The following is a 127,466-nucleotide window of genomic DNA, read 5'->3' as shown; positions in this document are numbered from 1 at the left end:
CCAAGAATGGAAAATTCCAGTGATGCGCTTAGCAGTGTCTGGGGACACCCTTTTCCGCGTCAAGTTTGCATGTGGGGTGAGACATTGTATGGAATCTGGGGGACGCTTTGGGATATCATGAATATCAATATTGTAAAAGTGCAATGAGTTGTGCCAGTTATGCTATGTAAGGGATCTGCAAACGTTGCAATTTCCCAAGTATGATAATCTTGTTTATATGTCTGTATCATCTGTGTATTATGAGTTATAGCTATGTAGGGTATATCTGTATTTCCAAACTCGGGCTGTGTTTCTGCGTGGCACCCCCAGACAGATTGGCATCAGTACTAGGCCTGCTTGATGGGACATCAACTGGACAATGAACCCAGAGAAAGGAACATGGACTGCACCTGATGACTCAGCAAGCCATGTCGGGCTGCCTATGGACAGAACTCTAAAACAGTAGTTCTTAAACTTTTGCACTGGTGACCCCTTTCATATAACAAACCTCTGAGTACAACCCCCCTTATAAATTGAAAACACTTTTTATATATTTAACACCATTATAAGTGCTGGATGTAAAGCGGGGTTTGGGGTGGAGGCTGACAGCTCATGACCCCGTGAGGGGTCCTGACCCCCAGTTTGAGAACGCCTGCCCTATGGGCTAGTCTACACGGGCAGTGTTAAAGTGGCAGCACTTTAATGTGCCGGTGTAGTTGCAGCAAAGCGCTGGGAGACAGCTCTCCCAGACTAAAAAACCTCACCTCTACGAAGGGCGCAACTCCCAGCACTGGTGCACTGTCTACACTGGCACTTTACAGCACTGAAACTTGCTGCACTCGGGGGTGTTTTTTCACACCCCTGAGCGAGAAAGTTGCAGCCCTGTAAAGTGCCAGCATAGACAAGCCCTAAGGTTCTTCCATGCCATGTGCTGGACAGCTTGTGTTTGGGACACAGGAAGTACAAGCCACATGGCAAAAGGAATATAAAGGCAGCTGCATCATCTCCATTTTGTCTTCAGTCCTACTGCTTACCTTTGGAGCAACCTCTCTACACACTGGCGCTCTGAACAAAGGACTGAATGACCCATCCAAGCTGGGGATATGTTCCAGAGGGACTTTCAAGCCAGCAAACTCACCAATACTGCTAAGAACCCAATATATGGACTGAATTCTTTGTGTGTATGTGACTGCTTTGCCATTTAACATCTCTCTTCTTGTTCTTTCTTTTTTCTTTATAATAATCCTTTAGTTTTAGATGCTAAAGGATTGGCTGGCAGCATGGGATTTTGGGTAAGATCCAAACTATACTGACCTGGTAACGTGGCTGACCCGTTGGGATCAGAAGAACATTTGGTATATGTGAGCAGAGTTTTTTAAATAACTTGTCACTGTACTGGGCCCAGGTGCTGATTGGGAGCCAGAGAATGGAATGCAATAAAGGGGACTGTGCATTTCCTTTTTCTTTTTTTTTTCCTTGATAAACTCTACAACAGTCACACTGGTTAACTTCAGTGTTACCTAGCACTCTTAGGGAGAACCTGCTTTTCCTTTCGTAGCCTGCCCTGACCGTGACATTTTCAGTGAGGGCTACGGCAGGCACCATGGGTCACAACTCCCGCAGGGATTTCTGCTATGAATGCTGTGTTCCTGAGGGAAGGATTCTGTGGAAAACAGGCCTTCCCCTTGCTGTTCTGATGCTGCAGAGCTGATACAGAAGGCCTAAGGGTTCCTGGAGAGCTTGCAGCAAAGCCAGCATTTTATGCTGCCGAAGCCCGGGGGACACGTCTTTCTCTCACGGCACCTTCCAATGGAAGGAAGAACATGACACGTGAGTTGGAGTCTCTCCTTGGCTTACAGATAACCCATCTGGCAGTCACACAAGTGTGAACTCAGGGGAATGCAGTGCTGCCATTTATATGCCCTGCAAGATACTCACTTGTGAGGGGAAGCAACACTGCGCTTGTCACCGGAGTCCGGGCAATGAGGAAGGGAGTTGGAAATTCTCCTTGAGGAGGGGAACCGGGGAAACCTGGTGGGACGATGTGTGTGATGGAATGTCCATGTCGCTGGTTACAACTCGTATAGGAAGGGAAGAGAGGATGAAAAGGTCGGCTCAGTGGCACTGGACATTAGACACCTGATCAAGCTGGTAACTAACGCAGCTCAGCAGGGGAAGCAGGTACAGTTCACTGAATCCAAACCAGAGAACAGGGGCTGTTTCTCCTTTAGCACTTATCTGTGACTTGTAGGAAGACAATTGGGTTCAGGGGCGGCGAGTTATATGGGCCCGTGGTGCCTGGGCTCCAGCAAATGGAGGACCCAGCTCCACCAATGTTCAGGGCTGGGTCTCTCCCCCAGCCCTGCCTGCCGCACGCCTCCCCTAGAGTGTCCCCCAGCCCCATCTGCCGCACCTGCACACCTCCCACAGAGCATCCCCCCAGTCTCGCCAGCCACCTCTCTCCCACGGAGCATCCCCCAGCCCTGCCAGTCGCCCCTCTACCCCGGAGTGTCCCCCGGCCCAGCCTGCCGCACCCACGCGTCTCCCCCGGCGTGTCCCCTGGTCCTGCCAGTTGCCCCTCTCCCCCAGAGCGTCCCCTGGCCCAGTCTGCCACACCCACACGCCTCCCCCGGAGTGTCCCCTAGCCCCACCAGTCACCCCTCTCCCCCCCAGAGCGTCCCCCGGCCCAGCCTGCCACCCCCCTCCCCCAGAGCGTCCTCTGGCCCAGCCTGCCGCACCCACACGCCTCCCCCAGAGCGTCCCCTGGCCCATTCTGCCGCACCCACACGCCTCCCCCAGAGTGTCCCCTAGCCCTGCCAGTTGGCCCTCTCCCCCAGAGCATCCCCTGGCCCAGCCTGCCGCCCCCCTCCCCCAGAGTGTCCCTTGGCCCAGCCTGCTGCACACACATGCCTCCCCCGGAGTGTCCCCTGGCCTCGCCAGTCACCCCTCTCCCCCACAGCATCCCCCAGTCCAGCCTGCCGCACCCACGCACCTCCCCCGGAGTGTCGCCTGGCTCTGCATGCTGCCCCCACACGCCTTCTCCCCAAGTGTCCCTGCCTGCCCTGGGCAGCTGTCTCCTGCAGCTCTGCACTGCACTCCCTTCCCGGCTGTTGCTGTGGTGGGCTACAAGGGACCGGCCCTGGGAACAGGTTGAGGTGGCTGCTGCACCTGCGGAGGGAGGAGGTGCATGACAGCCCCCACCCCACCCTGGCAGGTGACTCCAAGTTGACTCAGGGTGAGGGGCTTATCCTAGCTGGACCTCCTGAGCAGCAGCCTGGGAGGGCTTTGGTGAGTGTTGTGCTGGGGGAGCCAGGGAGGTCCCCACTCCCCCAAAGCTCACTGTTGCCAGTGGAGAGAGGGCTGGGGGGAGTCCTCTCTGCCCCCCTCGCCCCAGTGCAGCCTGCCTGCTGCACTCCACACTCCTCATCCCCAGCCCCACACGCTGCACCCCAACCCTCTGTCCCAGCCCAGAGCCCAAACCCAGCACCCAAATCACCTCCCAGAGCCAACACACAAAGCCCCTCCTGCACCCCAATCCCATCCCAGCCCAGAGCCAACGCCCAGCCCCCAAACTCCTTCCCAGAATCTGCACCCACTCCTGCACCCAAATCCCCTGCCCTAGCCCAGAACCTGCACCCAGCACCCAAACTCCATCCCAGAGCCTACACCCCTCCTGCACCCAAACTTCCTCCCAGAGTCCATACCCCAAACCCACTCTCACACCCAAACACCCTCCCAGAGCCTTAGGCAGATGTGGTGGGGGGGGGGGCAGCGATACTAGGGTGACCAGACAGCAAATGAGAAAAATCGGGATGAAGGTGGGGGGTAATAGGAGCCTATAAGAAAAAAATCCCAAAATTGGGACTGTCCCTATAAAATTGGGACATCTGGTCACCCTGAGCAGGATTTGGACCTGTCCTGGGCACCACCAAGAATTATACAAACCTGCAGCCCCTGATTGGGTTAGCATGGGGCACATCCTATTGGGAGACAGATGGAGGAGGTCTCATAGCCAGTCGTAAGTCATCCTTGGAGATTTTAAAAAATGATAGATACTTTTCTAACACAAAGTTTTGACCCCAACTGGGGTGATTCTACTGTGAACCTCATTGTGGTGGATAAAGATGAATTGATCATTGGACTAGATGTTAGTGGTTGCCATGGGGCCAGTGATCATGACCAGATGACTGGAGGATAGCTAATATGACACCAATTTTTAAAGAAGGCACCTGAAGAAATCACAGCAATTACAGGCTGGTAAGCCTAACTTCAGTACCAGGCAAACTGGTTGATGTTGTAGGAGCAGCAGTGATCTGTATGCTCTGTATAACCTGTATGCTCAAAAGGTCTATTCCCCTCCCCCCACCCCGTGCCTTGTCTCCTCTCCCTCTTTGAATACCTGTGAAGTGGCTTTCCCCCACCCCTCCCTCCTGGAATGCTTGTTAGATGAATGGGCTGGTTGAACAGCTGGAAGATCAGAAGAGCTCCTAGATAAATAAGATGTCTGGGACTCTAATTAGGCAGCACTCACACACCCAATGCATGGACACTGGCTGAGGTGGAGTGTGAGCAACCAGACGCAGCCGAGTCATCTCTAGTCGCAGGCCATGAGGAGCAGGTCTTTAAAGGGGGAAGGGGCTCAGCAGTGCACTCACAAGCTTGTGCCTCCCATGGAGGCCCTTCGCCCGGACCACCTGGCCAGTGGTTTGCTGCGTTGCATTCCATCGTGCCTCAGGCAGGGCCGCTGCAACCATTTAGGCAACCTAGGTGGTCGCCTAGGGCGCTGGGATGTGGGGGGCACCATTTTCTTCAGCAGCGACTGCGGCACCCAGATCTTCAGCCGCCCCGGTCGCTGCCGGCATTTAGGTGGAGGGAGCTGGGGTAGGGCAGTGTGGAGAGGGCTGCCTGCAGCAAGTGGGGGGGTGGGCAGCATGCAGGGGAACTCTCCGCCCCACCTCACCACTGTCCCGCCTCCTCCCCAAGCACACCATGGCTGCTTCACTTCTCCTGCCTCCCAGGCTTATGGCACCAATCAGCTTAGGCACCGCAAGCCTGGGAGGTGGGAGAAGCGAAGCAGCGAGGGTGTGCTCGGGGTGCTCATGCTCGTAGCAGGGGTGAGCTGGGAAGGGAGGGGGGCACCTCAGGGTGGAGGGTAAGGGGTGGGGAGCTGCCGCAAGGGGGGCTGCCTCAGGGTGGAGGGGGGTAGCTGCTAGGGGGGGCACCTCAACGTGAAGGGGGAGAGCTGCCGTGGGAGGGGGGGAAGGCCCCTCAGGGCGGGGGCACAAGGTGAAAGTTTTGCCTAGGGTGCAAAACATCCTTGCACTGGCCCTGGCCTCGGGAAGACTTACCTTCGTCGCACCATCCATCACTGTGCTGTGGGACACTTACCTTAAAGGATCCTGACATCTCCAGTGCTGTGCCTGTCCCGGGAGCATGAGTATGTGAGTGTGAGTGTGACACCCTCTCCGCCCCCCTCTCCTTCTTTTGAGCTTAGCTATCAATATGATAAACATGCTGCTTTCTGCCAAACTCTGGTGGGTCATTAGCCCTCCCTGAGCTTACCAGCTAACCCAATTTTGGGTAACAGTTGAAACTATAGTAAAGAACAGAATGATCAAACACAGAGATTAACATGATTTGTTGTGGAAGAATGAACATGGTATTTGTAAAGGGAAATCATGCCTCATCAACCTACTAGAATTCTTTGAGGGGGTCAATAAGCATGTGGACAAGAGTGATCCCCCATGGGTTTGTACTGAGATCAGTCCTGTTCATCATATTCAGAAATAATCTGGAAAAAGAGGTAAACAGTGAGGTGGCAAAATTTGCAGATGATACAAAACTACTCACAATAGTTAAGTCCAAAGCAGACTGTGAAGAGTTATAAAGGGATCTCACAAAACTGGGTGACTGGGCAACAAAATGGGAGATGAAATTCAGTGTTGATAAATGCAAAGTGATGCACATTGGAAAACATAATCCCAACTCTACATATAAAATAATGGAGTCTAAATAAGAAAGATTTTGGAGTCTTTGTAGATAGTTCTCTGAAAACATCCACCCAATGTGCAGCAGCAGCCAAAAAAGCCAACAGAATGTTGGGAATCGTTAGGAAAGGGATAGATAATAAGACGGAATATATTGCCTCTCTATAAATCCATGGTACGCCCACACCTTGAATACTGCAGGGAGATCTGGTCACCCCATCTCAAAAAAGATATATTGGATTTGGAAAAGATACAGAGAAGGGCAATGAAAGTGATTAGGGGTGTGGAACAGCTTCCGTGTGAAGACAGAATAATAAGACTGGGACTTTTCAGCTTGGAAAAGAGATGACTAAGGGGGATATGATAGAGGGCTATAAAATCATCACTGGTGTGAGTGAGTAAATAAGGAAGTGTTATATCTCTGTCCTATAACACAAGAATGAGGGGTCACCAACTCAAATTAATAGGCAGCAGGTTTAAAAACAAGTAAAAGGAAGGATTTTTTCACACAGCCCAGTCAACCTGTGGAACTCTGCCAGAGGAGTTGGGAGGCCAAAACTGTAACAGGGTTCAACAAAGAACTAGATAAGTTCATGGAGAACAGGTCCATCAATGGCTATTAGCCATGATGGGCAGGGATACGAAGCCATGCTCTGAAGTGTCCCTAGTCTCTGTTCTGTACATGCCCTCTGGGGCACTGTCAGAGGATAGGATACTGTGCTGGATGGACCATTGGTCTGACCCAGTACAGCCGTTCTTATGAACAATAGAGGACAGCCCCACCCAGCAATATTTAGATTTGATGCACTGAAAGAGATAGCTTTCCAAAGGGGACAAAAATTATTAGTGAAAGTGTTTGGAGGAAAAACAGTAAACAGAATTATGTGAATGAAAATTGGGAGCTATTGTTTAAGAAGCTTGTTAGATGGGGCAAAAGCCACATTGCATAATTAGCTGAGCTTGCACTGGCCTTCCACGCAACACGCTGGCACGTCTCAGTCTGTAAATGCAGTAACAGTTTTAAATTCTAGAGCCAACCAATCAAAAAATTTCAGGTCTCCCTCCCCAAGGATCCACCCTCATCCTCTGTCCCCTTTCTGCCCCCACATCCTCTGCAAACTTTCAAAGATGGATACCTGTGATGGTCAAGGTTTAGGCCCTTCAGTGTGCTGGGAAGGGCAAGAGAGAGAAGATGGTACAGGAGTCCAGGGCCTCCCACTCTGACCCAGGCCTTTCTGAGGGCAACACAAGGGTCTGACACCCCACCTAGAAGTGCCATAAAGCTGCCCTCCCTGGGCCACCTTCTATCACCCTGCTATTGTCCAAAGTTCACAGTCTATCACTGGTTGGCACCTCTTCACAGCCAAGCATGGCATGGCAGCTCTCTCCCTCTTGGGGTGGCAGCTGCCTGCTCTGATGACATGGCCCTCTAGCCAGGTCAGTTCCAAGCTTCTCCCCTTCCAGGGTAGTCAATAAACAAAAGCCAAGGAATCAACACCCCAAAATCTGGTTAGTAGGCATAAAGGAGAAATGCCTCCCACTCTTGGTATAACAGAAGCAGGTCCTCCCTTCCCTCAGGCAGGGACCTTCAGGCAGTTGCTGAGTGGGAGATCCTGCCTTCCCTCAGTACCTTCAAGATCAAAATTCTTCCTCTTGCCTGGTCTGCCCACAAGTGGGCTGTTCTGCTCCCTTTTAAATCCTCCCCCAGTCTGTGCATCCTCTGCAGGTGTGTTAGGGTGGGGCTGGATGAGGCCAGAGCAGCTCCTTAGCCCTTTGTTGCCCAGTGTGGGGTTTCTGTTCCCTATCACAAGTCCAAACAGAGGGGAAAGAACCTTGGAGTTACAGCTTCCCATACTGTTAATGGCTAACAAGCATCAGTCAGATCCGGCTTCTTATTTTTATTTTTGACTTAAAGTAAAAATCAGTGTTACACACCTGCACAGGATGTGCATGTACATCTGTGAATCTTCCAAGGGCAGAAGTGAGATTGAGTGTACGTGAGAATTTATGAGAGTGATACAGAAGCATTCCAAAATGGAGCAAAGTATAGCCTTGTGGACAGATGGAAAGCAAAGTGGGGGATTCTTTCTCCGCTCCCTCCCCCATGGCAGTACAATGAATATACCCTCTGTTTCATTTAATTGGAACACACAGGGCCAAGCCTGCTGCCTGGGAGTACGGGTGCTCTGAGTGGCCGGCAGTGGGCCAGGAGGAGGAGGAGAAGAACCATGGAGGAAGTTTTGGAGATGGGAGAAGGAGGCGCAAAGAGCACCTTGCTTTCAAAAGAGCCAAGGAGGAGAGGGACACGGCCCATGTAGAGAGACTGCTCTAGGGCTTCCTGGACAAAGAGAGGAGAAGCAGGGAGCAGGATGTATGGGCCAGTTCATGTTACAGAGCCAGCACCAATGCAGGTGCCAGCTGCACTGTGCAGGTCCATGTAGACATGACAGAGGGATGGTGTTCCTGGTCCTGGCTCATAATGGTAGAAGGGTGGAGTCTGTAGCAGGGCCAGTGAGCAAAATTACAGAGGGGGTTTCTGTTCCAAACTATTGACAGGTGTCTGTCTGAGAGAAAGATCCTCTAACCTCTGTCCAAGAGACATAGCCCTGACTCCAAGAGCAGCGAGGTAGCAGAGCCATATACTGCACCTTTTCTGGTCAGGCTAAACTATCCAGTTCCCTGAAGAACATTCTTCTGACACTTAATAGCTTTTATATTTTCACTGTAGCGATTATTCAGACGCTCAGCCAAACTGGCCAGGTCCCACTCCCACACGGTGCCTCACTTTCCCCCTCTCTAAAGTGGGGATAATCCTGACCCACATTTAGAAAGTGTTTGATCCTCTGCTCTTGCTTCCCAAGTCCCTGCTCTCCTTGTCTAACACCGGCCTCTACCCTATTCCCCAAACTTCCATGCCCATGTTAGAGCCTGTCTCACCCCGCAACTGCAAAGTCTCATACACAGTCTCCTGCCAGCAAATGAATGCTCCCCCTGTATCTGGAGCTTCAATCACATGTCCTGGGAGCTGTCCTGCACAGCATGTTCACCATGGGCATAGCAGATCATCAGCCTCCACCTCTGTCCCAAGAGTAGGATGGCCTCTGGTTTCCGCTCCCTCAGCTAACTGGAGCTGCTGAGATAGGGATGGGGTTGACAGAGCCTGAGAACAGCCCATGAGGTTAAGAAATGGCAGGGAGAGCCTCTTCCTTCCGTGGGACGTTATGTTGTCCCTCCGTGGGCAGCCCTTTCTTTCCGCATGCTGTGCCTTGGTTCCAGCACTCTGCCAGGAAGCCCAGCTCCCATCCCTAGCAGCTTGGCTGTTCCCTACCCTGCTGTGCACCAGGCCCTCTGCAGAGAGTGAGTGCAGAGCCAGCTGTCACCCTGGCAGGTGTAGCCCCAGGTTCCATAACCCTGACCCGTGGTGTCCCTCCGCTGGCAGGCTCTGAGCAAGGGGCTGCCCAGAGAACATGAATGCCAGGCTGAAGAACCTGCTTAAAGCAATCCCCAGCACAGACAAACTCCAGCACATCTTGGAGGTGAGCACAGTGGGAAGGGGCAGCAGGGGTTTTATCTTATCCCTGGGGACTCTGGAAATGGAGACTGGAAAATCCATGTTTCCACTGTACCCTTCCGAGTGTGCATTTGTGATACAAACTCACTGGGTGGCCTTGGGGTTCACTCACTACCTGCTTACGGGGAAGAAGGACATAGTCCCTGACAATCACCTTCACCTGTGGGTATCTGGCCCTGGGAGCCTAAACCAATTGGACTATCTGCCCCATCACCTACACTTCCCTGTCTTTCCCTCTTCGGGCCTTGTCCTATGTGCTCAGCCTGGCCCCTTTCTGGCTTGTCCTTGGCCTTTAAAGCACTATCCAAGCCCGTCCAAGGCCTGCTCCCCTTGGGGTTTCTCTTGTGGCTGAGCGCAGGCTGCCCTTACATCTCCCAGCAGGTCTGGGTCCTAGTCACATGCTGCTCCTTGTCACGTGGCCCCTGCCCTTATTCCTTCCCCTGGGGATCTGCATGACCTGGGCTAGGTGCAGTTGAGCTCCAAGCCCTTGAATGGCATCTCACCCTGGGACAGGCTAACACTGGACACCTGTGGGTGAACTGTAACTGTTTGCTATGAAAGGTGCTGAAGGCACAATGGAAGAGGAAACCTTTGGACTGGATTTAAATTATTCCAACGGAAAGTGAATGAGGGAAAATATGTTCAGAGTTCTCTTCCTAGCAGCAGAACAAAGTTAAGGTCAGAAAGGACCATTATGTCCATCTAGTCTGCCCTCCTGTATAACACAGGTCCTAGAATGTCACCGAGTGGTTCCCCCAGCAAACCCATAACATGTGACTGAGCCAGATCATGTCTTTTGGAAAGACACCCATCTGCATTAGAGCCAGCTGGCTAAGAGAAAATCTTTCTTTTGCTGTCATGTGGAGTTAAATGACATGAAGAAGAAAACCTCTACTCAGGCTGTGACTGAAGTTGGAGAAGAGTGGCCAGGGTAACCAGGGCTAGGGCCCAGGACTGGCTATCAGCAGATCTGCCGTTTTCTATACCTGGCTTTTTGACCATGAGTTAATCTCTTCGCCTCTGCATGCCTCAGTTTCCCCAACTATAAAATAGAATTAATCAAGGTTTCCTTTATCATTCCAGTATTACAGGGTAGGGGACTGTGATGTTACCCTGGTGTTACCTGGACCGGTGACCTGCTAGGTCACTCCAACCTTCGACTCTGGGAGCCAGCCATACCCTGCTCTGCTGTGAGACCCCCCACTCCCGGGCTGTTCATGCACAGCCTCTGGCATGTAAACTGCTCCCAGGTACATGAGTGAGCACTCTTGGCCAGCCGCTGCTTGGATTGTGCAACTGAATGACACCAGCCAATATCTCCGGTCCCAGACACGACCCTAGTCACCTCCATCTTGCAGTGTCCAGTTATGCCCGCTGGATGCTGGAAACTTATATGAGTTCATCAGTTTAACAAAGAAATTGATACGTATCAGGCCTGTTATCCCAAGGGGAGTCTCTGACACACTTCAAACCAAACACTCTGCTTCAGGTAGAATAAACAAACAAATTTATTAATTACAAAAGATAGATTTTAAAGGATTATAAGTCAAAGCACAACAAGTCAGTTTTGGTCAAATGAAATAAAAGCAAAACACATTCTAAGCTGATCTCAACACTTTCAGTGCCCTTACAAACTTAGCTGCTTCTCACCACAGGCTGGCTGGGTGCCCTTCAGCCAGGCTCTCCCCTTTGATCAGCGCGTCATCGCTTGGTGGTGATGATCTCTGTAGATAGAGGTGGAAAAGAGAGAGAGCATGGCAAACCTCTCTCCCTTTAATCATGTCCTTTCTTCCCTCTTGGCTTTGCCCCCCACTTCAGAATCAGGTGAACATTACCTCATCGCAGTCCCAAACTGACCAAGGGGAGGGGGCTGACTCACTTGAGAGTCCAGCAGATTTTTTGTTGCTGCGTAGGCCAGTGTCCTTTGTTCCTGTGAGGCTGGGCTGGGTTTGTCCCATACCTGCCCCCAATGAGGTGCGAACTGCCCCTCTGCTCTTGGAGGATTTTGCCTGGGCTTGCTTTAAACCATGAGGACACATTTCAGCCTCATAACTATATACATGAAATTACAACCTATAACAACAATGCTCAGTGCATCATGAGCCTTCCAAAGACACCTGACATGACAAACTTTGCATTGGCTACTGCACAATCATATTATAAAGATGAACATGGGGCTGCAGGGTGTTCCTCTGAGGTACAGAGCATCAGAGAAACTGAGACATCGTTGGGGCCTGACTACACTCTATGTCTGTAGCGCATTTTTAAGCTGCTGATTTCCACATGTTCTTCAGAGCCTATGGACAACACAACTCCTAAGCTTAGCTCCTATGTAACAGCTGGGCTGGATGGCCTTTTCTCACTGTGCGGTGGGGAGCAGGTATTCCCCAGGCAGTAGGGATCTCAAGACGCTCTCAAGGACTAATTCTTGAAAATAATTGTTATCAATTAACTGGACGCCAACCAAAAATCACTGCTGATAACATTGGTGGCTCACAAAATATTGGCAGAGTGGAAATTACTGATGAGGACAGGGCGGTGATACGGAGCGATCTGGATCCGTTGGTAAGCTGGATCTATTCAAATAAAACAAGTTTGAACAGAGCCAAATGCAAGGTCTTATACCTAGCAACAAAGCATGCAGGTCACACCTCCAGAATGAAGAAGTGTATCCAGGAAAGCAGTGAGTCTGAAGAGGATTTAGGGGCCATACTGGGCAAGCTGTTCAACATGAGCTCCAAGTGTGATGCTGTGGTGAACAGAGCTAAAGCCATCAGTAGACGTATGAGCAGAGCCATGAGTAGGACAGTGGTACCTGATGACAGAACAAGGAGTAATGGTCTCTAGTTGCAGTGGGGGAGGTTTAGGTTGGATATTAGGAAAAACATTTTCACTAGGAGGGTGGTGAAGTACTGGAATGGGTTACCTAGGGAGGTGGTGGAATCTCCTTCCTTAGAGGTTTTTAAGGTCAGGCTTGACAAAGCCCTGGCTGGGATGAGTTAGTTGGGAATTGGTCCTACTTTGAGCAGGGGCTTGGACTAGATACCTCCTGAGATCCCTTCCACCCCTGATATTCTATGATTCTATGACAGGGAGAGCAGCAAAGAGTCCTGTGGCACCTTATAGACTAACAGATGTTTTGCAGCATGAGCTTTCGCGGGTGAATACCCACTTCGTCGGATGCATAAGGGAAGGTGACACAGCATCAGTGAAACTGAGATTGGAATACTGCATCCAGTTTTGGTGTACATCTTTGAAAAAGATGTTGAAAAATTGGAGATGGAGCAGCAAAGAGCCACAAAATGTTTTGAAGGCTGGAGAAAAATGCCTTCTAGTGAGCTACTGAAAGAGCTCAATCTGTTTAGCTTAGAAAAAGAAGGCGACTTCATTGAAGTGTTGCCGTGCCTTAACGGAGAGAAAATATCAGGTATTAAAGGAGTCTTTAATCTATCAGAGAAAGGCATAACAAGACCCAATGGCTGGAAGCTGAAAAGAGACCAATTTGTATTAGAAATAATGCACAAATATTCAACAGTGAGGATGAGTCACCAAAGGAAGAAGCTATCAAGGGAAGTGCTGATGTCTTCTAATGAAGACTAAATGCCTTTCTGGAATGTGTTTGGTCAAAGAGTAGCTACTGTGCCATACAGGAGCCCTGTGTTATGCAGGGGGTCAGGTTAGATGCTCTAACTATCCTTTCTGGCCATCAAGTCTACTATTTTATGAAAAACTGAGTGTGGCCTGGGGAGCAGCTTCTGATTTACTGTGTAGCCGGTTTGCTTCCTAGAATGAACAGTCATTGAGTGGGCTGATCCTCAGGGAGTAGTTCAAGCATCCAAAGGGGCTAATCAGTGGCAGGACATCAGGCCTGCAGGATAGAGGTGGGTGTGTCAGTGACAACACAAGGACCTTTGGCAGGACCTCAGCCTATTGGTCAAAGGTGGTGGGGAGGTGATGGCCTCACAGAGAGAGCTGATGTCAGCCTGGCAGGACAGGGGGCAACCTCGGAGACCCCTGTGGCTGTGCCTCAGCAAGTCTCCTTCTCAAGGTCTCTTCTTGAGGACTGAGAGAGAATTCACTTTCACATATGTGAGGGTCATGAGGACCCTCTTTGGAGTTTTCTCCTTTCCTTTTACTGATTTCATTAAAAAACAGACGTCCTTGTTTAGAAGGTAAGAGTCGGAGAGGTTTATCCCCTCTGGTGATGACCTGGGCCATCTTTTGGACATATAGTGAGAATCCTCAACCTCCCGCCTCTCAGAATCTCAGCGCTGATTAGGCAAGCACAGAGCTATTGACAAGGATTCAGGTCCTTTTGTTCTCTTTTAAGACCAAGGAAATAAGTCATAACCAAACATGTATTTGATTACTCTCACTGCTTCTCTCCACTCATTGTCTCTGAGTAGTTCATGATTCTCTTTCCAATGGTCTAGTTTTTTAAAAATACTTACTGAGTAATTATCAGAGGGTTAGCTGTATTAGTCTGTATCCACAAAAACAACGAGGAGTCCAGTGGCACCTTAAAGACTAACAGATTTATTTAGGCATAAGCTTTCGTGGGTCAAAAACCCACTTACTCAGATGCATGGAGACAAAAGTTTATGCTCAAATAAATCTGTTAGTTTTTAAGGTGCCACCAGATTCCTCGTTGTTTTTATTGAATAATTAGATGTTAATAAAGCCATATGCAAACATATACATGTGGGAAGAAAGGGGTCAGGCTGCACCTACAGAATGGGGGAGTCTCCCCTGGAAAGCAGTGACTTTCAAAAGGCTTTAGGGGCCATAGTGGACAAGCCACACAATAGGAGCTGTCAGGGTGAAGATGGGATAAAAAGTTAAAGCCAACATTGGATGGATAGAGTAGTGAGACTGGAAAGGGAGGTGACCCAGAATTGGTGAGATTGATACTGGAATATTGAATCCAGTTCTTGAGTTCACATTTTGAAAATTATTTTAAAAAAATGGAGAAGATACAGAAAAGATTCATCTTTGAGTGATGGAGATTGAAGAACATAGATCCACACCGTGTAGAGGTCAAGCATAAGAGTTTATTACATGCAGTGCTGGCGGAATGTCACCTTACTTATTAGGCTCAGAGACACTGCCAATAAATTGATTACAGTAGAATATATAGATTTTCCATGGGCTGGGGAAAGTATAGGGGTAGGCAGTTGCACACCCAGGGATAGGTTTTGCAGCAAGACAAGATAGCACATTAGCCAATGGTTAACAAGTTACATAATGTCTCTGCCCATGGTCTCAAGTTAGCAAGTTAACATTTAATTAATACTTCGATAAAATGTTACTAGTACAAATATATATATGTTGAATTCTGATTTGGGGTCCATAGGAATGGAGCAACTCCTTTGATTTTCCAACAGGTACATTCTTAGGGGTTAAAGCAAAGAAACAGTGAGAGTGTATGACAATACAGATTGTCTCCTTTATGTCTTATGGCAGGCATTGGTTCCTGGGAAGGGAGGTGGAAGGATGCCATATCTTTTACTGACATGTGCCAACTTTTCATAAACTCAAGGTTGGATCTGTGGGAAGAATGTTTCCCTACAGGAGAAACACAGTAGGAACAGGGATCCTTTGTTCAATCTGAAACATAATTATTCAGTTATTGCTTCAACATCTGGCATTTCTACCGACCAAGCATATCTTTAGCGAAGGCAATGTTATCTTGTTTATCCCAGCTTTCTCTTAGCTGATCACTGTTTGCTAGGCCTCTAGTCTCTTGACCAGACTCTGGACTTTGGGTCTGGAAAAGAGCTGGCACAATCCAGATACCAGGTTGTTATATAAAATGCACATGGATTTTAACCCTTCAGAGATGCTGCCTTTCAATTAACACTGAAAAAGCTCAGTCTGGTTAGTTTATACAAAAGAAGATTGAGAGGCGATTTGCTTGACTTCATGGAGAGAAAATGCTGAGTAGGAAAGGGCTCTTTTATCTAGCAGAGGAAGGCATAACAAGACCCCATGGTTGGAAGCAGAAATCAGAAAAATTCTCATTAGAATAAGATCCAGATTTGTAAATGGATGACATCACAAAGGCCTTTTGCAGGACCTCAGGCTACTGGGCAACGGTGGTGGGGAGGTGATGACCTCACATGCGATCCTAACATCAGCCAGGCAGGACAAGGGTGCAAGATGGAGGCAAACTCGGAGACCCCTGTGGCTTTGCTGAAGCAAGTCTCCTTCTCGAGGTCTCTCCTTGAGGCCTGAAAGAGAATTCACTTTCACATACGTGAGCACGAGGAGGCCCCTCTTTGCTGTTTTCTCCTTTCCTTTTACTGATTATACTAGAAAACAAACATCCCTCTTTAGAAGGTAAGAGCCTCCGAGAGGTTTGGAACCTGTTCAGTGTGAGCTGTCTGGTGCCAGCTGAATTCTAGGCATGGAAAACACTTGACTGAGGAGGCAGAATTTTATTCCCCACCTAGGACTTTGTCCCTTAGCCTCACTGGGGCATGGGGTTTCTCCTTTTAGTTTTCCCTTTTTCTCTGTCCCTCCCTCCTTTCTCTTCTTTTTTTGCTTCTTTTTTTCTTTTCCCCTGCTCCCTACCCATTGCTAGGAGCTATGTATGTGGGTGAGGGATGGGGGGTGCTCTCCAACTCTCATTGTGGGAGGCTCTCACAAAGAGGTGGGGCTGGAATAGTGCTCTGAGAGTGATCCCCTCACATAATCTGGGACATTCTTTGAGCTATTTGATAAGAACCTTCAGCTTCCCGACCCTTAAAGTCTCAATCCTGATTGGCTAAGCAAGGGGCTATTGACGGGGAGGAGACAGGGCCTTTTTCTCTTTTTAGTCCAAGCAAATAAGTGATAACCAATGACGTTTGGCTAATTTCATTCTTCTCTCCATTCTTTGTCTCTGAGCAGTTCATGATTCTCTCTACCATTCCAGTTCTTCTAAAATACTTGCTGAATAATTACTATGAACTGTTGTTGGTCTAGAGCTCATTCTTCTCATCATCCAATGTATGAAATTCAAGATGTGATGGTTAGTTTGAAAGTCAGGACTCCTGGGACCTATTCCCAAGTCTGCCACTGACTGACTGTATGACCTAGGACAAGTCAATTCTCCTTCCTCAGCCTTGGTTTCTCTCTCTCCTCCCTACTTCACAGTGGGAGGAGGATGGGAATTCATTGGAGAGTGCAGAATATGAGATGTCCTATAATAGCTGAAAGAATCTGTTCTATTTGTATTTTATTAAAATTGTTAAACGTAGCAGCTACTTAGCTCAGACAAGCATCGCATCTAATTTTCTAGATCACAGTGTCTCCTCTTTGGCTGCAATGAGACAATTTAACACACTGTGACAAACAGGAGTGTAGTGAGGTGATGTGGTCCCTCGCCGCCCCAAAGAGCGACAAGCCCTTCCTGACACCAGAGTGGGTGGAGCCAATGAGTCCTATGTTTGTCCCCCGGAGGTCAAGACGCAGGACAGGAAATCTAAAAGCCTGACCCCAGAGCTCGCTCGAGAGGCAGCTGTCGGAGAGGCCAGATGCCTCCAGCCTATCTCCCGCTTGGGAGACCTTGGTGACCTACGGTGAATCTGAGGACTGACCTGACCTGCCAATGCCAACCAGAGCTAGGAGGAGCTGCCCAGCCTGCCCCTCACCAGTTACCCAGAGGACCTCATGGTGCTTGACTCCCAGAGGCCACCCTCCGGATCCAGGTACCTCCAGTGGGGGAGTTCGGAAGCAGGCTGGGGGCAGCCGACCCTAGTCTGGCTGCAGCACTGTCAGAGCCGATGTCAGTGTGTTGCGGCCAGGATCCTCACTAATGCAGCAGCAGGTCTTCAGCCACTGCGAGGGCCCCGGGCTGGGATGCAGCGGAGTGGGAGGGCCTGCATCCCCCATGCCGCCCGATTTGTGGGTGTCAGTCTCCGCCTCTCCGAGGCCCCTCTAAGCCAAGAGCCTGGGCTTATTGTTTACCTGCCTTTGCTCAGCCCCTGCCTGTGGGCCTGAGCCACTGACTCTCTGCTGCCCTGTCCTGATCCCTCGGCCCGTGCTGCTTTCCACTGTCCCCATTGGCCTGGAGTGGCGAACCGTGGCCAGTGGGAGCCATGACTGGCCGAACCTGCAGACAAGTGGCAGGTAAACAAACTGGCCTGGGCTTACTGTGGTGGGCCACATGCCAAAGGTTGCCGATCCCTGGTATAAACTGTTGCTCAGCTCCTGTCTGAGGACCTGAGCCCTTGACTCACTACTGCCTGCCACCCACGGGCCAGACGAGAATAACTGACTGTGTTTGTCTCTACTGCTGCGGTGGTGAGAGACCCCCGTGCCCCTCAACAACTAGAAGGAAGTAGTGAGCCAGTGTGGTCCTCTGCCGCCCCGGAGAGGGATGAGCCCTGGCCAAACCCCTCGATAAGGAGATGCTTTTGTTTTGCAACAAAACAGTTTTGCAAAGAATTTTCATCCAACTTCTTATGATTTCAAGAAACAAACCGGTTTACTCTCTATTGGATTTTCTAACAGAAAATGGTTTCTATGATCACTTCCCCTCCATGTGGATTCCTGGGCTCTCTCCCTGCCTCGGGGGGTTTGTTGCCTGTTAGTTAGAATGGGAGTTGGGACTGGTGGCTTCTCTTTCTGGCTCTGCCACTGCCTTGTGTGTGGGACCTTGGGTAGGTCACCTCCCTTCTCTGTACCTCAGGATCCCATCTGTTCAATGGGAACAGGGACAATTCTCTAACTCCGGACAGTGGTGGGCCTGGGTGAGATAAGGGGTATTAAAGCCCTCTGGGAAGGAGAAAGGTGTATTTCAAGGTGTTGAGGGCCAAGGAATTTTAAACTTTGCTAAAATGTCTAGTTGGCGGAAACAAGAAATGGTCAGGGCCAAATTTTAATCAATTTTTTTTTTAAAGCCCATCCAGGGATGTGAGTGCCACTGAGCCATGGAGAGGGGGAGCAATTTGCCCAAAATCCCACAGGTCAGTAGGAAAACCAGCAATGGAACCCAGGAGTCTTGCAATGCCCTGGTCCAATCACTACAGCAGAGCACCCTCCCTCTCAAAGGAACGAGGACCAGACATAGGGTTGTTGCCGGCAGATAACTGCCTGAGGCCAAGCAACAGCGGGGGGGTCCGTCGCCTGGTGTGCCGCGCCAATAAACACACCAGGGTGGAGAAACAAACCAAGTTTATTTGAGATCTCAAAGCGGTGCAGGGAGATTGACTCAGATCAAGCACACCTAAAACAAGCAGTCTGTTCCTTTATATCCATGAGAACTTTTCTCACTGACTAGCAATCCCCCGTTTCTCCTCCCTCCTCCTCCTTCCTCCCCCTGTAGCAATTACGTAAGCGCAGGTGCATTAAGTAATCTTGGCCACGGCAGCTCGTTAGTAAGTTTTCCTTCTGCAAGTTATCTTGTCCTTCTGCTAAAGGTGCACAGGCCTCATTATTTCTGCTTTAGACCAGTTAGAACTGTTGCAACTGATAACGGCTGTTACACCTGGCCATTTAGGTCGATTAAAGTTCAAACATGGAGGGACTCTTGTCTGCTGAGGCCTAAAACCAGGAAGGCTCCATACTCTTGTGGCCTTCCACCCTCCCGAGTTACGTAGGGTTATGCTTAGTGACACCAACAGGGTGACCAGATGTCCCGATTTTATAGGGCAATCCTGATATTTGGGGCTTTTTCTTATATAGGATCCTATTACCCCACCCCCATCTCTGTCCCGATTTTTCACACTTGCTGTCTGGTCACCCTAACCGGATGTGAGGGCCTGGTTGTAAATGCCAGCTGTGGGAGGCAGTGTGCAGCAGTGGTTAGTGAAGGGTCCTGGAAATTAGGACTGCTGGATCCCTTCCCTGGCTCTGATACGTGGAGTGACCCTGAGCCAGTAGCTTCCCCTCCCCAGGTCTGTTTCCCATCGGTAGGGTTGGCGTCTCAGTCCCTGCAGCCCAAGGGGTTGTGAGGCTTCATGCAGGTCTGTAAAGTGCTGGGATGTCAGGAGCTGGGAGATGCTTTCACCCCCGCACTAGAGCAGGGTTCTGGCCCTCTGCTGCTGGCTGAGTTTCTCCGTCCCTTGGCAATAAGACAGACTCTTGTTTTCACAGCCAGTCGATCGCCCTGTGTCATCACCCTGCCTGCTGGCTGGGCAGGGTGACTCCTCAGGTCACCCCCCCTCAAGCCTGCCTTGCGCTTGGGGAGTGAGGAAGAGGGTGAGGGACAGCTGGTGATATCACTCCATCGCCTAGAGCAAGTGAGGGGCATTAGTTCCTTGGTGGCTACCCCATCTGTGTGGGGAGAGGCAGAAAAACGGGGAGAGAATCTCTCCCAAAGGAGATTTCATTTGCAAACAACCCCCAGGAGCCCCTTGCTCTCCGACCAGGCAGGGGCTTCTCCAGAGCCATCTCCAGTGTGTTTGGCAAGGTCCCAGAAATGGAGCTCCCAGCCCTTCCCTTCTGGGAGACTGTTTCCCAGGCTGAGAGTCTCTGAGCTGGGCCAGACCCTGTGAGCCGCTGAGCATGGAAATCAATGGGAAACGAGGAGGCCCTGGGCTTCATATGCCTAGAGAGTGGAACTTTGTGACTTTGATGTGAGGAATCGTTTCCCAGGAGAAGTCTGGACTCCTGGGGTCTGTTCCTTCTCTCACCTGGGCGGGAGTGTGGCCTGGGATGGAAGGAAGGGGCTGCTTGTCCAAAGTGACAGATGGTCTTTGGGACTGACCCCACTTCTCTAAAAGGAGGAGACTCCCCGGGTACTGCAGCCCCAGGGATGACAAGGGAGAATGTTGGGAGCAGATCATGCAATGAACTCCTGCCAGTGTGTGTAGCTTGCACTCCTTGCACCCCTGTGGGGGGAGGAGGAGCTACTCTGGCTGGGGCAGGGATGGGAAGGGACCGAAAAGGCTGGCTAGTGAGAGGCTGCCTTGACCCCAGACTCACGCCTGCTCCCTGCTCGGTTCCAGGATGGCCAGGCTCCTGAGGATGTTCAGGAAGAAGGCTCTGCAGGTGGCCCCAGAGCCTGAAGGAAGCAGCCGCCATCTTCCCCAGGAGCAGAGCAGCTCCTCCGTTCCTGCTGATGGGGAAGTAGCTCCAGGCCGGGCCAGGAGGTGGAAGTGCCCAGCCTTCTGGAGGAGAAAACCAGATCCCTGTGCAGGCGCCGAGGTGGGAGAGGCACTGGCCAGGCCCAAATGGAGCTGCCCCAGGATGCGGCTGGGCAGGCGGGACCCAGCCCAGGAGGGGAGCCGGGCAGCGTGGCTCTGGAGCTTCTTGTGTGGGAAGGAGCGGCCCCAGGAGCCTAGCCCTGATTGCCAGCAGGAGGCTTCGCCCTGCCTGGGCACTGAGGACCTTCCAGCCTCCTGAGGGCAGGAGGTGGAGGATCCCTGTCCCAGCACCAGCAGCTCGGCCTGCTCCCCATGGGACAGCAGCAGCTCCTGGGACTCTGGCAGCAGGGAGGCCGATGGGCACCACTGCTTTGTTCCAGGTGAGGGGCCAGGCAAGGGTCAGGGAGGCGTGAGGAGGGAGCTGTGAACACCCTGGGCACAGGCGCTCTACTAGGGCAATGCGGGGCAGGTCCCCAGCCCAGGGGTCTGGCCTGAGCCACGCAAACCCCACTGACACCAGCAGCAGTCACACAGCTGCCCTGGCAGCAAGGGGAGCTGGAGGCAGTGGGAGCTGCTGCCACTTTGGGCCCTGATGCTCTAGGGGGCAGGCACCTCCCAGGGTGTCCTGGACAGTGGGGGCAGGGGATCTCTGCTAGGGGCTCCTGGAGCTGTTGGGGGCTGAAGGCATCCCTAAGAGGCAGGGAGTGTGGGGCCCAATCTGCCCTGGGTCCCTGAGAGGGGAAGGTGGGTGTCGGAGAAAAACTCAGTTCTCGCTTTTAGTTTGGGTGCAGCAAAATCAAATACTTTATTATTTCTCAAGCAATTGTAATTGAGGGAGGGAGTGCCCTAGGACACAGGGTTGCCCCAGTCCTGGACAGGTCTCTCAACAGGTAAACAATTACAGCAAGCATTTATACCTTGTTACAGACAATAGCAAGCAATGTTACAGACAATGATGAGCAACAGCTGTATTTTGTTTATGCATAGGCCATCCTGCTATCTTATTTTTCTCAGCTTTTGGGCGCCAGTCTACGTATTTGATTATTAGTGCAATGTCGTGATACCTTCTCACATAGTTCTTTTCTGCTTGCCTCACACAATCCTTGCTTCTACAAGTCTCATGTCATTAGGGTTACAGCTGGCCTAACTCTTGTTAACAAACTGACATGCATTAATATCCCCTACAAATCCTTGTCAATTCTTTCCCTTCTTCCACACTCCCCCCTTTTGTACTTCTAGTACAACAGATATTCTTAAATCTCTATTTGCATTAAGCCATGGATTTCTGATTCTACATCAGATGTTTCAACCTTAGGGGTTTTCATTGGATGAAATGACAATGCATGATTAGTATGGACATGAAAGGTATTACTATTATTACATCTTTTACAACAACAATAACATAATCCTAAACTAACTAACAGCAATGCAAGCAATAATATACTCAGAGCAAGCATATGATGAGGTTGTTGTACAATTCTGGTTACAAAGAATAATACATCATACTTAGTACACAAAGTAGATACTCTATAAACTGTATGTAAGGCATTCTTTTCAGCTTGATATATATTCTGAAGTATGTGAATTTGTCCTTGTAATTCAGAGATTCTTTGAACCTCTGGTAACAATGAAAGCAAATTTTGAAATCGATCAGGCATTACTTTAATCCAGTTAAATGATACCTGAAACCTAACAGCTACTTGCAACATTCTGTCTGCAGGCCAATAAATTATATGATTGCCTGCAGCAGTGGTAAGATTAATGTGTATATCTTGCAATGTGGTGGCTTTGACATACATACAGCTATCATTAGCTTGAAAAAGTGGGTGTCCTGTCAGGGTAGTTCCTTGTCCTCCACCCTCCCAGCAAACACTATCATAAACAGTGACAACTTCCTCTGGCTTCAGTTTCCGTACACACTGAAGCTGTGGTGGTTCTAATGGCCAAAATGTCCATTGAGTCCCTAATCCCATCCAAATATCAGTTGTAATCCCAGGAGCACTAACTAGAAATCGATTAGGCAAATCAGGTGGTCTAACTTCCCAGATATCTCGATGAATCACCCAATCCCATAAGCATCCTCCCCATGGACCTGGTAGGATTTGGTATGTGGGAGCCCACACTCCCTTAACCAGTCCATATGCTTGGAAGGAGCACTGTGAATGTCCACACTTCCACCCAAAAAGTCTCCAAGTATGTCTCCATGGCCACAGATTAGATGGTATTCCTGATGTGTCTGTAAGGGCAGTGGGCCAAGCCTGGTGCTCAAAATCACTCCGAATGGCCATCAGCTGGTCATTCAGGAAATCCTGAATTTCTGAACATGCTAGATCCCACTGCATTGCCTTCCCAGCCTCAGTGATATTCAATACCATCTCTTTCAGTAACTTCTGGGTCATAAAACTAAGGGCGGAAATGACATGTAACTCACCCACTCCAGCCTGAACTTGGGTTAGCTGAGCTCCAGAAATAAGGCCAGTAGCCTTCTGTAGTTGACCCAATTGCTCATCATGTTCTTGGTTCTTAAAAATATTCCAAACTGCTGCTGCGCTGTTGGCCCCATCCCATAAGGATCCAGTCAGGTCCCTTTTCTTTCTAGAGGAAATAACCCAGGCCCTCTGTTATGCTAATCTAATGGCAGCCCCTTGTGAACAATTTGGATATGTAGAGGTGATCTGGAAATTAGATAAGGGCAATGTAAACTTAACAGTCCCTAGTGTAGTGTTGATTACAGTCCATCGATATTCCGCTACATCTCTCTTTGGTGTAGGGTTATACCACATCTGTTGGTTGTATACCTTTATATATTTCCAGGAAGCATTAATGTTAATAGCATAAGAGGGTGTGTATTGCAATAAGGTACAGGTTACATTATCAATCACTGGAATGGTTTCAATACAGGTAAAATTTCTAGTGGCAGAACAAACTCTTTGGGTATTCGTTTGATCATTCACTAATTGGGTGACCAAATAACAATAAGGGCCTCTTTCAGGTAGCATAGTACAAATTCCAGGAATAGCCATCATATCTACTTCACTATGGAGCCAATCTATTCCAATTATAAATTTTTGGGGTTCATTTGCAGTAATATTTTGGATCTTTATTTCCACTGATCCATTTGTTTTCCACTCAATTATTCACTCATATGAATTCCTTTGAACCTTAAAAAATAATCTTTCTGAGCAATATTCTAATAGGTCACTAAGATGGGAAGGCCTTGGCCAATAAATTTCATTAGAATATACAATTTTGTTTGTATCTGGATAAATTACAGAGGTGATGGCAAGGGTTGAGGAGCTAGTGGGGGTAACAATTGTGGTAGCAAGGTGCTTTCGGTATTCATCATCTGAAAACCAATTAGGGAGGGCAGTGCATCCTCGAGGTACTTGTCCATAAGCACAAAGCCCTGCCCCTGGAAGAAATCCAAACCACCATTCAATCCCACAGTCCCAAGCACGATCCCCACAGTTTTCTCCTTGCCAATTAACGATGCTTCGTTTCTTCCACCAGGGCCAGTTCTTAATGTCTCTTGTAGTCAGGAATCCCTGGACTTTGGAGGTTTCTGCAGAACGAATGTTTCTTTTTTTCTTTTCTCAGGATAATTGTGGTTTAGCATGATACAGGGGAGAGGTTGCTAGCACTTCACCCTGTAATGTTGGAATTCCTTTAGAAAAATCCAAAGGCACAGTAGGTCTTGTCAGTGGACAAGAGGAAAGTTACTAGCACTTCACCTTGTCCTCTTTCCTCGCTGTCCAGTAGGTACAGTAGGGCTGGAAGAAGTAGTACGTTGGTCATCAGTAGGAGTGTCCTCCCGAGGTGGAGGGGTCTTTTTGCAGTGAGACGCATGGGTCCAGGCAGGTAGTCCTTGACACTTTACAGCAGAGTTGGTGGTTAACAGGACTTGGAAAGGGCCTTTCCAGCATGGAGCCAGAGCAGTCTTTCGTTGATGGACCTTTATGTAGACCCAGTCTCCTGGTTCCAACAAGTGGCAAGGTTGTACAGGATCCTTGGGTAGTGCTTCTTTCACCTGTGTATAAAAAGACTTAACACATTTCATTAGTGCCTGACAATACTTAAGCATTATGTCATCCATCAAATGAATGTCCATCTGAGCTAGGGTCAGTGGGGGTGCAGCTGGTAATCAGATCGGACGCCCTGTTAAAATCTCATGAGGGCTGAGTCCAGTCTTTCGATTGGGAATGGCTCTCATACTCATAGTGCTAGAGGAAGGGCATCTGGCTATTTTAAGTTTGTCTCAGCACAAATCTTGGCCAGTTTATTTTTTAAAATCCCATTCTGGCGTTCCACTGTCCCAGCAGACTGTGGGTGGTGAGGGCAGTGAAGCTTGTGCTGGATCTGCAAAGCTGCACATAACTCCTTTACAATTTGTCCAGTAAAATGAGTTCCACGATCACTGTTGATACTCACAGGGATGCCAAACCGTGGTACAAAATCTTTAAGCAAACGTTTCACAACAGTCCTGGCATCTGCTTTCCTGCAGGGAAAAGCTTCAACCCAATTGGTAAATACATCAACTAAAACTAACACATATTCATAACCACAACATTTAGACATTTGAATAAAATCAATCTGAATATTTACAAAAGGTCCCCAAGGAGGAGGGTGGGCTGCCCGCGTAGCTTTAACAGCTTTACCAATGTTGTGTTGTTGACAAATCACACAGTGTTGACAGTAGGAATGTGCTACAGATGGGAAACTGGGTGCACACCAATCTCGGTTAACTGCAGCAATCATCCCCCCTTTGCTCACGTGTGCCATTCCATGGTATATGTGAGCAAGATAGGGCATTAACATCTTCGGTTCTACCAGGTGACCATCTGGGACACGCCAAAGATGATCAGTATGTAGAGTGCATCCAGCAGCACTCCAAGAGCGTTTCTCAGTTCCTGATACTGCCTCCTGGATCTTAGCCAGATCCTCAATGGAGGCTAGTGGAGGCTGCTCAATTAAGACACAAGTATGTTCAGCCTGAGGTGCAGAAAGGGCCGCTGCTTTGGCTGTAGAATCTGCCAAAGCATTTCCACGGGTAACTTCATCATGAGGGGTCTTGTGAGCGGCACATTTAACAACAGCAATAGCTTTAGGCAATAAAAGAGCATCCAAAAGAGCAGATACATAAGAACTATTCTTAATGGGAGAACCAGTGGATGTAAGGAAACCTCTATATTTCCAGAGCAAACCATAATCATGTACCACTCCAAAAGCATAACGAGAATCTGTATAGAGAGTAACTGTTTGATCCTGAGCTAAAGTACAAGCTCGAGTTAAAGCCACAAGTTCAGCCATTTGAGAGGAAAACACTGAAGGAAGAAAAGCACTTTCAACAACAGCATAGGCAGTACATACAGCATAACCAGCAACCAATTTACCCTTAGAATCCCGCCAACACGAGCCATCCACAGAATAAAGGAGATCAGGATTTTGCAAAGGCACATCTAGCAAATCATCTCTAGGACGGGTGAGGACAGATGTTACAGACACACAGTTATGTGGTTCTCCATCTTCTGGCCCTGGCAATAAAGAGGCCAGATTAAGAACAGGGCAGCGAGCCAAAGTAATATGAGATGAAGACAGTAAAATAAACTCATATTTTGTAAGACAAGAAGTGGATAAATGCTGTGTCCTAGATTGTAACAGAAGTGCAGCCACAGCATGAGGAACAGCAACAATCAAAGCGGATCCTAAAACAATAGATTCAGATATCTGAACAGCAAGGGCTGCTGCAGCCACAGCCCAAAGGCAAGGGGGAAATCCAGTTGCCACAGCTTCTAGGGCAGTACTGTAATAAACAATGGCACAGTGTTTATCTCCGTGCTTTTGCATTAGTACAGCCAAAGCAAACCCATTACGCTCATGACAGAAAAGAGTAAATGGTTTAGCATAGTCAGGAAGTCCCAGGGCTGGTGCACTGGACAGTCTCTGTTTGATAGTAATAAAAGCTCTCTCAGCTTCTGGGGGCCAAGGAAGTGGCTCAGGGGTACCTGACTTAGTCAGACCTTGTAAAGGTTTAATCACTGTTGCAGAACCCAAAATCTACTGTCTGCAGTATCCAGTTATACCAAGAAAAGTGCGCATTTGAGAAACAGTATCAGGCCTAGGCATATATAGAATAGCTGAAATACGAGAATCCAATAAATGACGTGTGCCATGGGAAATATCATGACCAAGATAATGAACTTTAGGTTGACATAGTTGGAGTTTTTCCTGGGATGCCTTGTGACCTTTGGCAGCTAAAGCAATTAAAAGTATTAAAGTATCAGCTTTACAAGATTCAAAAGGATAAGATGCCAGCAAAAGGTCATCCACATACTGTACAAGTACTGATTTACCAGGGAAGACCACATCATCCAGATCCTTCTTCAGGATTTGGGAAAACAGGGATGGAGAATCAGTATATCCTTGGGGTAACCTGGTCCAGGTATACTGACACCCTTTGTAAGTGAAGGCAAACAAATACTGACTGTCTGGGTGAATGGGAATAGAAAAGAAAGCTGAACACAAATCCACAACAGTAAAATAAGTGGCTGATGGGGGAATACAAGAAAGAATTGTAGCTGGGTTTGGAACCACAGGGAAAGAAGGCAAAACAACAGCATTAATCGCGCGAAGGTCTTGGACAAAACGATACATGTTCTTTCCTGGCTTCTTTACAGGAAAGATAGGACTATTACAAGAACTAATTGTGGGAATAATAATACCCTGTTGTAACAGAGACTCTATGACTGGAGCTATTCCTTCCTCTGCTTCAGGACGGAGTGGGAATTGTGGAACCTTTGGTAAAGCTTTAGCAGGGTCAACAAAAATTTTAACAGGCTCGGCTGTCCGAATCTGTCCCACTTCGTTTGCATGTCGAGATCAGAGATGGGAGGGTACTTGCCATAGCAAATGCACAAGATCGGGGCTGAAAGCTATCTTTGATTTAGCTGGCTCTGCTATATGGAGCGTGGCCAACACCAGATTAGTATTCTCATCAGGAACTTGTAAGAATACGCCATCTGGTGTACAATAAATGGTACAACCTAATTTACACAACAAATCTCTTCCCGGCAAATTCTTGAGAGAGGAGGGGCTGAGCAAAAACGCGTGCTCATCGGCGAGGGGCCCTAGCGAAACAGCAAGGGGTTTGTGACAGGATGTGAAACAGGACAGTTTGAAATGCCTACAGCATTAACAGACAAAGTTGACAAAGGAACAGAGGGAAACTCTGAGGATCTTAAAGCAGATCTACTAGCTCCAGTATTCACAAGACAAGTGACAGATTGTCCTGCAATTTTACAGTCAACATATGGGCCTTGCTGATTAATAGGAATTAAAGGATTCATGATGCAGTTACGTTCCCTCAGGCTGTCCTAGTAAATGGTATTCTGTGGTGAAAAAGCAGGCGCTTCAGGATTTGGGAATGGAGGGTTTTGAGACAATCGGTTTGGATGCTTATTTTTTCAGTGTCCCTCCTGACCACAAAAGTGGCATGCAGTGTTCCCTGTCGGGGCAGGATACTGGGTAGGATATGAGGGACCCTTCCCTCTATCTCGCCCGCGACCTAGTCCTTGTCCTCCCCCACGGCCCCTGTTTTGATAAGTCTGTAATTGCAAAGCCATGAGTTTTGTTTCAGTATTTTCTTTCTTCTGCTCTATGCAAGCTGTACAATAATTGGCAACTGTCACCAATTCAGAAAGGGGTTTCGTTTGCCAGCCAATACAGATAGTTCTTAACTGTAGCTGAACTTTTGGTAAGAGTCCCTGAACAAAAGCAGCTCCTACCGCTTCTCTGGCATTTTCAGCTGGCTGAGCAATTCCCGAATGCTGTTCAAAGACCTTAGTCAGTCTATCTAGATAATCAACAGGGGACTCTCCTTTGTTCTGTTTGCAGTTAATAATTTTTGTCCAATCTGTTTTCTTAGGACAAACCTCCGTAACAGAGGTTAAAAGACGGTTTCTAGCCTCTTTCAACTCACGCTCAATTCCAGGGTCGGCATCAGGCCAAGCAGCCTGTCTGCTAAGCCGTTGGTGAACTTCAGCTGGCAGAACTACCCTCAAGAGTTGATTAATATCTGCCCAAGATGGATTATAGCACTGAATTACTGTTTGAAGCTCTTCTCTAAACTTTTCCGGCTCCTCTCTAATCTTAGAAAATTCCTTTACCAAGTTTCTAAGATCTCCAGGTGTCCAAGGGACATGCACCGTAACTAACCCCCCATCTCCAGGCAAGTTTTTCAAAGGAGCCTGGAGTGCCTGTGCCCTGCTTCTAAGAAAGTAGTGGGCATTTTCATCAGAAGGATCATGGTGGCGCAGGCTAGTGGGAGGATCAGAATCACTCACGGGTGGAGAAGAAAGTCCTTCCATAGGAGAGGAAAGAATTTGTGTAGCCGATGTCTGCAGCTGGGAAACAACCGGGGCAGGGGAATGTGACAGTTTTGGCCGTGGAATGTTACTGAAATAATCCACCATGTCTTCAGCAGTCTCCTCCTCACTATCAGCTTTAACTAATTGGGGATAAAGAGGAGCAGAGGGGGTTGCTCGAGCAGGAAAACTTTCAGACGTCTTACATTTATGTATCAAACCCTGTACTTGAATTTTTAATTTTTCTTGGGAGTCCTTTAGTCTCCGCACCTGAGACTCATGGAGTCTCTTTGTTGCTTCCTCCCACCAATACATAAACTGCTCCCACTGTGTATGAGAAGCTTTTGATGAAGTAAGGGTTTCTCTGAGGTATGTAAGTTTATCTAAATCGAAGGTACCTTCTAATGGGCATTGTTTAGATGAATTTTCACGCATGTATAGATTCCAATTGTCTAAATATCTGCAGGTTTCAGGACCATAATGTACGTACATGTAAAATGCTGGGGTACCCTTAGGGGGTGAGGTGGAATATTTAGACTGTCCCCCACCCATTTTCCACTTACACACACAGGGAGGGTGCCCTGTCCGCGCTAGCGGCACATAAACTAAGGATCTCTCCCTACAGGGTACTCACACAGGAGAGGCTAACGAGGATGGCCACGACCCTCCTACACCTCCCTTCAGCAAGGAGCGTCGGCTAGTCTCTGGGAGACGGCGCCGCTTACTCTAATTACATCCAGTGAGATGATCAGACTGTCAGTAGCCCACACAGAAAAGGAAAGGGGAAGGGAAGATGGGTTCACACACTCCTAGACCCAGGTAGCTTCCTCACCGGACGATGCCAGGCCGAGTCAGCCCACCATGGGTCAGATCTCCTAAAGATCCACTAGTTACCGGGCTTGCGTTAGAATAGTCCTGGTCACGAGCTTTTGCTTCACAGGGTACTGGGCGTCTTCCGGTAACAGTCACTCACACTGGTTTACACACACACACACCAAGGCCTTTATTTCCAATTACCACGATGCATCTATACCTTATGTCCGGATCCAATACTATGAGGCGGTATGACAACTCCTCTTGAAGCGGAAAAAGCCCCTCAGCACCGGTGCATATCTAATACATTTCACTATGCATTACCTAATGCATTACCTTATGCATTACCTTGTTGGCCAACCCAGCCGTTTTTCAGTACTGCTATAAGCTAATCTTATTGGGGCCTTTCCCCAATACCACTCTGCATCTGATCTTGCTGCACAGTCAATAAGTTCAGATGGCATGAGCCCAACGGAGACAGATGTCCCCACAGACAGTCCTCCTCCGACACCCCAATAGAGATTTCAAAAGGTCTCTTACCTCTATTGTGGCACCATGGGGTTCGAAGGGGAACAATCCGTAGCAGCTGCCTGTGGGTCCGTGGGCGTTGCCATCCCGGACGAGCCCCCAAATTGTCGGAGAAAAACTCAGTTCTCGCTTTTAGTTTGGGTGCAGCAAAATCAAATACTTTATTATTTCTCAAGCAATTGTAATTGAGGGAGGGAGTGCCCTAGGACACAGGGTCGCCCCAGTCCCAGGCAGGTCTCTCAACAGGTAAACAATTACAGCAAGCATTTATACCTTTGTTACAGACAATAGCAAGCAATGTTACAGACAATGATGAGCAACAGCTGTATTTTGTTTATGCATAGGCCATCCTGCTATCTTATTTTTCTCAGCTTTTGGGCGCCAGTCTACGTATTTGATTATTAGTACAAGGTCGTGATAACTTCTCACACAGTTCTTTTCTGCTTGCCTCACACAATCCTTGCTTCTACAAGTCTCATGTCATTAGGGTTACAGCTGGCTTAACTCTTGTTAACAAACTGACATGCATTAAGATCCCCTACAAATCCTTGTCAATTCTTTCCCTTCTTCCACAGGGGACATTAACCCTGCTGTCCCCACCACACCTCTGTTCTTCCTCCGAGTGGCAGCAGGGGTCACTCTGTTCTCTTCTCTCCCTAGTGCAGGGACCCCTAGGGACTCAGAGGATGAGGACGAGGAGAAATGGGTGGACATGGCCACAGAGGAGGCTGCTCTCAAGGTCATCCGAGAGCAGCTCCATGGCAGAGAAAAGGTACAAATGTTCCCAACTGGGCTGAAACCGAGATTGTCCTGCCCCTTCCCAGCATGTCATCCTCCTGCAGAGGGACTTGTCCCTGATGATCCACCACCCTAATGGTGACCTTTCTCCTCCATGATCTGGGACCTGCAAGATGGGGTGTTTGTCACACACCAGCTGGGGTGTCCTCCCCCCACAGGCACTGTCCCAGTTCCTGACCCTGCTTGTGTAGAAGTTGTGGGTAATTTGGACAAGAGGCGGATCCCCAGTATGCATCATTGGGGCCTGAGCCCTGCAGCTGGTGTGGGTGGGGCAGGGAGGTCCCTGGCTAACAGGGTCTCTCTCCCCTAACCCCACTCCTGGTATGTGCAGAATGAGGCCCAGCAGCTCGTGTTCCTGCACGCCATCCACCCCGTGTGTCTCGCTGCACAGCAGAGAGGGCAGGACATGCTGGAGCCGCACTGCTGCAAGACGGATGTGGTGGAGAGGATTGTGGTGTGAGACACAGCGCCTGGCAACTGGAGGGAAGAGAGAGACATGGGACAGGCAGGGATCTCCCCAGGCCAATGGGTGGGGGCTGAGTAGTGCTGGAAGGGACAGCAGAGGACAGACATTGCTGGGTTGAGGACTGGGGAGAAGAGAAGGGAGACATTCTGAGATTGGTCACTAGTGGGCAGTGAGGGAATTGTGGGGCTGGAGGGCAGCTGAGGCCGGGGGACAAGGTATCGCATGGTTCCAGCTCGCTTGTCGGGATGGTGTTGGATGGGGGCAGTTCTGACAGGGAAGAGGGAAGAAGGGGAATGGGACCAAGCTGGGCAGGAATCCTGGGAGGGGGCCAAGTTTGATGGGCAGGAAGGAATTGAAGGAGTGGGAAGCAGTGGGGGATCCTGCTGGCTGTGTGGGGCACTGGCTGTGTAACCTCCTCACTGGGAAGTGTCAGTGGGGCCCAAATCTCACATGCTCCTTTGTATCCTTCGGGTCTCACAGGAGCTCATCGAGGAGCTGCCTGACGACTCTCCACCCAGCGCTGTCCTCGCCAACTCCCTGATCACTGTGGGCAACCTCAGGTACCGAGATCCTCCCGCCTGGCTCCCCTAACCCCAGTGCTGCTCAGATCCAGGGCTGGGAGTCACTGCCCCTCCCACTCCCAGGTCACCCCTCAAGGGTGGCTCCTCTGGTAGAGGTGGGGGGAAGGTTCACTATCTCCTGGCTGGGCTGTTCTTTTCACTCCAGTAACATTATGGGGGCTCCGGGGAGAGGCTCGCTCCTGGGGTCCGATACAGGAAGGGCAGCAGGGTCCAGGGAACAGGCATTATTCCTGCCCTGCCATTGTCTGTTTGGGAGGCCTTGGCCTTGTCATTCCCTGGCTCGGTGCCTCAATTTCCATTCTCGCCAGCCTGTGCCTATTTTCTGCAGTTTTACGGCCATGTTGGTGCCAGTCCCACCCCTGCACTGCACAGACTAAATCCGGCTCCTCTCTCTTGCCAGTACAATGACACCTGCCCTGGAGCCAGAGCTGGAGACCCACCTCCTCAGAGCTGCCCTGAATGCTGTCTTCACCCTGGGCACGGAGAAGGACACCACCCAAGTCCAGGTAAATCATCCTCCTGCTCCTCCCTGCAAGGAGCAGGAGTCACCTCTGGTCTCTGCATCCTTGGTTTGCTGGAGCTCCAGGGACAGGGGTGGGGTGATCAGAGCTGGAACAAGCTTCAGGGGTGGATCCTTCCTTTGGGGGATGATGTTACCCCTCCATGGAGGATTCCTTCCTTCCATCCTTCCTTCCTTCCACATGCCGAGTTTTGCCCAGCAGCCCAGCTTCCAGCCATAGCAGCTTGGCTATTCCATACTCTGCTGCCTACTAGGCCCTCCACAGAGACTTGCTAAGGTCATGGATTGAAGAGCCAGCTGTCATCCTGCCATGAATCCTTGCTAATTGCCTGCATTGGGATGTGAATGAGAGAGGCCAGGATACAGTGAGGACTCTGCCAACTGTGCAGCCACCAATGGGATTGGAAGGATACAGACACTGCAGCCAGAATGACAAATGTGTGTGTGTGTCTCTCACTCCCAGGGCTGACCATTCATGCAGCGGAAGATCTGTGGTGCTGGGACTGTCACCAGGACAGCAGGCTCTGGGCTATAGGAACACAGCCTGGGTGAGGGAGGTAAGGACACTCTGCTAGGGCATGGCACAGCTCAGGGAGTGGGGATGGCTGGGTTCCCTGAAGTGGCTGCCTCCTGGAGACAGGACAAGAGCCCACTCCTTATTTCCAGCTCAGAGTTCCCTATCCAGTCCTCAGTGGGGGAGGATGGTACTAAAGGTCCCACGCTGGAACCTCGCTAGTTTCTATAATTTGTGTGTTTGACATGGCTCCATTGCTACATGGCATAAGGAGAATCCCCAGGTGGGTGGGTTAATGTAGGATTATGGCTCTGGGTGTACCGCCACTCCTTGTCCCCCTGGCTGATACTCAAGGGTCTGAGAGGAGAGCACTGGGTCAGTGAGTCACTATTCTCTTGCTAGATTCCCTGCTCTCTGGAGAAGCAGAGAAAGGAGGTGGGGTTTGGCCAATGCCATCACCAGTCAGAAACCAGAACACTCCAACCTGGGAACTGGGTTGGGGAAACAGTGAGCTCCAAAACCACTATGGACCCCATGCACCACCTCACGTCTCCAAACCCTGCCAGGGAATGGGAGAATGTTGGGACCTCAGCCACTGTTCCAAAGAAGCCTGTTATCACTGATCCATGTTGCAGCTACTTGATGCACAAGTAGAAAATCAAATACTCCCCTTTGCACGACTGCAGTGAGAATGTCCAAACCCTCAAACACCCATAACACAGTGCCCCAGAACTGGAGTCCAAGGTGGAATGGGGGATCTCCACAACCTCACAGAGGAGACCTTGGAATGGTTCCTGGACCTACAAGTGCATCTACAGACTTGCTCTGCAGACTCCACATGAGAGAGAGACTGTGAGCTTTTCTCCCGCCTCACCAGCTGAATTGCTTCCCCAGAACAAAAGGTTCACAGATGTGTCTGTGAGCTGGGCACTGGGATCTGAGTCTGCTTGTCTGGGTCATGTTGCAGTTTGGATTCTCATTGGAAGAAGTCCAGGAGTTGCAGACACCAGACCCAGCTACTAGAGAAATCACTAAGTTGGGGGAATAGATCTTTGGTCTGTCAGCTCCAACTCCCCACAACTCCCTCATGCCTCTAGCCACTGAGGTGCAGGAGATTCCTCTGCTGGAGCAGTGCAGGGTGCCCTGTCTTTGCTGTGAGCTGCACAGCAGAGCGTCCCTGCTCCACACACCAAGAGCCATTTCCAGCCCAGCCCATGCGACAAATTGCCCTCCAGAAAGAGCCACCACAGGCTTTGGATCCCTAAGTGCTGCCACCTTTTACTAAAGGGGCTTCCTTGAGCCAGCAGCCCCTGAAAGCCTCCAGGGGAATGAGCTGCAGCAACTCTGTCCCTGGGCCATCAGAGGGTGATGCCATTCTAGCCCCAGGACATGGAGCCTGGATCTGGGCAATCTGCTGAAGCCTTGCAACCTGGTGGCTTTAGGTCTTTGGAGGGGCAGAGAAGATTCTTCCTCCGGACGCAGTGCTGGCCATCCACGACCCCCTGCTGTGTGTCAGCCAGGCTGGGCTGCTCCTCACCTACTCCCTCCTGGGGGAAGCCCAGCAGCTGATGGGGGACACGGTGAGCAGCTGCATTAGACTCCAGAGACTGGGGGAGGGCCCAGGCCTCATTCCCATCCTATGGCCATTTGCTGGCCTGGGAGCAAGGAGCTTAGTGGGGAGTGAGAGTCAGAGGAGGTGCTGTGAGTCTCCTGGAAAGGGAGATGAATTCATCTCCATGAGCAGGAGGGAGCCAGCTTGTCCCCTAAGCAGCTGCAGCCCAGCTCTTTAGCCAGGCTAATTAATGAAAAGTGTTACCTCATCATGGACTTTCAGGACACGATGCTATCACTCCTGGAAAGGGAAGGAGAATTCCCTAAGTGCCCTCTGTGAGCCTTTCCTGCCCCACAGGGCCTCACCCAGTTCCCAGTGGCCTTGTGTCCGTGTCACCCAAGCCACCATCCTGTACTGCTCCCATCAGCTCCCCTTCCAAGGACTGACTGATGATGGCAACTGACCAGGCAGGGCTGAGACACATGGGCAGGGGAAGCTTGTCCTGCTGCTGGTAGGGCTGGTCCTGCTCTTGAGAGAGCGGGTGGATCCAATCAGCAGGGGCTGCCAACCTGCCCCATTCACCAGGGCTGCTATCCTGCAGCTTCAACTTTAATCACTGGGGTGACTTGGGGCAAGGTCTCAACCTCCCACTCTCCCACTTCACTGCTACCAGAATCCCTCCTGCCCCCTGCTAAATCCCCGCCCCGCCCTACCTGAGTGGGGGTGGGAGTGGAAGAGAGAGTTCTGAGAATTTGAGCTGTGTCCCCAGGTAGGTTGAAGGTGGAACAGCTGCCAGGGGCACTGAGTGGGAGGTGGCGGTGGCAGGAGCTCACCCGACAAAGCGGGGCGTTGGCACTGGAGGTTACTAGACAGGACAACAAGACTCCATCCTAGGGGTCAGGAGAGTGAATCCAGCCAGCCACTTGCCCCAGGTGTATGGGGATCAATATGAAAATTGAAAGGTGGATAAGGAACTGGTTAAAGGGGAGATTACAACGGGTCGTACTGAAGGGTGAACTGTCAGGCTGGAAGGAGGTTACTAGTGGAGTTCCTCAGGGATAGGTTTTGGGACCAATCCTATTTAATTTTTTTATTACCGACCTTGGCACAAAAAGTGGGAATGTGCTAATAAAGTTTGCGGATAACACAAAGCTGGGAGGTATTGCTATTGCTAACACAGAGAAGGACCGGGATATCCTACAGGAAGATCTGGATGACCTTGTAAACTGGAGTAATAGTAATAGGATGAAATTTAATCGTGAAAAGTGCAAGGTCATGAATTTAGGGATTAATAACAAAAATTTTAGTTATAAATTGGGGACGCATCAGTTGGAAGTAACAGAGGAGGAGAAGGACCTCGGAGTATTGGTTGATCACAGGATGACTATGAGCTGCCAATGTGATATGGCTGTTAAAAAAGCTAATGCGGTTTTAGGATGCATCAGGCGAGGTATTTCCAGCAAGATAAGGAGGTGTTAGTACCGTTATACAAGGCACTAGTGAGACCTCATCTGGAATACTGTGTGCAGTTCTGGTCTCCCATGTTTAAGAAGGATGGATTCAAACTGGAACAGGTACAGAGAAGGGCTACTAGGATGATCTGAGGAATGGAAAACCTGTCTTATGAAAGGAGACTCAAAGAGCTTGGCTTGTTTAGCCTAACCAAAAGAAGGCTGAGGGGGGATATGATTGCTCCTTATAAATATATCAAAGGGATAAATATCAGGGAGGGAGAGGAATTATTTAAGCTTAGTACCAGTGTGGACACAGGAACAAATGGGTATAAACTGGCCAACAGGAAGTTTAGACTTGAGTTAGACGAAGGTTACTAACCATCAGAGGAGTGAAGTTCTGGAACAGCCTTCCAAGGGGAGTAGTGGGGGCAAAAGACATAGCTGGCTTCAAGACTAAGCTTGATAAGTTTATGGAGGGTATGATGGGATAGCCTAATTTTGGCAATTAATTGATCTTTGATTATTAGCAGATAGATATGCCCAGTGGTCTGTGATGGGATGTTAGATGGGTTGGGATTTGAGTTACTACAAAGAATTCTTTCCTGGGTGCTGGCTGGTGAGTCTTGCCCACATGCTCAGGGTTTAACTGATCGCCATATTTGAGGTCGGGAAGGATTTTCCTCCAGGGCAAATTGGCAGAGGCCCTGGAAGTTTTTTGTCTTCCTCTGCAGCATGGGGCACAGGTCACTTGCTGGAGGATTCTCTGCAGCTTGAGGACTTTAAACCATGATTTGAGGACTTCAGTAACTCAGACATACATTAGGGCTTTGTTACAGGAGCGGGTGGGTGAGATTCTGTGGCCTGCATTGTGCAGGAGGTCAGACTAGATGATCATAATGGTCCCTTCTGACCTTAAAGTCTATGAGTTTATGAGTTTGGGTGCGGGAGGGAGGGTTGCGGGCTCTGGGATGGAGTTTGGGTGCAGGCTCTGGGCTGGGGAAGGGGGATGGGGTGCAGAAGGGGGTGCAGGCTCTGGGAGGGAGTTTGGGTGCTGGGTGTGGGCTTTGGGCGGGGACGGGACTGGGGGTGTGGAAGGGGGTTTGGAGTGTGGGCTCTTCTGCTAGCAAGGATAGTGACTCTGGGAAATATGCAGGTCATGGTGGATGGCTTTGCTGCAGTGGGATTCTCTAACTGTGGTGGGGTGATAAATGGAACCCATATCCCTATCTTGGCACCAGAGCATCAAGCCAGCGAGTACATAAATGCAAGGAGTACTTCTCAATGGTGCTGCAAACACTGGTGGATCACAAGGGACTTTTCACTGAGATCAATGTGGGATGGTCGGGAAAGGTGCATGATGCTCACATCTTTAGGCTGTTCGAGCAGCTGCAAGAAGGGACTTACTTCCCAGACCAGAAAATTACTGTTGGGGATGTTGAAATGCCAATAGTTCTCCTTGGGGACCCAGCCTACCCCTTGCTCCCATGGCTCATGAAGCCATACACAAGCAGCCTGGACAGTAGCAAGGAGCAGTTCAACTATAGGTTGAGCAAGTGCAGAATGGTGGTAGAATGTGCCTTTGGACATTTAAAAGCGCGCTGGCGCTGTTTGCTGACATAGGTTAGAGCTCAGCGCAACCAGTAGTCCCACTGTTATTGCTGCTTGCTGTGTGCTCAATATCTGTGAGAGTAAGGGGGAGACATTTATGGCAGGGTGGGAGATTGAAGCAAATCACCTGGTGGCCGATTTTGAGCAGCCAGACACCAGGGCGATTAGAAAAGCACAGCTAGGGGCGCTGCGCTTCAGAGAGGCTTTGAAAACCAGTTTCATGACTGGCCAGGCTACAGTGTGACAGTCGTGTGTGTTTCTCCTTGATGCAAACAAGCCCACTTTGTTGATTTTAATTCCCTGTAAGCCAACCACCCACTCCCCTTTGATCACAGCTGGCAAAGGAAATAAAGTCACTATTGTTCTGAGACCATGCATTCTTTCTTTGTTAATTAAAAGAAAAGCAAGATAACTGACAAGGTAGCCTGAGTAGGGTGTGGGAGCAGGGAAGGACAAGGCCATATTGCTTTTCTAGCCAGACTACAAATCAGAACTGTTTGAGTGACAGCTGCCTGTTGCTTGGGCCATCCTCTGGAGTGGAGTGGCTGGGTGCCCAGAGCCTCCTCACCCCACGTTCTTGGCTATGGAACATGGGGAGGAGGGCAGGCGGTATACAGTGGATGCAGCTGGGGTCTGTGCTTTTGTTACCTTTCCTGCTGCTCCACCAGATGCCTGATCATGTCCGTTTGCTCCCCCATTAGCCTTAGCATCGCTTCCTGCCTTTTCTCATCGTGCTCACTTAATGCTTTCCCGGCCTCTGTCACTGAATGCCTCCATGCACTCAGCTGTGCCCTATCCGTGTGAGAGGACTGCATGAGCTGGGAAAACATGTCATTGTGAGTGCAGGTTTTTTGCCTTCTAATCTGCAATAACCTCTGGGACGGGGATGATGGGGGAGCGTAGAAACATTTGCACCTGATAAAAAGGGAGAGTAGAATTTAAGAAGATACATTTCTGAGAACAAAAGGGAGACTCTTTCACAGTGAATCAAGCAATTCACAGCAGACAGCACATGTGCTTCAGGTACAAGATCACATTTTGCCTTTTATATTGAGCGCCTGCCAGTATGGTCACACATCACACACGGCTGGGCAACAGAATTCAGTTTCCAGGCAGCCATGGTAAGCCAAAGGGTATGTGGAGTTGGCTTCTAACGCCTTCATAACATGTGGGAATGGTTTCGAACTGCAGCACCCTCCTTTCCCATAGCAAGCAATGCTGGTTGGGTTTGCTATTTAAAAGGAGGGGCTGCGGTTTTCGGGTAGATGTGCAGCACGCCCCTCTCCCCATCCCACTGTGTGGCTATTCTCAGGGCTGATCCCTTCACACTCTCTCACTCTCTCTCTCTCTCTCTCTCTCTCACACACACACACACACCCTATTCTCAGGGATGATCCCTTTTAGCCAAGGTCAAACAGCTCAGCGTGAACGGGGTCCTTTTACTGTTCCCTTAAAAAAATTCCCCTATTTCAGCCAGGTGACCATGAATTATATCATTCTCCTGAGGCTAACACAGAAAGATATAGCCCAAATGTTGCTTGAATGTGACGAAAACTCAGGACCATTCACTGCCATGCTTTGGACTGCAATGTTTCCAGACTACTTGCTACTGGCTTGGCGTGGTAAAGTATCCTACCGTAGAGGATGAAATAAGGCAGCCCTTCCCAGAAACCTTCTGCAAAGGCTTTCAGAGTACGTGCAGGAGAGCTTCATGGAGATGTCCCTGGAGGATTCCCACTCCATCCCCAGCTACATTAACAGACTTTTCCAGTAGCTGTACTGGGCGTGAATGCATACCGATTCTTCAGGGCAAATCAAACATTAAACACAATTGCTTTTAACCCCTATAGTGTAGTTACAAATGTGCACTCACCAGAGGTGCCTTCTCCGGCTTCAGAGTCCAGGAACCCGCTTTGGGAAGGTATTGGCTCCTGGGTGATGAAAAGGTCCTGGCTGCAGGGGAGAATGGATTCTCTGCTTGCCTGCTGCGCATTCTCCTCCTCCTCTTCCTCATCCACAAAATCCTCTGTTGCATGAGACTTCCCTCTTGCAGGTGTCCACGGACAGTGGTGGGGTAGTGGTAGGGTTCCCCCCAGAATGCCATGCAGCCGATCATAGAAGCGACATGTATGGGGCTCTGACCCGCAGCGACCGTTTACCCCCTTTGTCTTTTGGTAGGCTTGCCTGAGCTCCTTAACTTTCATGCGGCACTGCTGCGTGTCCCTCTGTAGCTTCTCTCCACCATGCCCTGTGCGATTTGGGCATATATTTTAGCAGGGCCAGTGCAACCATTTAGGCGACCTAGGTGGTTCCCTAGGGCGCTGGGATTTGAGGGGCGCCATTTTCTTCAGCAGCGACCGTACAGCTGGATCTTCGGCCACCACAGTTGCCACCAGCATTTAGGCAGAGTGAGTGGGACAGGGGAGTGCGGGGAGGGCCACCTGCAGCATGTAAGGGTGGGGGGGCGGCATGCAGGGGAACTCCCTGCCCCAGCTCACCCCTGTCCTGCCTCCTCCCCGAGCACTCCGTCACTGCTTCATTTCTCCCACTTCCCAGGCTTGCGGTGCCAATCAGTTTAGGTACTGCAAGCCTGGGAGGCAGGAGAAGTGAAGCAGTGACGGCGTGCTCGGGTGCTCGTGCGCGGAGCAGGGGTGAGTTGGAGTGGGGGAGTGGCACAAGGGGGGTGCCTCAGGGTGAGGATGCCCGGGGGGAAGGTGCAAGGTGGAAGTTTCGTCTAGGGCGCAAAACATCCTTGCACCGGCCCTGTATATTAGTATTTCTTCTTTTTGATCAGAGATTGGCCTGCACTGATTCTTCTCGCCATACAGCAATCAGATCCAGTGTCTCCCATTTGGTCCATGCTGGAGCTTGTTTGCAATTCTGGGACTGCATGATCAACTGTGCTTCTGAGCTGACCATGCTGATCAAACAGGAAATGAAATTTAAAATTTCCTGGGGCTTTTCCTTTGTACCTGGCTAGGGCATTGGAGTTGAAAGTGCTGTTCAGAGCGGTCACATTGGAGCACTCTGGGATAGCTCCCGGAGGCCAATACCATATAATTGCATCTGCACCACCCCAAATTCAACCCAGGTCAATTTTAGTGCTACTCCCCTCACCAGGGCGAAGCACAGAGATCGATTTTAAGAACCCTTTAGGTTGACGGAATGGGGTTCATTGTGTAGGTGCATTGCTTATTAAATCAACCTAACGTGGCTAAATTCGACCTAACCTTGTATTATAGTCCAGGGCATAGAGTAAGAGAGGTTCTATATTGGTTACCGATGAACCAAAAAATATACATGAAATAGAAAAGAATATGCCACATGTCAAAAATATAGAAATGCTCAGACATTTATTCAAGAAAGCATAAGACCTTGGTCTAAAATAGGTTTAGATCTACTTGAATATGAAGGGCATGCACATATTATGGTTCTAGATTAATTTTTGTATTTTTCTGAAGTATCTATGCTAGAAAACACATGTGCCAAAGAAGTCGTTAATAAAATTAAATCAATTTTTGCAAGGAATGGCATTCTCAAAAGGGTAATGACTGATTTTAGATCTCAATTTCATAGCCAAGTATTTAGAAGTTTTGCTATAGCCTATGATTTTAAGCATATTACATCAAGTCCTGGGGGTAATCTGTTTAAAACAGGATTAACATCGTACATAGATTGCTAACAAAAGATAAAGAAACAAATACAGATTGAGGGGAAGGATAGCTCAGTGGTTTGTGCATTGGCTTGCTAAACCCTGGGTTATGAGTTCAACCCTTGAGGGGGTGTCATAAACAGATAGCTAAGGGTTAATGTCTCTTTCACCTGAAGCACCTGACCAGAGGACCAATCAGGAAACCAGATTTTTTCAACTCTGGCTGGAGGGAAGTTTGTGTCTGAGTCTTTGTTTTCTGTCTGCCTGCTTTCTCTGAGCTTTGGAGAAGTAGTTTCTGCTTTCTAATCTTCTGTTTCTAAGTGTAAGGACAAAGAGATCAGATAGTAAGTTATATGGTTTCTTTTCTTTGGTATTTGCATGAATATAAGTGCTGGGGTGCTTTGATTTGTATTCTTTTTGAATAAGGCTGTTTATTCAATATTTTTTTAAGCAATTGACTCTGTATTTTGTCACCTTAATACAGAGAGACAATTTGTATGTATTTTTTCTTTCTTTTTTATATAAAGCTTTCTTTTAAGACCTGTTGGAGTTTTCTTTTCTGGGAAATTTCAGGGAAATTGAGTCTGTACTCACCAGGGAATTGGTGGGAGGAAGAAATCAGGGGGAGATCTGTGTGTGTTGGATTTGCTAGCCTGATTTTGCATTCCCTCTGGGTGAAGAGGAAAGTGCTTTTGTTTCCAGGACTGGGAACGGAGAGGGGGAGTCACTCTGTTTGGATTCACAGAGCTTGTGTCTGTGTATCTCTCCAGGAGCACCTGGAGGGGGGAAGGGAAAAAGGATTATTTCCCTTTGTTGTGAGACTCAAGGGATTTGGGTCTTGGGGTCCCCAGGGAAGGTTTTTCAGGGGGACCAGAGTGCCCCAAAACACTCTAATTTTTTGGGTGGTGGCAGCAAGTACCAGGTCCAAGCTGGTAACTAAGCTTGGAGGTTTTCATGCTAACCCCCATATTTTGGACGCTAAGGTCCAAATCTGGGACTAAGGTTTGACAGGGGGCCCATTTAGGGCTCTGGGGCAAAATCAATACTTGGTCCTGCTAGTGGGGACAGGACTTAATTACCTTTCAAGGTCCCTTCCAGTTCTAGGAGATTGATATAGCTCCATTAAATTTTATTTGGAATTATTAAATTATAGAACATCAGCATTACATTTATTACCTGCACATATATCATACTGAATACTTAGAAAGAGGTGTGAAAGTAGAATGAATTATATAGTAAGAATAGAAAGGATTAAAGAAATGTTGTCTGTACCTTTAAGCAAAGTTGTTGGAATGTTGCAACCAGGTGTCAGGAATACAGACATTAACATAGAACAATTGCACCGTTTAAGGGCAATTGGTGAAGCATTAGCCTTAGATCGATAAAAGTTAGTAAGGAAATAGAATATGCATACTGTGCCCCAGGTGAATTTTACTGTTTTGATTTCTTTGTCCCTTTGTCTAATTCTCGCTCTTTTATCTGTATAAATAAGACTGTTTGGGCCTTGCATGGCCACTCACATATTCTGAATGTTATTGGCGGAGCGCTGCGCTAATAAACAGAGTGGTCTGACAAATTGTGAGTCCTGATTCTAACTTTGACAATTTGGAGGTCCCACCGAGATGGCAACGGTCTTCACTAGGGCTGTGTGATTCCTGACCGTTTTTGTAGGATGACCATGGCAGCCAGCACCTGGGCATTTGGCCCAAGCGTTCCTCCACTAGAGCAGAAAGGTGCACAGCCACAGTGAGGTCTACGCCATCAAACCTGTTGGTTCCCACTCTGTTCTGGTAGGGATCCCGGGATCTGACATCAGGAATCTGGTCAAGTAATTATTTCTGTATTTTGTCCGGACTGAGGACTGTCCTATCTCTGTGTCTATCCGCCCTCCCTGTGGAGTGTTTGAGTCTGGGTGCCGTCTCTGTCTGGGGATCGGCCGACCAAGGGGTTCCTGTCCCCGCGGTCTGAGTGAGTGAAATCTGCACAATCGCAGCTGCACCACACATTGGGTAAAACCTTTAGTGTGAAAGCAAGGGCGATTGAGGCAGTAGCCTGTGAGCTCCTTTTGTGTGTTGCACTGGGCATCGCTCTGACGAACCCGAATTTCCTTCTTGCATGATGGGTGTGTGAAATCCTCCTGTATGGGTAACCAGACGTCTAAATCGGGACAGTTCCCTAAATGAACGCCGGCTCATTTTATGTATTTAGGATGGGTCCAGACTCCTGTAAAAAGGGTCCAGACTCCTGTAAATTTCTGGAAAAATGGTCTAGGCTAACTCAGGGGGATCCCAAAACTCAGTGGCCACTGTTAAAATCTTGGAACAAAGACTGAGTGGACGTCTTAAAGGACAAACTCAGCCAACCTAAAACTAAATTGGTTAAAGGAGAGGTTAATTGTTTCATGCAGTGGTGGCAAGAGGCAAATCATAGGTGGACAAAATCAAAACTCGCCTCTCTCAAATATTCAAATAAGTTAAAAGCTTTATTAAAAGCCTCCTCTTCCATCACCAGACTGAGCGCTCCCCTTTACCCTGTTCTCCAAACCCCGGATCGATCCAACCCTCTTCATACTCCCATCTCATTGTAAAAAGGACAAAAAGCCCCTTGTTCTGTTCCCCTTTGTTGTCTGCCTCAGAAACTGATTCTTTAGTGTCCCACTACCAAATCAACAAGGCTGGGGGTGGGGGGGAGCTCCTCAACTAGCCTCCACCCTTCCTGGTGCCTTTCCTTGAACATTTCTTTCAAAATTGTGAAATGACCACAATATCACTCACAAACGGTTCATTGGAAAAAGCAGGATCGGGCCCAGACAAGCAGGCAAGCAACAGATAAAGAAACAGGTTGAAAGCCCTAAGGGAATAGTGTCAGGAGTAAGAAAAGCAGTAAGTGCAGGCATGAACCCCTGGAACAATACTTAAAATGGTGAAATCTGAGGTGATACAGGTGTCATTTTGGGACATAAACATGTGATTTAAGGGAAGAGAGTGAAAAGTTAACTCTACAGAGGCTGAAGAGAATTAAGCAGTTAAACTTTGTGGAAAATGTTAAAAAGGACCATGTTAAAGAGGGAGAATTCTTGGTTTCTTTGCAGCCATTCTGAAGGGAAAATGGGCCCTTTTCCAGAAGAGTGCCTGTAAATAATCCATATATATATACAGCTATGCAAAAACAAAGCAGTGTAAAAAAAAATGTTAAGGAAAAGAAAATGTGTATGTATCTATTTGTCTGTGAAAATATGTAAAGTTCTAAGAATCTAAACCAACACATCTGGTTTGTAAAACGCCTGTTTTGTAGGTGTAAGATAAATTGATTTTGTTTTTGTTTTTAATGCCACTAAAAATTCATTTGACTCTTTAATTCAAAGTTGCAAAACTGACAGACCTTTTTGCAAGACACAGGTAATTAGTGTTGTTTGGCTTTGGGATTTAGCATTTAACCCTTAAGGGGTAACTTGATTCTTTACAAAAATTAAAATGTTTTTAAATAAAGACCAAGTCATGGCTGCAATAGGGCAGTCAGAATCAGGAGAATAGGTAGAGATTCTGGATTCTGTTTGGTTGGTTGGTTGGTTTTTTTTTGTAACAATAGCAGATAAGAGCTGTAATGACAGAATAAGAAATTAACAGTGACCCTCTGAAGCAACAGCAGAGGTGAAGTGCACAAAACAAAAAGAAGCAATGTTAAAAACACTGAGCCTTAAAATGACTCTGTGTAATCAGACTGTCACTTTGATAAGAGTACATGAAAACTCTGTAAGAACAAAACAGTTATACCTTATGTAAAATTAATATGGCTAATGTTTTTGAAAAGTTATAGTATAGAAAGAATGCATTTTCCCTAGGACATGTGCAGTGTATATTGTAGAAAGGGATGTATAAAAAAATGCAAATGAAACGTGCTGCTGAATTAAAATCCAGATGATTGGTAACTGTTTGCCATTCAATGCCAAGATTGATAGAGAACTGAGCTAAATCAGTGCTTACAGTAAGCTGAGACTCTTTTAGTGTTGTTGTTGTTGTGGCAAATAGTAAATGTGATTATTGGTAAACACAGTAAACACTTTTCCCCAAGAATTAACACATACACATTGCCCATTATGCAGTACTTTGGATTATCTGAAAGACAAAAATAACATTTTTCTATCCCTTTTGGGGTGGCATTGATTATTACTTAAAAGATTCCTTTCTTTTACAAATACCCGTGCTGATTGCAGGCAAAACAGAAGAATTACCTCCATATTTTCTTGTGTTTTTTTTTTTCTATAGGCAGCCCAGGTTTTAATGGGTTCTACTTTTTAAGGGTTATGCGGAAATTATTCCGCTGTTTAGTTATTAAATTCATGAGATGGTGTACCTCAAGTTTTTCCTCATATATAGCAGACCAAGTTTGTAATGTTTTTCCTGCTGTGTTAAGCTTTAAGTTTATTCACAGGCAATAACTGAGAAGCATCATTACCATATTACTTTAAAGGATTTTTCCAAAAATCATGCACACTACAAGTTGTTACAGGGGTACTTAATAACATTACAGTTATTTTAATGTTTAATATTAACAGTAACATTAGCATCAAATCTATTAAAGGTATCTTGTTATACCATGCCTTTTATGTAGGCAGTTTGTTTGCAGCTTCTTTTGTGCTGGCAGTTCTCACCTTTCTTTATCAGTTAGGTAATTTGCATCAACACAGGCTTGGCTTTTGGATTCAAAGCCATCAGCAGAGCTCAGATACGTACTGTAATATTTAGTTTCAAAGAAGGTAGTTTATGCAATTCTCTATCACAATAATGTTGATACATACTCGACTGATATTAATACTTATTCTTTTCCTTATATCCTTCTTGAAACAACCTCTTTCTTGAAAAAACCTTGGTAACCTCTTTCCAAATTTTCTGTTAAGTTACATCTGTCCAGGTGATAAACCTGGCTGTGATGGCAATGTTCTGTAATTTAATAATGCTAAATAGGGGTTAGGATTTCGGCTGGGGATGAGGGCTCTGAGGTGGGGCCAGGGATGAAGGGTTTGGGGTGCAGGAGGGACTCCGGGCTAGGCAGTGGGACCAAGGGGTTCCGAATGTGAGAGGGGGCTGGGTCAGGGGGTTGGGGTGTGGGAAGGGGTGAGGGATCCTCCTGGGAGTGCAGGCTCTGGGGTGGGGCCCGGGATGAGGGATTTGGGGTGCAGGAGATGGTTCCAGGCTGGGCCGAGTGGTTTGGAAAAAGGGTAGAGTCTCAGGGCTGGGACAGGGGGCAGGGCGTGTGGGTATGGGAAGGGTTTGTGTGCTCCAGAAAGGAGTTTGGGTGTGGGAGGGGGCTCAGGGCTGGGGCAGAGGGTTGGGGTGTGGGTGGGGTTTTGGATGCAAGCTCCAGACAGTGCTCACCTCAGGAGGCTATCGGAAGTGGCCAGCATGTCTCTCCAGGTCCTAGGCAGAGGAGCAGCCATGGGGCTTTGCACTCTGTCCCCATACACAGGTGGCCCCTGCAGCTGTTATTGGTGGCGTTCCCTGCCAATGGGAGCTGTGGAGCTGGTGCTCAGGGTGGTGTCTGCTAGCGGGGGCAGCTTGCAGAGTTCTCCTGGCCACATCTCTGCCTTGGAGCTGGAAGGACACGCCGGCCACTTCCGAGGAGCCGGGCACAGACCCTGCCTGCCCTGCTGGCACTGTGGCCAACCAGATTTTTAGCAGCAACCCAGGTGTTCTGGTCAAAAACCAGACAGCGGGCAAATCTAATGTATGGCACCAGAGCTGAGAGAGGGCTGGGGCAGCAGGAGAAAAGGGGGAGAGAGAGCCAGGGAAGTGGTGCCACTGAGTCCTAGGCACAGAGTTGTTGCTGCTGGGTGAAGACAGCAACAAGAAATGGAGGGCGGGTCCCCTGTCTGAGGGGGGAGAAGGTAAGTGAAGTCCGCAGCTGTGCAACCAGGGAGTTGCTACATTTCTGTGTGCACTAAAGGCTGATGGTTCAACCTGAAATTCTCTCTCTTTCTCTTTCTCTCTCTCCCTCTCACACAGACACGTACACACACACACACACACAAACAGCATAGGGGGGGAGTTAAAGTGAAAAACAGGCAAAAAATGATTGGATTTCCTTACATTAAAATCTTCTGACTTTGGGAGTCTGACTCATGATTTTTAAGCTCCTGAGGTAAGCGATCCGGGGAAGGTCTTGTGACAAAACATACCCCTGTATTCACACCATACACATCATGGTAATAACCTCTGTACAAAAGGATGCTTTATAAGGTATCATTAGAAAACTCTTACTTTGCTGGTCAGTATTGTCCTGGTAAAATTTGTGTGGCAACATTGTATGTGAAGGTGCAAGAGTCCCCTGTATGGACTTATTAATACATGTTCCAAATCCAAACCCCACCGCCCCGCCCACACAGAAGTTGGCAAACAGCTCTTTCATGCATTACTGCTTTAATTCACTTGAAATATACTTGTTTTACTGGTTTATCTAATTCAGTGTGTTTAAATTGGTGTGTTTGCATAACTATTTAAGGTAATAAAATAGCAAATTATTCCCTTAAAGAAATACCAGACAAGATATCTGCAGTGTCCAGGAGAGGGTTGGGCAGTATAGCACATACATTTCTGGGGGAAGATCTGTGTTGTACCAATTATATTAGACCAGTAAAAACCAGCAGGATCTTATTAAAGGGGACAAGGCGAAGATGCCACATTTATTATGATAACAATTTATGACTAATAACTAATATCTTAATTCTTATACACACACATTATACCTATTACCTATACACACACACACACACATTCACATTATACCTAATACCTATGCATACATACACACATACACACATACATCCACATTCATCAGGACTGACCAAGGTACCGAGGAGTGGGTGTCTTAGTATTGGCATGAATGTATGATGGATTTATTGTTCCTTTCCCCTTAACACAGTTTTCCTTGTTTTAGGCACTGATCTGGTGTTTGCACATGGGGAATTTTTGTCTGTTCAGGGCACTGTTATGGTAACGGAGCCTACAAATGAACCCGAATTGTAAAATCAACTCGGAGAAGTGGGTGAAGGTTCATAGAATCATAAAATATCAGGGTTGGAAGGGACCTCAGGAGGTCATCTAGTCCAACTCCCTGCTCAAAGCAGGACCAATCCCCAACTAAATCATCCCAGCCAGGGCTTTGTCAAGCCTGACCTTAGAAACCTCTAGGGAAGGAGATTCCACCTCCTCGCTAGGGAACCCATTCCAGTGCTTCACCACCCTCCTAGTGAAAAAACTTTTCTAATATCCAACCTAAACCTCCCCCACTGCAACTTGAGTCCATTACTCCTTGTTCATGCAGTGACACAATAAGCTGTCATATCAAACAGTATATGAAAAGGTGTGAAAAGGGAATAAAACAGAGTCTACACATACCACAGCTCTTCAGTGGTAGGATTATGACTGGTAAACAAGAGAAGCAGATGGGACATGAAGGAACCAAACTCGATGTCTCTGAAGTTAGGTCTAATTGGTGGACAAAATAATGGGAGGCTGGATTATTCCATCCATCATCTGCTTAGGGCCATGAAAAAGAGACTTTGGGAGAGAACAGAAAAAGAACATTTACAGTCACCATGGCTGCGGGGCAGGACTCTTGCCATGACACCAGACCTTGTGGGAGGACACCAGACCATTGTCATGTATTCAGTGACGACCTCAACCTGACACTTGAAATATTCGTGATGTTTGGTGTAAGTGACCATTTGTCACTAGCCATTTGTTGGGTGGTGAGATAGACTGGGGAGTCTAAGGGAGCTGTCTGTGACTCCTTGGTAAGACTCCATAGTGATCCAGAAGTTCCCATTTGGTACCTGCTGTCATAAACAGATAGCTAAGGGTTAATGTCTCTTTCACCTGAAACACCTGACCAGAGAACCAATCAGGAAACCGGATTTTTTCAACCTTGGGTGGAGGGAAGTGTGTCTCTGAGTCTTTTGTCTGTCTGCCTGTTTCCTCTGAGCTTTGGAGAAGTAGTTCTATTTTCTAGTCTTCTGTTTGTGTTTTTCCATCTCTCGCCTGTGTTCAGCTTCTTTGAATTGGTCTTCGGCCTCCATTTTTGTCCTGGTAGACATGGTTCCTGTTTTCTTGTGTTGGGGTGCCCTCCGGTGTTTCTCTTTTGAACTGCAGGCTCTGTTCCCTCCTGGAGTCTGCCTAGCAACAGTACTTTTTTTTCCTTTCTCTCTCTAGCTAATGTTCAATGAAGGGAAACCAGAAAAACCACTTAATTTGCATGCATATAAGTGCTGGTACTTGCCACCTAATGGGAGGGCTATTGCATGACAAAAGACCCTTAACAGTTTGGTAATGGCTTCTCGCTTAACATGCAAACCACAAACTGCTAGAGAGCAGAAAAAAAAAATTCTCTCTGGTTCCCTTTTAAAACCAAACTGTTTCTCTCTGCTAAAAAGCCCCTAGCAGAGAAAAGAAAAATATAATATTCCTACTGGCTTCTGGATTGTATCTTTCCCACAACGCTGCACACCATATCATAACCTTATTCCCAGATTTTGGACCTTAGCGTCCAAAATATGGGGGTTAGCATGAAAACCTCCAAGCTTAGTCACCAGCTTGGACCTGGTACCTGCTGCCACCACCCAAAAAATTAGAGTGTTTTGGGGCACTCTGGTCCCCCTGAAAAACCTTCCCTGGGGACCCCAAGACCCAAATCCCTTGAGTCTCACCACAAAGGGAAATAATCCTTTTCCCCTTCCCCCCTCTCTGTTCCCGATCCTGGAAACAGAAAGTACTTTCCTATTCCCCCCAGAGGGAATGCAAAATCAGGCTAGCAATCCAACACACAGCTCTCCCCTGATTTCTTCCTCCCACCAATTCCCTGGTGAGTACAGACTCAATTTCCCTGAAGTAAAGAAAAACTCCAACAGGTCTTAAAAGAAAGCTTTATATAAAAAGAAAGAAAAAATACAAATGTTCTCTCTGTATTAAGATGATACAACACAGGGTCAATTGCTTAAAAGAATATTGAATAAACAGCCTTATTCAAAAAGAATACAAATCAAAGCACTTCAGCACTTATATTCATGCAAATACCAAAGAAAAGAAACCATAGAACTTACTATATGATCTCTTTGTCCTTACACTTAGAAACAGAAGACTAGAAAATAGAACTACTTCTCCAAAGCTCAGAGGAAACAGGCAGACAGACAAAAGACTCAGAGACACACTTCCCTCCACCCAAGGTTGAAAAAATCCGGTTTCCTGATTGGTTCTCTGGTCAGGTGTTTCAGGTGAAAGAGACATTAACCCTTAGCTATCTGTTTATGACACCTGCTTGGTGAAATCTAACTGTAGAGCATCTCACCAGATCGGGTTCTCTGCTCTGCGTCTGACAACCTGCCCTGAGATAGGAATGCCGGCGTGAGCCGCTCCAGACAGTGTGACATGCACAAATCGGGTGCTGTGGGGAGAAGTGAGGGAAGCTTGCCACTGAAACTGCAGAGGGTAGCAACAGAGCAGAGTGAGCTTCAGTGAGGACCCTTCCCCCTCCGTGGCCTGTGGACAGGGAGCCTGCAGGGGTAGATGGTCCCTTGCCTAGGCCCCTGGGGCAGGGGGAAAGGCCATGAGTGAGATGCTGAACTTGCGTCAAGCAGTTTCCTTTGGAAGGGAAGGGAAGGGAAGGGAAGGGAGTTGGGCAGCTGGAGAGTATTCTTCAGTGTGGGGCCTGGTTCCTTCGCTTGCCAGCTTGTGGAGCCATGTTCCTCCTCTGAGCTCCCAGCCCCAGCAAAAAGACCTCACGGCAGCCAGCACTGGCCGTTCTGCTCCATGGACCAAATGTGGGGATTGGTCCTGCTTTAAGCAGGGGGTTGCACTAGATAACCTCCTGGGGTCCCTTCTAACCCTGATATTCTATGATTCTATGTTACACACACCTCAAGTGTGTGTGTGTGGGGGGGGGCATGAATGAGTCTCCTCTCACCCCGTTCCAGCCCAGGACGGCTAGACCAGCTGCCATTCGGAGTACACAAACCCTGTCTGCTACAGTGGCTCTAACAGACTGTAGTGGGATGGTCACCCTGCTCCTGCCCAGAGGGGTTAAAAACAGCCCTGGAGAGGGCTGGGGTGGGTTCCAGTAAACCTGGGCTGATTGGGGAAGCACCCGCAGCTGGGCCAGGCCCCAATCAGGCTGCAGCCGGCCCTGTAAAGGGGCTGCTAGGCTGGAGCTTGGCAGTCTCTCTCTAGCTGTGGAGAGGGATGGGCCTGGTTGCTGGGAGCTGAGCCGGGTGCCTAGACTGGAGCAGGGCTGGGGAAAGGCCAGAGGAGCTGGGGAGCTCTGGCCTGGAAAACCCCCAGGTTGCAGGCCTTGTTAAAGGCCAAGAAGGTACTGGGGTTGCAGAGGGGCAGCCCAAGGATAGGCAGAGGCAGCAGGTTCAACCCCCCCTTGCCGATGATGGGTGGCAGTTTCCCTGCAGTCCGCCCCAGCGAGCAGGGGCTAGATGGTGACTGGCAGTCACCAAAGACTGAGGTGAGGTGGGGATAGGGGGTTGGGGGTTCCTTGAGGAGGGGAGACCCAGTGGGTCTGCGGGGTACTGCAGGGGGCAGAACCTTGAGAGATGGGGCACCGGCCTGCAGAGGGTGCTCTGGAGGCTGGCACGCTAATTCCCTGGACGACCAGCAGGAGGCGCCGCCGGGTGAGTCGTCACCTCGCTACACAGACCCTTCCGGCTTCCTTTCTTCCCCTGCCTCTTGCCCAAGGAACCGAGGGTGAGCTCCCAAGGGGCTGGGAGCAGAGAGTCAGAGAGGGTCCCGAGAGCTGCCCCTGCAGCTGAGACAGGTTCTCGGCTCGCACTGGCCATCCCCAGCCCCAGTCAGCCGCCACTGCTGGGGAAGGTCAGGGAAGCGGTCACAGCCGTTGCTCACTGCAGCCCAGCACACGCTGCACTAAATTCACAGAGTTAGCTCATGCTGTGAGTTACACCTAAGGTGGGTGAGCTGTCCTGGGAAGGGAGATGTCTGGGCAGGAGGGTCTAGAGAGGCCATGTGGCCTCAGACAGACTAACAAGCACTAAATGCATTTGGCTAAGGAGATAACCCTGCCCCTGAGAACCCCCTTCTCTCCACCCGTGCTTGTCATCTTGAGGGACCATTTGTCAGAGGAAGGATACAGTGGAGACCCCTCACCATCTTATCTCTAGGGAAATGGACCTTACTATGGGAGCTGGACTCTTGGTTCAGACCCCACCAGGACAGCGCTCTGGGCCCCTTTCTTGGGTGTTTGCAGTCTGTGATGTTCTGTACCTCATGGGAACACACTACACCCTTATGAAATGATTGTGTGGCATCCCATGGAAAGTTTGTCACGTCAGGTGTCTTTGGAAGGCTCATGATGCACTGAGCATTGTTGTTATAGTGATGTTATAGCAATTGTTGTTACAGTGATGTTATAGGTGGTAATTTCATGTGTATAGTGATGAGGCTGAAAATGTGTCCTCATGGCTGAAAACAGGCCCAGGGAAAACTCTCCAAGAGCAGAGGGGCAGTTCGCACCTCCTCAGGGCATGCATGGGACAAACCCAGCCCAGCCTCACAGGAACAAAGCACACTGGCCTAGGCAGCAACAAAGAATCTGTTGGACTCTCGAGTGAGTCACTCTGCTTCTCTTGGTCAATTTGGGACTACGATGAGCTAATGCTCACTTGACCCTGAAGGGGGAGGGCAAAGCCAAGGGGGAAGAAAGACCATGATAAAATGGAGAGATGTTTGCCATGCTCTTCCTCTCTCTTCCACGTCCCTCTACAGACATCTAAGTTTGTAAGGGCACTGAAAGCGTTAAGATCAGCTTAGAATGTGTTTTGCTTTTATTTCATTTGGCCAAATCTGACTTGTTGTGCTTTGACTTATAATCACTTAAAATCTATCTTTATACAAATAAATTTGTTTGTTTGTTCTGCCTGAAGCAGTGTGTTTGGTTTGAAGTATGTCAGAAACTCCCTTTGGGATAACAAGCCTGGTACATATTAATTTCTTTGTTACATTGATGAACACATCTGAGCTTTCCTGGGAATGTTCAAACTACTAAGTAAACAGTGGCATCGGCCTGCAAAAAGCTGAATCAATCATAGAGATGTGATTTGCCCAGGTGATCAGAGACCCCATCTTGTGGCTGTGATGTACCACAAGTGAGAGGAGATGAAAGGCCATGAAAGCCCCTCCATTTTGTCTTCAGCTGACTCAGAAGATAGCCTCTCCACCCCAAAGAGATGCCTGAAAGAAACTGGAACAAAGGCCACTAACTACGGGAGGTGAGTGATTTCTGGACCCAGACTAGGAAGGAGTCTAGTCTGTAAAAGAAGCTTATTGGAACATCTCTGAGGGGGAGATTTACCTGCATTTAGTTTCCTACTGTATTAGGCTTAGACTTGTGTGTTTTATTTTATTTTTCTTGGTAACTTAGTTCGTTCTGTCTGTTATTATTTGGAACCACTTAAATCCTACTTTTTATGTTTAATAAAATCACTTTTTACTTATTAATTAACCCAGAGTAATTAATTAAATCCTGGGGGAGCAAACAGCTGTGCATATCTCTCCATCAGTGTTATAGAGGGTGAACAATTTCTGAGTTTACCATGTATAAGCTTTATACAGAGTAAAATGAATTTATTTGAGGTTTATTTGGGAACTGAGTATCTGGGTGCTAGAGACAGGAGCACTTCTTAAGCTGTTTTCAGTTAAGCCTGAAACTTTTGGGGGACATGGTTCAGACCTGGGTCTGTGTTTGTAGCAGGCCAGTGTGTCTGGCACAACAAGGCAGGGTACTGAAGTCCCAATCTGACAGGGAAAATGGGTTCAGAGGTAGTCCCAGCGCATCAGGTGACAGTCCCAAGGGAGTTTCTGTGACCCAACACGTCAACCTGTGACTAAGGGTGAAGAGCTATAAAAGGGGTTGTAAAGTTTTTAACAAGTGTGGGGTTGTGTCTGGGAAGCAGGCTCAGTGTTTGAGTATAGAACAAGGGTAGGTAGCTCCTGGTTATTGGTGAGTTGTGCTGAACAAGTTCTACCTTCACAACAAGACGGCATTCGATTCTTTGCTCCACTTGTCCTGTGCCCTGTTCCCTAAGGGACATGCACTTTCTGCAAAGGTGGCTGTCGAGTGTGTGCACTCTGGGCCTACCAGCTCATCATTCAAAGAGGGCAGAGTTAAGGTTATGTGGCTCTTCAACCTTCATTTTGCAGAAGTTTCTGTTTTTCTGAACTAGATGTTCTGGAAGGATAAGTGATACTTCTGGGCAAATTTAACACTGCATTAATGACAATTTTTGTCAGCAAATGTCTTAGTTTTGTTTTTTCACTGAAAGAAATGTTTTGTTGTGTGAGTTAGTGATCAGCTACACAGGTGTAGGTCCCATGTGGGGTTACAGTTGATACTCTACTGTGGCTAGGCTATTACAAAAGACCTAGCTTTTACACCGCACTTTCTGTTGGTCAAGCTCAACAAACTCAATATCATTCTCCCTGTTTTACAGATGGGGAAGCTGAGGCACGGAGGGGCGAAGTGACCTGCCCAAGATCACCCAGCGGGTCAGTGGGAACGAGAGCCAGGAATAGCCCCAGTTGAGTGGCTTCTCCCCTAGGCCATATGGTGGCTCTGCGATTCCTCAGTACTCCTCCCCCCTCTAAGTTTTATTACAGTGGAATGAGGCCAATGGTTGTGCTTTGAAACATCTGACCCCTGTCACCAGAGCGCTGCTGACATTGCCCTGCAGGGAGAAAGCAGGAGCTGAGCAGATCCTGCCTGCAGGGGTTGGAGGTGCTCGCTGGTTACGTTCTCAGGAGAAGGGCGAGCAGAAGGGATGGGGCTTTGAAGTACAGAAAGGAGGTGAACTGGGGACATGAGGAGTTGGCCAGAAAGCCATGGGAGTTGGCTGTGTTCATGCAGCTTCACGGGGCGACCTACATTCTGGGCAGGGTTTTCAGGCACCTGTTAATCTGTCAGAATGTGGGCAGGCTGATGCTCAGAGTGACTGATCTAATTCTCCTCTCTCCAAGGGGCACCTTGGCACTGGAGTCATTCCAGGCAGGGATCTGCAGCACTGACAGCACCTCCGGATCGCACAGTTAGAAACCGCACAGGGTGAGGAGACGCACAGCTGTGGGTCCTACCTGTCATGGACGCGGCATCCAGTGGTCCACCCTGGTTCACATGGTTGTTGCTTGTTGATCCCCTCAAAAAATTCTAAAAAATTAGTGAGGCATGATTTCCCTTTACTAAAGCCACGTTGACTATTCCCCAGCAAATCATGTTCATCTCTGTGTCTGATCATTCTGTTCTTTAATATAGTTGCAACTGATAAGACCAGATGTGGGAATCTCCCTCACATCCTCTGCAGTGACAACCGATGCAAAAAATTCATTTAGCTTCTCTGCAATGGCCTTATCTTCTCTGAGCGCTCCTTTAGCATCTTCATCTTCCAGGGGTCCACTGATGTTTGGCAGGCTTCCTGCTTTTGATGTACTTTTTTAAAAAATTGCTGTTAGTTTCTGAGTCTTTTGCTAGTTGCACTTCAAAGTCGTTCTGGCCTGCTATGTCTGCTATTACACTTTGCTTGCCAGAGCTTATGCTTCTTTCTATTTGCCTCAGTAGGATTTCTCCTTAAATTTTGAACAGATGCCTTTCACCTCTAACCACTTCTTCTACCTTGCTATGAACCACGGTGGCACATATTTGGTCCTCTTACTGTTTTATAATCTGACCCTTTATTATGGTGTTTTTAAAAAGTTTCCATGCAGCTTGCAGGCTTTTCCCTTTTGTGCCTGTGCCTTTTCATTTCTGTTTAACAAGCTTCCTCATTTTGGGTAGCTCCCCTTTCTGAACCGAAATGCTACTGTGGGGGGCTTCTTTGGTATTTCTGCCCCCCCTGCCCTGAAGGATGTTAAATTTAATTATATTATGGTTGCTCTTACTGAGCAGTTCAGCTCTATGCACCTCTTGGACCAGATCCTGTGCTCCACATAGGACTAAAACAGAAATTGCCTCTCCCCTCCTGCCACTGCTTTGGCTCTTTCCCACCGAGTGCAGAGCAGGGTCCCCTCGTCTTCCCCCATTTGGCTTGTGGGGGAGCCCCTCTCTTTTGTGTTGGGTGCCTCTCCAGGGGAGATGGGTTCTTCCTAAAAGTGGGGGTCACAGGTCCTGCCCACCTCACGGCCCCACCCCTACTCCTCCTCTTTCTCCCAAGGCCCCGTCCCCAACCAAGCTGGAGCCATGCCGAGGAGATCAGGTCCTTCCACCTGCCTGGGGTGGGGAAGCTCAGGGCATTTGATGGGTCCACGACTCCTCTCAGATGCCAGCGTCACTCTAACCTGGACCCAGCTCCGGTTCCAGCCTGGCATGGGGGATGGGGCCCAAGGGCGAAGAGCTGCAACTGGACCTGATAAGAGCTGCCTGAGAAGCTGTGGGTAGCCATGGACCTTCTACCCCAGGCAGTAGGAGGGTCTGCAGCTCCCCACAGCTGCTTGGGCTCCAGCTTCTGGCCTGGCCAGGGGTCAGGGCCTCGTTGGGAAGAAGAGGGACAGAGGGCAGGGCCCACAGCAAAAAGTGGACTTCCAAAAATGGGAGGGCCATGGCACCTTGGCCCCCCCTTGTTCCAGCACCCCTGTACCTTTCCCTCTCCTGGCTGGTCTCACCCTGTGCTTAAAGCCCACTCAGACTCCATGAGCAAACCGACCCCTCTGGGGCCACATGGTGTGTGTGTGTGTGCAGCTCCTCCAGGCTCTCCTTCCCACGCCCAGGGAAAGTGTGACACCCCCCCAACCTCCACCTCCCAGGGCACTGTCCTCCCCCAACCAATGGCAGCAGGCAGGGAGAACTCCCCCATCCCCAAAGGGTCCCTCGCCCCATTAATTAAAAGAGCTGATATAGCCAGCGGCTCCTGGCTGCCCCCTTCCCGGTGCCCTCTGTGCTGTTTTGGGCGTAGGGGCATCTCGGATCAGGTTACAGAGCGTTGGCCTGTATATCTCAGCCTCGCTAAGTCAATACATTGCACTAGTGTGGGGGAAGGGGTGTGTGTAACGTCTGGTGGGGTCTCCATGTGATCTCTTCCCTGAGGCAGTGACTGCTCAGTGTGGTTCCTGTTCCTGGGTTAACTGGGTTCTCCCCAGATGGAGGCCTGCTCACCCTTCTCCATCCAGCAGCTGCTCAGCTCCTCCCACACAGGCCAGCTCTGGGCTTTGGCTGTGGTGGGAGGAATCAGTGAGAACTACCACATAGAGCCGCCCCCCACACGGCAGCTCCACCCGTAGTGCAGCCTGTGGCTGTCATGCCAGGCCAGGCAGGGCTCAGACACGGCTGTTTCATTGGAACACTGGGTTTATTGAGGACACAGGCACGGCTGACAGCGCGGGCACTGGAACGGCCTGACCCAGGGCTCCTGTCGTGTGGCCAGGGGGTGTCTCACCAGGGAAGAACTTTCCCTTCCCAGCTCACGAAGGCCCCATTGTCCTTCTCAGAGAGCGTCGGGAGCACGTTCAGGATCCCTTGGACACTTGCATCCACCGTCAGTGGGGCCTGCATGGGGCAAAGGAGAGTGAGGGAGAGGAACTTGCCCTGGGGATGGCCAAGGACACCATGTGCCCAGGGGAAAGATCAGGATCGGCTCCAGGGCTGGCCCAGGGGAAGATATCTAGAGCCTTGCAACCAGACTGGAACCTGACGGGACACAACGACAGGTGTCAGATTTGGGTCAGGTGGAGTCTGAAAACAACCTGACACACTCTGACTGGGGTTTGGGGTCTCTCATTACTTTCTTCTGCCGTAGGATTGGTGAGGTGGTGGCTGCATTTCTGTGCTCCTGCTGGCCACCACCACCTCACTGCGCTGTGCATGCTGTGGAGCGAGTGTGCTGATTACTGGCAGCCCCTCTCTCCCGGCAGCACACACTGCACAGCGAGGCGGTGGTGGCTGGCCTGAGCAGGGCATGCAGCCACTGCCATGCTGACCCCACGGGCGTGAGGCAGCTGGAGATGGGGGGCTGGCATGGGGCGTGCGAAGGGGAAGCCCCCACCAGGCCGAGCCCCAAGGACAAGGTGGCAGAAGTGATATAGACAGAAATTCAGGGGCAGTGTCAGGTTCAGACTGGATCTGGTTTGAAAACAACCTGACATTCTTGGATTGGTTCGGGTCTAGTTGGGCTTAAAATCGGGCCCAAACTATCAGATCTGGCCTGGTGCAGGTCCAGGCCGCTAGGTGTCCATGGGTGAGGCCAGGATCTCCCTGGGGCCAGCCAAAACCATGAGTGGCCAACCCAGGTCACTGTCCCCTGATGCTGGGTGGGGAGTTGGGGCAGGATCCCCATGCAGATTCCTGCATACAGGTGCCCATGATGACCAGGTCCCACCTCCCCCAGCGCCCCATGGCAGCAGCTCTGCTGACATTTGCTTTGTGAAGCCAGGAGCCAGAGGAACCAAGGAAGTAGCAAGAGGGGGTCAATGCCCAGGACACAGTGCTGAATCCCCAGGAGGTGGGATCTGATGACAGGCTCATTGCGACAGTTTTCTTCCATACACGTCAAAAGTGGAGGGGGCGACAGGTTACTGCTTAACCAGTCGCCCTACGATGAACATCTCCCCATGACATGAAGCTATGATCGGCCTCTTCCAGCGAGGTACCTACCTCGGGGGAGAGTGAGATCCCCATGTCAGTCTGCACCCAGCAAGGATGGACAGTGATGCTCAGGATCCCATCTCCTCCATACCCCAAGGATTGGCACTTGGTGAGCATGTTCAGAGCAGCCTGTGGGCAAGACATCATGAGCAGAGACAACAGCGTGTGGGGATGGGGAATGAGCCCTACAGAAAATGACCCCAGATCCTGAGGGCAGGGAAGGGAGAGACAGCCAAGCGGGTGAGGACCCTGGTGTGAGCTGCAGTCTCTGATGCACGATGGGGACAACAAGGTCCTCTCAGGGGCATGGCCATGGGGAAGGGGATGTAGCTGCACTTCGATCAGCCACAGCTACTACATAGCTTCAGGGGGGCTGTGACAGCTGAGTACAAGTTAGAGCAGTGCTGAGGCTGCTCTAGGTTTTGCATGATCATTGGGTGGCAGAGGGAAGTGTAAATGCGGCATCGATTCTCCTTTGTTTTCCCCCAAAGGTTCACCAGGGGCAGAAGAGGATCTGCTCCCCTCCATTTAAACCTAGTGATGGTCTCTCAACTGGGTGTATTTGCCCCTAGGAAGGGCTATAATTAATAGCTCCAAAGTGGCCCTCCCCTGTCTGTGCTGAGACTGGCTAGCGTAAGGCTGAGGAGCACCATGTGCCTCCCAGTGTGGGGATTTCCCTGAAGGGATACACACGATGGAAGGTTCCTCACTGAGGGGAAATCCGGGAGCTGACCTGAATTCCAGGCAGCTGAACAAGAGCTGGTCCCACCTGGCACAGCAGTGGAAGCTAGAAGGGCTGGGCAGGAGGGCAGGGAACATGGGGAAAGCACTGAGTGACACTGAGCACATCCTGTACCTTGCTGCAGCGATAGGAGATAGCTTGGCCCACATGCCAGATAAAGACATTCTGGATGGAGCCAGCCTCGCTGGACATGTTGACAATGGCCGCCTTGCTACAGCTCAGCCCTTTCTGGTTGCTTCCCTGGGCAGCCTTCTTCAGCAAGGGCAGGAACGCCTGGGCAATGGGGAGAAAAGAGCATCCCCAGGTCAGCGTAGGAGAAAGGAGCCCGGGTTGTGAGGCAGGGGCACCGGAACAGAGAACGCCAAGGGACAGTGGCACTGGAACAGAGAACGCCAAGGGGCGTGGCCCTGCCACTTTTGAAAGTGGACAGGTCTGGCTCATCCACTTTTTGCCACGGACCCAGTCCCCTGCTCGTCCTCTTCTCCCTCAGGTCCTGCCCTCTGGCCCGACTGGAAGCTGGAGCCTGGCTGGGTAAGAGTGGACTGGGGAGTGATGGACCCTCCACCTGCCTGTAGCAGGGAGAGGCAAGAACTGCCACAGGTCTCTGTCCATACCCTGCAGCTCCTCACGCTCCTCCTGTGGCTGGGCCTAGCTGCAGCGTGTGCTCCTGCAGCGACCCTGCGGTCTGTCACCCCACCACTGGCACCCAGGAGTTCGAGGTATGTGTCCCCGCCTGTGAGTGCTGGGAATGGGGCTGCTGGAGGGGAGGAGAGGAGAATAAGGCCCACTGGGATGCGAGGAGGTGCTGGGAAGCAGAAAGACAGTCCCTCAGGGAGGTAGGGCTGTGCCCAGCTGAAACTGGGATGAAGACTGGATAACTGGAACGTCCGGTCGAAAAGGGACCCTGGCGGTTCCGGTCAGCACTGGCGACTGGGCCATTAAAAGTCCAGTCGGCAGCACAGTGGGGGCCTGGAGGGCTCCCTGCTTCCGCACAGCTGCCAGCAGTGGCTACCAGGTTCCTGCAACCCCTAGGCACCTGGGCAGCGAGGGAGACTCCATGAACTGCCCCTGCCCAAATGACAACTCCACAGCTCCCATTGGGTGAGAACCATGACCAATGGAAGCTGCGGGGTTGATGCCTGGGGCACCAGGCTTCACTGGGAAAAGGAGGCCCCAAGGTATCATTCAAACCATGACAAATAACAGGTTGCTGGAGATCTGCCAGTGCCAGTGTCTAGTTCCCAGCCCAGAAGCCAGAGGGGCTGCACCAAAGTGGGGAGGTCGAGGAGCTGCCTGGCATGGACACTCTACCTGGTGTCAGGGGCGAGGCGCTAGGCAGAGACGTTACAGGGGAGAGGTTTATTGGCCCGATGTCCTTGGCAGCCAGCTGCAGCCAGGCAGAGAGCGGCTCTAACCCCACAGACTGCCGGGCAGGAGCCGAGCTGCACTGGACACAGAATGGTTCTCCCCAGCCTTGCCAGCCCCTCCTTCATCGGCAGGTCTCCAGAGAGCCAGAGCAGCCTTGCCCGTAGCTCCTGCTCTCACTCCAGCCCCCTGGCTCTGCCGTAGTACTGAGCCCGGGCTCTGGTCTCCATACGCTTAGGGCTGCCCCGGTTCCCCTGCAGCAGCTGCCATTTCAGTTTGCTCTCTAGAGGCGTCTCTGGGCCCGTCACCTGCCATTCGCTGGCTCCTTGCAGCCCGCTTTGTCTCGCAGACTCTTTCAGCAGGAAGTTTGAAACCAGCTTCCTGACCACTTGGCTCCTGCTGCTCTCTGGGTGCTGAGCTGCCCTGATCTCACCTGCCACGGTCCTGGCACCAGCACAGCCCCGGCATTGGGAGTCCAGTCTTTCCGCTCTGCTGGGCATAGGGGGGTTAGCACTTGCCCAGCTTTCAGGCTGGCTAAATGGCACAAAACCAGCCTGTGGAGCCCAGGCCAGGCCAGGCAGGGCCAGGCACGGCTGTCACATTAGAACAGTCAGCTCACAAAGGCCCCGTTCTCCTTGGAGAGTGTGGGGATCCCTCAGACACTCACATCCACCATCAGTGGGGCCTGCACAGGGCAAAGTGAGGGGAAAGAGCCTGGTGGGAGGGAAGAAAAGAGCACCCACAGGGTCAGCTTAGGAGAAAGGAACCTGTGAGAGGGTGACAGGTCCTCTAAGGGGAACTGGGCCCAGCCCCATCTCTGGCTGATCAGCTGCAGCTGCGGGGCAGAGATCAGACAGCTTGGAGATCCCCTGCAGGGGTGTAATCAGGAAGGCCAAAGCACAACTGCAGTTGCTGCTAGCAAGGGATGTGAAGGGTAACAGGAAGGGGTTCTACAGATATGTTAGCAACAAGAAGAAGGTCAGGGAAAGTGTGGGACCCTCAATGAATGAGGGAGGCAAGCTGGAGGATGTGGAAAAAGCTGAAGTACTCAATGCTTCACAGACGAGGTCAGCTCCCAGACTGCTGCACTGGGCAGCACAATATGGGGAGGAGGTGAGCAGCCCTCAGTGTTGAAAGAACAGGTAAAGGACTGTTCAGAAAAGCTGGACGTGCACAAGTCCATGGGGACGGGTCTAATGCATCCGAGGGTGCTAAGGGAGTTGGCTGATGTGATTGCAGAGCCATTGGCTATTATCTTTGAAAATTCGTGGTGCTGGGGAGAGGTCCTGCAGAATTGGAAAATGGCAAATATAGTGTCCATCTTTAAAAAAGGGAAGAAGGAGAATCTGGGGAACTACAGTCTCTCCTCAGTCCCTGGAAAAATCAAGGAGCAGGTCCTCAAGGAACCCATTTTGAAGCTTTTGGAGGAAAGGAAGGTGATCAAGAACAGACAACATGGATTCACCAAGGGCAGGTCATGCCTAACCTACCTGATTGCCTTCTATGAGGAGATAACTGGCTCTGCGGATATAGGGAAAGGAGTGGACATGACATATCTTGACTTTAACAAAGCTTTTGATACGCTCTCCCACAGTATTATTGCCAGCAAGTTATAAAGGTACAGATTTGGATGAATGGATTATAAGGTGGATAGAAAGCTGGCTAGATCATCGGGCTCAATGGGTAGTGATCAATGGCTCCATGTCTAGTTGGCAGCCGGTATCAAGCAGAGTGCCCCAGGAGTTGGTCCCGGGCCTGGTTTTGTTCAATATCTTCATTAGTGATCTGGATGATGGGACGGCTGGGGCACATGACTTGTGAGGAAAGGCTGAGGGAACTGGGCTTATTTAGTCTGCAGAAGAGAAGAGTGAGGGGGGATTTGATAGCAGCCTTCAACTACTTGAAGGGGGGGTTCCAGAAAGAATGGAGCTCAGCTGTTCTCAGTGGTGGCAGATGACAGAACAAGGAGTAATGGTCTCAAGTTGCAGTGGGGGAGGTTTTGATTGGATAATAGGAAAAACTATTTCATAATGAGGGTGGTGAAGCACTGGAATGGGTTAACTAGGGAGGTGGTGGAATCTCCTTCCTTAGAGGTTTTTAAGGTCAGGCTTGACAAAGCCCTGGCTGGGATGTGATTTAGTTGGGGTTGGTCCTACTTTGAGGAAGGGATGGGACTAAATACCCTCCTGAGATCTCTTCCAACCCTAATATTCTGTGATTCTATGGTCCTCACAGGAGCCTTCCTGAGCATAAGAGAGCGCAGGGAGGGGCCAGGCTCCGGCAGGGGAAAGCAGCCGGTTCATGTGTGACACAGGCTCAGTGCAGTGCTGCTAGGAGCAGGCTGGGAAGGAGAAGAGAGCACAGAGGGTCGGCTGGAGGCCCAGGCATATGAGCTGTGGACACGAGTCCTGTAGGGGTAGCCAGGTCCCTGCAGCAGACCCTGGGCTGGGGAAAAGGCCAGAAGTGAGAAGCTGAACTTGTGTTAAATGGTTTGATTTGGAAGGGAAGGGAATGGAGCACAAGGACCTCAGAGCAGCCAGTCTTGGCCATTCTGCCCCATGGACCCAAATGTGACATACACCCCCGGCTTTCATACCTCTACACCCCTTATGACAGCCAAGGAGAGTCAGTGCCGGGGGAACGCCATTGCCGAGTCTCCTCTCACCCCGTTCCAGCCAAGGGCCGGCTAGACCAGCTGCCACTTCGGCTACGCAAACCCTGCCTAATACATTGACTCTAACAGCCCCGTCAGCTGGGCCTCTCCAGCCTGACAGCCCAGGCGTCCCTGCCTCACACTGCCCTGTGCTCCGGACACGGCTTCCTTTCTTCCCCTGCCTCTCACCCATGGAACTGAGGACGAGCTCCCAAGGGGCCGGAAGCAGAGTCCCAAGACCAGCCCCTGCAGCTGAGACAGGTTCTTGGCTCACCTTGGCCATCCCCAGTCCCAGTCAGCCACCACTGCTGGGGAGCGATAGAGAAAGCAGCTGGTGCCCTCGCACAGCTGCAGCTCAGCACACACTGCACTCACTTCACAGCAAAGTTAGCCTGTCCTGTGAATCACACCTAAGGGAGGCTGGGCTGCTGCTGGGAAGGAAAAGGTAGAGGGAGAAGGGACCAGAGATGCTGAGGCACATGAGACCAGGCGTGGCATGTTTGTAGAAATTTTGGGGGTGCCCAGAACCCGCCAGTGCCCAAACTCTGCCCCCCCAAAGTCCGCCCCCAACCTGCCCAAGGCTCTGGGAGAGAGTTTGGGTGAGGGAGGAGGTCTGGGGTGCAGGCCCTAGGCTGGGGCAGGGGATTGAGGTGCAGGCTGGGGATGGGAGGAGTGCAGAGGGATGGGGTGCAGGCGTGAAGGCTGTGGCTGCAGATGAGGGGTTTGGGGTGTGGGAGGGGCTCAGACTAAGAGGAGGAGTGTGGGGGGCGAGGGCTTTGGCTGGGACTGGGGATAAGGTGTTTGGGGTGCTAGAGGGGCTCAGGGTTTGGAAGATAGTTGAGGATGAGGTGGGGGTGAAAGCTCTGGCTGGGGTGTGGGCTCTGGAGAGGGGCAGAGCTGGGGATGAGTTTGGGGTGCAGGCAGGCTGCTCCTGGACAGGGGCCAGAGAGGAGGACTCCCCCATCCCTTTCCCTGTCAGCAGCAGCAAGCTCTGGGGGAGGATCTCCCCTTTCCTGCCCCCGCCCCAGTAGCACACAGTCACTGTAGCCTCACTGGGGGTGAGGGATGGGGCTGCCTCCTTGCATGGGGCAGGAGCGGTGATTGCAGGCGGGGTGGGGGCTGTGCTGGTGGAGGGTCCTGCTGGAAAAGGGAAGGGTCTGAGGAGGAAGGGCTGGCTCAGAGTCAGTCTGCCCTGGCAGTGGACATGGCGGTGCTAGGACCCTGCCACAGCAGTTGCTGCAGGGAGGCAACATGCAGCTGCACAGGGAAGAGACAATCAGTGATGCTCTGCTCAGGGCCGGAAAGGGTGTCGGAGGCAGCAAGTGGGGGCCATGGGACACTCGGGGGAGACATGGGGGGGCCACAGGTGTGGGGGGACACCCGGCCCCACATATTGCTGGAGCTGGGCCCCTGGCTCTGAATATTGCTGGGGCCCGGGCACCACATGGGTATGGAACTCGCTGCCTATGCCTGAGACTGAAGCTAACCAGCGAGAGATGCAGTTTGCACAGGAGGGGCCCTTCCCCCGAAAACCCCCTCTCCATCATGCTGGCTAACGATTCCACTGGGGACTATTTGTCACAGAGAAAGGATACACTGGAAACCATCACCACCTCATCCCGCGGGAGCCTGAATTTCTGCTGGAAAAGTTCCCTGGGCCCCTGAGTGAGACAGGCACCTGGGGGTGTTGCAGGCACAGAGGCTGCCCGAGACAAGCACCAGTGGTTTGTGCCCGGAGTGCTTAGCGCCAATAAACACACCAGGGTGGAGAAGCAAAACACAAGTTTATTTGAGCTTAAAGCGGTGCTGGGAGACTTGGCACACCTTAGATTCAGCACACCTAATACAAGCAGTTTACCTTTTTATACTTTACTTTTAGCTAAGCTTGTCCCTTTTTTTTTTTCCTCTTTTTTTCCTCGTAGCAGTTACATTAAGCAGTTACACTACACAGTTAATTAAAGCTGGAGACTACAAGTCTATCTTGTTAGGTCCACTCCTTTGAATTACGACCTTGTCCTTTTTTTTTTGTGAACCGTTATTTCCTTTTTCTTGGCCAAAAGTATGCAGGCCTCATTACTTTTGCCTTATACTGGTTTGAGCTGTATGGCAACTGATAACGGATGAAGCACCTGGCCTTTTTTATTTATTGGCCTGTCATTTAGAGTTTAAACATGGAGGGACTTTTGCTCATCTGAGGCCTAAACAGGGAGATTCCATATCCTTATTGCCTTTTACCCTTTAAGTTACTTAGGGTTATGCTATGTGACACCAACAATTCCCTCCTTTGAGAATACTTAACAAGCTTTTGGCTGAGTTTTTTTATACTTTGCGGACAAGATATGATTAAATGCCATGGAGCTGGGGTAACTAATAAGAGGGTACATTGGGAGTTCTAGGGTACGGGGGGCACAAGGCTTACGGAGGAGCATTTTAAAACAAGCAGTTAGGATGAGGGTGACCAGGCACAGCATTACCCCCGTGAGGAGGAGCCGCATGAGGCCCCCTCCTATTCCTCCCAGGTTGGGCAACCAACTTTAGAGGAAGTTAAAAGTGACAGGTTTTCTTTCTTGGGCCTTTTACTGCTTTAAAGCTTGTTTTGTCGACAGGATGTGTTTGTTAAGGTCCTGTGCATTTTCTGGGACATAAGTACAGCATTTATTTTTAATAAGGGCACACACTTCGCGCTGTGATGCCAGAACATAATTTAGGGCCTGGCGGTTTTGCAGGGCCAGCAGTCGGAGCTGATAAAGCTTAGAGCTGATGCCTTTTTTTATAGTCAGGGTGTTATTGGCAAACTTCGTGAGGAACACAGAAAGCCTCTGGTAGAGTTGGGCCAGTTGTTCCACCCCATATGATGGAAGGAGGATCATACCAAGCCTGTTTTCCTTACTAATGGGCTTTGGAGTGGCGTACAGCGACCTGCGCCGTCTGGGGCAGCCATACGGGGCTTGGGCCAGGGCCCACAACGGAGGGGCAAGGAATTTCAGGTAACAGCTTTCATACCACTTATGAGGGAGCCACTTATAGGCGTTTTGACCACATATGTGATAGAGCAGGCCATTGCCCAATAAGCCATTATATTCCTGAGCCATTTGTGCAGTTTTTGCAGGGGTTCAATATGCAAACCCATTTTCAGAGTTCTGTTCGGAGCTGTTATAAACCGGAATGGGCACGTTAGTGGTCGGGGTTAAATAATATTGACAGGTACTGTTACCTGCAAACCATGTGTGGTTGGCCGTCCTATTTTGCGCACGACAGAGGAGGCCAGGGGGAACGGCACGAAGCCTGATGGGCTGAGGGATAACAGCGCTGTTCCAGATGGGCTTCCAAGGATAATTGGTGAGGCTAAACCGGGCTTCCTTGGGACAGTTTGTGGCTAGAGTAGGCCATTCAGGGGCAATTCTTGGGATGGGTGGGGGATATTGAGAGCCATTAATGCTTTGCCATACCTGGCAAATATTCGACCAATTTTGGGGAACTGCTTTTTATGGCAATCCTGCCGCATGGTGCGGGATTTGGGAGCATATTCAGCAGTTAGAAAGGTTAAACTTTTGGGCAAAGGCAATTTTTAAGGCTTTATAGGTGTTTGTTTTCAGGTTAGTGAGATTTTTTTTTTTACCCCGCATGGGCTGGGAGGGAAGCGGGGACTAACAAGAAAAGTGCTCCCATGGCAAAAAGTAACATTATGGCAGACTTTGGACCTGGACCCATACCGAGTAGGTGACCTTAGGGCCTAACAACTACAATTTTTCAAATATTTACATAATAACAATTACTAATAGCAGGCAAATTAAGAACAGGAGGGACCAGGCCAACAAGTTAGGCCGGCCCTTTGAAAACAAACATAACCAGGTTTTAGGGTTTTTTCGGGGAAGGGAATCAGGGCGCCCAAAGGGGAAACACTGCATTTATTATTTTGTACCGGTAGGGTGGAAATAATAGCGGGGCTGCTCATGAACCTGTACCCAGGTGGGACCCACAGGAGGTAAGCAGGGTGATAAGAACCTGTGAACCCTTTGGCTGGGGCCCCTGTGTACTGTGTGTACCAGTACATGCACTGCCCACCGCTGGTGAAGAGAGCAATATTGTGGTTGACAAATAGGAGCATGTGAGACCACACTAAAGGGCTTTTACGCATATAAGGGCCTAAGAGATTGGAGAGGGTGAGGCTTGGCCCTTATGTCATTTAAACAACAGTTTAAGTTCCAGATTGTTGCTGGCAGTTTTTGGTGCTGGCTGGACGGTCCACTGCTCAGGAGCTGGCATTTTTTTTAGTTTAGAGTGGTGGATTTAGTTTTTATGTCCCTTAACCTTGGCCGCTGTGTGGGAGGTCAGTAGGACGGTGTGGGTTTTTTTTTACTTTTTTTGGAGAGGCTTGTTTTTTCAGGAACGAACGAGGACGGAATTACCTGGCTGCAGGGTGTGGATAGGTTTGTTCAGCAGGAGAGGCTGCAAATTTTTGGTGTACCTGTGAAGAGAACAGAGAACAGCAGACAGAGAGCATGTACTGAGACAAGAAACCACATTCTACTTCCCACTCCCCTAACAGAACCGGTGTACCATTTATAGGCCATGCCCTTCCAAACATAATTTTGAAGGGATTAAACCCTAATCTACCCTTTGGGAGAGCACGGACACGGAGTAAAACAAGGGGCAGAGCATCAGGCCACCGAAGAGAGGCCTCCTGGCAGACCTTTGAGAGATGTTGCTTGACTGTCTGATTGGTGCGTTTTACTACTCTACTGGCCTGAGGTCGCCATGGAGTGTGGAGCTTCCAGGTGACCTGTAGGACATCCGAGATACTTTGAATGATTTTTGATGTGAAGTGTGGTTTATTGTCAGATTTTATTCACTGGGGAAGTCCGAATTGAGGAATGATTTTCTTGACAAACTTTAAAGCCACTGTTTTGGCAGTATTATTTTGGCATGGGAAGGCTTCGGGCCATCCGCTGAATCGGTTTACTAAGATGAGGAGGTATTTGTACCCTTGAGTTCGAGGGAACTTAGTAAAATCTATTTGCCAGACCAGTCCTGGGCCCGGGGTGGGTTCCAGAGTAGCAGGTGGCACTGAAAGTCCTGGTTTGGGATTGTTTTTTTGGCAGATTAAGCATTTGGCCTGTACCTGGGAGACCAGAGGTCTGAGTCCAGAGGTTAGGAAATATTTATTTACAAGCTGGGTTAGAGACACTTTGCCAGTGTGAGTGGTTTGATGTAGTCTCTGCAGCACTGGCCGCATTAGGCTTTTTGGTACGAGGATTTTTTTTTCCATGGAGTGAAGCCATTTCTTTTTTTTCCTGGAGTCCAAGTGTGTCGGCCAGGTTTCTTTCCTCGTGAGAGTACTGAGGGGCTGGAGCTCCCCTACCGATGGGATGAGGGCATGCATCTGGGCATTTTTAGCTTTCAGTGGTTCCAGGGTAGCAGCTTGCTTGGCCTCCCTATCCGCTCTGGCGTTGCCCCTGTTTACATCATGGTCTTCTTTTTGATGAGCCTTGCAGTGTGTCACTGCTACCGCTGAGGGGAGCTGTACTGCTTCCAGAAGCCAGAGAATCTGGTGTCCATGCTTGACCGGAGAGCCCTGGGTGGTCAGCATTCCTCTCTGCTCCCACAGACCTGCATGAATGTGTAGCACTCCAAAGGCATATCTGGAATCAGTGAAAATGTTAATTCTTTTCCCTTTTGACAGCTCAAGCGCGTGGGTTAAGGCTACTATTTCAGCCAGCTGGGCTGATGTCCCGGCAGGCAAGCTTTCTGCTTCCACTGTCTCGTGGAGAGTTACAACAGCATAGCCCGCCCTCCTCTGTCCGTTTGTAACACTACTACTGCCGTCGGTGTACCACTTATAATTTGCATTTGGGAGTGGTTGATTTTTTAAGTTCAGGTGGCTGGAGTATTGGGCATTTATGACATCTAAACAGTCATGTTCCTGCTCCTCTGTTTCTGGCAGCAGGGTGGCTGAGTTAAGGGAGGGGCAAGCTTGCAGGGTGACTTTGGGGTTTTCCAAAAGGTTAGCCTGATACCGAGCCACCCGAGCCTGTGTGAGCCAGAGACCATCTTTGGCATCCAGCAGGGCTTGTACCATGTGGGGTGTATAGACCTGCACAGTTCCTTCCAAATTTAGCTTTTCAGCTTTTTTAAGGACTAGGGCAGTTGCAGCGACTGCTCATAGACACGCTGGCCACCCCTTGGCAACCTGATCCAGTTGTTTGGAAAAGTAAGCCACGGGACGCTTCCAGGTGCCTAACAACTGAGTAAGCACTCCCAGAGCCACTCCTTTCCTTTTATGCACATACAGCTGAAACGGTTTAAAGAGATTTGGCAGACCCAGGGCTGGGGCTTTTATTAGTTTTTTTTTTTAGAATTTTAAATGCCCTGTTAGCTTCTGGGAACCAGTGAAAGGGGTTGTGGTTCGCTTCCTTAACACACTTGTACAGTGGTTTTGCCCACAGTCCGAATTCAGGGATTCATATCCTGCAGAAGCCTGCCATATCCAGAAAGGCCGTGAGCCCTTTACGATTGTTTGGGACAGGCACTTGACAGATAGCCTTTTTTCTTTTGTTTGAAAGCTGACCCTCCCCCTGCCTTAGGTGAAATCCTAAGTACTGCACTTTTGTGAGAGCAATTTGAGCCTTGCTTTTTGCTACCCGATATTTCCAGAGTTCAACAAAGTTTAAAAGGCTCACAGTTGCTTTAAGGCACAGGTTGAGACCCACAGCAGCAATTAACAGGTTATTTACATATTGCAGGAGGAGAATTTTATTCTCATTGTTTCACTTTTTCAAGTTTTTAGCCAGGGCTTGACCAAAAAGGGTGGGGGAATTTTTCAACACCTGGGCTAGCACTGTCCAGCAGAGCTGCTTTTTAACCCTTTTTTTGTTCTCCCACTCGAAGGAGAAAATTTCCCGAGATGCAGTATTGACTGGAATTGTGAAGAAAGCGTCTTTTAAATTAAGAACTGAAAAATGGGTGTACTGTCCCCCTACAGAGGCCAACAGTGTATAGGGGTTTGGGACCAGAGGGTGCAGAGTCTTAACTCATTCATTAACTGCCCTTAGGTCCTGCACTAGCCGGTACGTGCCATCGGGCTTCTGCACAGGCAGGATGGGGGTGTTTCAAGCTGACTGACATTTTTGAAGCACACCACACTGTAGAAAGCGGTTTATAGTTTCCTACAGACCCTCTCTGGCTTTTCTTTTGATTGGATACTGCTTGATTTGCACCGGACCTTTCCCTGGCAGGAGCTGAACATTAATGGGGGTTTGATGGGTAGCCTTTCCTGGGACCCCTGATGCCCATACCAAGGGGTACACTTGGTCCTTTCACTGGCTTCACTTTGGGGCTTGCATAGCTGAAGGTTTAATTGCAAGGGCCATTACCCAGGCATTCTCGGGGGGTAAGGTAAGGGTTATTTTGTTTTGGGTAAAATGCAGGGTGGCTCCTAAGCGACAAAGCAGATCCCGTTCTAGCAGGGGTGTTGGGCAATCAGGGAGGTAGACCAGCTTGTGAGATATAGTTCTGTTTCCCAAGGCACATTCCACTGGGGCATACACTGGACACTCAGCTCCTTTTCCTGTAGCACCCACTACTGTGAGAGAATCTGCACTGGCAGCTGAAGGGGTTGGTTTACAGCAGTTTGTACTGCTCCAGAGTTTATTAGAAAGTTTATTTCTGAATTTTTTACCCGCATTTTTACTCGGGGTTCTGGGGAGAGGATGGTCCGACTCCCCTGACACCCCTAGTCTTGATTTTTTGCTGCCATTATAGGGGTACTTTCCCTCTCGGGGCACTCATTTTTTTAGTGTTTTTTCTGTTTGCATATAGCACACTGGTTGCGACCCAGACTCCTTTCCTGCAAACCAGGGCGTTCACGCCCATGGCCTTTCATTCCCCAGCCCCTACCACCTTCCTGAAACCTTTTGCCACCAGCCTGTACTGCTGCAACCATTATTTTTACTTTTTTTTTTTTTCTTTTTTAAGGCTATAAGCCTTATTGGCCGTTTTTAGAATTTGTGCCATGGTTATACCCATTAAATCCTCCTTTTTTTGTAATTTTTTTTTAATATTAGGGGCTGCACGGCTAGTAAAGATGCCCTTGACAATTGCCTAAGTTGCCTGGTTATTGGGGTTTGCATTAGTATGTTGCTGGATTGTATTCCGAATATGCTGCAAAAAGGCAACTGGGCTTTTCTTTGACTCCTGCACGATTTTATAGGGCTTGGCCCAGTTATTGTGTTTAACCACTGAGTGCCGGAGACCATATAAAATTAAATTCTTATAGGAAGTGAGGAGGGTGAATTGCGGGGCAGTATTAGGGTTTTACCTGGGATCAGCCCCGGGAACCGCCACATCAGGATGGGGGGCATGTAGGTTATGCTTATGTTTTTGTTGTGCTTTCTCCCTTGCCTTAGCTATAACCTGATTCCGCTCTACTTTAGACAACAGGGTTCTTAGAAGGATTTGACAGTCATTTCAGTCAGGCTTGTGACTAGCTAGGCACCCCTTAAAAACTGAGATAAACTGGCTTGGGTTTGTTGAAAATTTCCAAGCCTGTGTTATAAAGGCTGCCAGTTCCACGGGGCTAAAAGGGACATGGTTGTAAACTTGCAGGATAGTAGCCTGTTCATCATCTCTCTCTGGCACGCATGCTAACCTGGCATTTGTAACTAACGAATAGAGTCCCACCGGGGGGACACTTCCTGGGGCTTTAGGCACCTTTTCGTTATACGGTGGGGGTGTTACAGCCGAAGGGGACACTGAATCTGTTATTACAATCGGAGGGGAGTTCTGGGGAATACCAGTAGCAACTACCGGACCTGCCGGAGTGAGATTACACTTTTGCAAAAGATCTGATTTATTTTTTAACAACCTAAACAGCTGTGCATACATATATTCATTTTATTTAGCCGTACGCTGACAAAACAAAAGTAACTGAAGGATTGTGTTGTAATTAAGAGATTTCTTTGGTGGCCACCTCTCCTGACCTTCCAGTTGATATTGAGGCCAGTCTACTGTACAGAATTTTTTTAATTTGCTTTTAGTTAGTGGATTTGATTTAAACACTTTTCAATTGGCTAGAATGCATTTTAAGAGTGTACACCGTGCCCTGCCTGTACTCTGTTTCTGCCCCATATCCTAGGGTGACACTGGGCGTTCCCAGGTTCTAACAGGCAAAAGGAAAAAATCCAGACAACTGGACTGTTTTTACCTTATCCGAGGGACCGGTTTTCCACCATTGCCCGCAGCTGCTTCTCCACTGTCCGAGCGCGTTGCACCGTTGTGCCCTTCGGGGTAGATCAAACCGCGTCTTTGCCGAGGCCTCCGATGAAGTCACCGGTGCGCGCTGGGTGTCGGTCGTCGTCGCGATCCGTCGGCCGCTGAGAGGGGTCCGGGCAAGGCTGATTTTAGCCTCGATGCCCACCCAGGGACGCCAAAAACTGTTGCAGGCACAGAGGCTGCCCAAGGCAAGCAACAGTGGTTTGTGCCCGGAGTGCTTAGCGCCAATAAACACACCAGGGTGGAGAAGCAAAACACAAGTTTATTTGAGTTCAAAGCAGTGCTGGGAGACTTGGCACGCCTCAGATCCAGCACACCTAATACAAGCAGTTTACCTTTTTATACTTTACTTTTAGCTAAGCCCGTCCGTTCTTTCCTCCCTCCCCCTTTCCCCCTCGTAGCAGTTACATCAAGCAGTTACACTAAACAGTTAATCAAAGCTGGAGACTACAGGTCTATCTTGTTAGGTCCACTCCTTTGAATTACAAGCTTGTCCTTTCTTTTTTGTGAAACGTTATCTTCTTAACCTCGGCCAAAAGTATGCAGGCCTTATTAGTTTTGCCTTATACTGGTTTGAGCTGTATGGCAACTGATAACGGATGTTGCACCTGGCCTTTTCTGTTTATTGGCCTGTTAGGTTAATTAGAGTTTAAACATGGAGGGACTTTTGCTCATCTGAAGCCTAAACAGGGAGATTCCATATCCTTATTGCCTTTTACCTTTTAAGTTACTTAGGGTAATGTTTTGTGACACCAACAGGGGGGCCCAGTGTGGCCCTTCTTATAACGTGCCTGGGTCTGTGCATCACATCGCTCTTCCCCTGGCTCTCTCGGGAGCGTCACAATACCTAGGCCGCTTGTGGATCTGGGACTCTGGGCCCATTTCTCAGGTGGGATGGGCCCTGCCCCCACCCCAGGGCCCTGCCCGGATTGGCTCATTGATCCCATAACCAGATCCCGTAACCCCAGAACAGCTGGTGACCTGCCCTCTGTCAGGGCCCTTACCTGGCTCACCAGCAGGGACCCCATCACGTTGGTTGCGTACACCAGGGACATGTCCTCCGGTGTCTCAGACTCTAGTGTGTTCAGCCTCCCTATCGCAGCATTGTTTATCGACAGATTCAGCCCCATGCCTTTCAGATGCTCCTCAACTCTGGTTGCTGCTGCCTTGATGCTGGCTGGGTCTGTAGCTTCTATAGAGACAGAGCAGGGGGTTCAGATGCATGATTCCTCCTCCCTCATGTCACCCCATAGCACACCCCACTCCCAGGCACCAAGGGGCTTCTTCCAGCCGGAATGAGAGGTAGGAGAGGCGATGGAAGTTGGGAGGAAAAGTTGCTGCTGGGTCCAGAGAAGTGGAGTTGTACTGGGGCAACAATAGGAAAGGATAATGAAAATTAAAAAATAATAATTATTAGTTATTTGGACAAACTTAGTAGTATATTTAAAAACCCCAAATTTATTGTAATTAGTGAATATTTCAGATGTGTGTAGTTGATCTACATTAGACAAAGAACTGGAATGATCTAAAACTATTTTTGAATGCATTGTAGGTGAGAGAACTGATCAGCTGGATGCATGAGGCTCCATCCCAGAGGTGGACTGCATGACAGAGCTCCCCGGTGTGATTGTCACATGAGGCACCTGGCATGTGGTGGTCCTGAGGCTTTCCCAGCCCACCCAGGTCTATCCGACCTCTGTAGGGCTCCCCACTCACACCTACCTTCTCTGGGGCTGGGTAAGGAGTCAGTGGGCTCCGAGTGATTATTGACTCTGGTCCTGTTCTCCCCACTGAGATCTGGAGGGCAGGGAATGGGGCTATGGAGGGGGACAGGGAACGGGGAACAACATAATCCAGAGAAGGGAACCTTAACTCTGGTTCCGGGGGGGACACCCACCTAGCACAACGATCACCAGGTTTGGATGCCTGGACACCAAGTTCTTCAATTACTGGAAAAGAATAAAGTCAATGATTATTAAGGGAGCCGCCACCCCTGGGGATGGCCAGGCTGGGCTGAGTCCAGCTCCCTGCTGCTACCTGGGACCAAGTCAGTATCTTATTGTGTTGACTCTGCAAAGCCCCCAGGTGCAGCACCCAGCTCTGGCTTTCCGGGTCGGTAGGAGGCGTCTGTCTGTCTCCTGAGCATTTAAAACGCCATCATCTAATTCAGTGCGATCAAGTCAGGAACACAAACCACTTCCCTGTCACTAACACACCTGTGCTCTCTGCCCTCTCCCCGCGTGCGCTCTGGGAGTGTGTGACGCCGGGGGCTGGACAGGGCACAGCGACTGCAAGGAGCAGCTGGGACATTGTGAATGAGGACCCTGGAGAGGAGCAGGGCACTGGAGGGCAGGAAGCAGGTTTAGGAATTTTATGGGGATGGGGCGCAGGTGTGAGGCTGAGTGGTTCAGAAGACAGGGATGGCGCTGGGGGCAGCTCCCCTAAGAAGGGGCAGTTGTGGGGAAGAGGAGTCCTCGCTCAGGAGCCAGGGGAAGGGAGTGTGGCAGTGTTACCAGCTCTCGTGAACTGGTTGTGAGTGAGGGTTTCGGCGATGACACAAGAAGGAACTCTGGTTCTGCAGTTTCCCAGGGTGGGCATGTGGGCAAGAGCCTCGGGGCTGAGGACACAGAGCAGCCCTGCCTCTATGTAAGCATGGCCCTAGAGCAGACAGAGGGTCTGGGGCAGTGGCAGACAAGGGAGGGGGGAGTCAGGGAAGTGGTGCCGTGGAGGCTGAGCAGAGAAGTGCTGCGGCTGGGTCAGACAGCCATAGGAAATGAATGGCCGTTCACCTGTGTGAGGGGGAAAGAGGCGGAAGACGGGGAGTGAAGTTGCCATTGGAGCAGCCCGGGACTGCCATGCATTTTGTGTGCATTAAAGATTGACTTTTCCACCTGAAATGATCCACGCACACATTGACAGAGGGATAGAGGGGAGTTACAAAGTCACAAGACAGACTAAAAAACTGATTTTGTAAAAAGTATCATGATTTTGGGGGTTGGACGCATGATTGTGTCTCTCCTGAGGCTGGCAGTACTGGGTAAGTTTCCACCGCAATCACAACGTGTAGAAGCTGTACAAGCCGGCCAGGAGCCCCTGGGGAATTACTCAAGGGCTAGCCTGTGCTACTGCATCCTCACTGCTCCGGGACTGGAGCTACCTCTCTTAAAGCTAGCTCGGGTGTAGCTACAACCCTCAGCTTGGAGCCCTGTCTGCTGTCGCCTCCTCCCCTGGCACGTTGCTCTCGGAGCTGAAGGCTTCTTCAGATTCCCCCCCCTCCCCACCACCAGGTACAGCTAACTCCATCTCACCTCGCCCCGTTCTCACCTGCGCTCGCTCTCCCTCCGGGTCCCGGCAGGTCGCAAAGACCCACTCGGGTGGGTTTGGTTTCTCCAGAAACTGCTTGACGAGCTCCAGGCCGATTCCCTGATTGGCCCCAGTCACCAGAACGCTGCGGACATTAAAGCCAGCCATGGTCCTCGCCTGCCTGTGCCCCAGCTGGCAGGGCCTGTGCTCAGCGAGAGCGGGGCTAGTTCTGGCCCCCACGTCCCCTGCACCTGGGTTTTATAAAGCTAGGGCTTGGGAATGAGCTCTCTGCTGCCATCTAATGGAATGAGACAGATCTTATTTGTGTATTTGTTACCCATCACAGAATCATAGAATATCAGGGTTGGAAGGGACCTCAGGAGGTGTCTAGTCCCACCCCATGCTCAAAGCAGGACCAATCCCCAACTAAATCATCCCAGCCAGGGCTTTGTCAAGCTAGGCCTTAAAAACCTCTAAGGAAGGAGATTTCACCACCTCCCTAGATAACCCATTCCAGTGATTCACCACCCTCCTAGTGAAATAGTGTTTCCTTATATCCAACCTAGACCTCCCCCACTGCAATTTGAGACCATTTCTTCTTGTTCTGTCATCTGCCATCACTGAGAACAGCTGAGCTCTATCCTCTCTGGAACCCCACTTCAGGTAGTTGAAAACAGCTATCAGATCCCCCCTCACTCTTCTCTTCTGCAGACTAAACAATCCCAGTTCCCTCAGCCTCTCCTCATAAATCATATGCCTTAGCCCCCTAATCATTTTCCTTGCCCTCCGCTGGACTCTTGCCAATTTGTCCACATCCCTTATGTAGTGAGGGGACCAAACCTGGACTCAGTACTCCAGATGTGGCCTCACCAGTGTCAAATAGAGGGGAATAATCACTTCCCTCTATCTGCAGGCAATGTTCCTACTAATACACCCCAATATGCTGTTGGCCTTCTGGGCAACAAGGTCACACCTTTTTCCAATCATCCAGGACCTCCCCCGATCGCCACACATTTTCAAAGATAGTGCCCAATGGCTCTGCAATCACGTCAGTCAACTCTCTCAGCACCCTTGGATGTGTTAGGAACTCTTAACCCAGAGGACAAAGTTCATTGTCTGACCGTGAGAGAGACAGGCAACACCAGCAAGGTTCGATCAAAAGCTCTTTATTGACAAGTGCACGCATTAATTGAGAGCAGGTCATTTTTAGAGAGAACCAGCCTGCTTTTTACATTTTAGTATAAGCCTATATAGACAGTTTTGTTGCGTTATAAATTATTTACTGGAGCAACCCACCCCCTTTTTTTAACAACTAGAAACTAGACATTTTTAGTATACATGTTTTACAGCATTAGGTGATTAACAATATTTTAGCAAGCACCAGAAGTTAGGAATGTAGGGGAGTTAAAACAGACAGAGAACTGAACCAAGGAGTGAAAACAGGGAGGCTGGGATTTCTTATCAGTTCTTCAAAGGAACTGCTCCTAACACAGCACAATTGGTACTATACCAGGAATGCAGCCCCTCCCTTATTTTACTTTTTCCCAGCGCTTCGTGAGATATGCTGCTTTTCAGTTCTTTTTTACTTAGGGATTACCCACAAACCTTTGTTAGCCTGACTTTGGTCAGGTTGGCATACCTGGTTTTGTCTGCTACATCTTTATTCAGGCCTAACAGATGCATTATATCTGGACCCATGGACTTGTGCACGTCCAACTTTTCTAAATAGTTCTTAACCTATTCTTTCAACACTGAGGACTGCTCACCTCCTCCCCATGCTGTGCTGCCCAGTGCAGTAGTCTGGGAGCTGACCTTGTTTGTGAAGACAGAAGCAGAAAAAGCATTGAGTACATTAGCTTTTTCCACACCATCTGTCACTAGGTTGCCTCCCCCATTCAGTAAGGATCTCAGGGTGAACAGTTTGGTTATTTTGGTTACTAGTTATTGAAGATTTGGGAGCAGGGCCTTTAAAGGGTTGGTCTCCTTATTGTGTGAAAGGGCAGAACAACTGTACTGAGCACGCTCTGAGTAAGGAGTCACCACAACCATGATCTATTTTCCACAGCTGGGCAGTGGTGCTGGAAACAAAACAGGGAGAAACTGGGTGGGGGAATGGCAAGTGCTTGGAAATAAGGATTTTGCTCTAGAAATCTGTGCGATGTTTAATTTTCTCTACAAAGTGATGATAAGACTGTGTGAACTGGGAAGGGTGAACTCTGGTAAGGACGTAGATCGGAAGTTGTAGAGGCAATGACATGTGGCCAGGTGCCCTGCTAGAGCTGTAGTACATCGAACACTATGGAAAGAGGAAAGGTAGCGTTATTGGCAAGGCATCTCTTTCACAATCCAAGATAACACCTCTCCTGAGGGACTGGAGACAGACATGCCTGAGTGCATGCCCATGCTTGGGAATTTCACTAACTACTAATAAGAAACCATGAGTGGGGTATAGATGGGACAAAGGGGATATTTGTCCACTGGCCATTAACACAAGCTGGTGAGGAAATTGAGACTAAAGTCTACTGACCAAGATACTGGGGAGGTCGGTATTTTACTTACAATTCATCTAAGGACACGGTTGATTTATTGTTGTAATGTTTTCCCAGCTGAATGCTCTGTTCCTTTGTCTTATGTCCAGACTCAGTGCCTGCAAGAAGGTGAGTATTGCCTGTAAGAGCACTGTTGTATTAATTCTGATGGAATATGTAGGCCCAAAGAGTCAAAGGCGTTAACATGACCCTGTTATGTTCAACATTAAACAGTTGTAAATAAGGTTCAGTGTTTGATACCCAGAGACCTTAGCCAGCGTAATACCATGACAAACACCATTAAAAATCCTTTAAAACCCTTATCAGAGACAGAAAAGGAGGAAAAAACAGTTCTAGCATTTGAATTGTAAAATATTAAGATCAGCTTTTATTTTAACAACATTCCTTGTTCTCTTTCCCTTTGGCTGGAGAGAGTTTTTAGAAAGAACCCCTTTCCCCCGTATTTGACAGTTGTATAGATGGTGTCACGCTGCCTGGAGTGGCTCACAGTTGTGAGTGCCAATCTCAGGTCACGGTGTCAGAAAACAAAGGCAGACATCCCAAATTGGTGATTTCACCAAGCCAGTAACAAATGTGCACTCTGGGATCACTCTACCAGTCTTACCATGGAGTCACCGACAATCCCCTTAGACTCCAGCCTACCTTGCCACCCAGACAAACGAAACATTTTAGGTTTAAATAACCTTTTGTCACAATCACACCACATCAGGTTTCTCCCAGTCCCAACAGATGTTGACCTGAATTTTATTGGCTAGTTGTTATGGCTCGTCACTAATCACCTCCAACCAGAAGATCTATAGGTTCTTGTCCAATTCAGACTACAGGGTCCAAGAACTCAGAGAGTTCCATATTGGGGGAGGACTCTCGGGGTGCTCAGCAAAAACACTTACACTGAGGACAATACCAAATTGATAAAAGCTTTACTGAAAGTAACACAGGAATAATAAATGCTATAAAACTTATGACTGCAAAACAGTAAAGGAATTCCAGAGCTCCTGGTGGTCACATTCCTATTATAAGTACCTTAAGCTAACATACTCACACTTTTCCTTGAGGACCTGGTAATAGGAGGTGAAGGACCAGCCTCACTCCTGGCATGCCCGATAACACCATGGTTCTGGCTTCCCCAATGGTTAGGAATGTTGAGTGGTTCTACTGTACTGCACAAGCTCAGCTGATAACGTGATGGACGGTGGAATGATAGGTAGATAGAGGATAGTCTATAGAAGATAGAAGAACAAAGAAAAGAAAAAAAAGCTCCCTAAGATATCCTTACATAGTGTCAGGAGCCTATAAACTATCACACAATTCAGGCCCAACCTACTAGACCCAAATCTTATTTCTGTACCCTAAGAAATGTATGGGTACTCTTCTCCTATAGGTTAGTGGATTATGACTCTTACTCTCTAATATTAATAAGGATTATCTCACTCCAAAAACTGCCAGCCTAGGCTTTCTTGGCCATTTCCAGGTTTGTGGTGTACCCTGTGGTTACCAACCGGTTGCAGATGCCAGATAAACCTATTCAGGGTTGTGTGTAGTTCCTCCCTTCGGTTCCCCAAAATTCAGGGACCATTTCTATCTTTACTAAAGGTTGCTAGCTTTTGTGCTGACTTACTCTTAACTGATCATACTTTTAGCTATATAGCTGATCTTGCTGGATACAGGCCAGTAGGCTTCATGCATTTTAGCAAAACTTATTTTATATATAGTTATTAGGAAACACATATCATATGCCTCAACATACCCTAATTTCATAGGAATTAATACTGATAAAATATAAGAATCATATATGAAATGGATTAATTCCGAAAGAGAAACATTATTTGATACATTTGGGTGGATCAGTAATATATAACAGCTAGCAAAGTAATCCTATGGGTTACAAATCCCTTCTTTGACGGGGTGATTACTAAAGAACCACATCACACTGACGAAGGGACAGACAGTTCATGTGCGGGAATAGGCGCTATTTCTTGATATATCTCTATCATGGGCAGGGCCGGTGCAAGGATATTTTGCACCCTAGGCGAAACTTCCATCTTGCGCCCCCCCCCCAATCACATACATTATACACAATACACAGTCACAGAATAACATGTTATAATTTAGAATTTATGTTTCTGTGCTTTAAGTTTAGCAAATTTAGAAACAAGTTCCTCCAAGTCAATGCTGTGAGCAATGTCATGTTCTATTGACAAGGTAGATAGCCCAACAAGTCTTTGTTGCAACATTGATGTTCGCATGTATGTTTTTATCAACTTGAGCTTCGAGAAGCTTTGCTCACCACTGGCCACAGAAACTGGGAGAGTCAAGAGGATGCGAAGAGCAATAACTGTGTTAGGGACACTATCTGTCAGCTTATTTTCCCATATGAAGTTCAATACATCTTGCGGTGATGAACTCCTTTGGACTCGTCTTGCAATAGCTTGCAATTCACTGCACAAGTCAAAGGCATCAATATCTTTGGATTCACCATGTTGCAAAGCTTTCTCCAGATTCAAGCAATGTTCCATAATTTGCTTTGGTGTTTTATTTTGCAAACTGTAAACATCATATATGAAGCCAAATACTGAACTAATTTGCTGAATCAATGTGAATCTTTCTTCAACTGAATGTATTGCTGTGTCAATGACTGCAAAGTAAAAGTTCACTTTGAATTTTTCTTTCAGATAATAAATAGGTTCGTCATCTGCTTCATATGTGAACTGCTTCCTCTTCTTTCTAATACGGATTGGATCTAGTTCAAAAAGTGCCAGTACATCCAACTCCTCCGCAAGTTCACCTGCATCTACCAATGTTTTCTCAAAGGCTGCGTCACTTCTGCAGCCCACAAGAAACCTCTTGGTTTCTCCAAGTTGATTAATGGCATCACATATATCAAATTCTTTTGCCTGAAGTTGTTTGCTAGTTATGTTGATCTCAAACAATATGTCAGACCACAAAACAAGAGAAACAAGAAACTTGAAACTAGAAATGGCTTTTGTAAGAGCCTTTGCATCAACTCGTGATGTATTGCCAGATGATCCTGTCAGAGTATTGTCTTCATAGATGTCTACCAGAGCATCACAGATATCACCTATGAAAGCAGGATGGAAAAGCTCCCCTCGCAGAAGACCTAAGACATGATGGCTGGATACATAAACAGACACCTGTCCCTCACAGGCACTACCTCATAACATGCCAATTGTGCTCAGGACAGAACATCATAGAGGAATACTATGCATTCAGTGGTCTCTACACTGGCCAAGCAACAGCATGACAACTAACCTAACCAGTCCATCCAACTTTTTTGACTGCTTCTTGGGCACTGGTGAGGGGTAGCGGTGCCAGACTGAGCCCGGTGATGGGAGCACTACAAATCTACAAACTGAGGCAAGGTGCTGGGCCTAGAGTCCTGCTGAGACTGCTGTCCTGCACCAAGTGGAGCATAGCCTCCATGAGGAGAGAACTCAAACAAATATCACGCTCCTTCTGCACGATTCCCCCAAGCACTTCTTCAGGCAGCTGCTATGGGGGTCACTCACAGGCTTAGGCCTGCCTGTTGCAGGCAAAACACAGCAGCAGGGCTTAAAACTCACACAGGGCCGCCCAGAGGACTCAGGGGGCCTTGAGCAAAGCAAAATCGGGGGCCCCTTCCATAAAACATTTGCAATACTACAGTAACATGTATTAGGAAATGTAAAAAATAACTAGTGAAATACATTCAAAAATTAATTTGTAATAATTTGAAAATAAACTAAATACATTATTTAAAAACATTAAAAGCTGTAATGGTGTGTATACATTTGCAATTACATAATGGGCAGTTGCTGGGTGATTGTGATGGTTGGTACCAATGGGCTGTCGTTGCCTGGGGGTGGTGCTGTTGTTGCCCACGGCTGGGTGGGGAGCTGGGCTCTGGGTTCAGGGGTGCCCAGCTCACAGGGGCTAGGTTCAGGGATGTGGGGAGATAGGGTCAGGGGGGTGTCCAGCTCAGAGGGGCTGGGCTCAGAGCTGGGGGTCAGGGCTGTTGGGGGGATGGGGTCAGGGGGTTTCCAGCTCAGAGGGACTGGGCTTGGAGCTGGGGGGTCAGGGCTGTGGGGGGGATGGGGTCAGGGGGTTTCCAGCTCAGAGGGACTGGGCTTGGAGCTGGGGGGTCAGGGCTGTGGGGGGGATGAGGTCGAGGGGGTTTCCAGCTCAGAGGGACTGGGCTCGGAGCTAGGGGTAAGGGCTGTGGGGGGATGAGGTCGAGGGGTTTCCAGCTCAGGACTAGGCTCGGAGCAGGGGGGTCAGGGCTGTGGGGGGGTGATGGGGTCAGGGGGGTGCCTGGGGGCACTGGGGCAGCTCAGCTCTGCAGGCTGCTGTTCTCTCCAGCCGTCCAGGCACAAGGGGAGCAGGAGCAGGGACCAGCTAAGGACCAAGGGGGCAGAAGCACAGGCACCTGAGGCCGACCTGTGGGGAGGCACTTGCTTACCTTGCCCAATGCATGAGCGCTAGGGTCCTCTTTCTTCCTCCGCTCCACCAGACCACTGCTGAGGCTCTTTTCTTCTCCTGCCCCTCGCTGGGGCTGACGTGGAGGCTGAGCCAGGGGGCAGCCGTGGCTTTCCTCCAGAAGCGAAGCCCTCGTGTTGCGCTGCTATTGCAGGGCCCCTGCCACGTGCCCTAAGCAGAGCTGCGCAGCTCTGCCCAGCCGCTGGCGCTCCCGCCGGGCAACGAGAAAAATTGCAGAGGCTGGAGCCCCTGCTCTGGGAGGGAGAGGGATTCTGAGCCTCTACTTGCAGCCCAGGGATTCCCCTGGGTCAGCGCAGCCACCGTTAGCCCGAACCTCTGGGCTGCCACGGCGGCGTGCTGACCCTGGGGGCACCCTGGGCTGCTGGGCTGCCACGCCGGCACCCTGACCCCAGGGGCGCCCTGGGCTGCCGGGCTGTCGCAGCGGCTCCCTGACCCCGGGGGCGCCCTGGGCTGCCGGGCTGCCACAGCGGCTCCCTGATCCCGGGGGTGCCCCTGGCTGCTGGGCTGCCGCATGGTGGCGCGCGCTGACCCGGGGGCGCCCTGGGCTGCCGGGCTGCCGTGCCAGCACACTGACCCCGGGGGGCGCCATGGGCTGCCAGGCTGCCTCAGTGGCTCCCTGACCCCGGGGGCGCCCTGGGCTGCTGGGCTGCCGCCCTGACCCCGGGGGCACCCCGGGCTACCGCGGCTGCGCGCTAACCCCGGGGGCGCCCTGGGCTGCCGGGCTGCTGCGGCTGCGCCCTGATCCCAGGGGTCCCCTGGGCTGCCGGGCTGCCGCGCCGGCGCTCTGACACCGGGGGCGCCCCGGGCTGCCGTGGCTGCGCGCTGGCCTCGGGGGCACCCTGGGCTGCCGGCTGTAGGTAGCTGCTGCTGCGGACAGCTCAGACTACCTCTCCAGCAGCAGCGGCTGCAATCATTTAAAAACTTTTTTTGGGGGCGCCGCTTTTTGGCGCCCTCAAATCTTGGCGCCCTAGGCAACCGCCTAGTTCGCCTAAATGGTTGCACCGGCCCTGATCATGGGCATTATAGAGGCATATTCAGTTGGTTGTACCAGAGGTGTTTGCCTTTGTCATTTTTGAGTTTACACTGCATACATCCTAAAGTGATTAAAACAATTCCGGTTGCAACATCATCTCTAATAATCCATCTCTTCAATCCAATTTCCTCCTAGGAAGAATCTACTTCTTGGCCTTCCTGTAGCGGGCTGCTTACCCCGCTCCTGCCCAGAAGGGCTTAAAACAGCCCTGAGAGAGGGCTGTGGCAGGGAAAGCAGCTACTAGGCTGAATGGGGAAGCAGGGGCGGCTGGGCCACACCCCAGTGAGGCTGGCCTTATATAAGAGGCTGGGAGCTAGAAGCTCAGCAGTCTCTCTCTGTGTTCAGGGAGAGAAGGATCTGGCTGCAGGGAGGTTAAGCTGGTATCTGGAGCAGAGCAGGGCTGGGGAAAGGCCAAAGGAGCCATGGAGCTCTGGCCTAGGAAAGCTCCAGGCTGCAGGCCTGGTAAGGCCTATTAGGTACTGGGTTATAGGGGCAGCCCATGGGTAGCCAGAGGCAGCAAGTCTGACCCCCTTTGCCTGTGATGAGCGGCTTATACTGCAGTCTGCCCTGATGAACGGGGGCCAGATGGTGCCTGGGCAGTAGCCAAGACTGAGATGAAGTGGAGATAGTGGGTGAGGGTTCCCCTGGGGAGGGGAGACCCAGAACTGTGGGGGTACTGCCAGGGGCAGCACCCAGTTAAAGGGGCACTGGGGTCCTGGGAGGGATATGGGGGCCAAGTGGCAGCAGGACACTGACCTGCAGAGCATGCTCTGGAGGCTGGATGAGCTAATTCCCACAGAGGACTAGCAGAAGGTGCCACCAGGTGAGTGTGTGCCCGTTTACACTTCCCCATCTAATAACTGGACAATAGCTTGTTCTGCCGTATCCATGTCATTTGTAATTTGGATAAGGTGGGTTTCCTTTCGGGATACCAATTGTTTTAATTGTAGGCCCAGAGGGGGAATATGTACTAAAAACAGGGGTGAAAGTGAGCTGGTAATGTGTACCGGTAAGAACCCGCACCGGCCCATTCCCAGCCCTTTGCCACGGCAGCACTCTAATGTTGCTACATACCACCCCGCTGTTGGCGAGGGGAGCACAGCAACGTTAAAGCACTGCCACGGCAAAAGACCCTGCAGCACTTTAACGTCCCTGCCCCTTTTGCTCCCACCCCAGCTGCTGATGGGTGAGGGCAACGGGAGCAGCTGCCCTGGGGCCCCCCATTTAAAAGGGCCCGGGGATCCAGACACCACTGCCGCCACTACTCTGGGCCCTTTAAATCAACACGGGAGCCCCAGGTGGCGCAGGCCAGGTGACACGGAAGGGCTGGCTGGGGGATGCTGACTCCAGCCCCGCCCCTTCTGCCCAAGCTCCCCTCCCCCCCATACTGGTAAGTGTCCTCAGTTACTTTCACCTCTGGGTGGAACACCAAATATTGGGAATCCTCAGTCTCTCTTTTAGAGCCAGAATACACAATTCCTTTCTGAGGGGAACTGACACCACTGAATACATCACGGGTTGGCAACCTTTCAGAAGTGATGTGCTGAGTCTTCATTTAGTCACTCTGATTTAAGTTTTCACGTGCCAGTAATACATTTTAACGTTTTTAGAAGGTCTCTTTCTATGTCTATAATATATAACTAAACTATTATTGTATGTAAAGTAAATAAGTTTTTTTTTAAAATGTTTAAGAAGTTTCTTTTAAAATTAAAATGCAGAGCCTCCCTTACCGGTGGCCAGGACCCGGGCAGCGTGAGTGCCACTGTAATTCAGCTCGCGTGCCGCCTTCGGCACGCGTGCCATAGGTTGCCTACTCCTGGAACAGATGATATAAAACAGGGTGGTTGAGCAAATCAGAAAGATAAGTTTGATTTACAGCTTGGGGAACTGTTTAATGATTTTCCTTGGGACTTGTGTTCCTGAATTTCACAGGTGCTTTTGAAACTCCCCCACCCCCACAGTCCTTTGGCTCAAGCACCCATAGAGACACCGGAGGAAATCAGAGTCCTGTGGCTCATGAGTTACAAACTGGACACGGTTGACGTTTGTGGTCAAGAAGGGGCAGTGTCAGCTAATCAGCTCAGTTAGCAGAATAGAAATCACCAGGAAGTGCTGGGATTAATGGGAGGTGGACCCTTGGAAATGTCAGCCCAGTGTACAGCAGTGACTAGAAAGCTGGGATGTATTAGACGAGGAGGGGAGGAAAGAAAAGCTCAGGAAATGTGTTGTCTGGAAAGGTTTTGTTAGAGTATGTTTAGCTAAGCAGACACTGTGCACTAAACACAGTGTCCATGTTGGTCTGGAAGAGAGCAGCAAGAACATAGAGCTGGTAACCTCTGGGGAAAGGAGACAAGATCTGGGTCTGGCTATGCCCAAGGATAGCAAAGACTCAGGCGGGATCACGTGGTGAGACAAACCTGATATGAACAAAGGATAAATCTCTGCTCAAGAGAGCACTGGGTGAAAATAAAGAGCCAGCCAATCATACACAGATTAGCTACCACGAGTAGCTAACACCCCTGCATTATTCTCCCTGACCCTGCGAAGAGAGAGGCAAATGCTGGTGTTCTCCAAGTCCCCGTCTCTCCCCAGCAGGGGACCCTCTCCCTGTGAGTCCTCTTGCATAAGAACGGGAATTAGAAATAGAGTGGGTTCCTGGCTATGATTTTTTAATAAGCTCCAGGATGCTTTTCTGGCTAATAGCTGTTGCATGCTCTCTGTGGGAGTCGTGCCAAAGAGGAGGGTAGGACTGTGGGGGCAGGGAATGCTTTTCTGCACAGCAACAGTGAACTGGTGCCAACTGGCAAGGGAACCCAGAAGCTCTGGCTCCACGTCTGTGCTGCTCCCTTCCCAGTCTATTGTCCTCTCTAGAAGGGTCAGTGTTGCAGAATGTTTTTTGTTACAGTGAAATGGTGTAACCCGTTTTATCTAGTCAGTGCCCGACTGTCATAAAAACACAAACCTTACAAAGGAATTTCACTTAGAAAGGCACCAGCAGAGCACGCGTTAGGGAGCTTCTCAGGGAGGAGAGAAGGAGGCTGGCTAGGAGCTGGGCTATTGACTATTTGCAGAGTCCTTAAGGACTCCCAAGGGCAGAGTGGAATAAGTAGGCCAATTCCACGGAAATGATCTTGGCTACAAAGGATCCTTCACAACTCCTTTGAGAATCAGGGATGGATGATAACCATGGTTATCAGATTCTTTATGGCCTGTGAGCTTGTGATGAGAGCTCCTTGGATTTCTGAGGCCAGGAACTGCTGGAATGCAATGGGAAACCTCCGGCCAGGAGTCAGATAGGGGTGGTAATCTCCTTTTTTGTTACTCAGGACATAGGAGATAAGATTCTGGATGCAACCACCAGGAAAAAATGCTGGCTTGTCAGGAATGGAATTCCATGCCCAATGGAATCTCTGCCTCTAGGGAAAACAGAGAAGTTGTAGAAAGTTGCATCAGTTATTCATGAGTAAGGCACCATGTTTGTCACAGACGTCATGGAAGTTACGGATTCCGTGACTTTCCATGGCTTCTGCAGTAGTACCAGGACCTTGGCTGTGGCCTTTGCAGTATTGGTCTTCAAAGGAAAGGCCTCCACCCATTTTGAGAAAGGATTGACAACCACTAACAGGTATTGGCTGTTCATGTGCATCATGCACCTTTCCGGGCAAGCCTGCGTTAATGTCAATGAAACACCCATGGTGATCTACTGATTCACGCCAGCTGAGGATCTGGCTCAGGGCCGCCCAGAGGAGTCAGGGGGCCTGGGGCAAAGCAATTTCAGGGGCCCCGTCCATTAAAAAAAGTTGCAATATTATAGAATACTATATTCTAGTGGGGGCCCCTGTGGGGCCTGGAGCAAATTGCCCCACTTTCTCCCCCCGAGCGGCCCTGATCTGGCTTATAAATTAAAAGCAGTAATCGTATGTATCAACTAGAGCTAAGGGAAAACAATAAGTGAATGGTAAGAGTGGGACTGTCGCTTTTCTATGCTTGCACCAGCATCCAGTACCATAGGGCACCAGGCCTTTGGATGCTATTGTAATACAAATATTTATCACTACCAATGTTTAGCAACACCTATGCCCTATTTGCACTAGCAGATCTGCCATTGCTACCATGGTGGAGCTGCTTGGGTGCAGATTTCTCAAAATGCGTCTGCATGTAAACCTGGGCAGAGCTTTGGACAACCATAGGAATGACCAATCAGGTGCTTTCTTGTGCCTAAGCATTTCTGCCAGGTGTGCAGAAGACAATGGTTAAAAAGAACTACATGGTAGCTTCCTTCTATCTGCCTCACTTGAGAAATGCAGCCTTCACTGGCTTTCTAATGTTTTTAAATTTCTAATGTTTTCTAATGTTTTTAAATTTCAGTCCAATTTTTTTTAAAAGGAACCCCCCATTGTGCCAGGCATTAGCCAGATGCAGAGGACACACTTACAGTCGCGGTGTTTTAGTCTTCGTTTCAGGGGAACTGGTGCTTTAAAGAGGGAAAGGTGTGCTCCCACTCACTCTGGCTGCAGGGAAGGTGGGATTGGGTGGGCTTCCATCCATCCTGAAATCTTGTTTCCGGCTTTGCACTGTCACTGTGTGATGACGTTGCAGTGACAGATGGTAAAGCAGTGCCCCATGCACTGAAGCCATATCGTGATGTGAAGATTGTAATGCAATCCAAGGTGCCAGACTTGCTTCGCTAAGAGCTCGTAAAACCAGCCTGTAAAAAACACCAGGGAATCGTCAATAAGTGCAAGAGGGTATTTTGTCTGAGAGACAGTTTGCCACCCCTGCCTGCATGCTCGTGCCCTGGATCAGCAGAACTGGAACTGGGGCACACGAGCACCTCATGAATAAGACAATGTTTTAGTCATGAGCATTTTAGTAAAAGTCATGGACAGCTCATGAGCAGTAAACAAAAATTCACAGCCTGTTACCTGTCCTTGGTTTTTACTATATACCCCCGACTAAAACTTGGGAGCGGGGCAGTTCAGAGCGGTTTGGCCTGGGGGCACCATGGGTCTTCGGGGGGCACAGCCTGGCAGTGCCGCATGTGCTTGGGGGGCAGGTCGTGGCCCAGGGGGACACCGCAGGTGCTCAGGTGGGGGCAGGTTGATGGGGCTGAGGCAGGTTCCGTACTTGGCTCCTGGGAAGCGGTGACTTCCTGCTCCCACTGCACATGCTGCCTCTGCCCCGCTCTGCCCTGCATCCCAATTCTGCATCAATAAGAGCTGCGGGGGCGGTGCCTGAGGGCAGAGGCAGCACCTGGAGCTAGGAGCTGAGGGAGGGGAGTTCCTGTCACCCTCCTGGGGAAACCCGCCCCACATAAGCACTGCCCCGCACACCCTCAGCCCTGAGTCCCCCCAAACTCCTGTTGCTGGGGGTGGGGGAGTCCGAAACTGCCCCAGCAGCAGCCAGTGCGACTGGCCCAGGGGCTGCCTGAGCTGCTCAGGCGGCTCCTGGGCCAGCCACAGGGGCTACTGCAGAAGCCATGGAAAGTCAGGGAATCCATGACTTCCATAACCTCCGTGACAAACCTGGTGCCTTACCCATGAATAACTGATGCAACTTTCCACAACTTCTCTGTTTTCCCTAGAGGCCGAAATTCCATTGGGCATGCTCACAACAACCTGACAAGCCAGCATTTTTTCCTGGTGGCTGCATCCAGAATCTTATCTCCTATGTCCTGAGTGACAAAAAAGGAGATTACCACCCCTATCTGACTCCTGGCTGGAGGTTTCCCATTGTGTTCCAGCAGTGCCTGGCCTCAGAAATCCAAGGAGCTCTCATCACAAGCTCACAGGCCATAAAGAATCTGATAGCCATGGTTATCATCCATCCCTGATTCTCAAAGGAGTTGTGAGGGATCCTTTGTAGCCAAGATCATTTCCGTGGAATTGGCCTACTTATTCCACTCCGCCCTTGGGAGTCCTTAAGGACTCTGCAAATAGTCAATAGCCCAGCTCCTAGCCAGCCTCCTCATCTCCTCCCTGAGAAGCTCCCTAACACGTGCTCTGCTGGTGCTTTTCTAAGTGAAATTCCTTTGTAAGGTTTGTGTTTTTATGACAGTCGGGCACTGACTTGATAAAACGGTTTACACCATTTCACTGTAACAAAAAAACATTCTGCAACACTGACCCTTCTAGAGAGGGCAATAGGCTGGGAAGGGAGGGTTTTGCTGGGTGGAGCAGCACAGACGTGGACCCAGAGCTTCTGGGTTCCCTTGCCAGCTGGCACCAGTTCACTGTTGCTGTGCAGAAAAGCACTCCCTGCCCCCACAGTCCTACCCTCCTCTTTGGCCTGGCTCCCACAGAGAGTGTGCAACAGCTGTGAGCCAGAAAAGCATCCTGGAGCTTATTAAAAAAAGCACAGCCAGGAACTCACTCTATTTCTAATTCCCATCCTTACACAAGAGGACTCACAGGGAGAGGGTCCCCTGCTGGGGAGAGACGGGGACTTGGAGAACGCCAGCATTTGCCTCTCTTTTGGCAGGGTCCGAGAGGATAATGCAGGGGTGTTAGCTACTCGTGGTAGCTAATCTGTGTATGATTGGCTGGCTCTTTATTTTCACCCAGTGCTCTCTTGAGCAGAGATTTATCCTTTGTTCATATCAGGTTTGTCTCACCACGTGATCCTGCCTGAGTCTTTGGAAGACAGTCGTCAGTCTCACTCCCTCCATCCTTGGGCGTAGCCAGACCCAGATCTTGTCTCCTTTCCCCAGAGGTTACCAGCTCTATGTTCTTGCTGCTCTCTTCCAGACCAATATGGACACTGTGTTTAGTGCACAGTGTCTGCTTAGCTAAACATACTCTAACAAAACCTTTCCTGAGCTTTCCTTTCCTCCCCTCCTCATCTAATACATCCCAGCTTTCTAGTCACTGCTGTACACTGGGCTGACATTTCCAAGGGTCCACTTCCCACTAATCCGAACACCTCCTGGTGATTTCTATTCTGCTAACCGAGCTGATTAGCTGACACTGCCCCTTCTTGATCACAAATGTCAACTGTGTCCAGTTTGTAACTCATGAGCCACAGGACTCTGATTTCCCTCTGGTGTCTCTATGGGTGCTTTATCCAAAGGACTGTGGGGGAGGGGGAGTTTCAAAAGCACCTGTGAAATTCAGGATCACAAGTTCCAAGGAAAATCATTAAACAATTCCCCAAGCTGTAAATCACACTTATCTTTCTGATTTGCTCAGCCACCCTATTTTATATCATCTGTTCCAGGAGTAGGCAACCTATGGCACGCGTTCCGAAGGTGGCACGCGAGCTGAATTTCAGTGGCACTCACACTGCCTGGGTCCTGGCCACCGGTAAGGGAGGCTCTGCATTTTAATTTTAAAAGAAACTTCTTAAACATTTAAAAAAAAACTTATTTACTTTACATACAATAATAGTTTAGTTATATATAATAGACTTATAGAAAGAGACCTTCTAAAAACGTTAAAATGTATTACTGGCACGTGAAAATTGAAATCAGAGTGACTAAATGAAGACTTGGCACATCACTTCTGAAAGGTTGCCGACCCGTGATGTATTCAGTGGTGTCAGTTCCCCGCAGAAAGGAATTGTGTATTCTGGCTCTAAAAGAGAGACCGAGGATTCCCAATACTTGGTATTCCACCCAGGGGTGAAAGTAACTGAGGACACTTACCAGTATGGGGAGGCAGCTGGAAGGGAGCTTGGGCAGAAGGGGCGGGGCTGGGAATCAGCATCCCCCAGCCAGCCCTTCTGTGCCACCTGGCCTGCGCCACGTGTTGATTTAAAGGGCCCAGAGTAGTGGCGGCAGTGGTGTCTGGATCCCCGGGCCCTTTTAAATGGGGGGCCCCAGGGCAGCTGCTCCCGTTGCCCCCACCCATCAGCAGCTGGGGTGGGAGCAAAAGGGGCACGGACGTTAAAGTGCTGCAGTGTCTTTTGCTGTGGCAGTGCTTTAACGTTGCTGCGCCCCCCTCGCCAACAGCGGGGTGTTGTGTAGCAACATTAAAGTGCTGCCGTGGCAAAGGGCTGGGAATGGGCCGGTGCGGGTTCTTACCGGTACACATTACCAACTCACTTTCACCCCTGTTTTTAGTACATATTCCCCCTCTGGGCCTACAATTAAAACAATTGGTATCCCGAAAGGAAACCCACCTTATCCAAATTACAAATGACATGGATACGGCAGAACAAGCTATTGTCCAGTTATTAGATGGGGAAGTGTAAACGGGAACACACTCACCTGGTGGCACCTTCTGCTAGTCCTCTGTGGGAATTAGCTCATCCAGCCTCCAGAGCACGCTCTGCCGGTCGGTGTCCTGCTGCCGCTTGGCCCCCATGTCCCTCCCAGGACCCCAGTGCCCCTTTAACTGGGTGCTGCCCCCTGGCAGTACCCCCACAGTTCTGGGTCTCCCCTCCCCAGGGGAACCCTCACCCACTATCCCCACTTCACCTCAGTCTTGGCTACTGCCCAGGCATCATCTGGCCCCCGTTCATTGGGGCAGACTGCAGTATAAGCCGCTCATCACAGGCAAAGGGGGTCAGACTTGCTGCCTCTGGCTACCCGTGGGCTGCCCCTATAACCCAGTACCTAATAGGCCTTACCAGGCCTGCAGCCTGGGGCTTTCCTAGGCCAGAGCTCCGCGGCTCCTTTGGCCTTTCCCCAGCCCTGCTCCGCGCCAGATACCAGCTTAACCTCCCTGCAGCCAGATCCTTCTCTCCCCGAACACAGAGAGAGACTGCTGAGCTTCTGGCTCCCAGCCTCACTGGGGTGTGGCCCAGCCGCCCCTGCTTCCCCATTCAGCCTAGTAGCTGCTTTCCCTGCCACAGCCCTCTCCTAGGGCTGTTTTAAGCCCTTCTGGGCAGGAGCGGGGTAAGCAGCCCGCTACAGGAAGGCCAAGAAGTAGATTCTTCCTAGGAGGAAATTGGATTGAAGAGATGGATTATTAGAGATGATGTTGCAACCGGAATTGTTTTAATCACTTTAGGATGTATGCAGTGTAAACTCAAAAATGACAAAGGGAAACACCTCTGGTACAACCAACTGAATATGCCTCTATTATGCCCATGATAGAGATATATCAAGAAATAGCACCTATTCCCACACATGAACTGTCTGTCCCTTTGTCAGTGTGATGGGATTCTTTAGTAATCACCCCATCAAAGAAGGGATTTGTAACCCATAGGATTACTTTGCTAGCTATTATATATTACTGATCCACCCAAACGTATCAAATAATGTTTCTCTTTCGGAATTAATCCATTTCATATATGATTCTTATATTTTATCAGTATTAATTCCTATGAAATTAGGGTATGTTGAGGCATATGATATGTGTTTCCTAATAATTATATATAAAATAAGTTTTGCTAAAATGCAAGAAGCCTACTGGCCTGTATCCAGCAAGATCAGCTATATAGCTAAAAGTATGATGAGTTAAGAGTAAGTCAGCACAAAAGCTAACAACCTTTAGTAAAGATAGAAATGGTCCCTGAATTTTGGGGAACTGAAGGGAGGAACTACACACAACCCTGAATAGGTTTATCTGGCATCTGCAACCGGTTGGTAACCACAGGGTACACCATAACCTGGAAATCGCCAAGAGAGCCTAGGCTGGCAGCTTTTGGAGTGAGATAATCCTTATTAATATGTGGAGAGTAAGAGTCATAATCCACTAACCTATAGGAGAAGAGTACCCATACATTTCTTAGGGTACGGAAATAAGATTTGGGTCTAGTAGGTTGGGCCTGTATTGCGTGATAGTTTATAGGCTCCTGACACTATGTAAGGATATCTTAGGGGGCTTTTTTTTCTTTTCTTTGTTCTTCTATCTTCTATCGACTATCCTCTATCTACCTATCATTCCACCGTCCATCACGTTATCAGCTGAGCTTGTGCAGTACAGTAGAACCACTCAGCATTCCTAGCCATTGGGGAAGCCAGAACCATGGTGTTATCGGGCATGCCAGGAGTGAGGCTAGTCCTTCACCTCCTATTACCAGGTCCTCAAGGAAGAGTGTGAGTATGTTAGCTTAAGGTACTTATAATAGGAATGTGACCACCAGGAGCTCTGGAATTCCTTTCCTGTTTTGAAGTCATAAGTTTCATAGCATTTATTATTCCTGTGTTACTTTCAGTAAAGCTTTTATCAATTTGGTATTGTCCTCAGTGTAAGTGTTTTTGCTGAGCACCCTGAGAGTCCTCCCCCCGAAATAGAACTCTCTGAGTTCTTGGATCCTGTAGTCTGAATTGGGCAAGAACCTATAGATCTTCTGGTCGGAGGTGATTAGTGACGAGCCATAACAACTAGCCCATAAAATTCAGGTCAACATCTGTTGGGACTGGGAGAAACCTGATGTGGTGTGATTGTGACAAAAGATTATTTAAACCTAAAATGTTCCGTTTGTCTGGGTGGCAAGGTAGGCTGGAGTCTAAGGGGACTGTCGGTGACTCCATGGTAAGACTGGTAGAGTGATCCTGGAATGCATATTTGTTACTAGCTTGGTGAAATCACCAATTTGGAGTGTCTGCCTTTTTTTCTGACAGCGTGACCTGAGATTGGCACTCACAACTGTGAGCCACTCCAGGCAGCGTGACACCATCTATACAACTGTCAAATACGGGGGAAAGGGGTTCTTTCTAAAAACTCTCTCCAGCCAAAGGGAAAGAGAACAAGGAATGTTGTTAAAATAAAAGCTGATCTTAATATTTTACAATTCAAATGCTAGAACTGTTTTTTCCTCCTTTTCTGTCTCTGATAAGGGTTTTAAAGGATTTTTAATGGTGTTTGTCATGGTATTACGCTGGCTAAGGTCTCTAGGTACCAAACACTGAACCTTATTTACAACTGTTTAATGTTGAACATAACAGGGTCATGTTAACACCTTTGACTCTTTGGGCCTACATATTCCATCAGAATTAATACAACAGTCCTCTTACAGGCAATACTCACCTTCTTGCAGGCACTGAGTCTGGACATAAGACAAAGGAACAGAGCATTCAGCTGGGAAAACATGACAACAATAAATCAACCGTGTCCTTAGATGAATTGTAAGTAAAATACTGACCTCCCCAGTATCTTGGTCAGTAGACTTTAGTCTCAATTTCCTCACCAGCTTGTGTTAATGGCCAGTGGACAAATATCCCCTTTGTCCCATCTATACCCCACTCATGGTTTGTTATTAGTAGTTAGTGAAATTCCCAAGCATGGGTGCGTACTCAGGCAGGTCTGTCTCCAGTCCCTCAGGAGAGGCGCTACCTTGGACAGTGGAAGAGACGCCTTTCGAATAATGCTACCTTGCCTCTTGCCACAGTGTTCGATGTACTACAGCTCTAGCAGGGCTGGGTACAGGCACCTGGCCACTTGTCATTGCCTCCACAACCACAGATCTGCGTCCTTACCAGAGTTCACCCTTCCCAGCTCACACAGTCTTATCGTCACTTTGTAGAGACTATTAAACATCACATAGATTTCTAGAGCAAAATCCTTATTTCCAAGCACATGCCATTCCCCCACCCAGTTTCTCCCTGTTTTGTTTCCAACACCACTGCCCAGCTGTGGAAAATAGATCATGGTTGTGGTGACTCCTTACTCAGGGCGTGCTGAGTACAGTTGTTCTGCCCTTTCACACAATGAGACCAACCCTTCAAAGACCCTGCTCCCAAATCTTCAATAACTAGTAACCAAAACAACCAAACTGTTCACCCTGAGACCCTTACTGAATGGGGGAGGCAACCTAGTGACAGATGCTGTGGAAAAAGCTAACGTACTCAATGCTTTTTTTGCCTCTGTCCTCACAAACAAGGTCAGCTCCCAGACTACTGCAGTGGGCAGCACAGCATGGGGAGAAGGTGAGCAGTCCTCAGTGTTGAAAGAACAGGTTAAGAACTATTTAGAAAAGTTGGCCGTGCACAAGTCCATGGGTCCAGATATCATGCATCCAAGTGTGCTGAGAGAGTTGGCTGACGTGATTGCAGAGCCATTGGGCACTATCTTTGAAAATGTGTGGCGATCGGGGGAGGTCCTGGATGATTGGAAAAAGGTGTGACCTTGTTGCCCAGAAGGCCAACAGCATATTGGGGTATATTAATAGGAGCATTGCCTGCAGATAGAGGGAAGTGATTATTCCCCTCTATTTGACACTGGTGAGGCCACACCTGGAGTACTGTGTCCAGGTTTGGTCCCCTCACTACAGAAGGGATGTGGACAAATTGGCGAGCGTCCAGCAGAGGGCAAGGAAAATAATGAGGGGGCTAAGGCATATGACTTATGAGGAGAGGCTGAGGAAACTGGGCTTCTTTAGTCTGCAGAAGAGAAGAGTGAGGGGGGTTTGATAGCAGCCTTCAACTACCCGAAGGGGGGTTCCAGAGAGGATGGAGCTTGGCTGTTCTCAGTGGTGGCAGATGACAGAACAAGGAGTAATGGTCTCAAGTTGCAGTGAGGGAGGTTTAGGTTGGATATTAGGAAACACTATTTCACTAGGAGGGTGGTGAATCACTGGAATGGGTTATCTAGGGAGGTGGTGGAATCTCCATCCACAGAAGATTTTAAGGCCTGGCTTGACAAAGCCCTGGCTGGGATGATTTAGTTGGGGTTGGTCCTGCTTTGAGCATGGGGTGGGACTAGACACCTCCTGAGGTCCCTTCCAACCCTGATATTCTATGATTCTGTGATGGGTAACAAATACACAAATAAGATCTGTCTCATTCCATTAGATGGCAGCAGAGAGCTCATTCCCAAGCCCTAGCTTTATAAAACCCAGGTGCAGGGGACGTGGGGGCCAGAACTAGCCCAGCTCTCGCTGAGCACAGGCCCTGCCAGCTGGGGCACAGGCAGGCGAGGACCATGGCTGGCTTTAATGTCCGCAGCGTTCTGGTGACTGGGGCCAATCGGGGAATCGGCCTGGAGCTCGTCAAGCAGTTTCTGGAGAAACCAAACCCACCCGAGTGGGTGTTTGCGACCTGCCGGGACCCGGAGGGAGAGCGAGCGCAGGTGAGAACAGGGAGAGGTGAGAGGGAGTTAGCTGTACCTGGTGGTGGGGAGGGGGGGGAATCTGAAGAAGCCTTCAGCTCCGAGAGCAACTTGCCAGGGGAGGAGGCGACAGCAGACACGGCTCCAGGCTGAGGGTTGTAGCTACACCCGAGCTAGCTTTCACAGAGGTAGCTCCAGTCCCGGAGCAGTGAGGATGCAGTAGCACAGGCTAGCCCTTGAGTAATTCCCCAGGGGCTCCTGGCCGGCTTGTACAGCTTCTACACGTTGTGATTGCGGTGGAAACATACCCAGTACTGCCAGCCTCAGGAGAGACACAATCATGCGTCCGACCCCCAAAATCATGGTACTTTTTAGAAAATCAGTTTTTCAGTCTGTCCTGTGACTTTGTAACTCCCCTCTAGTCCTCTGTCAATGTGTGCGTGGATCATTTCAGGTGGAAATGTCAATCTTTAATGTGCACAAAATGCATGGCAGTCCCTGGCTGCTCCCATGGTACCTCCACTCCCCCTCTTCAGCCTCTTTCCCCCTCACACAGGGGAACGGCCATCCATTTCCTATGGCTGTCTGACCCAGCAGCAGCACTTCTCTGCTCAGCCTCCACGGCACCACTTCCCTGACTCCCCCCTCCCTTGTCTGCCACTGCTCCAGACCCTCTGTCTGCTCTAGGGCCATGCTTATGTAACCCTTCTGCCCTCTGAGTTGGCAGCAACAAGGGCCGGGTTCAGTATCCAGGGGTTCTGTTTCAATAACAAAATGCATAACCGGCTCGAGCCCCCACCCAGAGACCTGGGACACTTACATACCACACCCCCCTGGGCGCCTCTGTCACGGAGTCCCCGGGCGATGCTCTGGAACTGCTCCCCACCAAGCCAGTCAGGACTTTGGGGAGCCTCCTCTCCCTTGGAGCAGACTTGTTCAGGGCAAGAAGCTCCCATGGCTTCACCTCCTGGGTCTCTCCTTGGAGCATTCAGTATCTTCTGCCCCTCCGTGCTCTTCCCACGGCGAGCCCACCCCAGCGGGGTCCTGGGGAAGCCACCGGGTCCTGCACCCCCACTTTGCAGTCAGACGTGACTCTCAGCCAGCCAGTAACACAGAGGTTTATTCGATGACAGGAACAGGATCTAAAACAGAGCTTGTAGGTACCGCGAACCGGACCCCTCGGCTGGGTCCATTCTGGGGTGCAGTGAGCCAGACCCCTAGGTCTGCCCTCCACCCTTGACCCCAGCCAGCTCCAGACTAACAGCCCCTCCCAGCCCCTCCTCTCTCCTCAGCCCCTTTCCCGGGCCAGGAGGTCACCTGATCCCTTTGTCTCCAACACCTTCATCTGGCACCTTTGCAGGGCAGGGGCCCAGGCCATCAGTTGCTAGGAGACAGAGTGTCAGGCATTTAGGTGCACTGGCCCTTTGCTCTGCCAGATACTTAAGAACTGCTATGGGGACACTGAGGCACCAACACAGTATTCAGAGCAAACATAAAGAACTTTCCCAGTTCGTCACATCTCTCCCCCCTTCGAGACCGAACTGAGCGAGGTCACTCCAGCCAGTGACCTGGAGAAGTTCGAACCCACCAAGGTTCCTATGGATGCCCCAGCATCTCTCCCATTCCTCCGTGTGAGTTACACCAGGACAGTCCAGTCTCACGCCCTCCCTTAGGTCAGGTGTGCTTGATGGCACTTGCAGGCCGCATGTGGGAAGGTTTATGCAGCCCACACCCTTTGCCACCCCAGTAACCCTGGGGTTCAAGCTGGGATTGTGTCTTTCCCCAGCCCTCTGGGCTGCAATTCGTGCTGTCTTGGTTAAGAGCCCTCATCTTGGCCTTGGCCAGCTCTGGGCTTTGGCAGCCACTTCCCACTTTGTTGCCCAGACACAACACCTCTGCCGTCCCCACCTTACACTTTCCAGCTTTTACTGTCAGTCCCACTTCCTTGAGGCAGCCCAGCCCCCTCTTCACCTGGGACACCTGTTCCTCCCAGGTCTGGCTAAAGATGCACATGTTATCAGTGTCTGCCAGGGCCAAGTTCTCCATCCCCCTCTGCTTGTCTAGAATCTCTCCAGGCCTAGGCATGGGGTCGGCATCGGACACTGTGATGGCTTTAAGCTTCTGATAGCCCCCATAAAACCAGATCATCCTGTCTCGCTTGGGGATCAGCCCCACGGGTGAGGCCCATGGGCTGTAAAATGGCTGGATCCCATCTAAAGCCAGCATGTCCTTGACCTCTCTCTCCAGGTTCTGGCTGCTTTCCCAGTGATTCTGAACGGGGAACACCTGATGGGGAGATTGGCTCCCACCTCAGGGAAGAGATCCCCCAGGGGGTCTTCCCCCTTCTCCATCCAATCCTCCCCCTTCAGGTCCAGGGGTCCCCTCACTCTCCTCCCATCCAGCAGCTCAAATGGGAAGAGCCCTGTGGATTCCTGGGGTACCACCAGCTGCCTCCCGATTCCCCCCAGTTCTACTTCCCCTTGGGGATCCCATTCCCGGTACAGGAATCCCTCCTCCCGCAGGACTTTGTCCCTGCAGCCTTCCCCAAGGGGGTTTGCAGCGCTGTAGCCAGCAAGTTCCCTCAGCTTCTCCAAGGAGGGATCCCTCTGCAGCTCGGTCTGGGATTCAGCTGCTGGGGCAGGGAGTGGGACCTGCTCCCTCTCGCTGGCTGGACCTGGGGTCACAGCCCCACTGAGCCTTGTCCCTGGTAGCTCCCTCCCTGCTGTGTAATCACTTCCCAGCAGCACGTCTGGACCAGGCAAACCTGTTTGGCAGGTGACCTGCCCTGCCTGGGTGTCCCCGCACTCAGCTGGGGTCTCAGCTCCCCCCGTGCTCAGCGCTGCCCTTGCTGTCCCAGTGGGGCCAGGCAGCGAGCTCTCTGCTCTGGTCACAGCATCAGAGCCAGTGTGAGCCCCCTCTCCGGTGTGCAGGAGGGCGGGGGAGCATCTCCCCCTCCCACTCAGCCCCAGGGGGCTGGTTATAGGTAGGCAGGTAACCTGAGCCCAGCAGCCCCTCCCCCCTGCCAGCCAGGTTATTTGCATTTTCACTGACCATTTCCATCCCAGCCAATTGGTTCCCTGGATTTGAATTCAAACCCTCGGCCGTTACAGGAGCGGGGCCTGGATCCTGTCCCATGGGGAGACAGTCACCCCCCAACCTCCCAGCTGATATCCTGGAGAACCCCAACTACCACCCAGCCCGACCCCTCCTGGGTCTGCACAGGGATCTGGGCCATAGGCAGGGCGAGGGGCTTCACCCCAGGGAACTTCACCCAGGTTCCACAGTCCCTCAGCATCTGGGGCTGCACCACCACAGTTCTCTCTGTCCCAGGGTCTCGCCCCCGCAGGCGTGTTTCCCCACTGACCCCTGGGCAGCCCCCTATGTCTCTCTGCTCCACCATCACCAGTCCACACTGCTGCTGCTTCTCATGCAGCTTTTCCTCGGGCTCTGCTCCCATCCCATCCGTCTCCAATCTCCTGATAGGGAGCCCAATCGTGAAGACCCTCGTCTGATTGGGGACCAGACTCCTGGGGATGCCTGGCTGATGCTCCAGCTGCTCTCAGATCCTCTCGTAGCCCCATCTGGGCCAGGAATCTGCTCCTCAGAGCGGTCCTCCTCCTTCAACTGCACGATTAACTGTGCCTTGGTGAATTTCCCCACGTGTAACCCTCTCTTTGTGCACAGGATCACAATGTCCTTCTTAAGGAGATGGTGATAGACCATCACTTCACCGTTCCCAAGTGGCTCTGGACTCACAGGCCTGTGTGCTCTTGGCTCCCCCATGGTTTCCAGGAAGTACCCCTGGTGTGCCAACCCTTCTCGTGGTCACCACCTCTTTGCCAGGGTCGAGCTGCAGACTCCTCCGCCCTTGGGACTGCTCCTGCAATCCCCAGGGGAACCCTGCTACTGCAAAAATCCTTCTCTCTCCCAGGGTCGAGCGGTAAGCTCCTCCGCCCCTGAGACTGCTCGCTGCAGTCCTCAGGGGGACCCCGTTACTCCAACAATCCTTCTCGCTGGTCACACACTCCCAGAGGTTAACTGCCCCCTGAAACCGTCCCTCTCTGAGCCTTCAGCACGCCTGGTCCTCATTATCCCTCCTTTGTTTTACTGCTCCCCAGTCACTTACTGCAAGCAGCGCCATTCACGGGGTGCAGTACGTCCCGCCGCTGCCACCAGTTGTCACGGAGTCACCGGGCGATGCTCTGGAACTGCTCCCCACCAAGCCAGTCAGGACTTTGGGGAGCCTCCTCTCCCTTGGAGCAGACTTATTCAGGGCAAGAAGCTCACACGGCTTCACCTCCTGGGTCTCTCCTTGGAGCATTCAGCATCCTCTGCCCCTCCGTGTGCTTCCCACAGCAAGTCCACCCCAGCGGGGTCCTGGGGAAGCCACCTGGTTCTGCACCCCCACTTTGCAGTCAGACGTGACTCTCAGCCAGCCAGTAAAACAGAGGTTTATTCGATGACAGGAACAGGGTCTAAAACAGAGCTTGTAGATACAGCGAACCGGACCCCTCGGCTGGGTCCATTCTGGGGGGCAGTGAGCCAGACCCCCAGGTCTGCCCTCCACCCTTGACCCCAGCCAGCTCCAGACTAACAACCCCTCCCAGCCCCTTCTCTCTGCTCAGCCCCTTTCCCGGGCCAGGAGGTCACCTGATCCCTTTGTCTCCAACACCTTCAGCTGGCACCTTTGCAGGGGAGGGGCCCAGGCCATCAGTTGCTAGGAGACAGAGTGTCAGGCATTTAGGTGCACTGGCCCTTTGCTCTGCCAGATACTTAAGAACTGCCATGGGGACACTGAGGCACCAACACAGTATTCAGAGCAAACATAAAGAACTTTCCCAGTTCGTCACAGCCTCTAGGAGGCAATACTTCCTCTCTCGCAAGCACGGAGTCTGAGTGTAGCAAAATCCTTTTAATAAAGGAAGGAAACAACGCGGCATCCCATTGGAGAAACACCACAAACAGGATTATAACACAAACCATAAGCAAAAACCCATCTCCAAGTACTTAGGGCAATGTCCTTTCCCCCTTAGGGTCTTAAGCCCAATCACCCCAAAGTCCAACAACCCGAAAGTCTCTGGTCAGTGCCACCCCAGAATTCAAAAGTTTATCTGCAGTGTTTTACACCCCCAGCCTGGGTGGAAATGGGGGGGGGAGTCCACACAGGATGTTAAGGGGCACCTTACATGGGCCAGGGCCAACTGCTCTGCCTCTCCGTGGAGTTCTGCTGCAGCCTTCACCATGACCAGCTCCACTACACCAGCTGTGCCGCTCCTCCAGCTGTCTGTGCAAACCACTTCACTCTGCTCACTGCTCCATGGGCTGCTCCAACATGCTGCAAACTGCTCTGCTCTGCCAGCCGCTTAATGATAGGTCTTCAGGCCCTCCATTGGTTAACACAGCACTCAGTGATTTCAGCTCTTAGTAGGGGAGCCCTGGTACTGGTGCACCATTAGCCCAAGCTGAATTCAGCTCAGCAGTCTCTAGATGGACTCCTGTTGGAACCAAAATTAGCTCTACTCTTTTACAGTGGAGAGAGGAGGATGTGCAATTGGTGTTGCAGGCCCTCAAAAGGGGCCCATACCAGCACACACACCAACCCCCAATCTCTCTCAATTCACTGGGTTTTAAAACCCATGTCCCTTGTCTAGCAAGTGTCACTTAATTTATTTTGAGACATCTCTGACATAAAGCAGTCTTCTAGTTCCTCATTCACATAATCAGGTGGCAGCACTTTATTTATCCTGCCCCAATAACAAAGAAATTGGGGATCCCAGAGCTGTCAAAATAACCATCCCAGTCTGCCTTGGGCTATGCTGGGCGTGCCCACGCAAATATCTGAGACTTCACAATTCCTGAAATTCTTTCCACACTTCCCATAATTCACCACCAGATGTCAGGGTAGAGCTCATCCTGACTCTGCTTACACTTACATAGAGGCAGGGCTGCTCTGTGTCCTCAGCCCCGAGGCTCTTGCCCACATGCCCACCCTGGGAAACTGCAGAACCAGAGTTCCTTCTTGTGTCATCGCCGAAACCCTCACTCACAACCAGTTCACGAGAGCTGGTAAAACTGCCACACTCCCTTCCCCTGGCTCCTGAGCGAGGACTCCTCTTCCCCACAACTGCCCCATCTTAGGGGAGCTGCCCCCAGTGCCATCCCTGTCTTCTGAACCACTCAGCCTCACTCCTGCGCCCCATCCCCATAAAATTCCTAAACCTGCTTCCTGCCCTCCAGTGCCCTGCTCCTCTCCAGGGTCCTCATTCACAATGTCCCAGCTGCTCCTTGCAGTCGCTGTGCCCTGTCCAGCCCCTGGCGTCACACACTCCCAGAGCGCACGCAGGGAGAGGGCAGAGAGCACAGGTGTGTTAGTGACAGGGAAGTGGTTTGTGTCCCTGACTTGACGCACTGAGTTAGATGATGGCGTTTTAAATGCTCAGGAGACAGACAGACGCCTCCTACCGACCCGGAAAGCCAGAGCTGGGTGCTGCACGTGGGGGCTTTGCAGAGTCAACACAATAAGATACTGACTTGGCCCCAGGTAGCAGCAGGGAGCTGGACTCAGCCCAGCCTGGCCATCCCCAGGGGTGGCGGCTCCCTCAATAATCACTGACTTTATTCTTTTCCAGCAATTGAAGAACTTGGTGTCCAGGCATCCAAACCTGGTGATCGTTGCGCTAGGTGGGTGCCCTGCTCTGGACCCAGAGTTGAGGTTCCCTTCCCTGGATTATGTTGTTCCCCATTCCCTGTCCCCCTCCATAGCCTCGTTCCCTGCCCTCCAGATCTCAGTGGGGAGAACAAGACCAGAGTCAATAATCACTCACAGCCCACTGACTCCTTAGGCAGCCCCAGAGAAGGTGGGTGTGAGTGGGGAGCCCTACAGAGGTCGGATAGACCTGGGTGGGCTGGGAAAGACTCAGGGCCACCACGTGCCAGGTCCCTCCTGTGACAATCACACCAGGGCAGCTCTGTCTTGCAGTCCCACCTCTGGGATGGAGCTTCACACATCCAGCTGATCAGTTCTCTCACCTACAATGCATTCAAAAATAGTTTTAGATCATTGCAGTTCTTTATCTAATGTAGATCAACTACACACATCTGAAGTATTCACTAATTACAATAAATTGAGGTTTTTTAAAATCTCCTACTAAGATTGTCCAAATAACTAATTATTATTATTTATTATCATTATCCTTTCCTATTGTTGCCCCAGTACAACTCCACTTCTCTTGACCCAGCAGCAACTTCCCCCCCTCGACTTCCACCGCCTCTCCTACCTCTCATTCCGGCAGGAAGAAGTCCCTTGGTGCCTGGGAGTGGGGTGTGCTATGGGGTGACATGAGGGAGGAGGAATCATGCATCTGAACCCCCTGCTCTGTCTCTATAGAAGCTACAGACCCAGCCAGCATCAAGGCGGCAGCAACTAGAGTTGAGGAGCATCTGAAAGGCTCGGGGCTCAATCTGTTGATAAACAACGCTGCGGTGTTAAAGCTGAACACACTAGAGTCTGAGACACCGGAGGACATGTCCCTGGTGTACACAACCAACGTGACGGGGCCCATGCTGGTGAGCCAGGTAAGGGCCCTGACAGAAGGCAGGTTGCCAGCTGCACTGGGGTTACGGGATCTGGTTACGGGATCAATGAGCCAATCCGGGCAGGGCTCTGGGGTGGGGGCAGGGCCCATCCCACCTGAGAAATGGGCCCAGAGTCCCAGATCCACAAGCGGCCTAGGTGCTGTGACGCTCCCGAGAGAGCCAGGTGAAGAGCGATGCGATGCACAGACCCAGGCATATTATAAGAACGGCCACACTGGGCCCCCCCCAGGAGCCTGTCTCACTCAGGGGCCCAGGGAACTTTTCCAGCAGAAATTCAGGCTCCCGCGGGATGAGGTGGTGATGGTTTCCAGTGTATCCTTTCTCTGTGACAAATAGTCCCCAGTGGAATCGTTAGCCAGCATGATGGAGAGGGGGTTTTCGGGGGAAGGGCCCCTCCTGTGCAAACTGCATCTCTCGCTGGTTAGCTTCAGTCTCAGGCATAGGCAGCGAGTTCCATACCCATGTGGTGCCCGGGCCCCAGCAATATTCAGAGCCAGGGGCCCAGCTCCAGCAATATGTGGGGCCGGGTGTCCCCCCACACCTGTGGCCCCCCCATGTCTCCCCCAAGTGTCCCACGGCCCCGACTTGCTGCCCCCGACACCCTTTCCGGCCCTGAGCAGAACATCACTGATTGTCTCTTCCCCCTGCAGCTGCATCTGGCCTCCCTGCAGCAACTGCTGTGGCAGGGTCCTAGCGCCGCCATGTCCACTGCCAGGGCAGACTGACTCTGAGCCAGCCCTTCCTCCTCAGACCCTTCCCCTTTCAGGCAGGACCCTCCACCAGCACAGCCCCCCCTGCCCGCCTGCAATCACCGCTCCTTCCCCATGCAAGGAGGCAGCCCCATCCCTCACCCCCAGTGAGGCTACAGTGACTGTGTGCTCCTGGGGGAGGGCAGGAAAGGGGGGCTTCTCCCTCAGAGCCTGCTGCTGCTGGCAGGGAAAGGGCTGGGGGAGTCCTCCTCTCTGGCCCCTGTCCAGGAGCAGCCTGCCTGCATCCCAAACTCATCCCCAGCTCTGCCCCTCTCCAGAGCCCACACCCCAGCCAGAGCTTTCACTCCCACCTCATCCTCAACTATCTTCCAAACCCTGAGCCCCTCCCACACCCCAAACACCTTATACTCAGTCCCAGCCAGAGCCCTCATCCCCCACACTCCTCCTCTTAGTCTGAGCCCCTCCCACGCCCCAAACCCCTCATCTGCAGCCACAGCCTTCACGCCTGCACCCCATCCCTCTGCACTCCTCCCATCCCCAAACTCCCTCCCAGAGCCTGCACCTCAATCCCCTGCCCCAGCCTAGGGCCTGCACCCCTGACCTCCTCCCTCACCCGAACTCTCTCCCAGAGCCTTGGGCAGGTTGAGAGGGGAGTTTGGGGGGGCAGAGTTTGGGCAGGGGCAGTTTCTGGGTACAGCAAAAATTTCTACAAACATGCCACGCCTGGTCTCATGTGCCTCAGCATCTCTGGTCCCTTCTCCCTCTACCTTTTCCTTCCCAGCAGCAGCCCAGCCTCCCTTAGGTGTGATTCACAGGACAGGCTAACTTTGCTGTGAAGTGAGTGCAGTGTGTGCTGAGCTGCAGCTGTGCGAGGGCACCAGCTGCTTTCTCTATCGCTCCCCAGCAGTGGCAGCTGACTGGGACTGGGGATGGCCAGGGCGAGCCAAGAACCTGTCTCAGCTGCAGGGGCAGGTCTTGGGACTCTGCTTCCGGCCCCTTGGGAGCTCGTCCTCAGTTCCATGGGTGAAAGGCAGGGGAAGAAAGGAACCCGTGTCCGGAGCACAGGGCAGTGTGAGGCAGGGACGCCTGGGCTGTCAGGCTGGAGAGGCCCAGCTGACGGGGCTGTTAGAGTCAATGTATTAGGCAGGGTTTGCGTAGCCGAAGTGGCAGCTGGTCTAGCCGGCCCTTGGCTGGAACGGGGTGAGAGGAGACTCGGCAATGGTGTTCCCCCAGCACTGACTCTCCTTGGCTGTCATAAGGGGTGTAGAGGTATGAAAGCCGGGGGTGTATGTCACATTTGGGTCCATGAGGCAGAATGGCCAGGACTGGCTGCTCTGAGGTCCTTGTGCTCCATTCCCTTCCCTTCCAAATCAAACCATTTAACACAAGTTCAGCTTCTCACTTGTGGCCTTTTCCCCAGCCCAGGGTCTGCTGCAGGGACCTGGCTACCCCTACAGGACTCCTGTCCACAGCTCATGTGCCTGGGCCTCCAGCCGACCCTCTGTGCTCTCTTCTCCTTCCCAGCCTGCACCCAGCAGCACTGCACTGAGCCTGTGTCACACATGAACCGGCTGCTTTCCCCTGCCGGAGCCTGGCCCCTCCTGGCTCTCACGCTCACTAAGGCTCCTGTGAGGACCATAGAATCACAGAATATTAGGGTTGGAAGAGATCTCAGGAGGGCATCTAGTCCCATCCCCTGCTCAAAGCAGGACCAACCCCAACTAAATCATGTCCTAGCCAGGGCTTTGTCAAGCCTGACCTTCAAAACCTCTAAGGAAAGAGATTCCACCACCTCCCTAGATAACTCATTCCAGTGCTTCACCACCCTCATTATGAAATAGTTTTTTCTAATATCCAACCAAAACCTCCTCCACTGCAACTTGAGACCATTACTCCTTGTTCTGACATTTGCCACCACTGAGAACAGCTGAGCTCCATTCTTTTTGGAACCCCCCTTCAAGTAGTTGAAGGCTGCTATCAAATCCCCCCTCACTCTTCTCTTCTGCAGACTAAATAAGCCCAGTTCCCTCAGCCTTTTCTCATAAGTCATGTGCCCCAGCCATGCCATCATCCAGATCATTAATGAAGATATTGAACAAAACCAGGCCCGGGACCAACCCCTGGGGCACTCTGCTTGATACTGGCTGCCAACTAGACATGGAGCCATTGATCACTACCCATTGAGCCCGACGATCTAGCCAGCTTTCTATCCACCTTATATTCCATTAATCCAAATCCGTACTTTTTTAACTTGCTGGCAATAATACCGTGGGAGACTGTATCAAAAGCTTTGCTAAAGTCAAGGTACATCATGTCCACCACTTTCCCTATATCCGCAGAGCCAGTTATCTCCTCATAGAAGGCAATCAGGTAGGTTAGGCATGACCTGCCCTTGGTGAATCCATGTTGTCTATTCCTGATCACCTTCCTCTCCTCCAAAAGCTTCAAAATGGGTTCCTTGAGGACCTGCTCCTTGATTTTTCCAGGGACTGAGGAGAGACTGTAGTTCCCCAGATTCTCCTTCTTCCCTTTTTTAAAGATGGACACTATATTTGCCATTTTCCAATTCTGCAGGACCTCTCCCCAGCACCACGAATTTTCAGAGATAATAGCCAATGGCTCTGCAATCACATCAGCCAACTCCCTTAGCACCCTCGGATGCATTAGACCCATCCCCATGGACTTGTGCACGTCCAGCTTTTCTAAACAGACCTTTACCTGTTCTTTCAACACTGAGGGCTGCTCACCTCCTCCCCATATTGTGCTGCCCAGTGCAGCAGTCTGGGAGCTGACCTCACCTGTGAAGCATTGAGTACTTCATCTTTTTCCACATCCTTCAGCTTGCCTCCCTCATTCATTAAGGGTCCCACACTTTCCCTGACCTTCTTCTTGTTGCTAACATATCTGTAGAACCCCTTCCTGTTACCCTTCACATCCCTTGCTAGCAGCAACTGCAGTTGTGCTTTGGCCTTCCTGATTACACCCCTGCAGGGGATCTCCAAGCTGTCTGATCTCTGCCCCGCAGCTGCAGCTGATCAGCCAGAGATGGGGCTGGGCCCAGTTCCCCTTAGAGGACCTGTCACCCTCTGACAGGTTCCTTTCTCCTAAGCTGACCCTGTGGGTGCTCTTTTCTCCTCTCCCACCAGGCTCCTTCCCCTCACTCTCCTTTGCCCTGTGCAGGCCCCACTGACGGTGGATGCGAGTGCCTGAGGGATCCCCACACTCTCCAAGAAGGAGAATGGGGCCTTTGTGAGCTGGGAAGGAAAGTTCTTCCCTGGTGAGATGCCCCCTGGCCATGAGACAGGAGCCCTGGGTCAGGCCGTTCCATTGACTGTGCCGTCAGCCGTTCCTGTGTCCTCAATAAACCCACTGTTCTAATGCGACAGCCGTGCCTGGGACCTGCCTGGCCTGGCCTGGCCTCCACAGGCTGGGTTTGTACCATTTAGCCAGCCTGAAAGCTGGGCAAGCGCTAATCCCCCTATGCCCAGCAGAGCGGAAAGGCTGGACTCCCAACGCCGGGGCTGTGGCGGTGCCAGGACCGTGGCGAGTGAGATCAGGGCAGTTCAGCACCCAGAGGGCAGCAGAGCCAAGTGGTCAGGAAGCTGATTTCAGACTTCCTGCTGAAAGCATCTGCGAGACAAAGCGGGCTGCAGGGAGCCAGCAAATGGGAGGGGAGGGCCCAGAGACGCCTCTAGAGGGCAAACTGAGATGGCAGCTGCTGCAGGGGAACCGGGGCAGCCCTAAGCGTATGGAGACCAGAGCCCGGGCTCAGTACTACAGCAGAGCCAGGGGGCTGGAGTGAGAGCGGGAGCTACGGGCAAGGCTGCTCTGGCTCCCTGGAGACCTGCCGATGAAGGAGGGACTGGCAAGGCTGGGTAGAACCATTCTGTGTCCAGTGCAGCTCGGCTCCTGCCCGGCAGTCTGTGGGGTTAGAGCCGCTCTCTGCCTGGCTACAGCTGGCTGCCAAGGACATCGGGCCAATAATCGAGCACCTCTCCCCTGTAACGTCTCTGCCCAGCGCCTCGCCCTTAACACCAGGTGGAGCGTCCATGCCAGGCAGCTCCTGGACCACCCCACTTTGGTGCAGGCCCTCTGGCTTCTGGGCTGGAAATTAGACACTGGCACTGGCAGGTCTCCAGTAACCTGTGTTATTTGTCATGGTTTGAATGATACCTTGGGGCCTCCTTTTCCCAGTAAAGCTTGGTGTCCCCAGGCATCAACCCCACAGCTCCCATTGGTCATGGTTCCTGCCCAATGGGAGCTGTGGAGTTAGCACTTGGGCGGGGACAGTTCATGGAGTCTCCCTGGCTGCCCAGGTGCCTAGGGGTTGCAGGAACCTGGTAGCCACTTCTGGCAGCTGTGCAGAAGCAGGGCAAGTAGGGAGCCCTCCGGGCCCCCACTGTGCTGCCAACTGGACTTTCCGGTCATCCAGTCTTCATCCCAGTTTCAGCTGGGCACAGCCCTACCTCCCTGAGGGACTGTCTTTCTGCTTCCCAGCACCTCCTCGCATCCCAGTGGGCCTTATTCTCCTCTCCTCCCCTCCAGCAGCCCCATTCCCAGCACTCACAGGCGGGGACACATACCTCGAACTCCTGGGTGCCAGTGGTGGGGTGACAGACCGCAGGGTCGCTGCAGGAGCACACGCTGCAGCTAGGCCCAGCCACAGGAGGAGCGTGAGGAGCTGCAGGGTATGGACAGAGACCTGTGGCAGTTCTTGCCTCTCCCTCCTACAGGCAGGTGGAGGGTCCATCACTCCCCGGTTCACTCTTACCCGGCCAGGCTCCAGCTTCCAGTTGGGCCAGAGGGCAGGACCTGAGGGAGAAGAGGACGAGCAGGGGACTGGGTCCGTGGCAAAAAGTGGATGAGCCAGACCTGTCCACTTTCAAAAGTGGGAGGGCCATGGCCCCTTGGCCCTCTCTGTTCCAGTGCCCCACCTCACAACCCGGGCTCCTTTCTCCTAAGCTGACCTGGGGATGCTCTTTTCTCCCCATTGCCCAGGCGTTCCTGCCCTTGCTGAAGAAGGCTGCCCAGGGAAGCAACCAGAAAGGGCTGAGCTGTAGCAAGGCGGCCATTGTCAACATGTCCAGCGAGGCTGGCTCCATCCAGAATGTCTTAATCTGGCATGTAGGCCAAGCTATCTCCTATCGCTGCAGCAAGGTACAGGACGTGCTCAGTGTAACTCAGCGCTTTCCCCATGTTCCCTGCCCTCCTGCCTAGCCCTTCTAGCTTCCACTGCTGTGCCAGGTGGGACCAGCTCTTGTTCAGCTGCCTGGAATTCAGGTCAACTCCCGGAGTTCCCCTAAGTGAGGAACCTTCCATCGTGTGTATCCCTTCAGGGAAATCCCCACACTGGGAGGCGCATGGGGCCCCTCAGCCCTACACTAGCCAGTCTCGGCACAGACAGGGGAGGGCCACTTTGGAGCTATTCATTATAGCCCTTCCTAGGGGCAAATACACCCAGTTGAGAGACCGTCACTAGGTTTAAATGGAGGGGAGCAGATCCTCTTCTGCCCCTGGTGAACCTTTGGGGGAAAACAAAGGAGAATCGATGCCACATTTACACTTCCCTCTGCCACTCAATGATCATGCATAACCTAGAGCAGCCTCAGCACTGCTCTAACTTGTACTCAGCTGTCACAGCCCCCCTGAAGCTATGCAGTAGCTGTGGCTGATCGAAGTGCAGCTACATCCCCTTCCCCATGGCCATGCCCCTGAGAGCATCTTGTTGTCCCCATTGAGCATCAGAGACTGCAACTCACACCAGGGTCCTCACCCGCTTGTCTGTCTCTCCCTTCCCTGCCCTCAGGATCTGGGATCATTTCCTGTAGGGCTCATTCCCCTTCCCCACACGCTGCTGTCTTTGCTCATCATGTCTTGCCCACAGGCTGCTCTGAACATGCTCACCAAGTGTCAATCCTTGGGGTATGAAGGAGACGGGATCCTGAGCATCGCTGTCCATCCTGGCTGGGTGCAGACTGACATGGGGATTTCACTCTCCCCCGAGGTACGTGCCTCGCTGGAAGAGGCCGATCATAGTCTCATGTCATGGGTAGATATTCATCGTAGGGGGAATGGCTACGCCGTAACTTGTCACCCCCTCCACTTTTGACCTGTATGGAAGAAAACAGTCGCAATGAGCCTGTCATCAGATCCCACCTCCCGGGGATTCAGCACTGTGTCCTGGGCATTGACCCCCCTAGTGCTACTTCCTTGGTTTCTCTGGCTCCTGGCATTGCAAAGCAAACATCAGCAGAGCTGCTGCCATGGGGAGCTGGGGGAGGTGGGACCTGGTCATCATGGGCACCTGTCTGCAGGTATCTGCATGGGGATCCTGCCACAGCTCCCCACCCAGCATCAGGGGACAGTGACCTGGGTTGGCCTCTCATGGTTTTGACTGGTCCCAGGGAGATCCTGGCCTCACCTATGGGCACCTAGCGGCCTGGACCAGCACCAGGCCAGATCTGATAGTTTGGGCCAGATTTTAAGCCCAACTAGACCCGAACCAATCCAAGAATGTCAGGTTGTTTTGAAACCAGATCCAGTCTGAACCTGACACTGCCTCTGAACTTCTGTCTATATCACTTCTGCCACCTTGTCCTTGGGGCTCGGCCTGGTGGGGGCTTCCCCTTTGCACGCCCCATGCCAGCCCCCCATCTCCAGCTGCCTCACGCCCGTGGGGTCAGCATGGCAGTGGCTGCATGCCCTGCTCAGGCCAGCCACCACCGCCTAGCTGTGCAATGTGTGCTGCTGGACGAGAGGGGCTGCCAGTAATCAGCACAATCGCTCCACAGCATGCACAGCGCGGTGAGGTGGCGGTGGCCAGCAGGAGCACAGAAATGCAGCCACCGCCTTGCCAATCCCATGGCAGAAGAAGATAATGAGAGACCCCAGACCTCAGTCAGAGTGTGTCAGGTTGTTTTCAGACTCCACCTGACCCAAGTCCAACACCTGTAGTTGTGACCCATCAAGTTCCAGTCTGGTTGCAAGGATCTAGATCCCTTCCCCTGGCCCAGCCCTGGAGCTGATCCTGATCTTTCCCCTGGGCACATGGTGTCCTTGGCTGTCCCTAGCGCAAGTTCCTCCCCCTCACTCTCCTTTGTCCCATGCAGGCCCCAGTGACAGTGGATGCAAGTGTCCGAGGGATCCTGAACGTGCTCCCGACGCTCTCTGAGAAGGACAATGGGGCCTTCGTGAGCTGGGAAGGGAAAGTTCTTCCCTGGTGAGACGCCTCCTGGCCACGCGACAGGAGCCCTGGGTCAGGCCGTTCCAGTGACCGCGCTGTCAGCCGTTCCTGTGTCCTCAATAAACCCACTGTTCCAATGAAACAGCCGCGTCTGAGCCCTGCCTGGCCTGGCATGACAGCCACAGGCTGCACTACGGGTGGATCTGCAGTGTTGCGGGGTGGCTCCATGTGGTGGTTCTCACTGATTCCTCCCACCACAGCCAAAGCCCAGAGCTGGTCTCTGTGGGAGGAGCTGAGCAGCTGCTGGATGGAGAAGGGTGAGCAAGCCATTGGCCGGGGGGGGCAGGCAGGCGGTGGCTTTGGTAGCCGCCAGGTATGCGAAGAACACCAGGTTGTTCAGATCCCCAGGGAACATCCTGTGGGAGGGCTTCTCTCAGGCCAACTGCAGCTGGGTTTCAAGAGTGTCTGGAAGGGACCCAGGAGTTGTTACGGGGTCTCCTTGTCCCACGTCCGGAACTCTGACTAAGTCACAACCCCCATCTGGGGAGAGCCCAGTTCACCCAGGAACAGAAACCACACTGAGCAGTCACTGCCTCAGGGAAGAGATCCCAAGGAGACCCCACAGGACATTACACACCCCGCTTCCCCCACACTAGTGCAATGTATTGACTTAGCGAGGCTGAGATATATAGGCCAACGCTCTGTAAACTGATCCGAGATGCCCCTATGCCCAAAACAGCACAGAGGGCACCGGGAAGGGGGCAGCCAGGAGCCGCTGGCTATATCAGCTCTTTTAATTAATGGGGCGAGGGACCCTTTGGGGATGGGGGAGTTCTCCCTGCCTGCTGCCATTGGTTGGGGGAGGACAGTGCCCTGGGAGGTGGAGGTTGGGGGGTGTCACACTTTCCCTGGGCATGGGAAGGAGAGCCTGGAGGAGCTGCACACACACACACACACCATATGACCTCAGAGGGGTCGGTTTGCTCATGGAGTCTGAGTGGGCTTTAAGTACAGGGTGAGACCAGCCAGGAGAGGGAGAGGTACAGGGGAGCTGGAACTAGGGGGGCCAAGGTGCCATGGCCCTCCCATTTTTGGAAGTCCACTTTTTGCTGTGGGCCCTGCCCTCTGTCCCTCTTCTTCCCATTGAGGCCCTGACCCCTGGCCAGGCCAGAAGCTGGAGCCTGAGCAGCTTTGGGGAGCTGCAGATCCTCCTACTGCCTGGGGTAGAAGGCCTATGGCTACCCACAGCTTCCCAGGCAGCTTTTATCAGGTCCAGTTGCGGCTCTTCGGCCTTGGGCCCCCACCCCCATGCCAGGCTGGAACCGGAGCTGGGTCCAGGTAAGAGTGACGCAGGCATCTCAGGAGAGTCGCGGACCCATCACCTGCTCTGAGCCTCCCCTCCCCAGGCAGGTGGAGGGACCTGGTTTCCTCGGCGTGGCTCCAGCTTGGTTAGGGACGGGGCCTTGGGAGAAAGAGGAGAAGTAGGGGTGGGGCTGTGAGGGGGGCAGGGCCTGTGACCCCCACTTTTAGGAAGAACCCATCTCCCCTGGAGGGGCACCAACACAAAAGAGAGGGGCTCCCCCACAGAACAAAGGGGGGAAGACGAGGGGACCCTGCCCTGCGCTCGGCGGGAAAGAGTCAAAGCAGAGGCAGGAGGGGAGAGGCAAATCCTGCTTTAGTCCTAGCACAGGATCTGGTCCAAGAGGTGCATAGAGCTGAACTGCTCAGTAAGAGCAACCATAATATAATTAAATTTAACATCCTTCAGGGCGGGGGCGGGGGGCAGAAATACGAAAGAAGCCTCCCACAGTAGCATTTCGGTTCAGAAAGGGGAGCTACACAAAATGTGGAAGCTTGTTAAACAGAAATGAAAAGGCACAGGCACGAAAGGGAAAAGCCTGCAAGCTGCATGGAAACTTTTTAAAAACACCCTAATAAAGGGTCAGATTAAAAAACAGTAAGAGGACCAAATATGTGCCACCATGGTTCATAGCAAGGTAGAAGAAGTGGTTAGAGGTGAAAGGCATCTGTTCAAAATTTAAGGAGAAATCCTACTGAGGCAAATAGCAAGGAGCATAAGCTCTGGCAAGCAAAGTGTAATAGTAGGCATAGCAGGCCAGAATGACTTTGAAGTGCAACTAGCAAAAGACTCAGAAACTAACAGCAATTTTTTAAAAAAGTACATCAAAAGCAGGAAGCCTGCCAAACATCAGTGGACCCCTGGAAGATGAAGATGTTAAAGGAGTGCTCAGAGAAGATAAGGCCATTGCAGAGAAGCTAAATGAATTTTTTGCATCGGTTGTCACTGCAGAGGATGTGAGGGAGATTCCCACATCTGGTCTTATCGGTTGCAACTATATTAAAGAACAGAATGATCAGACACAGAGATGAACATGATTTGCTGGGGAATAGTCAACGTGGCTTTAGTAAAGGGAAATCATGCCTCACCAATTTTTTAGAATTTTTTGAGGGGATCAACAAGCAACAATCATGTGGACCAGGGTGGTCCACTGGATGGCGCGTCCATGACAGGTAGGACCCACAGCTGTGCGTCTCCTCACCCTGTGTGGTTTCTAACTGTGCGATCCGGAGGTGCTGTCAGTGCTGCAGATCCCTGCCTGGAATGACTCCAGTGCCAAGGTGCCCCTGGGAGACAGGAGAATGAGATCAGCCACTCTGAGCATCAGCCTGCCCACATTCTGACAGATTAACAGGTGCCTGAAAACCCTGCCTAGGCTGTAGGTCGCCCCGTGAAACTGCATGAACACAGCCAACTCCCATGGCTTTCTGGCCAACTCCTCATGTCCCCAGTTCACCTCCTTTCTGTACTTCAAAGCCCCATCCCTTCTGCTCGCCGTTCTCCTGAGAACGTAACCAGCGAGCACCTCCAATCCCTGCAGGCAGGATCTGCTCAGCTCCTGCTTTCTCCCTGCAGGGCAATGTCAGCAGCGCTCTGGTGACGGGTCAGACGTTTCAAAGCACAACCATTGGCCTCATTCCACTGTAATAAAACTTAGAGGGGGGGAGGAGTACTGAGGAATCGCAGAGCAACCATATGGCCTAGGGGAGAGACCACTCAACTGGGGCTATTCCTGGCTCTCTCTCCCACTGACCTGCTGGGTGATCTTGGGCAGGTCACTTCGCCCTTCTGTGCCTCAGCTTCCCCATCTGTAAAACAGAGAATGATATTGAGTTTGTTGAGCTTGACCAATAGAAAGTGCAGTGTAAAAGCTAGGTCTTTTGTAATAGCCTAGCCACAGTAGAGTATCAACTGTAACCCCACATGGGACCTACACCTGTGTAGCTGACCACTAACTCACACAACAAAACATTTCTTTCAGTGAAAAAAACAACACTAAGACATTTGCTGACAAAAATTGTCATTAATGCAGTGTTAAATTTGCCCAGAAGTATCACTTATCCTTCCAGAACATCTAGTTTAGAAAAACTGAAACCTCTGCAAAATGAAGGTTGAAGAGCCACATAACCTTAACTCTGCCCTCTTTGAGTGATGAGCTGGTAGGCCTAGAGTGCACACACTCGACAGCCACCTTTGCAGAAAGTGCATGTCCCTTGGAGAATAGGGCACAGGACAAGTGGAGCACAGAATCGAATGCCGCCTTGTTGCGAAGGTAGAACTCGTTCAGCACAACTCACCAATAACCAGAAGCTACCTACCCTTGTTCTATACTCAAATACTGAGCCTGCTCCCCAGAAACAACCCCACACTTGTTAAAAAGTTTACAACTCCTTTTATAGCTCTTCACTCTTAGTCATGGGTGTGATGTGTTGGGTCACAGAAACCCCCTTGGGACTGCCACCTGATGCGCTGGGACTACCTCTGAGCCCATTTTCCCTGTCAGGTTGGGACTTCAGTACCCTGCCTTGTTGTGCCAGACACGCTAGCCTGCTACAAACACAGACCCTGGTCTGAACCATGTCCCCCAAAAGTTTCAGGCTTAACTGAAAGCAGCTTAAGAAGTGCTCCTATCTGTAGCACCCAGATACGCAGTTCCCAAATAAACCCCAAATAAATTCATTTTACTCTGTATAAAGCTTATACATGGTAAACTCAGAAATTGTTCACCCTCTATAACACTGATGGAGAGAGATGCGCAGCTGTTTGCTCCCCCAGGATTTAATTACTTACTCTGGGTTAATTAATAAGTAAAAAGTGATTTTATTAAACATAAAAAGTAGGATTTAAGTGGTTCCAAGTAATAACAGACAGAACGAACTAAGTTACCAAGAAAAATAAAATAAAACACACAAGTCTAAGCCTAATACAGTAGGAAGCTAAATGCAGGTAAATCTCCCCCTCAGAGATGTTCCAATAAGCTTCTTTTACAGACTAGACTCCTTCCTAGTCTGGGTCCAGCAATCACCCACCCCCCGTAGTTAGTGGCCTTTGTTCCAGTTTCTTTCAGGCATCTCTTTGGGGTGGAGAGGCTATCTTCTGAGTCAGCTGAAGACAAAATGGAGGGGCTTTCAGGGCCTTTTATCTCCTCTCACTTGTGGAACATCACAGCCACAAGATGGGGTCTCTGGTCACCTGGGCAAGTCACATCTCTATGATTGATTCAGCTTTTTGCAGGCCGATGCCACTGTTTACTTATTAGTTTGAACATTCCCAGGAAAGCTCAGATGTGTTCATCAACAGATTCTTTGTTGCTGCCTAGGCCAGTGTGCTTTGTTCCTGTGAGGCTGGGCTGGGTTTGTCCCATGCATGCCCTGAGGAGGTGCGAACTGCCCCTCTGCTCTTGGAGAGTTTTCCCTGGGTCTGTTTTCAGCCATGAGGACACATTTTCAGCCTCATCACTATAGACATGAAATACAGCCTATAACATCACTGTAACAACAATTACTATAACATCACTATAACAACCATGCTCAGTGCATAATGAGCCTTCCAAAGACACCTGACATGACAAACTTTGCATGGGATCCCACACAATCATTTCATAAGGGTGTAGTGTGTTCCCATGAGGTACAGAACATCACAGACTGCAAACACCCAAGAAAGGGACCCAGAGCGCTGTCCCACTGGGGTCTGAACCAAGAGTCCAGCTCCCACAGTAAGGTCCATTTCCCTAGAGAAAAGATGGTGAGGGGTCTCCACTGTATCCTTCCTCTGACAAATGGTCCCTCAAGATGACAAGCACGGGTAGAGAGAAGGGGGTTCTCAGGGGCAGGGTTATCTCCTTAGCCAAATGCATTTAGTGCTTGTTAGTCTGTCTGAGGCCACATGGCCTCTCTAGACCCTCCTCCCCAGACATCTCCCTTCCCGGGACAGCTCACCCAGCTTAGGTGTAACTCACAACATGAGCTAACTCTGTGAATTTAGTGCAGCGTGTGCTGGGCTGCAGTGAGCAACAGCTGTGACCGCTTCCCTGACCTTCCCCAGCAGTGGCGGCTGACTGGGCCTGGGGATGGCCAGGGTGAGCCGAGAACCTGTCTCAGCTGCAGGGGCAGCTCTCGGGACCCTCTCTGACTCTCTGCTCCCAGCCCCTTGGGAGCTCACCCTCGGTTCCTTGGGCAAGAGGCAGGGGAAGAAAGGAAGCCGGAAGGGTCTGTGTAGCGAGGTGATGACTCACCCGGCGGCGCCTCCTGCTGGTCGTCCAGGGAATTAGCGTGCCAGCCTCCAGAGCACCCTCTGCAGGCCGGTGCCCCATCTCTCAAGGTTCTGCCCCCTGCAGTACCCCGCAGACTCACTGGGTCTCCCCTCCTCAGGGAACCCTCAACCCGCTATCCCCACCTCACCTCAGTCTTTGGTGACTGCCAGTCACCATCTAGCCCCTGCTCGCTGGGGCGGACTGCAGTGTAACTGCCACCCATCATCGGCAAGGGGGGGTTGAACCTGCTGCCTCTGCCTTCCCCAGTACCTTCTTGGTCTTTAACAAGGCCTGCAGCCTGGGGGTTTTCCAGGCCAGAACTCCCCAGCTCCTCTGGCCTTTCCCCAGCCCTGCTCCACTCTAGGCACTCGGCTCAGCTCCCAGCAGCCAGGCCCATCCCTCTCCACAACTAGAGAGAGACTGCCAAGCTCCAGCCTAGCAGCCCCTTTACAGGGCCAGATGCAGCCTGATTGGCGCCTGGCCCAGCTGCAGGTGCTTCCCCAGTCAGCCCAGGTTTACTGGTACCCGCCCCAGCCCTCTCCAGGGCTGTTTTTAACCCCTCTGGGCAGGAGCGGGGTGACCATCCCACTACAGTCTGTTAGAGCCACTGTAGCAGACAGGGTTTGTGTACTCCGAATGGCAGCTGGTCTAGCCGTCCTGGGCTGGAACGGGGTGAGAGGAGACTCATTCATGCTCCCCATCCACCACACACACACTTGAGGTGTGTGTAACATAGAATCATAGAATATCAGGGTTAGAAGGGACCCCAGGAGGTCATCTAGTGCAACCCCCTACTTAAAGCAGGACCAATCCCCACATTTGGGTTCATGGAGCAGAACAGCCAGTGCTGGCTGCCGTGAAGTCTTTTTGCTGGGGCTGGGAGCTCAGAGGAGGAACATGGCTCCACGAGCTGGCAGGCGAAGGAACCAGGCCCCACACTGAAGAATACTCTTCAGCTGCCCAACTCCCTTCCCTTCCCTTCCCTTCCCTTCCAAAGGAAACTGCTTGACGCAAGTTCAGCATCTCACTCATGGCCTTTCCCCCTGCCCCAGGGGCCTAGGCAAGGGACCATCTACCCCTGCAGGCTCCCTGTTCACAGGCTGTGACGTTGTGGTTCTGGCGGGACCCAACTGAGGTGCCAATTCAGGACCAATTGCTCAAACAGGGCAGTCACAGCCCAAGGCTGGGGTTTTTCCACCTCTAAGGCAAACCAAACCAGCCAGACAAAAAGGACTTCGGTTTTACCCCACTGGCTATCCACAAGTCACACAAGCAATTTCCTTAGACACACCAGTCTCCCAGTATCACCACCAGTGCCACCCGTCCTGGGATGAATGGTTATGAAAACCAACACCCCAGTAAAAGAAAAAGGTTCTCTCGATTATAAAATTGGATGGGTGGGGTTCTGTGGCCTGCCTTGTGCAGGAGGTCGGACTGGATGATCATATTGGTCCCTTCTGACCTATGAGTCTATGAGACTATGAGTCTATAAAGGACCAAGCCCCAGACCCAGGTCAATATACACATTAGATCTTACCCACAAATCACGCTGTTGTCAATCCTTTAGAATCTAAAATCTAAAGGTTTATTCATAAAGGGAAAAAGATAGAGATGAGAGCTAGAATTGGTTAAATGGAATCAATTACATACAGTAATGGCAAAGTTCTTAGTTCAGGCTTGTAGCAGTGATGGAGTAAACTGCAGGTTCAAATCAAGTCTCTGGAGAACATCCCCCGCTGGGATGGGTCATTCAGTCCTTTGTGCAGAGCTTCTGTTCGTAGCAAAGTCCCTCCGGAGGTAAGAAGCAGGATTGAAGACCAAATGGAGATAAGGCCTCCGCCTTATATAGGCTTTTCCAGGTGCAAGAACACTTCTTTGTTCTTACTGTGGAAAGTTACAGCAAAATGGAGTCTGCAGTCACATGGGCCAGTTTCTGCACACCCTGCTGAGTCACAGGGCGTAACTGCCTTCTCTCGATGGGACAATTGTGTAGGTGATAGTCCTTAATGGGCCATCAAGCAGGCTAAACAGAGCTGACACCAACTTGTCTGGGACCTTTCCCAGTAACACAACACAAGTTTGAAATACAGACAGCATACAGCCAATATTCATAACTTCAACTACCAAAATGATACAGACATACAGACAGCATAATCATAACCAGCAACCCATAACCTGGTCTTAGACACCTTATATGACCCCCTTTACCTAGGATTTGGTGCCGCTACAGGACCTTGGTTGCAACCCGTGTTCTATATGGTCCCAGTTTATATCAATAACGTCACACAGGCCACGGAGGGGGAAGGGCCCTCACTGAAGCTCACTCTGCTCTGTTGCTACCCTCTGCAGTTTCAGTGGCAAGCTTCCCTCACTTCTCCCCACAGCACCCGATTTGTGCATGTCACACTGTCTGGAGCGGCTCACGCCGGCATTCCTACCTCAGGGCAGGTTGTAAGATGCAGGGCAGAGACCCCGATCTGGTGAGATGCTCTACAGTTAGATTTCACCAAGCAGGTACCAAATGGGAACTTCTGGATCACTATGGAGTCTTACCAAGGAGTCACAGACAGCCCCCTTAGACTCCCCAGTCTATCTCACCACCCAACAAATGGCTAGTGACAAATGGTCACTTACACCAAACATCACGAATATTTCAAGTGTCAGGTTGAGGTCGTCACTGAATACATGACAATGGTCTGGTGTCCTCCCACAAGGTCTGGTGTCATGGCAAGAGTCCTGCCCCGCAGCCATGGTGACTGTAAATGTTCTTTTTCTGTTCTCTCCCAAAGTCTCTTTTTCATGGCCCTAAGCAGATGATGGATGGAATAATCCAGCCTCCCATTATTTTGTCCACCAATTAGACCTAACTTCAGAGACATCGAGTTTGGTTCCTTCATGTCCCATTTTCTGCTTCTCTTGTTTACCAGTCATAATCCTACCACTGAAGAGCTGTGGTATGTGTAGATTCTGTTTTGTTCCCTTTTCACACCTTTTCATATACTGTTTGATATGACAGCTCATTGTGTCACTGCATGAACAAGGAGTAATGGTCTCAAGTTGCAGTGGGGGAGGTTTAGGTTGGATATTAGAAAAGCTTTTTCACTAGGAGGGTGGTGAAGCACTGGAATGGGTTACCTAGGGAGGAGATGGAATCTCCTTCCTTAGAGGTTTCTAAGGTCAGGCTTGACAAAGCCCTGGCTGGGATGATTTAGTTGGGGATTGGTTCTGCTTTGAGCAGGGAGTTGGACTAGATGACCTCCTGAGGTCCCTTCCAACCCTGATATTCTATGATTCTATGAACCTTCACCCACTTCTCAACAGTTGATTTTACAATTCGGGTACATTTGTAGGCTCTGTTATCATAACAGTGCCCTGAACAGACAAAACTTCCCCATGTGCAAACACCGGATCAGTGTCTAAAACAAGGAAAACTGTGTTAAGGGGAAAGGAACAATAAATCCATCGTAAGTTCCTGCCAATACTAAGACACCCACTCCTCGGTACCTTGGTCAGTCCTTTTGTTTTCCCCTCCCATACACACTACTCACAGTTTGTTTGTAGGTAATGAAATAGCCAAATCCGGGAGTGCAGTGCATTCAGGTAGGTCTGTCTGCAGCCCCTCTGGGGAGAGATGCCTTGGATTCCTTAGCACTGCCTCTGCATTGTCCCTTGCCACAGTCTCAGATCCATTACAACTGTAGCAGGGCTGGACCAGGGCACCTTGCCACTGCCTCTGAAATACTCGATCCAACGCCTTACTGGAAGTCACTTAGCCCTGTAAAGATAAAAGAGCATTAGGATACTGGGATCCTTATCCCCTGATATTTACTCCTGATGTCCCGTGTCACCCTTTGCCTAGCACTTTGTTTCTGGTTCCACTGCCCGGCTGTGTCAGACTGAGGTTCTAGATGGGGCTGCTCCTCATTCAGGGCATGTTGGGTACAGTTGTGCGGCCCTTTCTCACACGCAATGTGGAGAACAACATTTCACCAGCTCTGCACTCAGAACTTCGCTGACTAGTATCCAAAGCAAACAGACTGTTCTCCCTGAGATGAGGGGTAACAAGTATACAAATAAGGTCTGGCTCCTTCTATCTCCTCCTGTCTCATCGCTAGCTGGCAGCAGAGAGTTCTTTCCCTGGAGCTCCCCTTAGGTAACCTCAGTTGTCGGGGTGTGTGTGTGTGTTTGTGTGTGCAGCTAGCCCAGCTCTCACTGAGCACAGGCCCTGCCGGCTGGCTTTAATGTCCACAGCATTGTGGTGACTGAGGCCAATCGAGGAATTGGCCTGGATCTTGTCGAGCCGTTTGTGGGAAAATTAAATCCACTCGAGTGGGTCTTTGGGACCTTCCAGAACCCAGAGGGAGCACAGGTGAGAATGGGATGAGGTGAGACAGAACAAACTGTGCATCCTGGAGGAATCTGAGCAAGGAGCTGATGTAACTGCAGTGAGCAGCTGCCTGAGCAGGAGAGGATCTCAGACACTGATGACCAGCCTTTGGTTTTGTAGATACACTCATGACAACTTTCATCTAGTAGCTGAAGCAGGACAACTGTGAAGTTGTGGCTGTGTGCACTGTATTTGCAGGGCTAACCCCACACATAGTTACCAAGGGGTTCAGGCTGCATCTTTCTAACTTATACATGATTGCAGTATAGACCTGCGACATACCGGGACACAATCCAGACCAATGTGGGGCTTGCCACCCCTGTTCTGCAACCTTGAGTGCCTCACAATGCCCTGCTGTGGTATCTCCCACCGGGGCTGCTCACAAACAGCCTTCGAAGATGCAAGCCACATCCTGAGGGTCTGTGTGTAACTGCACCTACCTGCTACACTCTGGCTCTCACCAGCCTGGGTTATACAGCAGGGTGACCCCTTCATGCCCCCAGGCCCAGATCTTCCCCCAGAAATGTATGTGCTATACTGCCCAGCCCTCTCCTGGACACTGCAGATATCTTGTCTGGTATTTCTTTAAGGGAATAATATGCTATTTTATTACCTTAAATAGTTATGCAAACACACCAATTTAAACACACTGAATTAGATAAACCAGTAAAACAAGTATATTTGAAGTGAGTTCAAGCAGTAATGCATGAAAGAGCTGTTTGCCAACTTCTGTGTCGGCGGGGCAGTGGGGTTTGGATTTGGAACATGTATAAATAACACCATACAGGGGACTCTAGCACCTTCACATACAATGTTGCCACATAAATTTTACCAGGACAATACTGACCAGCAAAGTAAGAGTTTTCTAATGATACCTTACAAAGCATCCTTTTGTACAGAGGTTATTACCATGGTGTGTAGGGTGTGAATAAAGGGGTATGTTTTGTCACAAGACCTTCCCCGGATCGCTTACCTCAGGAGACTAAAAATCATGACAAACTCCCAAAGTCAGAAGATTTTAATGTAAGGAAATCCAATCATTTTTTGCCCGTTTTTTACTTTAACTCCCCCCTATGCTGTTTGTGTGTGTGTGTGTGTGTGTGTGTGTGTGTGTGTGTGTGTGTGTGTGTGTGTGTGAGACAGAGAGAGAGAGAGAGAGAATTTCAGGTTGAACCATCAGCCTTTAGTGCACACAGAAATGTAGCAACTCCCTGGTTGCACAGCTGCGGACTTCACTTACCTTCTCCCCCCTCAGACAGGGGAACCGCCCTCCATTTCCTTTTGCTGTCTTCACCCAGCAGCAACAACTCTGTGCCTGGGACCCAGTGGCACTACTTCCCTGGCTCTCTCTCCCCCTTTTCTCCTGCTGCCCCAGCCCTCTCTCAGCTCTGGTGCCATGCATTAGAGTTGCCCGCTGTCTGGTTTTTGACCAGAACACCTGGGTTGCTGCTAAAAGTCTGGCTGGCCACAGTGCCAGCAGGGCAGGTGGGTTCTGTGCCCGGCTCCTCGGAAGTGGCCGGCGAGTCTTTCCAGCTCCAAGGCAGAGAGGTGGCCAGAACTCTGCAAGCTGTCCCAGCCTGCAGACGCCACCCTGAGCACCAGCTCCACAGAGCCGATTGGCTGGGAATGCTGCCAATAAGAGCTGCAGGGGCCACCTGTGTATGGGGACAGAGTGCAAAGCCCCATGGCTGCTCCTCTGCCTAGGACCTGGAGAGACATGCTGGCCACTTCCAATAGCCTCCTGAGGTGAGCACTGTCCGGAGCTTGCATCCAAAACCCCATCCACACCCCAACCCTCTGCCCCAGCCCTGAACCCCCTCCCACACCCAAACTCCTTTCTGGAGCACACACCCCTTCCCATACTCACATCCCCTGCTCCCTGTCCCAGCCCTGAGACTCCACCCTTATTCCAAACCACTCGGCCCCAGCCTGGAACCACCTCCGCACCCCAGATCCCTCATCCCTGGCCCCACCCCAGAGCCTGCACTCCCAGGAGGAGCCCTCACCCCTTCCCACACCCCAACTCCCTGACCCAGCCCCCTCTCACATTCTGAACCCCTTGGTCCCACTGCCTAGCCCAGAGTGCCCTCCTGCACCCCAAACCCCTCATCCCTGGCCCCACCTCAGAGCCCCCAGCCGAAGTCCTAACCCCTCTTCAGCATTATTAAATTATAGAACATTGCCATCACAGCCAGGTTTATCACCTGCACAGATGTAACTTAACAGAAAATTTAGAAAGAGGTTACCAATATTTTTTTCAAGAAGGATATAAGGAAAAGAATAAGTATTAATATCAATCGAGTATGTATCAATATTATTGTGACAGAGAATTGCATAAACTACCTTCTTTGAAACTAAATATTACAGTACGTATCTATAATGGCCTAAATGGGGCTCAGAAGCTCACTGTAACGAGAGAGGTAACGCCTCAATCTTATAATATCATGACTAATAGTGGTCAAGTGCAGAGACAAAATCTTCTGCAATTGCTACCTGAAAGACTTGACTCCTCTGAAAGAAGAAATGATATAGCACAGCACCCAGAGCAGCAAGAAATGGAGAATGACATGATTCTTTCAACAACACAGCAAATTTAGAAGTCAGATTAGTAGTTGGAGCAAAGGAGGCCTCTTACAGGACTCAGGGAAAGCTGTTAAGATAATTCTCTCTCCCCTGCCACCTTAATCATACAATATCAGGATTGGAAGGGACCTCACTCAGGAGATCATCTAGTCCAACCCCCTGCTTTGCAGAGCCAATCCCCAGACAGATTTTGGCCCCATCTCCCTAAGTGGCCCCCTCGAGGACTGAACTCACAATCCTGGGTTTAGCAGGCCAATGCTCAAACCACTGAGCTATCCCTCCCCCTGTTGCTATGAGCATTAACAGAAAGGAGAAGTGGGGTTCCTGAGGCTGGAGAAGCATGAATAGAATCTCCAGGGGGTGGGAGCTGACAGCGGGAGGAGGCTGTTGGTTTGAGGTTAGACTGAAAGAGAGAGGGGAGTTACCTACATATCCAATAAAGACTGTTAAGTTTCAATGAATAATTATTGAGCCTGGTGGATTACTTGGATATAAAACATTCCCCCCTGCACTTGCCTCAGCCTCCTTCCTACCCCCCACATCTCCTACACCCCTCAGCCTCCCTCCTGCCATCCACATGACCCCTGACCTGCATTTCCCTGCACCCCCAATCCTGCTTCCTGCTCCCTCAGTGCCCTGCGCCTCTGCTGCTCCTCACAGTCCTTGGGTCCTGACCACCCCTCTGGGGCATTTTGCCTCTGGGCTTCAGCCTCATTGAAAACTGTGGAAGGTGGTAGCCACCATTACTGGGGGTAGCCTCCCTCCCACAGGCAGATGGCCTGGGGCTGGCGGTGTGACATTACTGTCTGTATGGTTTTATAAAAATATGCTAATGAGTGAATATAATGTAACTGGAATATGCTTCATGCAAAAGGTCTCTTGTAAGGTATCATTACAAAGCTTATAATCTACTGAGTGTCGTCATCCTGTTTGTATAAACGTAGCACTCTTGTATCTGAAACTAGAAATCTGAAATATAACTCTGGGGGCCTATTGCAATTATGCAAAGTGTGGGCCATTAATGGTGGTTTGGAATCTTGAAGGCTCCCATTAACCAGGACAATTGTCTGCAGATGGGTGTGTTTTTCCTGTAAGTCTTCCTGTATATGCGTGTGCTGGCAAGTGGGCAATGAAGTCTTGCAGTGACATGTGATCATGTCACCTGAACTGGAATCCATCTTTACCCTGGTGTCTTTCCATTGAGAGGGAGGGGTGGGAACCCAGAGAGCGACAAAGGATTCCCGCCTTATGCGAAAGAGATGTAAAGGGGTGGAACAGAACAAAGCTGGAGGAGCCATCCTGAAGAATCGCCTAGCCACCACCTGAGCTGGAACAAGAGCTGTACCAGGGGAAAGAATTGTGCCCAGGCCTGGGAGGTGTCCAGTCTGAGGAAAAAACTTACTGAAGCAGCTCTGAGGGTGAGATTATCTGTATTCAGTTTGATTAGACATAGATGTGCGCATTTTATTTTATTTTGCTTAGTGACTTTGTTCTGTCTGTTACTACTTGGAACCACTTAAATCCTACTTTCTGTCTTTAATAAAATCACTTTTTACTTATTACTTAACTCAGAGTATGTATGTATTAATGCCAGGAGTGAGCAAACAGCTGTGCATATCTCTCTATCAGTATTATAGAGGGCGAAGAATTTATGTGTTTACCCTGCATAAGCTTTATACACTTCTGTTAGCTGCTTTCATCTTGCATCTTTGGGGCAAGTAATTCAGACCCTGGGTCTTTGTTGGAGCAGACGGGCATGTCTGGCTCAGCAAGACAGTGCTGGGGTCCTGAGCTGGCAGGGAAAGCAGGAGCAGAGGTAGTCTTGGCACACTGGGTGGCAGCTCCCAAGGGAGGTTCTGTGATCCAACCCATAACAGGCAGATCCATCAATAATCATTAACTTTATTCTCTTTCAGGAATTACAGAACTTGATGTCCAGGCATCCAGAGCTGGTGATCGTTGTGC

At 50.5% G+C, this 127,466-nt stretch overlaps 1 protein-coding gene, 1 long non-coding RNA gene and 1 pseudogene across 4 annotated transcripts; 1 reads left to right on the top strand and 2 right to left on the bottom strand.

Annotated features, from left to right (window-relative positions):
• Window positions 1-55,822: 55,822 nt before the first annotated feature.
• On the bottom strand, window positions 55,823-76,631 carry LOC115660161 (annotated as a pseudogene).
• A 1,617-nt stretch (window positions 76,632-78,248) lies between these two features.
• LOC115660162 lies at window positions 78,249-90,119 on the bottom strand. 2 transcript variants are annotated; one of them, XR_004002759.1, is made up of 5 exons: window positions 90,033-90,119; window positions 88,931-89,203; window positions 80,011-80,188; window positions 78,979-79,066; window positions 78,249-78,715 (listed from the first exon to the last, which is right to left on the bottom strand). It is a non-coding gene; the product is annotated as an uncharacterized LOC115660162 (long non-coding RNA). The 2 variants fall into 2 exon arrangements; XR_004002760.1 differs by lacking the exons at window positions 78,249-78,715; window positions 78,979-79,066; window positions 80,011-80,188 and adding an exon at window positions 86,318-87,911.
• A 7,103-nt stretch (window positions 90,120-97,222) lies between these two features.
• Window positions 97,223-113,077, top strand: LOC115660157 (C-factor-like). 2 transcript variants are annotated; one of them, XM_030581196.1, is made up of 6 exons: window positions 97,223-97,451; window positions 104,060-104,111; window positions 104,818-105,005; window positions 110,735-110,893; window positions 111,621-111,740; window positions 112,846-113,077. In XM_030581196.1, exons 1-6 carry the CDS (start codon window positions 97,305-97,307, stop codon window positions 112,957-112,959), a joined length of 780 nt encoding a protein of 259 aa, XP_030437056.1. In that variant the 5' UTR covers window positions 97,223-97,304; the 3' UTR covers window positions 112,960-113,077. The 2 variants fall into 2 exon arrangements, with proteins under 2 accessions (XP_030437056.1, XP_030437058.1); XM_030581198.1 differs by lacking the exon at window positions 110,735-110,893.
• The last annotated feature ends 14,389 nt before the right edge of the window (window positions 113,078-127,466 follow it).

This window comes from Gopherus evgoodei, chromosome 12 (assembly GCF_007399415.2).
Source record: "Gopherus evgoodei ecotype Sinaloan lineage chromosome 12, rGopEvg1_v1.p, whole genome shotgun sequence".
Lineage (NCBI taxonomy): Eukaryota > Metazoa > Chordata > Testudines > Testudinidae > Gopherus > Gopherus evgoodei.
This window is presented reverse-complemented; position numbering and strand designations above follow the sequence as displayed.

What these genes read in the sequence shown, in the direction of transcription:
- LOC115660157 (XM_030581196.1), top strand. Translation starts at nt 97,305, where the DNA reads ATGGCTGGCTTTAATGTCCGCAGCGTTCTGGTGACTGGGGCCAATCGG. An exon ending in CGGAGGGAGAGCGAGCGCAG is followed by an intron (nt 97,452 to 104,059) that starts GTGAGAACAGGG and finishes ATTCTTTTCCAG; the next exon opens with CAATTGAAGAACTTGGTGTC. An exon ending in TCTCCTATCGCTGCAGCAAG is followed by an intron (nt 110,894 to 111,620) that starts GTACAGGACGTG and finishes TCTTGCCCACAG; the next exon opens with GCTGCTCTGAACATGCTCAC.